This window comes from Girardinichthys multiradiatus, chromosome 4 (genome assembly GCF_021462225.1).
Source record: "Girardinichthys multiradiatus isolate DD_20200921_A chromosome 4, DD_fGirMul_XY1, whole genome shotgun sequence".
NCBI lineage: Eukaryota > Metazoa > Chordata > Actinopteri > Cyprinodontiformes > Goodeidae > Girardinichthys > Girardinichthys multiradiatus.
In genome coordinates, this window is record NC_061797.1 from 12,575,936 (window position 1) to 12,720,114 (window position 144,179).

Here is a 144,179-nt window from a genome sequence, read left to right on the forward strand (position 1 = left end):
CTATGTTATTTCAGGACCTGGGCAACTTGTCATTATTGATTGATCCATAAACTCTGCTCTCCAGAACAGGCTCTTCATGTGGGAAAACCCTCCAACATGGCTGAATTCAAACAATTCTCGGAAGGATGCGATGTAAGACTCATTGGCAGTTATCACAGATACTTGGATGCAGTTGTCACCCCAAGGGTTGCACTTTCAGTTATCAGGTTGAGGGAGCTATTACTATTTCACATAGGGCAATGCAGGTTTTGATAGCTTTTTCCTTTAATAATGAAATAATTTTAATTCTTCTTTTTGTATTTAATCATGTTCTCTTTGTCTGATAATAACATTTGCAATGTATGATCATTCCTGTCCCAGTGAATTTACTCAATCTATTGGAATTATTGTCTGAACTACGATAAAAGTAAGAGGGTTACCCTCTATTACTACAGAAAATAAGATGAGAAACATAATTCATTCTTCGTAACCTATAAAATCTATTTGGTCTTGTGTTACTTTTGACTGGACCATTTCTCCCAGGTAAGAGATAATGCAGTTGACTGGAGCTGCACTGTCACACTGTGCTCACAATTTACTGCAGCCAACTCCTATTCTCTAACATAGGACATAGCTATTTCCATTTAAAGAAGCCCTCTTGCTGTTGCACATTATTTTCTCTTTCAGACCAAAACTCTCAGTTGAACCTCAACAGTCTTTTTTCACCCCTGCTCTGCATGCAGAGTGAGGTCAGCACTGCATGAATTGGAAAAAGGCTTCCTCTCTGTTTGAGTGCAGCTATTTTCTTGTCAGTGCTCATGCGAGTGGATCATTGGGGGTAGAAAGAAAAAGAAGGACATGCATGCACCTTCCTTATCTGTAGCACCTATAAGTGAATCCTCCATCAGCTGCTTTGGGGGGTACACAAGTCACAGTGTATCCAGAGAGAGAAAGAGAGAGACAGTGAGTGAGAGAGAGAGATGCCTGGCTGGCCGTACGGTTGCCACAGCAACAGTGAACATTGAAGGCATAGTTGTAAAACGAAGGGGGTGGGGGGGTTGGCTGATTGGGATAACCGAGACGCCAGCGGACACCTTTTGTGAATTAAGATACAAACGCTCATGTTTGAGGGGAAAAAAAAGACAGTAAAAACACTAAATTAAACCAATAATATCGCTCATTGTTAGGGATACTGCAACATGGATGCAGTATACCAACAAGAATGAATGGTTCCTTTGATGTATTTTTCATGGTATAATACAACCTGTGGAAACAAGCCCACTTAAAATGGTGTGTATCTTCTAAGATGAATGTAACATGCACTGTTTGTGCTTAAACATGAATGTGTACAAGGATGAATGTGAGTCAAGGGTAAGAGAGCTCCTGAATGTGGTGTTGTTCAACCTTCTCTAAGACATAGATAGAAGCGTGTGAAGGAGATGTAGGAACTAAGTGAAGACACTAAAGGCCCCATTTCTTTGACAATGAGTCCGCTGGGAGCACCTGCAACCAGCAGCTGAAAAAAAAAAGATCTGCTCATTTTCCTCCTTTCAGAGGTTAAAAATTGACTTTTTGTGTAGCACATCATAGACATCTAATCCCCGTTTAAAGGAAACAGTTTACCCCATTTTAATGCAACAAAGCAACATATCTGCTGTACAATAAGCCAATTAAAGCAACAAGTACAACACTTTGTAATAAGTATTCAAATAATTTGACGTTTTCCACAAATTGTCCTGTTAAAACCATTAACTTAACTGTATTTTTTGGGGATTTTATATGATAGACCAACACAAAGTAATGGAACAAGAATGACATGGTTTTCAAATTATTCCTTTACTGAAAAGACCTCTGAATATACAGGCAAATTAAAGCATGTTTTTGTGTTAGAATGGCCCAGTCCAAGTCCAGACATGAAATTGGTAAATGACACAGAGCAAACACAACTATACAAGCAGACACAGGGGCAAAAAAACAAATAAAAAGGAAAATAACTACAACTAAGCAGGAATTAACACTTAGAAAACAGAAGTAAACATCAAAAACAGAGGAATACCTTAAAACACAAGAACCAGGACAAGGAATTAAGATAACATCAGACTCAAGGTCCATGAGATCATGATACATACTGTAGTTGCTCAAGGACAAAGTCATTTCTATTTTGGATTTACCACAATCACAGCAAACATTTTCCATAATTACGAATTTAATTAGGAACCAAACAACAAGGCAGCAAGCATATCTGTAGTATTTATGAAAGCCGGTGGGACTTTTTATAATTAGTACATACCATGCTGTCATATTGATATTCCATCCTGCAGCTTGGTCCTCCCGTTAGATGTGAACAGTCCTAATTACTTCTTAATTTCCAGAGCCTGGGAACACTGCCACCATGTTGACTTAAGATGTGGTCCCTTCCCAACGGCACATGGTTTTGTTTTTGCAATACAAGGAAGATGCCGCTCCACTGGGACTTGGTAAAAACATGCTAGTCAGAGTGCGTAAGTAAAGCAGCATAAACAGCTTTTGGCTGCCTTTCTAGTTATTTATATTTTCTACAAATGAGGAAGGACAAAAAATCTAAAACATGTGGTGTGAAATTCATTTTACTCCTCAATCAATTCTTTTCTGCAAATTAGTCAGATTAGAAAACATTAATACGCTCTCATTGAATGTCTGGGATTGTTGTGGGTTTGCACTCTCTAACAGCTTCTATCCCAAGATTCTCCTGTATTTAACTCCATCCATCATTCCATTCATTCTTACCAGCCACTATGGCTCTGTTAAGGAAAATTATCCTCATATCATGTTGCATCCACATTCATGTTTGACTTTGTTCAGGGTGATGTGCAGCTCCACAAATAGTGTGTTCCATGTAGGCCAAACAGTACATTTTTGGCTTGATGCGACCAGAGCACCATCTTACACATGTTTGCTGTGTCCCCTTTATGGCTTGTGGAAAGCTGCAAACAAGATTTCATATTGCTTTCTTTCAACAGTGCCTTTCTTTTTACCACTTGTCCTTAAAGGCTGGCTTTCTAGAGTGCATGACTTAAAGTTGTCGCGTGAACAGATTCTCTCAGTTGGGCTGTGGATCTGTGGAGCTCCTACCTACAGAGTTGCCACTGGCCTCTTGGCTGCTTTTTTGATCAATACGTTGCCTGTCTGGTCATGTCTTGGTAGGTTTGCAGTTGTAGCAGGCTCTTTCTATTTTCAGATGATGGGCTGGACAGTGTTCTGTGTTCTGTTCAAAGCTTGGGATAATGTTTAAAAACCTGAGGTCTTCCCTTTGGAGTCTATTTACTGAATGGGTGACTTCCAAGGATTATTAATTGCACTGGACTATATTAGAGGTATCAGAGCTAATTAGCTGATTTATGAATAAATATACATGAAATACCTTCAGATCATTGTTTGGGAAAACAAAAGCCCCTGCATGATTTTGTTTAGTCTGGTCTAAAAATCTGTGTGAAAGCAAACTGTGCCAACTGAAGGTGTGGATTTTCTCAATTTCACCAATCCCGGGACCTGACCAGCAGTGTAAATGCACCTTTACAAGCATTTATTAATTACATGCTGCTGCGTGTTACTATATCACACAAAATTCCAATAAAGAATTAAAAACTTTCTAGTTTTAACACGAAACAAATTTTAGAAAAAGTTGATGTGGTCTAAATACTTTCAGAGGAGTCAATATGCTTTTTGAAGCTTCACTGAACACTTCATGAAGTTCCAAAAGGCACTAACTGCTGTAAAATCACTGTTCCAATAAACCCACAAGTCTGATCCAGCGGTCTGATATCTTGATACTTGCACTTTGATTACTTCATTTTCTTCCTAATGTCTCATTTGTAATGTTGCAATAATGCATTTGATGCCCCTTTCATTCTTTTTTAGACACTCCAATGGTAAAAAGTCACCAGTGCAGGAAGTTTTGGATAAGAATGTGTTCTGAGCAACACCTTTACTAAATTATACAAATCAACAGGAACATTAATCTTTGTCACATTTATTATGGTACTTGTACTCGTACTCGTCGTCTTCCACTTTATCCGTAACTGGGTTGCAGGGGCAGCAGACTCAGAAGAGCTACTCCGGGAGGAGGCCAAGGCGCTCCCAGGCCAGCCGAGAAACAAAGTCCCTCCAGCGTGTCCTGGGCCGTCCCCTGGACCTCCTCCTGGTGGCACGTTCCTGGAACACCTCCCGAGGGAGACGTCCAGGAGGCATCCGGCATACATGCCCGAGCTACCTCAACTGGCTCCTCTCGATGTGGAGGAGCAGTGGTTCTACTACCAGCTCCTCTCGGATGACCGAGCTCCTCCCCCTATCTCTAAGGGAGTGCCCGGCCACCCTACGGAGGAAGCTGATTTCAGCCGCTTGTATCCGTGATCTCGTTCTTTCGGTCATGATCCAAAGTTCATGGCGATAGGTGAGGGTAGGAACGTAAGGGCAGGCTGCAGCGTGTCATTCGGTCTGCTGAGAAGGTGATTGGCTGCAGTCTACTGTCGCTCCAGGAACTGTACACCTCCAGGACCCTGAAGCGGGCCGGGAAGATTCTGGCTGATCCCTCCCACCCCGGTCACAGACTCTTTGAGACTCTCCCCTCTGGCAGGAGGCTGCGGTCCATCCGGACCAAAACCTCACGCCACAAGAACAGTTTTTTCCCATCTGCCACCAGCCTGGTTAACAAAGCCCGGAAACCACCTTGACACTCTCCCTTTCCCCCACACCCCCCCCCTTTTTTTGCTGACAGGACACCTGTAACCTGCAACTCTATGCGTTACATTAAGGCTCAGCTTGGACTCCTGCTTTACTTGCACTGCTTTACTTGCACAATGATCACCTGCACTGTTGTATTGCTCTTGCATCTTATACTGCTCTATATTTACTCTCACTCACTTAAAACTGTGCACATATATTTATATTATATTGTAGATATGTTTATACTGTTTAATTTGTATTGTATTGCACCGACTACGCCAAAACAAATTCCTTGTATGTCCAAAAACGTACTTGGCAATAAAGCTTTTCTGATTTCTGATTTCTGATTTCTGAACGGTAAATTGAGAGCTTCGCTTTTCGGCTCAGCTTTCTCTTCACCACCACGGACCGGTACAGCGTCCCCATTACTTCGGCAGCCGCACCGATCAGTTTGTCGATATCCCGCTCTATTCTTCCCTCACTCGTGAACAAGACCCCAAGATACTTGAACTCCTCCACTTGAGGCAGGAACTCCGCTCCACCCTGAAGAGGACAAGCCACCCTTTTCCCGTCGAGAAGCATGCCCTCTGACTTGGAGGGGCTGATCCTCATCCCAGCCGCTTCACACTTGGCTGCAAACCGCCCCCAGAGCATGCTGTAGGTCTTGGCCAGAAGGGGCCAGGAGGACCAAGTCATCTGCAAAAGAAGAGACAAAACCCACTGGTCCCCAAACCAGACCCCCTCCAGTCCTTGGCTGCGTCTAGAAATCCTGTCCATAAACGTTGTGAACAGGACCGGCGACAAAGGGCAGCCCTGCAGGAGTCCAACATGCATTGGGAACAAGTCCGACTTAGTGCCGGCAATGCAGACCAAACTCCTGCAGAGACCAGGTGGCCCTTATAAAGGGTCCCAGATTCAGTACTCCTGGAACACCCCTCACAGGGCACCACAAGGGACACAGTCGAATGCTTTCTCCAGGTCCACCAAACACATGTGGACCGGTTGGGCAAACTCCCATTACCCTTGAGTACCTTGCAGAGGGTGTAGAGCTGGTCCAGTGTTCCATGGCCAGGACGAAAACCACACTGCTCCTCCTGAAGCTGAGGTTCGATTTTCGGCCAGACTCTCCTCTCCAATACCCTGGCATAGGCCTTACCAGGGAGGCTGAGAAGTGTGATCCCCTATAGTTGGAACACACCCTCCGGTCACCCTTCTTATGATGGGGGACCACCACCCCGACATCCCAGTCCAGAGGCACTGTCCCCAATCACTATGCAGTGTTGAAGAGGGGTGTCAACAATGACAGCCCCACAACATTGAGAGACTTGAGTTACTCAGGGCGGATCTCATCCACCCCCAATAACCTGTCAGCGTGGAGCTTTTTAACCACCTCGGTGACATCAGCCTGAGTGATTAAAGAGTCCAACCCACAGTCCCCAGTTTCTGCTTCCGCCAGGAAAGGCGTGACGGCAGAATTGAGGAGTTCCTCGAAGTTTTCCTTCCACCGTCTGATGATGTCCCCAGTTGAGGTCAGCAGCTCCCCAACCCCACTGTAAACAGTGTTGGCGACACACTGCTTCCCCCTCCTGAGGCGCCGGACGGTTTGCCAGAAGCGCTTTGAGGCCAACCGGTAGTCCTTCTCCATGGCCTCATCGACCTCCTCCCAGGCCCGGGTTTTTGCCTCTGCCACAGCCCAGACCACCAGGTGTTGATCAGTGGACAGCTCAGCCCCTCTCTTCACCCGAGTATCCAAGACATGCAGCCAAAGGTCTGAAGACATGACAACAAAGTTGATCATCGACTTCCTGCCTGGGGTGTCCTGGTATGAACACCCTTATGCTTGAACATGGTGTTCATTATGGATAATCCGGGACTAGCACAGAAGTCCAATAATGAAACACCACTCAGATTCAGATTGGGGAGGCCATTCCTCCCAATCGTGCCTGTCAGGGATTACTGTTGTTTCCCACGTGGGTGTTGAAGTCCCCCAGCAGAATAACGGAGTCCCTGGGAGGGGTAGGGATGCCAAGAAGGCCTGGTACTCCACACTACCACTCAGCCTGTAGGCCAAAACAACTGTCAGAGACCTGTCCTCAACCCGAAGGTGCAGGGATGCGACCCTCTCATCCACCGTGGTAAACCCCAACACAAGATGGCTGAGCTGGGGGGCAACAAGCAAACCCAACACCCTGGCGGCCTCTCTCCGCGAGCCCAGCCTTTCTCGAGGAGCTGGGTTCCAGTGCCCACGATGTGTGTGGAGGTGAGCCTGACTATTTCTAGTCGATATCTCTCCACCTCCCAAACAAGCTCAGGCTCCTTCCTCCCCAGTGAGGTGACATTTCACGTCCCTAGAGCCATTCTAAGCATCCGGAGATCGGGTCGCCAAGATCTCCACCTTCCTCCGCTGCCCGATCCTCACCGGTCCCTCATGGTTCCACCTGCAAGTGGTGGCCCCACTGGGGATGGCCTCGCGTCTCTGGTTCAGGCTTGGCCTGGCCGGGTCCTGCGAGGATCAACCCCCGCCAGGCACTGTCCGACAAAGGCCCGACCCCAGGCCTGGCTCAAAGGTGGGATTTACTAGTTCTCATGAAGGCGTCTTGAACCGCTCTTTGTCTGACCCACCACCCAGAGCCTGTTTGCCATGGGAGACCGTACCATGGCCATTTAAGTCACAGACAACATAGCCTCTAAAGTCATTCGAGCACTCAAACCCCTCCACCAATTTAAGGTGACAGTTCAAGGAGGGGTTATATTTATTATGCTGATGTAAAATAAATTCTTGTATAAAAGATCAAACGATAAAAGATCAAAACAATTTATGAAAGATAACCGTAGGAAGTGCTAAATGTATAATTAGTATAAAAATGTGAAATTGATTCATCTTACGCATAGTATTAACTCCTTGACAAAATCTTTGAGGTCCATCTTTGATTAGTGTGAGCCATCCTGTGAAATAGGAAATGTAAAATATAAAGTCAGCATTTCATGTACACCCTCCTGTTAAATAGCCAGTTTTTCTTTTTCGGATTTCCACATATAATGTTATAACTTTCCTGTACAATGCACTTGAAAAACAAGCAAGACTGTTATTTTGCAGTGATGCTGCAAAATAAATTTGCAAATAAATTTTGGGGTTTAACTTGACTAATATTTGGAAATATTTGATTTCATCCATTTTGATGAAAACTCCCATCTGCAGAAAAATAAAAAAGTAACCCCAAAGCATAATTGTTATGATTTGGGGTGGTTTGGTTTTTGGTTTCGGGTTTTTTCTTTATATGTTTTTCACACTTAAGGTTTTGAATCGTTCTTCTGTTTATTATTATTATTATTATTATTATTAGATTTTGAATCATGTTTCTGTTTGTTTTCCTGGTCATGCTTTAGTTTTTGTATTCATGTTTTGTCAAGTTTGGTTTTTGGATCTGGTTATGCTTTAGTTTCATGTTTTTCTAGTTTCTGTTAGTTTGTACTCATGAGTCTCAGTTTTGCTCCAGCCACGTTTTGTTCTGTCTGTCATTATCTTTATTTGGTTCCCCTGCTACAAGCTAATCTGTCTGCTTACTCCACCTGATTCACACTCCATCTATACACACCTGTTCAGTTATTCATCGTGGAAACATTTTCAATTCATGCTCATGTCCTGCTGTTCACGCCAAGCCTATCTTGCCAGCCTGCCCATGTCAGTTTTGCCTGTGCGTTTATTGTTTTGGTTTCTGCCTCCTAGTAAGTGAGTTTTTTGTTATTAAATCTTTTTCCACTTACCATCATGCTGCCTGCTAGTCTCCATTGTGGGTTCGTCCGTTGCTCAAGCACTAACAATAATGCTGCCACCACCATGTTCCACAAGGGGTTTGGTGTTCTTTTGTTAGTGATCCGTGTTTGCTGCTGTGGCATACCTATGGTTCGGAATAGTTTCCCTGTTATGTTTGTGCTTTTGGTTCTCACTTGTTTTTGCATTTGGATTATTTTGGGTTGTTGTTGCCATTAAGGTCTTTACATTTTAGTTAATCCCTTTGTGTTGAGTTTCTTATCTCTTTCTTGTGTTATGTCCACTGTGAATGTTGGTGTAGACTGCTATTTAGTATTAGTCCTTTTCTTTGTGTTAGGAAATCATGTTGTGTTGTGGTTCAGTTCCTTTCTTTGTTCATTATGTGTTTATTAGTCATCTCTTCTCAGCTCGCCATATTTTCTCCTCATTCAGCTGTAAATCATTCTGTTTGTTGTACTCACCTGGTTTCCTTGTCACTCATCACACCTGCACAGTATTTATGCTCTCTGGTTTCTTTTTCACTGCTGGATTTTTTTCCGTTGTGCTCTCTACGGATCCGGAGTTTTTGATTTTCTCTGGTTGTCATTCAATATGTTTTATGTTTTACTCATTGTTAAAACTTCTCACTTTCATGGGCCTACAGGTGTCTTGTCTGCATTTGGATTCATCTCAGCTACAACATGTGACGTTCCCAAAACTTCAAGTTTAGCCTCATGGCTTTAGATGTATGACCCAGATGAGCAATTGTCAAGGAAACCCTAGAAGACAGCCAAACGTGTTTGGGGTTAATCAAATTCAATATGTGTTGTAAACTCTCTGCTGAAAATTACTTAATGAATTTAGTGAATCACAAAACCTGGCATTTTAACATGTAGAAATGGTGTAGATAGACTTCCTTCATCACCCATTTCAACTGGGCAAAGCCTTATTTATTGGTTAACCCAAGGTGATCCCTATACTTTAAAATACGAAAGTTGCATTGGTTATACAGTCTATCTGCAGTCCTCTGTCCATCGTCCATACTAGTCTAGTGTAAGTGATAAACCTGTCTAAAGCCTCAAAATGCCAAGAAACGGATGATTTGGAAATATCCCAGCATTGTTAGAACCAAACAGAGAAAAACTAAGCTGAACATTTCTAATCCCTTGGAAGATTGAGATCCAAAGTCTATCAGTGTGCTAAATAATTTAAAGGAAGTTGCTGTAAAAACTTACGTTTAGAAAAATAGGCGAAAAGCACAATTTGTCGAGGCAATTTTTTTCTTTGTTGCATATACTTTAGGAACTTTACTCTCATAAATGTTTCTTGTGAAGAAAGAAGCAGAGAGAAGTGTGTTATTGTAGCCACAGTTATACTGGAATAATTCAGTTTTCTGAAATGTTGTTTAAGATCAGCCCATTTCCAAAACTGCACAGCTATAAAGGAGCGGAAATTTGTTCTCTTTGTTAGATTTCAATTTTACTGTATTAATTTATAATAACAATAAAGATATTCCTTGCAGAAAAACTCGGATGACTCTGCCTGGCTCTTCGGGTGTATCAGAGATGGACAAGAAGCTAGTGGCCCGCTTTGTAGCATTGTATGGGAACAATAATCTTATCTTCAATGTGCACAAAACAGAGGAAATTGTTGAAGATTTCAGGAGAAACTATTAAGACCAGATGCAGAAAACAGAGTCACAAACCAGCATCCAAACAGTACGACAAGGGGCAGGCAGGAAGGCGAAATCCATGAGGCAAGGCAAGGTCATAGAACGAGATCAGGCAGGAAGGAAGGAACTATTTACAAAATGTTTTCAAAAATCTGGCACCGTCTGCCTGTCAGAGGGCTGTATATAACTGCATATCCACAGGTTTGTGGCATGACAGTGATTGTGCTCCAGCGCAGCAGCAGACAGGTAAAGCCGATGACTTGATTGCATGAGAGCAGAACAGGCAGACGGGCCAGAATCATATTAGAAACAGAAGTACAGGGGTTGGACAATGAAACTGAAACACCTGTCATTTTAGTGTGGGAGGTTTCATGGCTAAATTGGACCAGCCTGGTAGCCAGTCTTCATTGATTGCACATTGCACCAGTAAGAGCAGAGTGTGAAGGTTCAATTAGCAGGGTAAGAGCACAGTTTTGCTCAAAATATTGAAATGCACACAACATTATGGGTGACATACCAGAGTTCAAAAGAGGACAAATTGTTGGTGCACGTCTTGCTGGCGCATCTGTGACCAAGACAGCAAGTCTTTGTGATGTATCAAGAGCCATGGTATCCAGGGTAATGTCAGCATACCACCAAGAAGGATGAACCACATCCAACAGGATTAACTGTGGACGCAAGAGGAAGCTGGTCTGAAAGGGATGTTCGGGTGCTAACCCGGATTGTATCCAAAAAACATAAAACCACGGCTGCCCAAATCACGGCAGAATTAAATGTGCACCTCAACTCTCCTGTTTCCACCAGAACTGTCCGTCGGGAGCTCCACAGGCTCAATATACACGGCCGAACCATTCTTGAGGACCATGTGCATCCAATGGTTCAAACATTGTATCCTGTGCCGTGTATCAGGATGACAATGCACCAATACACACAGCAAGACTGGTGAAAGATTGGTTTGATGAACATGAAAGTGAAGTTGAACATCTCCCATGGCCTGCACAGTCACCAGATCTAAATATTATTGAGCCACCTTGGGGTATTTTGGAGGAGCGAGTCAGGAAACGTTTTCCTCCACCAGTATCACGTAGTGACCTGGCCACTATCCTGCAAGAAGAATGGCTTAAAATCCCTCTGACCACTGTGCAGGAATTGTATATGTCATTCCCAAGACAAATTGACGCTGTATTGGCCCTACACCATACTAATAAATTATTGCGATCTAAAACCAGGTGTTTCAGTTTCATTATCCAACCCCTGTATGTTAAACACTATTTCCATCATTGGAGAAGAAGTGGAGGTGGTGAAGGAGTATAAATACTTCAGTGTTCACCTGGACAACCGATTGGAGTTCAGAGAAAACTGTGAAGCCATCTATAAGAAGAGAGAAGGCTGGAATTGTTGAGGAAGCTTTGGTCTTTCAGGGTTTGCAGCAAAATGCTACATATCTTTTATAAGTTTGTTTTGGAGAGTGCAATCTCTTCTGCTATTATCTGTTAGGGTAGCAGCATCAGTGACATCATTTAGCTGAACAAGCTGAAGAAGAAGAATGGCTCTGCTTTTGGCACTGTTCTGGACCCTCTGGGGATGACTTTACAAAGATGTTACTGCAGTATTTGATTTCTCTTTTCAATTAATCAAGTATTTTTTAGTTAAACAGGATTTGAGCCAATTGGTCTCTCTAAATTGCCCATAGGTGTGAATAGGTGTGCGCATGGTTTGATTTGTCCTGTGTGTCTCTGTGTTGCCCTGAAATGGACTGACGAGCTGTTCAGGTTGTACCCCGCCTCTTGTCAGTAGACCGCTGGCCGAAGCGGGTATAGAAAATAGATGGATGGAAAGTACCCTAAGGTATGAGTATGTGTGTGCATGGCTGTTTGTCCTATGTGTCTCTGTGTTGCCCTGTGGACTGGCAAGCTGTACAGGCTGTACCACACATCTCGGTCAGTTATGGCTGGGAGCTTCCCTAACCAAAGACCCTGAATGGATAAAGGGTTAAATGATGGATGAACGGACGAATGTATGGATGGATAACACACCAATGCAAAGTAATCCATAATTGTAGAAGGAAAATGATTAGTGAACATTGTTAGTGACAACTTGTCATTGATTAATAAGACCCCATTGGCTAATGGAGAGAGGTGGGAAAGGAAACTCCTTTACCCTTGTGTTCCCAACATCATCAGCCGTGCTCTCTCGTTTTCTGCCTTCTGCCAGGTTTGTACAGACAGAGCAGAGGTGCAAGGATGACCCTGTCATTAAGCTGTCATTGTTTTCCTATGAAGTCCTTCCTTTTTCCTCTCTGTTCGTCCTCGGGGATGTCCAGTAGTATATACTGGTGATTTCTGTCCGTAGGTACAGGTGTTTTGTCTTCAATTTCTCTGAAAGCAAACAGAAATGTTTGGGATAACTCACCTGAAATGTCAGTGGCTTCCTAACAGAGTGTCTATCACTGTGTTTTCAAAAGTGACAGGGGAGCCATTAGCCAGCTCAGAGTGTGTGTAATGGGATGAAATGGGTTTGTGATGTTTTGAGTGTGTGTCTTCTATCATTTGGGAAGCATCTGTCCTTGTGAAATGTATGATGACTTTTTTATAGATACCATATGGTTTAGGTGCATAGCCCGATTGTTTTTTTTAGTGATATTTGTAGTTTGTGACCTGTTTATATGTGCACAGCTACACACACTGCATCATGATGACAATGCTCCGTAAGCAGCATAGACACGCAATCCAAAATCATCTGGTGGTCTGCTGCATAGGGACATACGGTGTTGCAGGCACACACACACATACACACTCACCTTCCCCCACCCGTAGCTCACCCTCTGCAAACCTGCCATTCCCAGGTCCATGATGTAATGCTAGCAGACCCCTCCTCTACCGATTCTCCCAGCCTTCATCTCTCACACACTCCTCTCACTCTTTCTCCTCTTTCGATTGGCTGCTCCTGTCTGCATCTGCTGGATCAGCTCTGACTCCTTACACACATGCACACTTACACACACACACACACATACACATATTTCCATTCTCCTTCTCACACACACTGTTACACATACACTACCAGGGGGATTCCTCCACCACTGCAGCCTCCCTTCCAGTCTCCACCTGGTTCCCGTCCTCCACCGTTGGGAAGGGAAAACCACGCGGTGAGTCCATCCTTTTTTCTTTTATGACAGCAGGTGATTGTGGCTCGCAGTAAGACAAAAAGGATGAAAGGATGCTTATTTATCCTGCAGACAGCAATAGACAATCGCCGGGAGGCAAAGCCACTGCAGCCTGGGAGGACAGGCGCACAGCTGAGTTAGAGCACGGAGCGTTGAAGTAGAGTGAGGGGAAACTGCTCAGTTACTACAGATACCGGTCATCTCGGCGTTTTGTGCCATGGCAATGCGTTGCTCCCAGTGAGGTTGTGGGGTTTGCACATGTCTTTGACCAGGAAAGCTGCTGGAGTAGCCATGTGTAAGGTGAGCAATTACTTTGCATGCATATGGGAGCATGTTCTGGTGGAAATAGAAAGACACGATCTCCTCCAGGGTGTTGTGTGAAATGTCAGTCACCTTGCTGTAGAGATAAGAAGGAAATGAAAAGAGCTGCAGCATAAATAAGTTCCATGCTGCAGTCTGTTTTGATTCATGAAAGCTGGATGGTGACTATATACAAGCCTGATAAATCCCTGACAGTCCCATTATGTTCCTATAATTTCCCCTTATGGCACTGAAGAAACAGGGTGTGTACATGTGGTGTGAACAAGTGCGTCTGTGACATTTGGGCTCTTGCAGTGCTTTAGCTGTCTCTCTTTCTTATTATGTGCACTGGGCTCTCTTTTACTGTGGGACTTGGTGACACTGAGCATAATAGGAAAAGTAATTCTATTATCACCTCAGCTTTTCACTGCTAAATGACACATTAATTATAATGGAAGTGGGCAAAAGGAAATCACTGGTCCGCTATTCCCCCTCAGCTCATTCTGATCAATTTGAAACATTTGCGGGTTGAAATGTTAATATTTTACATGACAGCTCTATGCTACTTCACTTTACATTTGGAAGCTCACGTGATGAATTTATCCTAATGTGCTTCAAATTTTTTATACACTTGGTTAGCAACAAAAATCCATATTCAATTATGTTCTGTTTAGAACTATGATTACTTCCAGTGTTTTGCAAGATTATTCATATTCCTTGAACTTTATTGCATGGTTTCACATTACAAATACAAATTTCTATGCTTTCAATATTTTTTTTACAAATGAAAGTGTGAAAAGTGTGACATGCATTTGTATCCAGTCCCCGTGTGTCGATACGTTTAGAACCATCTTTCACTGCAACAACAGCTGCACATGTTTTGGGGTACATCTTTGCCAGCTTTGCACTTATAGAGACTAAACTTTTTTGATTATTTTGTTTACACAATAGTCAGCATCTCTGAACAGCAATTTTTAAGTCCTGACCCAGATTCTCAATTTGATTTAGTTCTGGACTTTGACTGGGCCATACTAACACATAAATATGCTTTGATCTAAACAAGTGGTTCTCAATCCTGGTCCCCTGGGCCTATGGTCCAATGTGTTTTAGATGGGGTTTTTTCTGCTCCAGCAGAACGCAAACTGTAAATGGGGCATCTTGCGGCTGTCCTTCCACAATGGCTTTCTTCGTGCCACTGTTCACAAAAACCAGACTACTGGAATTAATGACTTATAGTAATTCTGTTGACAGTTTCTCCTACCTGTGTTGTGCATCTCTGCAGCTCCTCCAGAGTTTGCTGCTTCTCTGATGAATGATGCTCTTGTCTGGCCCATTGGTTAAGGTGGACGGCCATGTCTTGGGAGGTTTGAAGTTTTAGATGATAGATTGAGCAGTGCTTTGTGAGATGTTCAGAGCTTGGGATGTTGTTTTTATAACCTAACCCTGCCTTAATGTTCTCCACATCCTTTTTCTTGAACTGTCTGCTGTGTTTCTTGGTCTTCATGATGCTTTTTGTTCTCTAATGTTCTCTACAAAACATAAGAGACCATCAGAGAACAGCTGGATTTACATTTAGATTACATTTAAAACCAGTGGACTCTCTTTACTCATTAGATGATTTCTGAAGGTAAGGTTGTTTCACTGGATTTTATTTAAGGGTACTATAGTAAAGGGATGGAATATATATGCACACCAAACTTTATAGATTTCTATTTGTGAAAAGAATTTAAAGCCATCTATCATTGGTTAAAGAATACAATGGCACGAAGCCCAATAGAAATAATTTTGTGATAAATCCATGAGATGCCACCTGCTCAGTGGCTACAACACAAAACAAACAATATACATTCCACCATTGATAATCTGCATGGCATTCTTTTCATTATTATCAGTTTCACAAAGTCATTATGTACTTAGAATGGCTACTATAACCATCCAACCCCTTTTGTTAGATATTATTGTTGATGAGACTGGCCTGATTTGAATTAGGCTCCCCATGAAACTGTGCTAGAAAAAATGTATGTTGATTTTTTTTAATCAATGATTAGCACATGAAAAGGCTCTTCCTGGAGGCCATTTAACTCTGACATGGACTCTGTGGGCATAAATGGAAAGTAATTATGATTGTGGCCCAACAAAAAGCTAATAAACCAACAGGCAATGAGGAAGTGGAGCACATCTTCAGCTCCTATAGGCTGTTTGGGTTTGGAAGGTTAGTGAGTGGTCATACTGAGATAGTTTATTGATTTCTTACTGTTTCAACCTCATTACATTTGACAACAGATACTGTGTCTCCGTTCTGCCCCACAGACCTTTCAAAGTGAGCCCAGAAGCTCATATTAAACCCGTGTGATGTTGCAGAACTATGTTGGTACCAATTTCCTACTGAGTGAAATGGTTAGTTCTGCCCAAACTGGCTGCAGTAGTGTCAGAGCCATGGGCTGCTGTAAAAACTAACATGAACAGACTCGCAATGAAATCTTGACAGATTTGCAAATTGAAAAGACAAATGTATTCATCCTTGGTTCTGTGTAACTATTTTTAATTTTGATCACAACACAGAGAAGAGGCCCTTTTAATTCAATACAAAATCCGTCAGTGTGTTTCACCCAGTCTGTGAAGGCTTTCTTCCATATCAGCTGTTATTTCTCTTCATTTTATCTGAAGATTTAATAGCTTCCTTCCAGTTAACCTTAACTTTGACTCTAAGAGTACTTCCAAGAATTAAATGTGCAGAAATGAGGGGCCACTGTGTTTCTCTGGTACACCCATTCCCAAGTGGCGTTCTATAAAAAGTCCTTTTTCTCTGAAACTGCTCCGCAAATGTCATTCCTTCTTTTTATAATATAGTGTCAAAGAAAAAATCTAAAGCAGTCATATGTGTTAAGTTCAACTTTTTCACATCACATTTGACTAATGATGCACCAGTCAGAGACTTTATAAAGCATTTGACCTGCAAATATAGATTTTAGCCAGTTCCAATTTATCTTTTAGAACTATAAATTACAAAATACTTTTTTCAACTTTCTGAATAATTTAAACTATTTTTAGAGGAAAGGTTCAAAAACTGCACAGTTACAGAGCTATCTCTCTCTGCAGCAATGAAAATCTACAAATACTCTGTATCCAAATCCTAGAGTTCAAATCCGTCTAAAATTATTTAAAGTATATCTTTAAGTATATAAAGTATAAAGTATATATTTACTTAAAAGTCAGATGATTGCCCTTTTCTTTTTCTGTCTTTCGCACACCTGAAAATGTAATATGCACCATATCAACATAATTTCAGTATAAAGAAACAGTTGTGCCCAATTAATATTTAAGAGCTCTAATTTACTATTTATATGTTGAATTGTTAAATTAAGTTATTCATTCATTTATTGTAACTGTACAGTACCCTTTCTGTCATGATGGATAAATAACTATTTATATTAGGAGCTGAGTTATCTCAACCCTGCCTGTGTGAGAGAGCAGTCGGCGTTACACAGATCTGCAAAATGATTTTAAAATAATGTCAAAACAAAAATGAATCAAGAGCTTAAATTTCAAACTGCCTTTCGCATTATATTAGCATTTGGCAACGATCAGAGATAAGCATTACCAACAGCAGTGCTTATGTGTAGTTCCTGCAGAGTTACAGTGCTTTTACACCAAACGTTTGGAACGCTTTGTACCGTGCCTGAGTCCGGTGTCTGGAGTGGATCACGCTGGTGTAAACCCATCACGGACCCTGAAACGGACCAGAAAACAGCACTCTGGCATGATTGCAACTATTGGTCTCGACACAGTTTTTCCAGACCCTGGAGTGGTTTGCTTGCAGTATGAATGCATGCTGGGCTAGCATACCAAAAGCAGGAAGAAATGATGTAATGTAACAGAAGCACATTATAGTAGGAGTATAGTAGGAGTAGTAAAGGAAAAACAAATTAACAGCATGAATCCGAAGACGAAATGTCTCATGTAGCTACGTGGAAGAAGTGCACAACTACTGTACATTTGAACACCAAAGTAGCAACAGAAACCCAGCTGGGATGGACTTTCTTCTTCACGCTTTTTTTCCTTCTCGATTTGTGCCATACTGACCCGAAACAATACATTTTCTTACTTTTACCAATCCCTGTACCGGACCAGCAGTGTGAATGCGCCCCTAGTCCCTTACCTCTATTATTAGATTACCTCAAGACTTCCAACATTTCACAATCCACCATGCAGTATGATGAACAGAAATTAATTCTTCAAAGGGTTTAAAACAGAGTGACATTACTTTAATGTAGACAACACAGTTTCCAGAAGCATCTAACTGCTTCCATGCTTCCTCTTACTTCATTTTAAAATCCTCACTGATGTTTAGAAGATCAAACTTATTTTTCTTTAGGCTTTAGCAACGTCCAAACCAGAAAGCATTGTTACTGGGATCTGTTAGTGCTCAACTATGCTGCATTAACTGATTGGAAGAAGATTGGATTTTATGTTTTAGCTTCTCAAAGGTCGATCACTGACCATCTGATTGTGATCACCAGCTGATTTCTCTATGCATTTCTACATTTAACTGTTTTGTCAGGGATCTGAGTGTTTGTTAGTGACAAAGCGTTAAGAATAATTGGTATTAAATAGTGGTTTTACTCTAGCCTTAAAAATGAATAAATGGTAAAGTAAAAAATGAGTGCAGCCAATATCATACCAGTCCAGACAGCTGATTGCTGTTCTGTTCTGTTTCTAATCCACAGTCTGACCTTTAATAAGAACCCAACAAGTTCCAAGTTCTGATTTTCTGGTCCCTGACAAAAATCCTGTAGCAAAAACCTCCAATTGTCTGTAAGAAATTTAAAGGTAATATCATTAATTGTTATGTACTTTCTTTTGATGCCTTCAGCATTCAATATGTGGATTAACTGAGTTTATTTACCCTGTAAAGGCCTAAGCTCATTATTTCCTCCTTGTTGCCTGGAGCGATCACTCAAAGCCCTCTCTGTTCCTGCTCTGCAGCTGTGTAGGACCTTCACCTATGCCCTCCTGCTGGGTAACCAGCAGCCTCCCACAAAGAAAGGCACAGGCACATTAACTGAGCAAACAAACCGATGAGTGTCTTCATTTAAACTGCACAGACCATCAAACATCACCACCGAAGTCTCAGGGGAAAACTGAACCAAATTTAGCTGCATTAATTTCATAACCGCTAGTAGTCATTTCATTGCCACATCTTAGTCCTTCCCCCAGATCAGATTATCTTTCATTCATTGTGTGCAAAAGCCCATCTAGCTACATGTCAAACTCTCTTTTCATGCTTGTTTTACTGATTACTGACCTCAAAAGAAGAAATGATATAAAGATAATCTACAGACACCAGCTTGTTTTTTTCTGATTCCTATCTTCCACATTAATTGATTGTTATTTCTTGATTCTTTCTTTTTTATCTCAAACCTTTCTCACAAGCTAAAAAAAGAAACATTTGGATGAATCATGAAATCCAACCCACTGTATTACTATAAAAGTAAAACAAGGTTGCTTTATTTGGTGTCCAGTCTTCTACTGGGACTGTTTTCTGTGAGGAGCTGAAAAAGAGGGGATGATTAGTTACAGTAACCAAGGACCGTCAAGAAAAACCCTCCAGGATAACCAAACATGAAAGTTAGAGCCAATTAAACCAGATGACATGATTTGCATCCGTTTTTTAATTATCTTCCCTGTCAACATAAAGACAGGCTCTCCTCTGACATGTGTGTGCATGGTAGATACAGAAAGGTAGCCATGAGGCAGCAGGGAGGGATGGAAAAGGGAAGTAAGAACAAGGGAAGCCACTTCTCTTGTCTTTGATATGGACATGAGCTACCATCTGCCGCTGTTGAGTGATTTTAACTGTCTCTGTGAGCAGTGGGTCGTGCTGGCTTGTACCAACAACCTAGCAGGCACTGGCTCGTTTCACACAGTGTTAGATCATGCAACTAAAAAAAAACAAATAAAAGAAGATTTGAAGCCTACCACAAGGTGTTTCTGTTGTACATGAGCAGTCTGCATTTGTGTAATACTTGGAAAATACAGTGCCTTGCGAAAGTACTCAGCCCCCTTGAACTTTTCAACCTCTTGCCACATTTCAGGCTTCAAACACAAAGATATAAAATTCTATTTTTTTGTGAAGAATCAACAACAATTGGGACACAATCGTGAAGTGGAATGAAATTTATTGGATGTGTCAAACTTTTTCAACAAATAAAAAACTGAAAAGTGGGGCGTGCAATATTATTCGGCCCCCTTGCGTTAATACTTTGTAGCGCCACCCTTTGCTGCAATTACAGCTGCAAGTCACTTGGGGTTTGTCTCTATCGGTTTTGCACATTGAGAGACTGAAATTCTTGCCCATTCTTCCTTACAAAACAGCTCAAGTTCAGTGAGGTTGGATGGAGAGCGTTCGTGAACAGCAGTCTTCAGCTCTTTCCACAGATTCTCGATTGGATTCAAGTCTGGACTTTGACTAGGCCATTCCAACACCTGGATACGTTTATTTGTGAACCATTCCATTGTAGATTTGGTTTTATGTTTTGGATCATTGTCTTGTTGGAAGATAAATCTCCGTCCCAGTCTCAGGTCTCTTGCAGATTCCAACAGGTTTTCTTCCAGAATGGTCCTGTATTTGGTCCCATCCATCTTCCCATCAGTTCTGACCATCTTCCCTGTCCCTCCTGACGAAAAGCAGGCCCAAACCATGATGCTGCCACCACCATGTTTGACAGTGGGGATGGAGTGTTCAGGGTGATGAGCTGTGTTGCTTTTACACCAAACATATCGTTTTGCTTTGTGGCCAAACAGTTCGATTTTGGTTTCATCTGACCAGAGCACCTTCTTCCACATGTTTGGTGTGTCTCCCAGGTGGCTTGTGGCAAACTTTAAACGAGACTTTTTATGGATATCTTTGAGAAATGGCTTTCTTCTTGCCATTCTTCCATAAAGGCCAGATTTGTGCAGTGTACGACTGATTGTTGTCCTATGGACAGACTCTCCCACCTCAGCTGTAGTTCTCTGCAGTTCATCCAGAGTGATCATGGACCTCTTGGCTGCATCTCTGATCAGTCTTCTCCTTGTTTGAGATGAAGGTTTAGAGGGACGGCCGGGTCTTGGTAGATTTGCAGTGGTTTGATACTCCTTCCATTTCAATATAATTGCTTGCACAGAGCTCCTTGAGATGTTTAAAGCTTGGGAAATCTTTTTGTATCCAAATCCGGCTTTAAACTTCTCCACCTGCCTGGTATGTTCCTTAGTCTTCATGATGTTCTCTGCGCTTTGAACAGAACTCTGAGACTATCACAGAGCAGGTGCATTTATACGGAGACTTGATTACACACAGGTGGATTCTGTTTATCATCATCAGTCATTTGGGACAACATTGGATCATTCAGAGATCCTCACTGAACTTCTGGAGTGAGTTTGCTGCACTGAAAGTAAAGGGGCCGAATAATATTGCACGCCCCACTTTCCAGTTGTTTATTTGTTAAAAAAGTTTGACACATCCAATAAATTTCATTCCACTTCATGATTGTGTCCCACTTGTTGATTCTTCACAAAAAATTTGAATTTTATATCTTTATGTTTGAAGCCTGAAATGTGGCAAGAGGTTGAAAAGTTCAAGGGGGCCGAATACTTTCGCACTGTAGAAGTCAGTATAATTCTTATTTTGTATACCCTCCCAGAGAGAATCTATTTGACAAAAATTCACCTAAACAATGTTTAAATGCTCTTAGGTCAAGGCTAAAATTGGTATATAAGGCAAGTAAAATAACAATACCTGTTAACACATTTCCCAATTGAAATATTTTTTAAATGGGGACATTAACATAAAATTTACACCACCCAAAAAAATCCACACATTTCAAGAAATCTAAACAAACGAGTCAACAAATTAAGTTCTTGGTAAAACCAAAAATGGAACAAAACAGGAAATACGTATTAAATGCATGAAGAGACGGAAAAAGGCAAAGAAAAAAGGCAAAGAAAGCCTATACAAATCAGTAGGTGGTTTCTGATTATTCGGTATTGCACATAGTGGTACGACTGATAAAAGCAAAGGGTCCTTCACAAAAAACTCTTAGTGCCTGATCTTTACAGATCCCAAATAAGGGGTGCTAAATTGCCTGTGCCAAAAAAACATTGCACGTGCAATAAGTGGGTGTGTTGAGGGTGATCTTCAAAGATAGTGCGTGCAATGGTTAACAGGTGCAAAAGAGGTGTATTTAAACGAAGAATCTGTGTGTGCTACTGGCTGGCTGATGCTGCCACCAGCGGAACAAAAGGAAAAGCGAACAAAAGTTTTAAATCATGCAGGGGTTGTTGAGTCACATCATTATTAATGGTCTAGTTGCTGATTTTTTCTGTTCCATTCTGCTCCTGCTTTTCTGGACTGTTACATTTGTTAACCTTTCTCGTCGCTATTCACAGCAGCAGGTTTGTCATTGTAGTCTCTGCCCTCACAAGATTACACACACCGGCCACTTTATTAGGTACACCTTGCTAGTACCGGGTTGGACCCCCTTTTGCCTTCAGAACTGCCTTAATCCTTTGTTGCATAGATTCAACAAGGTACTGGAAACATTTTGGTCCATATTGACATAATAGCTTTACACATATGTTGCAGATTTGTCGGCTGCTCATCTATGATGCAAATCTCCCGTTCCATCACATCCCAAAGGTGCTCTATTGGATTGAGATCTGATTACTGTGGAGGCCATTTGAGTACAGTGAACTCATTGTCATGTTCAAGAAACCAGTCTGAGATGATTCGTGCTTTATGACATGGCACTTTATCCTGCTGGAAGTAACCATCAGAAGATGGTTACACTGTGGTCATAAAGGGATGGACATGGTCAGCAACAATACTCAGGTAGGCTGTGGTGTTGACATGATTCTCAACTGGTACTAAGGGGCTCAAAGTGTGTCAAGAAAATATCCCCCATACCATTACACCACCACCAGCCTGAACCATTGATACAAGGCAGGATGGATCCATGCTTTCATGTTGTTGACACCAAATTCTGACCCTACCATCCGAATGTTGCAGCAGAAATCGAGACTCATCAGACCAGGCAACGTTTTTCCAATCTTCTATTGTCCAAGTCTGGTGAGCCTGTGTGAATTGTAGCCTCAGTTTGCTGTTCTTAGCTGACAGGAGTGGCACCCGGTGTGGTCTTCTGCTGCTGTAGCCCATCCACCTCAAGGTTTGACGTGTTGTGCGTTCAGAGATGCTCTTCTGCATGACTTGATTGTAATGAGTGGTTATTTGAGTTATTGTTGCCTTTCTATCAGCTGGAACCAGCCTGGCCATTCTCCTCTGACCTCTGGCATCAACACGGCCTTTGCGCCCACAGAACTGCCGCTCACTGGATATTTTCTCTTTTTCTGACCATTCTCTGTAAACCCTAGAGATGGTAGTGCGTGAAAATCCCAGTAGATCAGCAGTTTCTGAAATACTCAGACCAGCCCGTCTGGCACCAACAACCATGCCACGTTCAAAGTCACTTAAATCACCTTTCTTCCCCGTTCTGATGCTCAGTTTGAACTGCAGCAGATCGTCTTGACCATGTCTACATGCCTAAATGCATTGAGTTGCTGCAATGTGATTGGCTGATTAGAAATTGGCGTTAACGAGCACTTGGACAGGTGTACCTAATAAAGTGGCCGGTGAGTGTATTTCTCCCATGTGTTCATTTGTGCAGAGTGCCTCTGAGTGCACAATTGCGCTTGCAGAAAGCTGAGCTTGAAGTTGTTCTGTGAGCAGATTCTTTATGCTTGTAGTCCGGATGGACCCAATGAGGACAAGACTACATCCTGCTTCACCTTTAATCAAAATATTGGATTACAGGCAATTGAGACATACCAGTAAAACTCTTAAGGTGGTTGGAAATTTACAACTGCCTGAACCACAACATTTATTGTTTTTCTAAATCTGGCACCCCAATGTGGCCTTGGCAACTTCTGCTAACTGGCTATCGACAAAATATCTCCTGGATGTTATATAAACACGATGCTCTTCCCCAGCACTCCCCTACCAGCTGTGTGCTGATAGGACTATGCAGCCGATTGATAAAACTTCCACCTCTCTTCTCAAGGACAATGGCACGTGTTGACAGTCTAATTCTTGCAAACACATTCAGACTTATATATTCGCAGCCTCAAGATTCCACCGTACCCTTGCTAAATCTTTACTTATGTGTTTTGTTGCTTACCCCTGCTGAGGTTTTTTGTACTATTTCAGACTCTATTCTGCTAAGAATAGAGTCTGAAATATGATTTTTTTCCTCCTATCTTACTTTACCTAAATGTGTGATTTCATTACTTTTCAATGATTTTCAGATTTCTCAGAAAGATTACCAGCGAAAACCAAATATTATTAGCAATTTGGACTTTAGCAGCTCTTACACCAATGACCCAGGTTTCTTAATTAGACTACAATGGACTATTATTACCTAGTTCAACTTCAGTACCAGTAAAAGCGATATATTATTAGCTGCTGAAAATGTGGATTAAACTGTTTTTTTTACCAGTGACTCAGTTTCCTTAGTTAGAATTCAGTGGAATGATGAGACTATCAATATTATCATCTTCTTTTAGCATAAGATGCTTTATTATTAAGAGTGGCTTGGAACTAATTTCTACCAGTAAACTTGGAAGGATTATTAATTATTATTACACCCAAGTATTATTAGTGTCATTTGATTTGTTTTTCTGTGTCTGTATCTGTGTTTATTTTCTTTGTGATTGTATTGTAATTGTTCTTCCTCATGTACAGCGCTTTGAATGTCTTGTTACTGAAAAGCGCTATATAAATAAACTTACCTTACCTTTTTTGTTTTTGAGAATATACTGTTTGTTTGAAGAGTTTGGAGTTTATCATAAACAGCCGCAATATTTAAGCCTGAATGTAAGATTAGCAACACAAAAATAATCTGTTATAGGAGTTGGCTATCTGTATATTTTAGCTTTACTCATTTTAAAACATAATGTCACATAACTGTCCTGCAAAGAGTGTAAGTTGGACATTTATGTACATAAAAATACATTATTTTTCAGTGATTTTACTGAATTCCTTTTGTTTGTTTTGCCAACATTTTTACGATATACGTTTTTGATTTTATAAATTGTTTTTTGGTGACGCAAAATAATTTTTTACTGTATAAACCTTCTCATGGCGTAATCAAACTGATCCAGCTCTGATTGCTCTGCAGTGACACAATGTTACAGTTATGTTGTTGGTGGGCTTTTGTGTCTGAGTGTTTTTGTGTGGAGTCTGAGTTCTTTCCAGAATTGAGGATCTTTGCTGATGAGAGTGACTGCAGGCTTCTGACAGCACATTTGTTGTCAATCATCTAATCCTGGCTGCTGAAGATTTAAGGAGCTGTCTTCGCCTGGTGGTAAACTCTGCTGGTAGTCTCAAGCCTCTGATTCCTAGTGAACCAAGCTTATTGATGATTTTGTGTTGTTGCATGTTTTTGCCTGTTTCTCTTGTAAGCTCACCATCTGCTGCTTTCTGTGCCTCTCAGGAAAAGTTACTGCCTTGTTTACAAGACTCCCTGTGGCAAAAGGACAAGGACCTCTCAAAGACTTTTTGGACAGCTCCATCTCCCCCAGCCACTCCTGCCTGTCCACTCTCAGACTCTGTGCAAGCTACCCATGGACCTTTTAAGACCACTTGGCTCCCACACCTTCAAACACACATGTCAATTGCCACCAGGATCATTAGTCACCTTTTTAGCCTTTGCCTTCCCCTGAACCTGGCAAGCCACCTGTCTGATTACCATACTGGCAGAAGTCTCTACCACCATCACTAACTGTTTTCTCCCTTTCCCAGATGCAGATGAACCCAATTGCCTGAAGTCATCCACTTATTATTGTTGTAAATAAATATTTGAACAGCTTCCTGAGTCCTATCTGATTCTGCATGTGGGTCAAAAAACTCCCTAGTGTTATGACAGTTGCTGTCAATAAGGCAGTTTGCTTTGTTTAGTGATAAGGTTAAAGCATATACTTGTCTTTCTCACCACATGAATAGGTTGCCTTAAAATTGTGACTTTTTATCATGATCAAAAGTTTTTTTTTTAGCATCTAGTTTGCAGATAAAGGATTTAATCTGTAATGTTTTATTTATTATATTATCAACATCAAAGCACAGTGGCTCCTTTACATGATGTGCAATTATAGTTAAACAGGCTGTGCGTCTCTGGTGGATGATCAGTTATGTGCGCACCTCCTGCATGATCAGGTTCGCGCTTCAGCAGCAGATCACTAACAGTGATGGTGCGCTGGAATGATCCAGACGCAAAGAAAAAAAAAGTGTTGCAAGGGGTTTTATCATAGGACATATGTCTTGGCTTCAAATCAGACCTTAAATAATCCTACATAGAATCCTCTATTCTCCATAGACAATCCATATCTGTTGACACATGTACAGACGATTCTCTCTCTCCATCATGTCATTCTATCTATGCCTCCTCTGAGTGAGGAGATGACAGAAATTCCTATCTTAGTAGGTGTTTGACCCTGTTGCTAGGTGTGATGCTATCGTCTAAGAGCTGTGATTGGTTGTTAAAAGAAACAAGAAAAAATATATAAATATATACTCCTACTAATCAATAGAGAGAAATTAACCAATGATAGAATTTGGACTAGATTCAGAAATGTGTAAATCATGATGATAAAACTTAGAAAGATTAAATTAATTGTCAGACAGCATCAAAATGTTGGATGGTAGCTTATTTACATGCTCATCATTATTTTAATTAGCTTATTATTATGTTTACTTGCCATGCTGGTCATTTTTATACTGCATCAATTTCATATTAATTCATTTCATTTGAACATTAAAAATTCAGCATTTTACTTTGATCTCTTTCTGCATAAGGAGGCTTTTTTTGGTAAAATGAACAAAACAAAACAAAACAGAGAAAAAAAGGTGGAGAAAACTGAACTGAACAGAAGAGCAAAGCCTGCTGGTGGAGGAGAAAAGAGGAGTGTTGAAAGGTAGATTTGGTTCTGGGATCACAATCTTTCACACACCAGCCTGAAATGTGAGCTCTAGTACCTGCTGCATTCAGAAGATGGAGAGGAGATTGCAGCACACCAGAGAACTACTCCTTCTACAGGTCCTTCTCAAAATATTAGCATATTGTGATAAAGTTCATTATTTTCCATAATGTCATGATGAAAATTTAACATTCATATATTTTAGATTCATTTCACACTAACTGAAATATTTCAGGTCTTTTATTGTCTTAATACGGATGATTTTGGCATACAGCTCATAAAAACCCAAAATTCCTATCTCACAAAATTAGCATATTTCATCCGACCAATAAAAGAAAAGTGTTTTTAATACAAAAAACGTCAACCTTCAAATAATCATGTACAGTTATGCACTCAATACTTGGTCGGGAATCCTTTTGCAGAAATGACTGCTTCAATGCGGCGTGGCATGGAGGCAATCAGCCTGTGGCACTGCTGAGGTCTTATGGAGGCCCAGGATGCTTCGATAGCGGCCTTTAGCTCATCCAGAGTGTTGGGTCTTGAGTCTCTCAACATTCTCTTCACAATATCCCCCAGATTCTCTATGGGGTTCAGGTCAGGAGAGTTGGCAGGCCAATTGAGCACAGTGATACCATGGTCAGTAAACCATTTACCAGTGGTTTTGGCACTGTGAGCAGGTGCCAGGTCTTGCTGAAAAATGAAATCTTCATCTCCATAAAGCTTTTCAGCAGATGGAAGCATGAAGTGCTCCAAAATCTCCTGATAGCTAGCTGCATTGACCCTGCCCTTGATAAAACACAGTGGACCAACACCAGCAGCTGACACGGCACCCCAGACCATCACTGACTGTGGGTACTTGACACTGGACTTCTGGCATTTTGGCATTTCCTTCTCCCCAGTCTTCCTCCAGACTCTGGCACCTTGATTTCTAAATGACATGCAGAATTTGCTTTCATCCGAAAAAAGTACTTTGGACCACTGAGCAACAGTCCAGTGCTGCTTCTCTGTAGCCCAGGTCAGGCGCTTCTGCCGCTGTTTCTGGTTCAAAAGTGGCTTGACCTGGGGAATGCGGCACCTGTAGCCCATTTCCTGCACATGCCTGTGCACGGTGGCTCTGGATGTTTCTACTCCAGACTCAGTCCACTGCTTCTGCAGGTCCCCCAAGGTCTGGAATCGGCCCTTCTCCACAATCTTCCTCAGGGTCCGGTCACCTCTTCTCGTTGTGCAGCATTTTCTGACACACTTTTTCCTTCCCACAGACGTCCCACTGAGGTGCCTTGATACATCACTCTGGGAACAGCCTATTCGTTCAGAAATTTCTTTCTGTGTCTTACCCTCTTGTTTGAGGGTGTCAATAGTGGCCTTCTGGACAGCAGTCAGGTTGGCAGTCTTACCCATGATTGGGATTTTGAGTGATGAACCAGGCTGGGAGTTTTAAAGGCCTCAGGAATGTTTTGCAGGTGTTTAGAGTTAACTCGTTGATTCAGATGATTAGGTTCATAGCTCGTTTAGAGACCCTTTTAATGATATGCTAATTTTGTGATATAGGAATTTTGGGTTTTCATGAGCAGAATGCCAAAATCATCCATATTAAGACAATAAAAGACCTGAAATATCTCAGTTAGTGTGCAATGAATCTAAAATATATGAATGTTAAATTGTCATCATGACATTATGGAAAATAATGAACTTTATCACAATATGCTAATATTTTGAGAAGGACCTGTATGTATTCAGTGCTGTACTGTGTCTCGTCTAGATTGTCAGTCAGTCATTTTCTACCGCTTATTCCATAGTGGGTCGCGGGGAAACTGGTGCCTATCTCCAGCAGTCTATGGGCAAAAGGCAGGGTACACCCTGGATAGGTTACCAGTCCATCATAGGGCAACACACAAACAACCTGCACACACTCATTCATACACCTAAGGGCAATTTAGAGAGACCAGTCAACCTAACAGGTATGTCTTTGGACTGTGGGAGGAAGCCGGAGTACCTGGTGAAAACCCACGCATGCACAGGGAGAACATGCAAACTCCATGCAGAAAGATCCCTGGCTGGGAATTGAACCCAGGACCTTCTTGCTGCAAGGCAGCAATGCTACCAACTGCACCACTGTGCAGCCCATCTAGATTTTGTAATTATGTATATATATTTTTTCGAGACTTTCCAAATTTTCTTGTTTGAAAGCATTTTAAATTTTTTCATTCCGCCATCTTCGCTGCTTAAAACACTCTTAGGCTCACTAAAAGTCCTCCTCACTATTCTTAACAACTCCTCACATTACGAGCTCTCTTAAAGCCTAAGATGCTTCATGAATAACTTTTATCTCACTGAGGGAAAATTCTGAGAGAAATCTTTTATCTATTTATTAGAAGGACATCACTGTGAGCTACCTTTAGTCTTAGGATTCTTCGTCAATTTGGTCCTAGGCCCTTAGAGTTGCAAAACACACTAATGACAATTGTTACAGCTGTATTTCTAAACTTGTGAATGTTCCAATGGGCGCTGTTGACAAGAACCTAATTTTACCACAAACTAGCCATGGTCAGGAGCTTTTGTAAGATTTCTGAAGGAAAGAACAGAATAATCAAAGAGCAGTGAGCACTTACAGAGAGCGTCAGTAAGCCCTGGAAATAGCAGGTATAGCTTCTCCTATGAAAGCAAAAAGTAATGCACTTAACTGCAATGGCCTCTCAGCACACTAATTGCAAAAGACTCCACCGCTGAAGCGCAATCATATTAGCAGTTTGTTTAACGTTAAGATTTGGACAAGCCAGGGACATACTGGGAGAACAAGGTCTGGTCCGATCAGGCCGAAGCTGAACATTGCTCACAACATGTTTGGAGGAAGGATGGTTCTGCACATGACCCCAAAAGCACAATGCCAAAAGTGAAGTTTGGAGTTGGGGATATACATATTAGTGGGGTGTCTTAAAGCTTATGGTACTGGGAGACTTCTTATAATTTAAGGAAGGATGGATGGAGGAATGTACCAGGATATTCTTGAAAAGAATCTAAACATGAAGTTAGTATGTATTTCCAAGCAAGACAATAGTATCAAACACACAGCCAAGAAAAATCTTTGCTGATTTTTATTGCTGCTAGAGAATAAATGAGTTAAAAAATACAAATTAAACTCTATAATCATCTGCTGTTTTCTTTAGGCAGTATGCTACCACTGTTAGATTAAGATACATGACGAACAACTGATATGTTTCCCCTAAGAAAGCTAAACTTTGTCTGTGGGAAAATCGAGTGTCTTGTTGTCACTGCTCAACCTGTCCTACAGATACTTGAAAACACTTTAGCTTCACCTCATGGATATGTAGTCAACATCTCTGTAGCAAGGCAGTTCTGAAGGCAAAAAAGGGTCCAACCCGATACTAGCAAGGTCTACCTAATAAACTGGTGTCTGTGAGCGTACATCCAGCCCTGAGATACTTAAAATGAGGTTGTAGAAGACTCCTGTCCTGTTGGTCCAGAAGGCACCTGAAAATAACATGGTAGTGTAAAGGGACCCTGCTTCTGTTCAGGGTCACAGGGGATCTACGAACTAGACGTCACAGGGCTACTTTTAGGTGACATCGTGGACAAAACGACTGTCTTTGTTTCTTCATGTTTTTTTGGGTTACTAAATCCTTCCCAAACATCAGGACAGATTTCCGAATCTGCTGTTGTTCGTCTGGTGCTTAATCTCAATAAAAGCTCCACGGGTGGCCTTGACCCTAATATGAATGGGCATTGGATGCTGCCTTAGTTAACGCATAATAACAAGAGGTTATTGTTTGAGAACAGAATCAGATTAAGGAAGATGTGTTTAATAATAATAATAATATCATGAACAGCTCCAAATAAGCACAGATATGTTTTTAAACTGTACAGCTCCAATCAAAGTGCTTAATCAAAACCTACTAGAGATGCAGAGTTGTTAGTGACACAAAAATGCTGTAGTTAAAATGATCTACATTCCCTAAACTTTTCTCATTAGTTACATTATAACCACAAACTTTTATTTATTAGAAATGTTACGTGACAGACCAACAAAAAATAGTGCATTATTGTGAAGTGGAAGGAAAATAAAACAGATATATATACTTGGAATAAACACTTTGTAAAACCAATATTCATTGAAATCCACAGGTCCTTTTGGGTGTGTCTTTTTGCAGATCTCATTACTGGGGTTTTCCCCCAATGCTTTGGTGCAAAATAGCTCAAACAGTGAGATTGGAGGACATTGTGAACATTAGTTTTCTTGTCACATTCTTGATGGGATTTAGGTCTGGACTTTGACTGAACCATGCAACACATGGTAAATGGCCTGTACTTGTACAGCCCTTTATCAAGTCTGAGGACCCCAATGTGCTTTACTCTACAATCAGCCATCCACCCATTCATACACACACTGACAGTGGTAGGGTAGGCTACATTGTAGCCACAGCTGCCCTGGGTCACACTACAGAAGTAAGGCGCCACCGAGCCTTCTGACCACCATCAGCAGGTATTGACACAGCGGAGGATCGAACCAGCAACCCACCGGTTACAGGACAAACCCTGTCGCCACAAGCCCTGTGTTAGGATTGTACATGAAATACTTTGACCTGGACTGTTCCATTATAACTACATGTTCAGGGTCGCTATGCTGCTGGAAGTTGAACCTCCACCCCAATTCCAAATCATTAGCACACTAATAGGTTTCTTCCATTATTGCCCTGTATTTAACTCCATCCATCTTCCCATCACCTCTGACCAGTTTCTCTGTTCCTCCTGACAAAAAGCATGCCAGAAGCATGATGCTGCCACCACTGTGTTTCACAGTATATTTATGTTGATGTGCAGTGCAAGTTTTCCACCATAGATAGTGTTTTTCACAAAGGCCAAAAATAATGTATTTTGTTTCAGTCAGTCAGGGCACAATCTTGCACGTTTGTCCATTTTATTTGCTTGTTGCAAACTGCAATTGGGATGTGATATGATTTTCTTCTTACCACTCCTTATATGAGGGTCATATTTATGAAGTGAATGCAAAGCAGCTATTTCCTGGTAGGTTTGAATTGACCTACCATTTTCAGATTATGCATTGTACAGTTCGCTATGAGATGTTTAAAGTTTGGGATATTGCTTAACAACCTAAATCTGCTTTAAACTTATCCACAATTATATCTCCTTACCTTACTACGGTGTCCCTTGGTCTTTATGATGCTGTTTGTTTACTAATGTTTTCCCACAAACCTCTGAGGCCTTCACAGAACATATACTGAAATTAAAATAAATACAGGCAACAACATATAATTAGTAACTGGAGAGCATCTAAAGGTAGTTGGTTGTATGGAATTTCCTTTAGGGGTTTCCAAGTAAAGTGGAATGAATAAATATACACGTTAAGAACCTTGTATCGTTTTCCTTACACTTCATAATTCTGTTGTAGTTTGTGTTTTGTCTAAAAATCTCAATAAAATAAACAAATAATTTGTGACTGTAAAAATGTGAAAAAGTTCAAGAGGTATGAACAATCTGCAGAGCACTGTCTGTCTGCTGAGTATATGTCCACCCCCTGTTGTTGAAAGCCTGTTTTCAGCATACGTTTGAGGATTTTAATCATCTCAGAGGTAATCCCTGTTTGTATTTGAAGGATTACCAAGGTCTCAGCAGATAAGGAGGAGAAACTTTGATTTGGTGCCAGCCTATCGGGGAAATGTAAAGAGACTTTTATAGTGAAAGCTAAAGCAGGTGTGGGACAAAAAGCCAGCAAAATGGGAGAGCTGTCATAAGGTTACCTCTTCCTTTCAATTATTTTTCCAGGGGTGGCTGGAGGCTGTGAATACAGACATATCCTCTACCTACTCTATCAGAAAAATTGCCACGCAAAACAACTCAGATAGCATCAACATTTTCTGACCAAACTATCAAGCTGAGCTATTAGAATGCAGCCGCTGCTTTTAGTTGTTGTCATCACATTTCCTTAAAATATCCGACAAATTCCCATGTTGTTTAGAGTCGCTGACAGCATGAAGTTGGAGATTAATCATAAGACTATCTTGTCCCCTGCAGCTGTTTTGTGTTATACATGAGCTTTTATTAAGATCATTTCTACTGGATTTCCTGAGCAAAACAGAAAGGCCATGACTTGCTGTTGCATTAAGTTATTAAAGGGAAACCAGACAACTTAACTTTCACAGTTCTTTTTACTCAGAAAGAACTGTGAGAAAAAAGAGATTACATGAATGGCTGAGTTTGGATGTGCCCAGGTCTTTGCCTTTGTATATAATCCTTCCTCATTCTCTTTGTGGTGGACACGCTCAACTGTCAGTCACTGCTTGATGTCTGCAAGGAAGCCCTGGGAATAAAGAGGATAACTGATGTCAAGGGTGACAAAAAAAGAGAACTTTCAGTCTGCAAAAAATCAGAGCATTTTCTCTCCATTTTCTGCTTCATGCGGCACAAAAAACATTGTATACTAAGTAAGTTTTACACACTCTGAAGATAAATCTTCACTCATCCTGCATGACTGAGGAGAAGACATGACGATACATAAACTCAACACCAGGCAGTTCATTATTCTGTCACAAAACATTTGGTATGTGTTTAAACTGTGTCACTGTTTCACCTTATTTTAATGAGGGCAGAGAATTGGGCATTACATGCTTATTAAGCAGTCTTGAAACTACTGTGTGGAATTTGCATTAATTACCAAGAGCTTACAAGGAAAAAAGAAAATAGAATATGGAACATTTGAATCACCAGACTCTTGTCAACATTCCAATATTCTAAGACAAGGAAATCACAATTCCTAAAACAATCTGCTTCACTGATAGTACTAAATACAGACTCCATGTTGGACATTTGTTTCATACAACATCACGGTCTGAGCTAAACAGTTAAGCCATTTTTAGCCATGACATGGTGCATTACCCAGCTGCAAAGATGGGTCCATGGTAGACATAAAATGATGGACATGGTCAGCAGCAAAACTCAGGTAGGCTGCTACTTTTAAATGTAGTTCAATTGGTATAAAGTGTGTCAAGAAATTATCCACCATAACGCTGGCCTGAACCATTCATACAAGACAGGATGGATCTTTGCTTCCATGCAGTTTACACCAAGCTTTGACCCTGCCATCTGAATGTTGCAGCCAAAATCAAGACTCATTGTACCAGGCAGCTGTGGGCTCAGTTTCCTGTTTTTTGCTGACAGGGGTGCTGTTGTTGCCCATCTGATTTAAACGAGACATATCAAACTTTTTAATCCTTCCTTTTGCCACTTAAATCATTCAGTTGTGGTCTATATAGAATGGAACCGCAAAGCTTTGGTGTGAGTTTCTTGTTACTGTAGCTTCACACGCCCCTCTTTTACCCCTGTTCTGGTGTGCGTCTTTAAATGCTGTGAGTCGCTTCAGATCCTGGCTCCCTTCAGGTCAAAGAGCGTTCCACTCCACCCCGTTCGCCCATTTTTGTAGTTTGATAAAAGACATATAGCTAGTGGTGCAGAAACAAGACAAAAACGGTAAAACAATACCAAACTGTTTATGTAATAGTTCTATTCAAAACATGCAGTACGGTTATGTCCTCAAGGAGCTAAAAGCAGCACACAGCACTAACATAAGCAGAATGCACGATGCTACTGCTATAAAAACAATGACCAGGGTGTCATATCAACACACAATAAATTCATGTCTAAAATAAAGTTTGTTGTCTTTTTAGCGGTATTTGCAGCTTACCACATTGCTTTATCTGCAGATTCCATAGACAGAAGGAACTGACCCCTTAATCAGATGAAGTCTTTCAGCAAATCCTTCTTGATCCTGGCGGAGGTTGCTGAAGGGACTCGTCCTTGAAGTGCTTGCGCAAAGAGAAATATCCCCACAGATGTGGGTACAATATTTAACCAGGCACTTTGAAAGGAACAATGAAATGAATGACCGTAAATTCCGGACTACAGAGCTCACCTGGTGCTCTAATTTTAGAAAGAAAACCAATTTTGTACTTATACAGGCCGCACCGGATTTTAAGCCACGGGTTTGTAATATGAGATATTTACCCCATAAGATATTACGCGTGAGGATGTTTTAACTTTTAATTTAATCCGTGTGGTAATATAAACAAATGCATATTGCAAATGCTTTTTTTTTAACAGTGCCTGTAACACGGCTACCTTTAAATATACGTACGTTATCAGTAACACACAAATTTCGTTGCTAATGCTTTTTTACTGAACAGTGCACAAACAACATTTGAATATCTCCTAACGATTGATATACACTGCAGCCTACCAGGTCAAAAGTCATTGATCGCCTTCTTCATCTTCTTCCTGCGCACTGAAACCATCAAAGTCCTCTTCTTCAGTGTCCGAATTGAACAGCCTCAGGATCTCGTCACTCACTTCAGCCTCTTCGTTGTCGCTCTCACTTGAGCGCAGCTGGTCCCCTTATTCACGCAGCAGTCCAGCCTTTCGAAACCCGTTGGTAATTTTCCATGTTGATGAGGGTAAATATAAATGACTGATTTACAATACCGGTAATTTAATTGTGAAAGTGCTCTTGATATATCGCACAAGTTCTTTGGACCTCTGTGAACTACTCATCAATTTGATTGGTCGACTGTTACCAGCCAAAATGTTTTTGGCGGCATGAAAAAAAAACATGCATTAGCCACACCGTTATATAGGCCGCAGTGTTCATAGTGTGGAAAAAAAGTTGCGGCTTATAATCCGGAATTTACGGTATGTGGGTTAATACACCCAACAACCGAACATTCACACTTATCCACTTACAGCTTCAACATACTTGAGGTTGGACTACTCGCGGATATGTTAAATTGGTTAGTTAGAAGTCCATGACCTTATTTAGCTGTTCTGCATCAAATACTGTGATGTAATAGTTCAAGAAAAGTCACACAGAAAAACAGAGAAAACTGAAGGGATTGAAAAATATGACTCGAACCGAATATAAAGATACAGGTCCTTCTTAAAATATTAGCATATTGTGATAAAGTTCATTATTTTCCATAATGTCATGATGAAAATTTAACATTCATATATTTTAGATTCATTGCACACTAACTGAAATATTTCAGGTCTTTTATTGTCTTAATACGGATGAAATGACTGCTTCAATGCGGCGTGGCATGGAGGCAATCAGCCTGTGGCACTGCTGAGGTCTTATGGAGGCCCAGGATGCTTCGATAGCGGCCTTTAGCTCATCCAGAGTGTTGGGTCTTGAGTCTCTCAACGTTCTCTTCACAATATCCCACAGATTCTCTCTGGGGTTCAGGTCAGGAGATTTGACAGGCCAATTGAGCACAGTGATACCATGGTCAGTAAACCATTTACCAGTGGTTTTGGCACTGTGAGCAGGTGCCAGGTCGTGTTGAAAAATGAAATCTTCATCTCCATAAAGCTTTTCAGCAGATGGAAGCATGAAGTGCTCCAAAATCTCCTGATAGCTAGCTGCATTGACCCTGCCCTTGATAAAACACAGTGGACCAACACCAGCAGCTGACACGGCACCCCAGACCATCACTGACTGTGGGTACTTGACACTGGACTTCTGGCATTTTGGCATTTCCTTCTCCCCAGTCTTCCTCCAGACTCTGGCATCTTGATTTCCGAATGACATGCAGAATTTGCTTTAATCCGAAAAAAGTACTTTGGACCACTGAGCAACAGTCCAGTGCTGCTTCTCTGTAGCCCAGGTCAGGCGCTTCTGCTGCTGTTTCTGGTTCAAAAGAGGCTTGACCTGGGGAATGCGGCACCTGTAGCCCATTTCCTGCACACGCCTGTGCACGGTGGCTCTAGATGTTTCTACTCCAGACTCAGTCCACTGCTTCCGCAGGTCCCCCAAGGTCTGGAATCGGCCCTTCTCCACAATCTTCCTCAGGGTCCGGTCACCTCTTCTCGTTGTGCAGCGTTTTCTGACACACTTTTTCCATCCCACAGACGTCCCACTGAGGTGCCTTGATACAGCACTCTGGGAACAGCCTATTCGTTCAGAAATTTCTTTCTGTGTCTTACCCTCTTGCTTGAGGGTGTCAATAGTGGCCTTCTGGACAGCAGTCAGGTCGGCAGTCTTACCCATGATTGGGGTTTTGAGTGATGAACCAGGCTGGGAGTTTTAAAGGCCTCAGGAATCTTTTGCAGGTGTTTAGAGTTAACTCGTTGATTCAGATGATTAGGTTCATAGCTCGTTTAGAGACCCTTTTAATGATATGCTAATTTTGTGAGATAGGAATTTTGGGTTTTCATGAGCTGTATGCCAAAATCATCCGTATTAAGACAATAAAAGACCTGAAATATTTCAGTTAGTGTGCAATGAATATAAAATATATGAATGTTAAATTTTCATCATTACATTATGGAAAATAATGAACTTTATCACAATATGCTAATATTTTGAGAAGGACCTGTATCTATGCAGCAACTGGAGAGACTAAATTCAACTTTCCTGCTCTCTTACAGACTCCAAGTACACAACAAAATGTATCTGATGTCTAAAAAAGTGGATTTTGCATATGTCCTTGTTAAGGTTTGATGTGTTGTGTATTCGACGTACCCTGTCTGCAACTAGCAGGTGTCAGGGCTCTGTGTTGGTGCGCAGTTTGTGTGTGTGTGTGTGTTTCTTTTCACCCTCTGCTCTAGAGCGTTCTCTGGCAGGTGCTGCTCATAAGGGTCTAATCACTGGGCTTCTTAAGGAGCTGAGAACAGGAGGGAGACGTCAGCCCGTCGCTACTTTTTCAGTGACCCTGCCAGTTGGATCTTTTTAAGGATTCCAGTCCTGTGACCAGGTTCTGAGTCAGCCCCAGGGTTTGCTCCTCATCCCCTATTGTGAGTCTCCCTGCCTCCTCAGCTACTGGCCCCGGCCTGGAAGGGTTTTCTTACTGTTGTAACCTGCTTGTCCACCCTCCTACATGGGAATGCTCAAGCTGAGATGCCACTAGAGAACTAAGGGTAAAGAAAAGAAACTGCTGCTTACCTCACACATCTTGCCAACCTCCACCACAGAGGAAGGACTATCCTCCCCAGCAGAACCATCATCACTCTGGCTGTAAGTCCCTGTATAAATCTTCCAAAAAAAAACACCTTCCAATTCTCCTGGATCATCCATAACCTGTCGCCTTCTTTTCCAGAGAAGAACCATTCCCCTTGCTGTCGCTGTCTGGATTCCTGTCTTGCCTCCGTTCATTTTCCTTCGCAAATAAATCTGTTAAAACGCTACCCTAAAATTGTGGTTGTTTTCTCCTCCGAGTCTAAAGAAACGCTCCATTATGACAGTAGGTTTTTGATTGACTGTTGTCTTTCTATCATATTGGCCCATTCCAACCGTTCTCCTCTGACCTCTGAAATAAACGATGCTTTTCTGTCCTCGGAATCATTGTTCATGGAATAGTTTCTTTCTTCAATCTCTGTAAACCGGACAATGGCTGTGTGTGAAAAACCAATTAGTTTCTGAGATATTCAGCCCAGTCCATCTATCCCCAACAACCAAGCAACGTTCAAAGCGACTTTAATCCCACTTTCCTCATGTCTAAATGCCAGAATGCATTGTTTTTGGCATGTTGCCTGATTGGCAGTTTGTCTGAACAAGCAATTGAACAGGTGTACCTAATAAAGTGGCTGGTGAGTGTGTTAAACATGTCAGCCTCACAGTCCTCAGCTGGACACTGCACATGACAAATGAGTTGACTGAACCGACATTTTCACTTCAATTCTAATCAAAACGTTGTGTTGGGATTTGTTACAATAAATAGGTGCATAAATAACGTAGTTAATGTGAGATTTTAATCATTACTGAATAATTGTTCCTGTATCTTAATGGAGATATATCAAAAGAAAAAACGCTGAATTTCTTAGAATCTTCTTACACAAATCAAAGTAATTCATGTATCTTTTCTAAAATATTTCAAAACTAAAGTTTGTTTTATTTATTTTAACAAATCCCCTATTGGCAACCGAATGTGGCAAGCTGTCCCATTAAGGGTCTCTCAGGTTTTAGGTGACATTAGTTATCCCTCTCCCTGTATGAGGAACCGCAGCCGCTCCTGCGGAGTCTGTGCAGCGATTGCGCTTAGCTGGGATGTGTGCTGGACGCAGACAGCGTGTGCTGAGGGTGGAGCTAAAGTTTGAAGGCTTGAAAACGGAGCAGCGTTCAGTTTGTAGTGGGACAGGTTTGCTTTCACATGATGGGAGGATGTACGCCGCTTCTCCGGCACTGATTGGAGCCAGATTTGAGCGCATTCTGAGGATTTACTCGTAAATGTGGGTCCATTTCTGAGACTTTTATCCAGAGACCGGCTGGTGTTCTCTGCGGAAGGTAAGCTCTCTCTGTCTCCGCTGGGTTACATTTTGTTATCCACACATATCGGACGCCAGGTTTTCGCTTTTTGAAATGGAAGAGAAATAGAATTTTTGGGGGGAATTTCTGAGTCCTACGGAAAATGTTGATTTCATATTCTAAGCTATGACCTTTTTATTTAAACATGATCTCTTTTTCTAACAAGCTGTCCAGTCTGTTAGGCTGTTTTTCTTCTTGTTCTGTCCTGAATCACCTCAGAGTTCCTGTTTCCTCTCATGTCTGGCTGCTTTCTGACTAAATTACAGCTCCTAGATCAGAAGAAAGAAGTAATCAAACTGAGATGATAAGCCCTGCTGTGCTGGTCGTGCAGGTGGAGAGGAAGCCTTATACACTAGTCCTTCTGTTTTCTCTCTACTCTTGTGGGGAAACGGTTGCTGTTTGCATCCAACCCAAACTAAACCACAAATAACAAACAGGAGAGATTGCTGCATGATCCGTAATACTTCACACACATACAAGACCACAGGCCAGGACTGATTCTGCTCAACCTTTCTCTCCTTCAGCAGCATCTGTCTTGTGTCCTGATATTCTTTTCTCCAAACATTTGTTTTTTCCAGAGCCCTCCCAAGGTTGGATGAAGCCAGGGGGGGTATTGCTAGATATAAAGGTCTATAGGGCACAAGACGTGAATATTTATGAAGTTCATGCTCAATTATACAGTTAAGCCCCAAATTATTCATACCCCTGGCAGGTGTAGGTGTAATACTATTTTCATTGTTTCTGATGAGGTGGGTGTCTCTCAAAATATAATACAACAATATAAAAGAAAGTAATAATCTTGAAAAGAACAATATTTGTACCCTTCTTCAAAAAATCTTGTTTTTATTGGCTTAAAGCAATCAAACCCTTCTTTTAATTGCTGCCCAGCTTTTTGCATTTTTCCGCTGGTATTTTGATAAATTATTTTTGGTGATGATCTCCAAGTCTTTGAGGTTGGAAGGCCTGCTTGCCAACACCCTAATCTTTAGTTGCCTGGACAGATTATCTGCCAGTTCCAAGTCAGGACTCTCTCTGGGCTTTTCCAAAATGTAGATGATGCTTCCTTGCAGAAGAAGCATGTTTGTTAATTTAAACCAAAGTTTCTCCTAATGGTCTTGCCTTGTGTGCACTCCACACATAAAATTTAGACAGCACTTACTGAAATGGGAGGAGACAACACCTGCTTTCCTACAAAATCTATTATCTAAATATCTAAATCACAGGCTTAAAGTCTTCTTCTGTACAACATGATCTTTTTGGAAAAAACATATTCCCATTGGGAGTTGCCAGATGCTCACAGTGTATATGCAACATTTCCCAAATGTTCTGATGTTTTTTAGTAATGTTTATTATTATTATAACTGACTTTACAATGCAGTCTTTATGCTGTGCATAAAGAATGGGTTTGGCAATGGCTACGTTTGCGGCAGTTCTTCAGTTTAGCTGTTTGTTTACCTTCTTAATATCTGAGCATGTGTGATGCACTAGTTGGCATAAAGGACAGTGATGGCAGAACTCAGAAGTGAATTTAAACCAAATATTACATCTATGCATTATTGCTTTTCAAAGACATTGTTACAAAATAACTTGATATCACTGGATCCATATTTAATCATTTGTCTGATGCTCAGAACAAGTGGTCAGCGTGTGAAGAAAGGTTTTTCTTTTGGAAATGTAAAAACACAAAACTTCTTAGTGTTTATCCACACGTGCAATGGTAAACCCATTTCCACTGTTTACATTCACCTCTTTGATTTTCTGAGTTTTACTGGCATGGAACAGCAGCTGCATTGAGTCTATTTCGCTTGATATTTTTTGTATTTTTTTATGCATTCTGCAGCAGGGGCAGCATTTGATGTTACATTCACATGCAACCATGGAAAAGAGCTTCTGTTAGCTGGTCTATCTGATTTATTTACAAACCATCAATGTGTGCAGAAATAATGATGCTAGCTTTAAATCACATAACTAATGAAACTATGAAGGTTTTTGTGCAACTGTTGGATTGGTCTACCTATTCTGGGCAAGCAGGGTGCCTTAAGCAGTCGCAAGCTTTGTAAATACCTCAGTCCGGTCCTAATCTTCTCTTTGTAGGTTTGTTTTACTCTGACGTCCTGCACATATCACTCTAGTTGTCTGTAAAGCAAACTCAGCGTGACCCTGGATAAAGCATCACCTTTGCTCTGGATCTGGTTTTTGCCGATATCTCCTCATAAAGTCAGCTTCTTGCTTTTTATCCTGAGCTGTTGGAGCAAAATCTGCTGATTATGATGGATGTGAGCTCTGATGGCTGTCTTGTGTTTGCATTGTGGTGATACGCCTTGTTAGGTTCTGACTGTAAATGACCACTGGAGCCGTTCCTTCTGATAGTTTATGACAAGAAAGCTGGAGACTGACTAGGGTTTTTTTCCTGTAATTCAAGGATAAACCCATCCTGCCTCACGTTTTTTTCTTGTAATTACGCAGACCCCCACCCATACATTCAAGCAGCTCAAAACAAAAGCCCACCCATCCAACACTCCACCCACAACTTCAGAAGAATGGTCAGCATGTGGGGAAGTTGTGGTAAAGAGTTGGAGGGGGTAAACTGGGTCGTTGAGAGATACTCTGCTGCTTTAACCCCTAATAACTTGGCATCCAGAGGGATTAGGATCACTCAGCTCAAACTGATGGGAACTTGCTTGTTTAGAGTCCCCCAGCAGCCTTTCGTACAGGGCTGAGATGTGGGAAAATTGTCATTTTCTGGGCTGGGTCCAGGACCCATCCAGGGACGGAACAGGCTTGAACCAAGCTGTCTTTCCATTATCTAAACAAGAGATCCTCCAGAACACTTCAAGCCAATGCTACTGGAATAGCAGGGTGTTTATAAAAAAAAATTAAAGCATGCAGGGTTTTATCGTGCCTGAGGTTTGACAAAAGAATCTGGCAGTGATGGCGCCTCAGGCTGAGGAATTTGCAAAAAGTCACACTTAAGTCTTTACACATTGGTGAGAAGGTTTAATGGTACTATTTGCATTCAGGGAAACTTGGCTGTTGCCCTGCTTGCTGCCTCTCTCTGCAGTGCTGTTACACAGTCTTTGTCTGCCAGTTGCTTGGCCATTCATATTCGGCATAAACCTACAGATCCTGTTGAGAAGCCCCTCCAGGCCCTGCAGGGGTTTAGGTGCCGGGCCAGAGCAGGACTCTGAAAGCAAATGATATTCCAAGTGGTTTTGCTGAGGATATGGATTTTTTTTGTTCTGCAAATTTAAAGCCTTGCATTTAATTCTGGTTGTGTTTACAGTGCCTTGCAAACATATTCATAAACTTTATCCACATTTTGACATATTTAAACTGTAAACTTCACTGCATTTTATTAGGGTTTTATGTGTTTGACCAACACAGGGTGTTGCACAACTGTAAAGTAAAATAAAAAGCATAAATGGCTTTTATTTTTTTATGTTTTTGCAGGCAACATTTTTAAACTGTGACGTACATTTTTATTTGTATACTTTAATACCCCTAAATAAGAGCCAGGTTAACCAACTGCGCTCTGATTTCATGTAAAAAGAGTTTGTCTTTGTCTAATTTAATCTCAGCGTGTTCTGTGAAAGAGGTTTGTTAGAGAACATTATTGAACTAACGGGATCATCAAGACCAAGGAACACATCAGACAGCTAATGGAAAAACCTGTGGGAAGGTTAAAGCATAGTTGGGGTATAAACTAATATCCCAAGCATTGAACATCTCTCAGAACACTGTTTAATCTATCATCTAAGAATGGGAAAGTGTATGAAGCAACTGCAAACGTACCCAGACAATAAGTTCCTTTGGTAGCTTGCTGCAAGCCATAAAGGTGACACAAATATGTGGAAGAAGGTGCTCTGGTCTGATGAGGCCAAAATGTAAAAAAATGACGTACAATCAAAGCTCTGTGTGATGGTAACCTACCTGATCACACCAGTCCCACAGTGAAACATGGTGGATCATGCTGTGGGGATTTAACTGGGGTGGAAGTTCACCTTCGAGCTGGACAACAACCCTAAAAAATATAACCAGCTCTGCAATGGGATGGTTTAAATCAAAGCATTATTCCTGTGCTAGATTGGGCATAGTCAAAGTCCAGACTGCAATCTAATGAGTCTGCAAGACTTAAAAATGCTTCTTGAGACAGCAAAGAATGGGCAAAATGTTCAGTCTCTAGATGTGCAAACCTGGTAGAGAACTAGCCCAAAAGACTTGGAGCTATCACAGCACTGAAAAGATGTTCTCCAAAGTATTTATTCAGGGGAGCTTAATACAAATGCATACTGCAAACCATGTATCCTTTATTCCTCATTGTCTTGATTTGTTGCAAAAAATCCCAATTGATATAAAAAAAATTGGAAAAGGTTCAAAGGGTTTGAAAATGTTTGCAAGACACTGTATTGTTTGAAGCTTGAAGCTGCACTTAGCTAGAGCTGCAGAAAATATCGACTCCGACTGAGGCGGTATTGTTGTTTTCTAATGTGGGTTTTGTGCTGTTTTGTATTGTGTTGTAAAATCAGTGATCTTGAGCTATAATCTTTTCTTTTAGTTCTTTAGTTTTATTTCTTCAGTAACTCCAAGCTAGACTTTAGAGCAATGAAAATTTCTGTTTGTCTTTATCTACTATCAGGGTTCTCGCTACCGCTACGCTGAAATGATAAATCTTTCTAAAATAATGTTAGCTTCGAAGGGTGAGTATAAACGCCCCCGCCACGCTCATAAAAATTCCTGGCTAGAACCCTGGATATTGACAGTTACTGTAGCTGGAAGCTCAGGTCCATACCACACAGAAGCAGGTTTCCAGCTAAAGTGGGTTTATATCACTGCTGTAACCCTGTATTGAAGGTTGGACAGAGTGCACTCTGCAGTGGCTCACAGGAGTTCCTAAATGAGGAGGCTGTCTGTGGATGGAAACATGTTGCGTAAGATGCTCTTCTCTAGAGAGAAATTTTACATCTCCTCTGTTCTTCCTCAGCTGTTTTCAAGAAAGGCCAGGGGAAAAGATAAACCATGACTTTTATAATGAAAACATTTCTGCACTCAATTTCTACATGGCCATTATTGGGTCTGTGCTGTGCATAGCATCTCTGTGTGGTTTGGCTCATCCAGAAAACAGGACAGGTCCAAACTGCAACGACCAATTAGGTTAGCAGAGAGGACCATCAGAGCTGATGTTCCCTCCATCCAAGGCTTGTACTGGTTAAGGATCAGGAAAAGGGCAGCTAAAATCTCTGCAGATCGCACACATCCTGGACACAAACTGTTTAGATGCTGATTACAAATGCCACCTGCCACAGAGTCAGTTTCTTCCCCCAGGATGATGAACACAATGAACACCTCACAGCCACAGTGGTTATTCTGCTGTGAAACAAAATAAGCATATTTGCACTACCACAACCTGCTTTTATTAAAAAAGGTAAAAGTATTGGATGTACATGATGTTTCTTCAGCTTTTGTATATATTCTCACTTAATGTCTGTATGCTGAGCGTGTGAAACTGGAGTCAAAGTCCTTGCTTGTGCACACAATCTTGACCAATAAATCAGATTTTTTTCATGGAACTATGCAGCTATAAAAATCGAGAATCTAGATTTTTCCACAGAGTGTGTGGTGGATTTATGAGGTGTTTTAAAAAGAATGGTGATGTTTAGTTTCTCCTCCTTGTTAATGGTAGCTTATGTCCAGCAACCTGCAAGAGTATTAATAGCGCATGAACTTTTTTACAACCACAAACTTCAGGTATTTTATTGAATTCTTTTGTGATACATTGACACATATTTGGACTTAATTGTGAAGTGTAACGAAAAGGGTAAATGGTTAAAAAAAATTTTTTTTTGTTACAAATAGAAAAACAGTGTAGTCTATATTAGAATTTAACCAACCCCCCCAACAAACACACACACAATCAATACGTTTGCTGCATTTACAGCTGCAAGAATTTTGGGGTTTGTTTCAACCAGCTTTGATCATCTAAAAATACATTTTTGCTCATTCTTTACAAAATCAAAAGAGCTCTCTGAATGTCCATTTACAAGTCTTGCCACATATTCGCCATTGGATTTGTGTTTGGGGTCGTTTACTTGCCGGAAGGTGAACCTCCACCGCAGTCTGTGTTCTTTTGCTAACTTTGACCCGTACTGTTACTTTTCCTCCGTAGCATTTTGCATAAAGTTCAATTTTGGTCTTATCTGACCTGAGCACCTTCTTCCACATGTTAACTGTGTCCACTACATGGGCTGTGGCAAATGGGCCCTCTAAAACTGGCTTTCTCCTTGCTGCTCTTCCCTGAAGACCAGGTTTGTTGTGTGCACAGCTCATAGTTGTCCTGTTGACCAAGTTTCATACCTGAGCTGTTGATGTTTGCAGCTCTTCCAGAGGTATGGCGATTAAATTACACACAGGTGAACTTTGGTGACTTCTTGCACTAGATTTTAGTTGGGGGTGTCAGAATAAATGACTTGTGACTATAATGATAATCATGTATCCTTTTTCTTCCTCTTCACAATTATGTGCTACTTTATGGGGCTATCAGAGAAAATAAATAGAATTGAACAGGTTTGAATACTTTTGTAAGTCACCTAACCTAGTTTCCTATTTGGCATTATACTGGTTGACATGAAGTCATTTTTGGCTGATTCAAAGGTTGGTGTGAGTGCTACTGGATGAGCAGCAGAGGACCTTCTTACATTGGATCAGTTTTGATGTTTCTTTGTAGCTTCTTTTTTCTGGTTTGTCTTATCTTGTGCACCAACAAAAAGAAATGTCAAAGCAAGTGTTGCATTTAAAACCCCACATTTCAGACATATGCAGCCTTTGGTGGTTGTTTGCCAAATAAGTGCCTTTCTGTTTGACTTTTACTGCATAGAAAATTGGATGAAGAAGTCCCTATTTTGATCTTTATCTCCTCGTGGTTCTTAAAGCCTTTGGATTGACTCCATTCTCAGATAACAGTGTTATGAAACTGCATAAGGGCACCTGTTGGCACAGCAAAAGCTGGATCTAGTTGAAAGATTTTACCTGCACAATATGACTCACACCATAATGGGTCTGTGCTGCTACAATGCATAGGTGGATATGTGATCAGGCATGGAGATTATCCAGATATCTGCTGAAAATATGGGGGAGAAAGTTCAGTTTTCCTACGAACAGAAATGGGAGGAATATTTCTAAGAAATAGATGTTGCCTAATCTGTTTTAGTTATCAAACTTCCCTTCCATTTGTTTTACACAGGCTTTTGGTTGAGAACGAAATTCCATATGCTGCATTTATTGAATACTTTTACAGCACTGTGAAAAAGCCCCCTAACAATTTTGTTCTTTTTTTTTTTTTGGTTTTTTGCTCACATGTAAATGTTTCAGATCATGAAACAAATATTTGTAAAAGACAAAGGTGACCTGAGGAAATCATAATAATTTTCCCCTTCATAAATATTTTCTTTTATTAAGGGGAAAATGTTTTCCAAAATATCCCTATTTCAATGTGAAAAAGGTAATCTTCCCTCATGTGAAATCATAAATTAATTGTCACTAACTACATTTACTGATTCACTACTCACACCCAGGCATGATTGCTGCAAAACCCTCTTGAAATCACTTGAATAGAACTTGTTTGACAACATGAAGTAGGCTAAAAGTTGTCGAAAACGAACACATCTTGACCCTAGCTTAAGAAATTCAAGAACAGATGAAACGCATATTTCATTCTAGACAAGGTTACAGAGCCATTTCTAAGGTTTGGGGCCTCTGCGGAACCACAATGGGAACCATTATCCACAAATAGAGAAAACATGGAACAGCGAATGGTCTGCTACCAAAATCACTCCCAGAGCACATAGAAGGCTTGTCCAGGAGTGGGCAAAGTTGTACTTTTTGGAAGGCATGGTCCAAATATATCTGAAGTTAAACTAACACTGCGTTTCTGGAAAATAATATCATATATAAACAATTAGACATGGTTGTGGTAGTATGATGAACCTCTTGCAACAATCGACAGAACCACGAATTCTGCCCCCTACCAGAAAATCCTGAAGGAGGATGTCTGACCATCCCTTTGTGACTTTAAACTGAAGGCCACTGGGTTATGCTGCAGGACAGTAACCCAAAGCACACCACCAAGTCCACCTCTAAATGACTCAAAATTAAAAGAAAACAAAAAATAAAGCAAAACTAATGTTTTGGTCTGGGCCTAGTCAAAGTCCAGATTTTAATTTGATTAAGATGCTTTGGCAATATCTTAAACAGGCTGCCAGTGCTCTATAACTCTCCAATGTGGTAAAATACTGATTGCCAGTTAGCGCAAATGTTAGATGGCAGCAGTTATTAGGTTTAGGGGGTAATTACTTTTTCACATAGAGCCAGGTTGGTTTGTTTTTTTGTTTCTCAAAAAAACTGCATTTTGTAATTTAATATTTGTCGGATTATAAAATTTTGTTCGATCTGAAACAATTAATTGTGCCAAAAATGAAAAAACTAAAGAAAATCTATGACAGCAGAACATACTTTTTCACAACAGAGCATCTGTCCTATTATTTTTTGGTTATTATAAAGTCTAATAGCTGAAAAGACTCAACTGTTGACACCGTAGAGCTCTATGTGCTCCTTTACAGCCGACACCTCTGCTGACGGTAAACGGTAAACTGCCTTGAGCTGTCAAATGACTCAGCCAAACTGTGTCATGCTCCCACCTGGAGCGAGCTACGTGAATAGACTTGCAGTTTCCGTCATGGAGATTTATACCTGAACATAGAGTTGGTTTGCAACTTTTTGGGCCTGATGAGGTGAAACAGGGACCAGACTCGGAATACAGTCATCTGATACGCTTTTAAACCTGATTGCCCTGCTTGTCAGATCGCGTAAAGAAATGAGTCCTCATGTCGGTTTAACCACAGAGATTAATTCAGCAGCCCCCCCCCCCACCCCACCCAAACTGGACGTGCAAGTCATGAGATGAATAGTCTGCCACAGCCAACCTCTTTAGGTTTGAAGTTGTAATTAGCAGATAAAAGATAAACTGATGCTCACACAGACCTTAGAAAGGCCTCTATTGTGTGGTTACATAACAATGAATCTTCAACTGTCCATTGTCACGGTACAGAGTTTGTCCACAGCTTTCCCTGACATCATTAGCAGCCCTGTGGACGAGTGAGATTATTTCCTGTTTGGCCGCCATTTGTTGCTCATAAAGCAACAGGGGACCTTTTCATTGAGATCTTTGACAGTCAGTCAGCTGCTGCGCCTGAAGCAAGATGATTTTCACTTCCCTCTTTCCTTTTTTTTTTTTTTTTTTTTTAGGATGTGTCCACCCAAAGTAAAATGTTGAGCTCTAATCAGAGGGGTTTCTTGATTGGTCAGCGAACTTCTTTAGACTTAAATAGATCATTGGATTGGAAGTGTGCAAAGCTCTTAAACCCAGGAGCACAGGAAAAAAAACAAAAGGGGATTAGTATAATCTATTTTCCTGTAGACTTTCCTGTAGTCTTGTGGGCATTATATTTTAGAGCTGTAAATGTATTTACTTTCACACCCATAGAGGCTTCCACAGTTTCTATAACAGGGCTTCTATCACATTGCTTTGAGTCTGACGCACGGCTCATTATTGACGCTTTAAAGGTTTCTCAAGCAGCGGCGTCCCACTGTTCACCCGTCAAGCTTGAATAATTTGAGGCGAGGGCACGTCTGTATCAGAGGAGAAAAAGGTGACCCTGGTTCTCCTTCCAGCACTTATCTCCCCCGCCGGCTCCATTTCACTCGCTCGTTTTAAATGATAATTGCCACTTCCTGCGTGGAAAAGCCGAGCTCTGATGTTAAAGGCAGTTTGAATGTTCCTCTGAGTCTATTGGACAGTAGATTAGTGGACTGAGAGTGGTGTGCTTTTTGGATTGTCACATCTTCCATGGAGCTCGTTCTGGAAGTCCCATTGCTGAGCTTGAAGAAGCACTCCTGCCATAGTGAACCATTTCACTCAGAGCTGTTTGGTTGTCTCGGGTCATGCGAAGCATATTTATTATGATAGTACCGTAAAAGAAAGCCATATAATGCAAACAGATCAGCCAGTAGATGCATTTATGTGCTCTCTAAAGGAAAGGAAAGTGGATTTCAGATTACATTAGAAGATCTTGAGCTGGGTTATCAGAGAAATGTATTTTTGATGAGCCTGTGGAGTGAGGATGCACTGCCAGACCTAAATCTATGGATGCTGCTTTCTTACTGCTCATTAGAAGCATGAACACCAATCAGGCATAACATTATGAATACCTGCCTAATTTTGAGTTGCCTACCCTTTTGACTCTAAAACAGCCCAAAAGGGATGGACCCCCGAATATATGCTGTAATATCTGCCTCCAGCATGGTAGAAGCAGATCCTTTAAGTTGGTAGTTGTAAAATACATCCTACATGGATCTCACTTGTTTGTAACACACTTATACTTGATCGGCGAGTGTTCTGGGGACCAAATGAATGCCTAAAACTAGGGGTGCACCGACTGCAGTTCTCTGGCCAATTACGAGCTTTAAAAAGCGTGGCGTGCCGTATCCAATTTTGGCTGATATTGTTTTGTTTTTTTAATTACTGACACTGTTAGGTGTTATACAGTCAAAATACACCTTCAAAGTTCCAATCTTATTTTATTCATAAACACTGAACATTAAAATACAAACTCGTTTTAACTGCACATGAGGCAGTGCTCTCAAATATAAATGAAACGAATGGAGCAATACAGTTCCTTTTAGTCTTTCATTTTTCACATTTTAAAAGAAACAAATCTTGCACAACAGGTTAGACGAGTAGATAAGATAGGTTTCACAAGTATCAGCCGATCACCAATCTCCAAAAATCAAGGAAATTGTGGCCGATTGACCTGCCGGCTGATCATTCGGTACACCCCTACCTAAAACATGTTGTGCTCCTGAAACCATTCATCAACTATATTTTGCTGTTACACTGCACAAAATATCTCTGAAAGAGGCCAGAAACATCAGGGATTTCCATGAAGTGGTGTACACGGTCTGCAACAATACTAAGGTAGGTGGTCTATTTCAAAGTAACATGCACATAGATAGCAGAAGCCAAGGTTTCCAAGCAGAACATTACTCAAACCGTTATGCTACCTCTGCCAGCTTGCCTTCTTTCCCACTTGGATCAATGACCCTGTCACTATCTCGCCACTGTCCCTTCCTTGGACCACTTTTGATCAATATTGACCACAGCAGAACAAGAACAGCACACAAGAGCTGCAGTTATGGATGTGCTCTGACTTGGCCGTTTGACCTAAACACTTGCCCATTTTTTTTTTTCTCTTGCTTTCAGCATACCAATCTTCACTTGCTGCCTATTATATCCCACTAACAGGTGCCAAAGTAAAGGGATGATCAGAATTTTTCACTTCACCTGCCAGAGATCATAATGTTATGCCTGATTCATAAAAATGCCTGCATATATTTGTGTTTATGGCTCTGGTTCTATTAAACATGTTCAGTGATTTCGGATCTTAAAATATTAGATTTTTTGGAGTTACCTGCCTATGTAGCACAAACCTCCATCACTGAATACTTTTCAGTTTTTACTCACTTCCGTTTCTGTTAATTTAGGATAAAATAGTTTTTATACTTATTTGCTCTGCTTGGTGGCAAGATGAACTACCACTCAGTGAGTATTTCATCACAAAAAAAATGTGTTCTAGCCTAAATGTCAAAGCTTCCAGGTTGGTACTTGGCATGCTGCTTCATTTTCAGAACCGATCTATTGGAACCTCATCATCATCATCATGATCATCATCATCATGTGATCAAATGTTCCAGGGACATGCCACTGCAGGATGCATTACAGCAAGTCATCATCACAAAGACAACTGTGTGAATAATTAATGGTACATGCAAGAAAAGTCATCCTCTTCATAAAATCAATTTGGGATCACACTCATGAATAATTGATTATTGAAATGAATTTCATTTTTTTTTTATTAACATTTGATGCCACATCATGTTGTGTCCTGGAACTAATATCCCAGTAGATTGAAGAAGGAAGGGGGAAAGATGTGGAGATGAAGTGCAGTATGTAAAAATAATTGGCCACTGATTAGCAGCAAATACTGCTGTGTTCGGAGCCTTTTGTACACATTTGTGTGTTTTTTTTCCAGAGGCAGTTTTTGCTCTCAGGCATCAAGATTCTGAACATTCAGCCTGCATCTGTTCAGAATTACATACATAAAGGTTGACGCGTGCATGCGGGTTTCCATGTTATCCTGGGTTAAACTCTTTATTTGCTGCGTGTTGACAGGACTCTGTCGGTTTCAGATCCAAGATAAAGTGCTGCCTGCAGGGTAAAAGTGAAATTGGAGAGTCAATATTTTTCTCTATATTATGTTAAACCTGTATTTTTTCTTGTGGTGTAATGAAGGACCGGCATTGAAAGTGTATTGTAGCTGATCTCATAACTTTGTTTTTCTAACTAAGAATATTTACTTTAAATAAGAGTTTAATTTCCTGCGGAGTGCGATGTTTTCCTTTTTTAAAAGTGAGAACAATTTTCTTTTTTCCTGTGCCTTTGTTGTGTTCTGTTTTTGTTAATGTAGGCCATATTTAAAAAAAAAAAAAATACCAGAGGACTCCGGTTGGAGGATATCCTGGAAATTTGTGCCTGATATACCTTTCAGCAAAGAAAGCAATGAGCCCTTATAGGACCACTGCACTCAGCATCTCAGAGTGAACTTCCTGTTTTCTGAAGTTCCAGTTTTTAAAGTTCCAAAGAGTTTTTAACGGGTTTTTGCAAATTTGCTGTTTGAAGTGCTGACTTTACACCAACAAGGAGATGGTGTGAACCTCTATAGTTGAGCCAGAATTTGGGTCATTTGGTTCAGTGGGAGAACTCCAACATGACAGCCCTGGTAAAGATGGGTAAAAGGCATTAAAATAAAAATGAAAAATAAAGTTGCTCATTCATTAATGCTACATGGATGTCCATCCATCCATTGTCTATATCTGCTTGTCCTTGCTGGGGGGGGGGGGGATTTACTGAGAGATGGGGTACACCCTGGACAAGTCACCAGTCCATCACAGTGCAACTCAGGCACACACACACATGCACTCATACCTAGTGGCCATTTTGAACAACCAGTAAAACTAACAGTCATGCTTTTGGACTGTGGGAGGAAGCTGGAGTACCTGGAGAGAACCCACAGGGACAACATGCAAACTCCATGCTCAAAATATGGCTGCCCTGCATATAAAATCTAGTGATAGCTAGAAATGATAAAAATTTCTTACATCACTTCCATAGAAATAGACACCCTCCTTGATGCTACAGTGTATAAAAGGAAAACAGAGATGTATGTTGCTAACTTGCACTGCTAATAGTAGGCTTTCTATTTGGATGTTTGTCCTGATTGGCTCTACATCAAAGTGAATTTCCTCGTACTAACTTTGCTTAATATAGTGATACCAAAATTCCTCTGAGTCAATCACACAACTGTCTACTGAATATACAAAAATATAGTTTGGCTTTTAAAAAAAATCTGTGAGATCGTGATGCCACAGCAAAACAGAACCAGAAAAGACTCTTTACACAACTTTACTAAGGCTGCCAATAAAATTGTCCTCATCATATTCTAGTTCAGGGTAAATGGTGAGCAACATCTATGTGCAGGTGTGCACTGTAGCTGCAAGCGGTTACGTCATTCTAGTCATCTGCTCCTCATCTTTGTCTCACAGATTTCTCACTGTGCTCCCTCAACCAGACATGCTGATTCATGCTTTGGTGTTGGGTAAACTCAGAGCCGCTCATGGTCGCTTTGATGATGAATTTACGATGGGCTCTGCCAGCTTGAGAAACAATCGCTGCAGCCTCAGCTGCTGCATGGAGGCTCTCAGAGTTTATTTTTAACCCAGACGTGATTTATTTAGCACTCTGCCTTCTTGGTTCTACAAGCAGTCTGCTGAGCTCAAACCTGCACTGTGTTGCTCTGGGTCAAAGTTCTCTGCTGTTATAGTTCATTCATTGTGTGCCATGGCCATCAGCCAGCCACTTAATTTGTTTTTCATTGTCCGGGATGCATATAGCCACTTCCAGCTGTATTACAGCTAATATGTCCTGGGATACATTAACCATCTGTGAATGCATTAACCAAATTGGTACCATTCTTTACTAGGCCTAGTTTGTGCTCAGGGGCCCAAAGTGGAACCCAAAAAAAATCCCCCACACTATTACACTACCACCAGTACCCTGAACCACTGACGCAAATGTTCAAGTTTACACCAAATTCTGAACCTACCATCTGCATTTCACAGCTGAAATTAGGACTCCTCAGATCAGACAATGGTTTTTCCAGATTTTTAGTGTCTGGTTTTGTTTAGCTTGTGCAAACTGTAGCCCTTAGTTTCTTGTTCTTAGATGAGAGTGGCACTCGGTGTATGCTTCTGTAGCCTGTCTGCTTTCTGGCTTCATGCGTTGTGCATTTGGAGATGGTCTTCTGCATGCATTGGTTGTAACAATGGGTTATTTGAGCTACTTTGCCACTTCTAGATTCCTTGAATGCATTGAATCGCTGGCAGAGATGTTCACAAGTCATTTTCTTCCAACTCAAGTCTTTGTGGGGCAAGTCCAAGTCAAGTCACCTGATTATGTGCTCTTGGTTTTTAAGTTAAATATAGATTTACAAGCTACTTTTTACAGAAGGATTAAACTTATAGCACTGAATTTTATTCTTTTCCAAAGAGAGAAGAGGCTCGTAACCATTGATCATTCATTGGTTTGGGGAGATCTCGTACCGTCCCCCACCTTGCCCTTGTTCATTTCTGAACCAATCCTGTACTGCTGCCTCGGCTAAGCAGCCTGCTGCTATAAGTGTGAGTTACAATGACAAACACAGCAAGCAGTCTCTGCCTTTTCTGTCTCCCACTAAGGTCTTTTCTGTTCAATATAATGGCTCTATAAATCTTATTTAAGAGCCATCTGAACCCAGGACGTAATGCCGTTTTAAGGGTCAGTCATTGAAAGAGCTAAATTTCACAGTTCTGTAAGACGAGGACATTTATCTGGTCCAATGAAACAATTTTTTTTTTTTTTTTGGCCTGTCAGGGCACAATGCCAAAACTGTGTTTGAATCATTTAAGAGAAACTTTTTAAATGGATAAAGGTTGATCTATAAATTGGGGCTATCTTGGAATCAGAATCAGCAATTAAGACACCAAAGAAAACCTGAAACTGGTATTGGCTTGAAAAGCCTGATTGGTGCTTCTCTATCTCCAATCCAAGCTAAACACTAAATATTAGTCAAGTTGCTTTGCAAATATTGGTTACATGACGCCCAGTCCTACATATGGAGCTGGCCAAATTGCATGAATTCATGTTGTTCCCTGTCCTGTGAACCTGACGTGACCCAGCTGAGTGCATCGTCCAGCGTGTCTGTCACATCTTGTCTCTTTGTGAACAGATGCAGGTATTAATGGGGAGTCTCGAGAGGTTTAGAAGGTTAATGAATCGGCAGCTTTAGGCAATATGGCAGCAGGTTCAACCTTCACAGATACAGGGAGCAGCAGACCTACACCTAAACAAACAGATGGGTCCTCTTGGATGAGGGATAGTCACTTGAAGTATAGCAACTCCGATTGGATTAAAAACTCCCATCCTGTGTGTCTGTTCTAATAAAATCACCTACTTTGGTCAAGCACATCTGACATATTTAATTCATTTTTACTCTACATTGTTCTTAATTTTTCTTACAAATGGTTTAGATGTTACATGATTAATTGGACTACAACATACATGACTGTATAATTTAGTGTTTTCTCTTCTGGCTAGTAAAGATCAGTATTGAGGATTAGAGATTATTTACTGTCCTATATAAATTGCCAAGTTGCTTTTGCATTTATCTAAATTTTAGGAATCCCTCTGAACTGCATCCCATAGTATTTGTATTTGTATAAGGAGGCACCCTGAGAACACTGGGACCTGCAGATTTCTGCTGCACGTTTAGCTGCTATGCATGTTGTCCCAGCAGATATGAGAGGGACGACTGCAGGAGGAGGGAATGTCAGAGGATCGCACCCTGCAGAGACCCAGCCAGCTTCACTGAAGCTGCATAAAACAAAGAAAGGCTGGTATTTGAGAGTTATTTGAGAGTGAACATTTGTTTCTGGCAGTTTTTCCTTGCTTGGCAGTAATTACCGGGTCAAATGCGGAAAAACCGTTATATATTCTACTCATTGAATGCATCAAATTTAAGATCACCCACTATTTCCGGTCATAAACACCACATCCAACAAGTACATTAATGCACTTTTGTTTTCATTTAATATTTAATCATTTCTTTTGAAATAAATAATTAAAAGCTACTTCCTTTATAAAATAATGTGATGCACATATTTTTTTTGTCTTTTTATTTCTCATAGGCAGTCCTTAGGAAAAAATCGGCCCTCCTGATCAGTGCTGTAGGTTTACTAGTCCAGGCAGTGGAGGTTGGGGTTCATTGTGTAACATTCAGATACAGTAAATTAAGCTCCTCTGCCACCAGACAGTGTACCTGCAGGTAGCAGAAAGGCCGTAAATATCATTTTAAACAGCGTTGTTCAGTCTGATTGTATTGTTTTAAAATAGGCTCCCACTGTTGTTTTCCTGTCTCGCTGGTCGACACATGGCTACACTCTCGCCTTCTTCTGTTGTCGGATTTATTACCTTTTGTAAATATTTCAACAAGGTCACCTGGAAGTCATTGGAATGATGCGAGAGACGTCACCTGCTTGTCAGTGTTTATGTTTTAAACTCTTAACACCTATTGCCTATGGGCTGATCCAGGCAGGCATGTGGTTGTAGCGAGTTATCATAGAAGCAGGCTCTGCTCTCTTCACTCAGCTGAAGTGTGTGTGTGTGGTCTTTGCACCATATTTGTTTTTAAATTAATTTCAAAAAGCACTTTTCTGTCTCCTGTGTGTAGCACTGTCGAATAGAAATGATTGCCCAGTACTTATTATTTATTTAGTAATTTGTCATGGTTTTCTTTAAAGTTTGACCTGCTGGTTCCAACTTTTCCTAACAAGGACTGTAAACACATCCAAGCTCCTTTCTGCAGATTATGTATGAATTCAGCTGTGAAACTTAACAAACCTCGACCATGAGGTAGAGATTCTTTAATAGAGGTGATAGTTTTAAATCAAAGCAAAAAAAAATTATTACAATATTATCCATATGGTTCAATGCATTTGGCCCTAACCTTTATCACTTATTTATTTTTTTTATAAAACCAAAAACAAGAAAATGAATAATTGAATCAGAGGATATGTTGTTCGTTGACCCATTTAGGTAATGAAAACACTACTTGACCTACCGATCACTGGTAGGAAGCCATTAAAGTTGTCATTACTAAAATTAGGCTTTTCAACAAAGTACTTCATATGTTTCTGTAACTGTGTTTAATACCTATTCCACTACATTAGATCTGTAATGGTTTAATAAGTTTTGATTTGTATGTATTTTGTATGTGTTTTGAAAGCATTCTTTGTTTACAGCATTTGTTCAAACCTGCCTAAAGTTTTGCAGAGTACCGTATGTATTACTCAGGTTGTATGACAGCTGGTATGAATTTAATTTAAATAGAAATATTAGAAAAATCTTTACTCAGAAAAACATTTATTTATAATAATTATATAGCTTTTTTTCCTTTTTGCATGCATGAAAACTTAGAACTTCTATATTTTTGGTTTAGAAATCAGCCAATGCTTGGATGGACTTTTTAAAAATTAGATAAAGGTTAGGGACATATGCTAAGATGCATGGATGAGAAAAATCCTGTAAAATTACAACCTCTATTATAGAAACTGCAACATAGTTTTATTCTCATGTATTATTTAAGAAAAATCAGACTTGCTCAAAAACAAAATTGGCCTCAAAGAAAATACAGAAATCAAAAAGACATTGAATAGCCATCTGAACTCAAGAATCTTTGCTTCGAATGACGACTAAAGCCCATCATTTTGCCTGAATGTGAAAATTTGGCCATAGATTAATTTCTGCTGATTTAATTGACATCAACACTATCCAACATTAGGAATCCCTTTGCCTTTTGTATCTGTTTAAAGAGGACAATGCTGTACCTGGAATTTGGCTAGTGCAGCATCTTCTCAGATCAGACATAAACAACTACTTCTCTCTCTTCTCTTCTCTCTCTCCACAGATCCATAATGACTTTAACCAAATGGCTGCTTGTCTGAGTTTATCGCTGACCCATCAGAAGGGGCTTTAAGTACAAAAAGCAAGCAGCTGTTGAGCCAGAAAGGATTCCTTTTCTCCTTGCTAACCCTGTGTACGGACCTCTGGGAGTGCAAAAATCCAGCCAAGGACACGTTCACTCCCACCCCTCTCCGCCTGCAGGAAGATGGGAGTGAAAACATGAAGCTGTGTGGAGTCAAGAGGAGGTTTTAATGAATTCCAGGGAATCCTGAAAGCAACTGAGAAATTGTGTGTGCGAGAATTCTTCAGCCATGTGCTCATTAGCTATGACCATCCGCAGTCTTTTGGCTGCTGCGCTGCTATTGGCTGGTAGTCTGCAATCAGCCAGTAAAACTGAGGAGGACGTCACACCACGCATCAGTTTTCCATACAGTGAGTAAATGTATTCACTTGCTACCCTTTTTGTTCAGTCATGCTGAAGTTCCTTTTTATTTCTTTGGACATAAATTTCCTGCTCCTCTCCTCCAAAAACGGAAGGTTTAGTAAAGCACAGCAAAGGCTGGAGATCTGTTTAACATCTGAAGCGGTGTGCGTCAGTTTTCAATTTTTATCAACAAAAGCACAGGAAATTGGTTAGGGCGTGCAGTGCAGGTCAAAAGATTACATATACTCATCATTGGCAGGGATGTCATTAATTTGGACTTTCAATAACTCATTTCATTGCTCTATTTTGGGCTGGTATTGTTATACAAAAAACAACTTCAGTGATTCTTAAATCTATTTATTTTAGGACAGGCTGGATATTTGACCACTGTTTTTATCAGAAACGGCACTAAGGTTTATTTAAATTGGGTGGTTTCCTGGCACAGACTTGCATGGGAGTCTGTAAGGATAATACCTAAATTTCCAATAAGGTTGCGGTCAGGGCTTTGGGGAGACCAATCCAAAACAGTTTTGACGTGTGTTTTAGAGCATTGCCCTGTTGGAATCTCTAATTGTGCCCAAGTTACAGCAAGAACAACCCAGGAAACACCATGGCAGGTCTATCATAAAATGGAGATTGCTGGAAACCATTTTCACTGTATAGCGGAAAATGGGTTTAGCATCAACTCTGGCTAAGTTGCTGCTGAACAAGAAAGAATCTCCAAAATCAGCACTTTCAACTAAATTTCAGTTTTCCACATGGTGGAATAAATGCTTTCTGGGGAAAAGCTTTATCTTAAGAGGAGACAAGGATTGAGGTAGGGCAAAATGATAAGAAGTATGTTTGCAAGAGGCAAAATGAAGCCTTTTACCCTGAGAATACTGTCAGTTGTTAAAAATGGTGGTGGCAGCATCATGCTGTGGGACTATTTCACTCCCAGTGGGAATCAGCTGCATTGCACCAAGGGATTGGAGTAACTGCTTACAAATACCAGATAGTTGGATAGTTGAAATTATTTCAGGACTGGAATAGATAAAGCAAGCTAGCAATAATTAATAGCTATAATTAATTAGTTTTTTTTGTTTTGTTTGTTTTATAATCTTACCACCCCAAAATCAGTGTGGTTCAAGTGAATCACTGAACATCCAAAAATAATATGGCATTCATGCTGATGAGTGTGCTTAGTACTGTAACTGTTTTCATCAAAAAAGCTTTGTCTGTTTTTACTGAAAGCAAGAACCAAAAGCTGCATTTCTGGTTTATTTCAGTAGGTAAATACTAGTTATGACATTTTAGTTTGTCATCAGTGGTTTCTTGTTATGAAAGAAAGAAACTATATTTAAAAATGGAAATAACAACCCAATCTGCAAGTCACACTCATGAAGAGACTTTTCTTTGAAAAATGCCTTGTTTAAACACATAAAAATAGTCAACATGCTTGCAAGCTGAAACTAAGAAAGTTCTGGCACTGGCAGGTAAAATTGGCCGAGAGGGATCAAGGTTTCCTACATGAACAAGAGAATGCTCAGGTTAGACCTGTTTCCTGGGTGCTCTAGATGGCAGATCTGAAGTATGGGAGCAAGAAAGCAAGTTGACAGCTGTAGACTAAAGTTGAGCGGTGGGGTTCAGGAAATGTCCAGGTCCTCACAAAATGACAGGATTCAGGTCTGAGGCTGGCAAGCACAACAAACACAGCTTCTCATAGAAGGATACCACAAGGCCTGGGGGCCAAATATGCCAAATAAAAAAGACAACCATGGAACCATCACCACATCTTGTAAATACAGGTCCTTCTCAAAATATTAGCATATTGTGATAAAGTTCATTATTTTCCATAATGTAATGATGAAAATTTAACATTCATGTATTTTAGATTCATTGCACACTAACTGAAATATTTCAGGTCTTTTATTGTCTTAATACGGATGATTTTGGCATACAGCTCATGAAAACCCAAAATTCCTATCTCACAAAATTAGCATATTTCATCCGACCAATAAAAGAAAAGTGTTTTTAATACAAAAAAACGTCAACCTTCAAATAATCATGTACAGTTATGCACTCAATACTTGGTCGGGAATCCTTTTGCAGAAATGACTGCTTTAATGCGGCGTGGCATGGAGGCAATCAGCCTGTGGCACTGCTGAGGTCTTATGGAGGCCCAGGATGCTTCGATAGCGGCCTTTAGCTCATCCAGAGTGTTGGGTCTTGAGTCTCTCAATGTTCTCTTCACAATATCCCACAGATTCTCTATGGGGTTCGGGTCAGGAGAGTTGGCAGGCCAATTGAGCACAGTGATACCATGGTCAGTAAACCATTTACCAGTGGGTTTGGCACTGTGAGCAGGTGCCAGGTCGTGCTGAAAAATGAAATCTTCATCTCCATAAAGCTTTTCAGCAGATGGAACCATGAAGTGCTCCAAAATCTCCTGATAGCTAGCTGCATTGACCCTGCCCTTGATAAAACACAGTGGACCAACACCAGCAGCTGACACGGCACCCCAGACCATCACTGACTGTGGGTACTTGACACTGGACTTCTGGCATTTTGGCATTTCCTTCTCCCCAGTCTTCCTCCAGACTCTGGCACCTTGATTTCCGAATGACATGCAGAATTTGCTTTCATCCGAAAAAAGTACTTTGGACCACTGAGCAACAGTCCAGTGCTGCTTCTCTGTAGCCCAGGTCAGGCGCTTCTGCCGCTGTTTCTGGTTCAAAAGTGGCTTGACCTGGGGAATGCGGCACCCGTAGCCCATTTCCTGCACATGCCTGTGCACAGTGGCTCTGGATGTTTCTACTCCAGACTCAGTCCACTGCTTCCGCAGGTCCCCCAAGGTCTGGAATCGGCCCTTCTCCACAATCTTCCTCAGGGTCCGGTCACCTCTTCTCGTTGTGCAGCGTTTTTCTGCCACACTTTTTCCTTCCCACAGACTTCCCACTGAGGTGCCTTGATACAGCACTCTGGGAACAGCCTATTCGTTCAGAAATTTCTTTCTGTGTCTTACCCTCTTGCTTGAGGGTGTCAATAGTGGCCTTCTGGACAGCAGTCAGGTCGGCAGTCTTACCCATGATTGGGATTTTGAGTGATGAACCAGGCTGGGAGTTTTAAAGGCCTCAGGAATCTTTTGCAGGTGTTTAGAGTTAACTCGTTGATTCAGATGATTAGGTTCATAGCTCGTTTAGAGACCCTTTTAATGATTTGCTAATTTTGTGAGATAGGAATTTTGGGTTTTCATGAGCAGAATGCCAAAATCATCCGTATTAAGACAATAAAAGACCTGAAATATCTCAGTTAGTGTGCAATGAATCTAAAATATATGAATGTTAAATTGTCGTCATGACATTATGGAAAATAATGAACTTTATCACAATATGCTAATATTTTGAGAAGGACCTGTACATGCAGTTACAAGTTTCGTTCCTGCAGGTTTTTCTTTTTATATGCTACTGTGCACAATATCTGTTGCCTGTGTTGCTTTATTTTGAGCATTGATTGAATGCCTGGGGAAAATAAGAGCTTAGTACCTTTCTGAAGCGTCACATGGTGCATTGCTAAAGTAATCATACCCCTAAACCTTTCATTTTGTCTCTTTAGAACAGCAAACTTTAATGTATTTTGTTGAGCTTTTATGTGATAGACTGGCCAAAGTATGGCATATTTGTGAAATTAAAGAATACACATGCATTGTTTTTAATATTTGTTTACTCTAAACCAATGTTTTAATCAGAGAAGCACCCAAGAGACACATGGTAACAGTGAAGGAGCTGCAGAGATCCACAGCTATGGGAGAACTTGACAAGAAAACTATTTGGCTTACACTCTTCAAATCTGGCCTTTTTATTTCAAAAAGGTAGAGATAAAATCCATAAAAATTACTGCTCTTTAAACATTTTCAGCTACATGTAAACATTTGTGGAGTAAATTCTACACTGCACAACAACACAGAACACACTGTACCAACCTGTAATGCAGGGCTGGCAGCATCATGCTGTGGGGGATGCTTTTTTCCAATAGGAACAGGGAAGCTGGTTACCTGGATGGGGCTGCAAAAGACTGGCATAAATTCACAGTCAAGCAGAAGAGAGATCGTATCACACAACCAGGGCTACTCATTTTTTTTTAATTGATGCATATTCTCATGTTAGCACGGCCTAGTCAAAGTCCAGACCCAAATCTGTGGTGAGACTTTCTGTTCACAAATGCTCTCCATCCTGTTTGAGCTTGAGCTATTTTGCATCGGGTCAGTCTGTAGAATGTGCAAAACTGTTAGACATACACCTAAAGACTACCGGCTGTGATTGCAGCAAAAAGTGGTTCTATACATTATTGAGTTGCTTGTGAATATGTCCATAATACAAATGTATGGCGAGTTTTCCGATTTTTATTCGTGGGAAAAGAAGGAAAACTCATAACATGCTGAAAGCCCTTTTACAAATATGTGCTTTGTGTTGGTTTGTGATAAAATGGGAAAAGACTTCAGATGTTATGAATACTTTCCAGGAACTGTATCCTACATAGCATGGGGCATATGTGACCCAATTTACATATAATATTTGAATTCTTATTTGGCTTAGTCTTCAGTTTTGAGCAGGCATGACTCGGTCAGCAAGCTGTAAGGAACTGTACATCCAGAAACATTTGGTTCTTCCTCCGTTTTGCTTCCAGTTGTCTTTTAACAATACGCAGCAATCTGCTACCCAAGTAAAATGTAATGTCTCTCCCTGCCCATCTGCTGATTTAAGTGGAAAACGTCTTTGCAGCTGACTGCATCATTGAATGTAATCACTCCACATAAACCATATATAAGAAGTGTGGATTAAGCTTTATAACCTAACAGCAGGAAGCTGTTTTTCAGCATTTGTTCAGCTGACAGCCTTTTGGTAATTGATTGACGCACTGTGGGAGCTTACAACAAACAGGAATGCTGTTCAGACTCTCAGGGAAAGTTGATTGGTGTGTTGTTTTTTTTCCAGGAAAGCCTCTCTAAACAATTTTCATTAATCTATGAAACAAGCAGTTCTTCATAACCTACAGGTTGCTCCTTAAAATCGTCTCCTTGCTTTCCACAGTTTCTTTGTTCTCATTCTTGGAGACACTCCTGTCCAGCAGCAGCTAGAATATACCCGGTTTCAGCTGTAAGGATGTGTGCTGGCTCCTTGAAACGGCACCTGGCTGCAGTTCATTCTCCTAAAAACACATTCTGTTGCCTGTTTTCTTCACTTCAGAGCCAACTGCACTAGGCGACAAATGCACCACCCTCTTTGTCGTCATTCACCATTAAGAAGAAACCCATTTCATTCTCTATTATGAAGGGACTGAATTGATAAAACTGAATGGTTCCCAGCACATCAGTATTTTTCCATTCATCAATGTTTCCCTTACTCTACATTAATTATCTAAATTCCTTCTTCTCTAGAACAGAAGGTCAGGTAAGGCAGCACATTTGGTCTAAATCTATAAAATGTCATTGACACCAATTGGACAGTTTTCATAAACAGTTTTTAGCTTCTTCTAAAAACCAAACTCTGTTCAGCTTGCAGTGTTTATGTAGAACATGACATCCATTTTTGTGCTGCCTGTAAGAACAAGGGGTGCCTGGATGTTTTCCTTAGAGGGGATCCTTCCTTTTCCTGGAAAAGTGTCAATTTACATTTTTTCCTCAATTCCTCTTCACTTGCTCCTTCCTTGTCCCCTAATGAGCAGGCTAAGCTCACATGTGTAGTAAGCAAAGGGGTTTTGTGGCAGAAGAAGGGCTTGTCTGTTTTTCATTATGCCTTGCAGGCTGCAGGGCGATATAAAGTACCAAGAGGCTTGAAGCAGTAATTGTTGGTTAGGCAGCCATGCAGCATGTATCTCTGCCGGTTATCAGATAGCTGTCTGGCAACTTGTCTTCCTACATAGATGCCCAAAGGAAACTTTGGGTATCTACAGGGGTTGGACAATGAAACTGAAACACCTGTCATTTTAGTGTGGGAGGTTTCATGGCTAAATTGGACCAGCCTGGTAGACAGTCTTCATTGATTGCACATTGCACCAGTAAGAGCAGAGTGTGAAGGTTCAATTAGCAGGGTAAGAGCACAGTTTTGTTCAAAATATTGAAATGCACACAATATTATGGGTGACATACCAGAGTTCAAAAGAGGACAAATTGTTGGTGCACGTCTTGCTGGCGCATCTGTGACCAAGACAGCAACTCTTTGTGATGTATCAAGAGCCACGGTATCTAGGGTAATGTCAGCATACCACCAAGAAGGACGAATCACATCCAACAGGGTTAACTGTGGACGCAAGAGGAAGCTGTCTGAAAGGGATGTTCGGGTGCTAACCCGGATTGTATCCAAAAAACATAAAACCACGGCTGCCCAAATCACGGCAGAATTAAATGTGCACCTCAACTCTCCTGTTTCCACCAGAACTGTCCGTCAGGAGCTCCACAGGGTCGATATACACGGCCGGGCTGCTATAGCCAAACCTTTGGTCACTCATGCCAATGCCAAACGTCGGTTTCAATGGTGCAAGGAGCGCAAATCTTGGGCTGTGGACAATGTGAAACATGTATTGTTCTCTGATGAGTCCACCTTTACTGTTTTCCCCACATCCAGGAGAGTTACGGTGTGGAGAAGCCCCAAAGAAGCATACCACCCAGACTGTTGCATGCCCAGAGTGAAGCATGGGGGTGGATCAGTGATGGTTTGGGCTGCCATATCATGGCATTCCCTTGGCCCAATACTTGTGCTAGATGGGCGCGTCACTGCCAAGGACTCCCGAACCATTCTTGAGGATCATGTGTATCCAATGGTTCAAACATTGTATCCTGAAGGCGGTGCCGTCTATCAGGATGACAATGCACCAATACACACAGCAAGACTGGTGAAAGATTGGTTTGATGAACATGAAAGTGAAGTTGAACATCTCCCATGGCCTGCACAGTCACCAGATCTGAATATTATTGATTATTATTATTGTATTATTGACCACTTTGGGGTGTTTTGGAGGAGCGGGTCAGGAAACGTTTTCCTCCACCAGTATCACGTAGTGACCTGGCCACTATCCTGCAAGAAGAATGGCTTAAAATCCCCCTGACCACTGTGCAGGACTTGTATATGTCATTCCCAAGATGAATTGGCGCTGTATTGGCCGCAACAGGAGGCCCTACACCATACTAATAAATTATTGTGGTCCAACACCAGGTGTTTCAGTTTCATTGTCCAACCCCTGTATGTGGGCAACTTTGTTCTTTAACGCTGCTTGACTGTCAGAAAACAGACAAATTTAGGCTCCAATGTGTCCCAGTGTTTAGACATTGTTTGACATTTTATGTTACTACAACCAAATTGTGATGCAGGAAAGTGGTGGGCCTAAAGCCCCACCCCTGACTGCCGTCGAGTGAACTGCAACCGAACTTGCTTTTCCTTCTGGTAATTGGTAGGTTAACTGGTAGGGATCTTCCTGTAGCTCCTTTTAGGTAGAGTCCAGGGAGCCTATCAATCACTGAGTCTTCCCAACCCACGTTTGGAGGGTACCCTAGGTTCCATGTTTGCAAGCGAGCTATTCTGTTTCATATAGTCTTGTGGTCCTGTGCTTGTCTTTCAGTCGCTCATTGTCTGATGATTGTACCACAGCTTTAACTCCAGACAAACATAGCCCCCAGAAAAATAGCTGGGATAAGAGCCTGTTCCTCTAAGTCAGAGGCAATGGTTCTCAATGGCAAAAAGGTTGACTGCTTCCTCTGAATTCAGGTTGAGTTCCTGCCTCAAGCAAAGGAATGCAAGTATGTTTGTGTTTACCAGCAAAGGTAGTATGAAATATGGTGGACATATTAGGGCTTTGCTCCTTGGTCAAAAACCAAAGTTCTCTATGTTCCAACCCTAACCTGTATTAATAAGAAATAGAACAGGACAGAAACAACAAGATCCAAGATTCCAGATACAAGCAGGTGGAATGAGCTTCTTCTGCATGTCTCAGTCCGGCTACTCATCTGCATCAAATGGAGATAGCTTAGGTGGTTAAGGAATCTGATTAAGAAGCCTACTAGACACCTCCCTTGCAGGATCATTCTGCTAGACGGTAACCCCAAAACAGACCCAGAACTCCCTTAGGAAGCTCATGTTAATAGCAAAGCCGAAATGATGCTGCTATTTACTTTTGTCATACTTTGGTCTAAAAGAAAATATATCGGTTAGATCTGCTGTAAAGATTTTGACATTGACTTTCTGTAGAGAAACAACTGATTGGTGAATATTATAAATGGATGCTCTGCGTAGCCGGTGCCCTTTCTAGTTTCTGCTAGGTTAATGTTTAGCGAATATTGTGCACCCTCTCTCATGCATGCTAATCTACTGACCTTGGCAGTGTGTGGATCACAATTCAGCAACCAAGGGAGGAGGAGCTGGAAAAAAATAGGAGGGGGTAGAGTTGGATGGGGTCAGATAAAATACTCCTGGGGTTTTAGACATGCTCCGATGCCCACCTAAATCCCAGTAAGGACACGCCCACTGATCTTGAAAGAAAAGCAGCCTTTGGCTTCCAGCAGAGGTGGCACTCACAAGTGCCTGCACATAAAACCACAACGAGTGCAACAATGGAGTGTAATTACTGCACATCAGCTCCGTTTGTTTCAGACATTTTAATGACTTTGTTGCTTGCACGCTCCAGGGAATGTATAGAAGAGTTCAGTCTGCACAGATTTTCATCAGCAGCCTTTCATTTGATGAAAATGGCCGGCAGTGAGAAGTCTTTGTGTTGTTGTTAATTGAGAAGGACAGAGAGGAATGTAAGGTTACAGTGTCATTGGGTGATTTTATTTTATTTTTTTTGGGGTATAGTTTGTATATTTCTGATGAAGTGTCCAAAAAGGTTATGCTTTTGTTCTATAGCCATTTTAAAGAAAGATTGCCTTTTTTGTTTGTTGGGTGAATATAGGTTGTAAGGTGCTGGGTGTACATCATTCTGGTTGCTTCAGCCTCTCAAACAAATGTGGTCTGTCAGACTTTTTGCCAAACTGTGGATGTCAAGCAGGCATTGTTTGTTTCTACCTTCCTCAACATTAAGACTGAATGGAGTATGTAGCATTTATCCCAGTGTGCTGCACGTTGCCTGACGCAAGGCCATTTTTGTCTTGCTGGTGCTGTATTTAATCGGTTTATGCCAAGTTATGTATGGATCATGAATGGCAGCTTAAAATCAACTCTGCTGTGTAAGTAAATCCTAGGAAGTGCTGATCCCATAAACCCTTCAGCTGTTACTGCTGTGTGCATTATGTATGTAAAAGGATCAAACTGTATATGGTAACAAGTATTGGCATAAATTTCACGTGCTAACACTTAACACTCGGTATACAATCAGCTTTTTAACAGACGTGCTGCCCATCCCTCGCCAATTGTTGTTTGGAAACAATAGTACGTCAATAAGAGGGATGGGTGCTTCTCTTTTTGTTTCCACATTTTTACTGTTTTCTGCAAACTGAGGTGTTTTATAATGGCAATTTCTCTTTCTTGTTGGCTAGTGAAAAGTGGAGAAGCCTTCTTTCAGTCGGCAGTGTGCAGCAACTGGTGGGGGAGGGGCAGGACTGCGTTACTCTACGGTCCCTACTGCTAGAGAGCACTCTGTCACTCTGACGGTGTTTCTTGTGCCCTTTTTTGTACCACACTTTTTTTTGCCTTTCACTCAACTTTTTTTTATTTTTTTGGATACAGTCGGTTTCTTTATTAACTTACTTCTTGCAGCTTACCTTCCTTGTTGAGGGTATAAAATTAGCAGTTTTTGCCATGACTGTGTAGGCCATTACATTTCTGTTTTTGAATTTTTGTTAATTGGTCTTATGAAATATTAATACAAATACAAATTTCTCTAGAAGTTTTATTTGGTGTCTTCATTAGCTGTACACCATAATCATCACAATTGGCAAAAAACAAACACTTGAAATAAATCACTGAGGTGGCAGAAGTAAAAGTACATATACCTGATGTAAAAACAAAGAAAGATTGATACAAAAAATGTAGTGACTGAACTCCTATACTTAAGCAAAACTAAAAAGAGCAGGTACAAAAGTAAAAAGTGAAAAATAATTTTTACCTTCAGTGATACCAAATAGCTCTTAATTACTCTAAAAAAGAAAAAACTTCTATACAAAATAAGATAGTTTTCCTCTTTTGCTCACATCCTATCCTCAAAATACAAGTTTACGTTTATGTGTTTTTTGTTTTTTTTTTTCAGATTTGATAAAGAACTCTTGAACAGCAGAAGCTTGTGGTTTTTAGGTTGGCACAATAATTCCCTATGAATATTGTTGAAGCTGAAAACATCGAAGAGTTCTCTTAAATAAGGTCATGGATGGGGAATGGCTTGCTTTTTCGAATCTGTTCCATCATCGTCTGCAGTGTTTCTAAATTTACTGTCTTCATTCGTGTTGCTGGTAATGTTTTTCAAAACGTCATAAGTTGTGCTCCCACTGGACGCCTTCTTTCCGCTCAACTGAATTTCCCTCTGCTTTGAAGCGTCTCTTACGTTGTGTTGTTATCAATATGTGTATGAATGTAAGGAGTAGGAAGTACCTATATTTGTGTTTAATTGTAGGGAGTAAAAGTAAAAAGTCATCAGAAAAATAAATGCTTAAGTAAAGTACAGATATCTGAAAAAGCTACAGTAACCAAACTATTTGTACCTTGTTACTTCCCATCGCTGCTCTCTAAGAAATTCGTACAAATTTCCCTTTTTGAATCAGATCACTATACAGGTCCTTCTCAAAATATTAGCATATTGTGATAAAGTTCATTATTTTCCATAATGTAATGATAAAAATTTAACATTCATATATTTTAGATTCATTGCACACTAACTGAAATATTTCAGGTCTTTTATTGTCTTAATACAGATGATTTTGGCATACAGCTCATGAAAACCCAAAATTCCTATCTCACAAAATTAGCATATTTCATCCGACCAATAAAAGAAAAGTGTTTTTAATACAAAAAACGTCAACCTTCAAATAATCATGTACAGTTATGCACTCAATACTTGGTCAGGAATCCTTTGGCAGAAATGACTGCTTCAATGCGGCGTGGCATGGAGGCAATCAGCCTGTGGCACTGTTGAGGTCTTATGGAGGCCCAGGATGCTTCGATAGCGGCCTTTAGCTCATCCAGAGTGTTGGGTCTTGAGTCTCTCAACGTTCTCTTCACAATATCCCACAGATTCTCTATGGGGTTCAGGTCAGGAGAGTTAGCAGGCCAATTGAGCACAGTGATACCATGGTCAGTAAACCATTTACCAGTGGTTTTGGCACTGTGAGCAGGTGCCAGGTTGTGCTGAAAAATGAAATCTTCATCTCCATAAAGCTTTTCAGCATATGGAAGCATGAAGTGCTCCAAAATCTCCTGATAGCTAGCTGCATTGACCCTGCCCTTGATAAAACACAGTGGACCAACACCAGCAGCTGACACGGCACCCCAGACCATCACTGACTGTGGGTACTTGACACTGGACTTCTGGCATTTTGGCATTTCCTTCTCCCCAGTCTTCCTCCAGACTCTGGCACCTTGATTTCCGAATGACACGCAGAATTTGCTTTCATCCGAAAACAGTACTTTGGACCACTGAGCAACAGTCCAGTGCTGCTTCTCTGTAGCCCAGGTCAGGCGCTTCTGCCGCTGTTTCTGGTTCAAAAGTGGCTTGACCTGGGGAATGCGGCACCTGTAGCCCATTTCCTGCACACGCCTGTGCACGGTGGCTCTGGATGTTTCTACTCCAGACTCAGTCCACTGCTTCCGCAGGTCCTCCAAGGTCTGGAATCGGCCCTTCTCCACAATCTTCCTCAGGGTCCGGTCACCTCTTCTCGTTGTGCAGCGTTTTCTGCCACACTTTTTCCTTCCCACAGACTTCCCACTGAGGTGCCTTGATACAGCACTCTGGGAACAGCCTATTCATTCAGAAATTTCTTTCTGTGTCTTACCCTCTTGCTTGAGGGTGTCAATAGTGGCCTTCTGGACAGCAGTCAGGTCGGCAGTCTTACCCATGATTGGGGTTTTGAGTGATGAACCAGGCTGGGAGTTTTAAAGGCCTCAGGAATCTTTTGCAGGTGTTTAGAGTTAACTCGTTGATTCAGATGATTAGGTTCATAGCTCGTTTAGAGACCCTTTTAATGATATGCTAATTTTGTGAGATAGGAATTTTGGGTTTTCATGAGCTGTATGCCAAAATCATCTGTATTAAAACAATAAAAGACCTGAAATATTTCAGTTAGTGTGCAATGAATCTAAAATATATGAATGTTAAATTTTCATCATGACATTATGGAAAATAATGAAATTTATCACAATATGCTAATATTTTGAGAAGGACCTGTACATAATGAACTTTTTATATTCTGATTAATGGCAATGAATATTTGTTTGTCTTCAACAGGCCAGTATTTGGATTAGTTTTTGGACAGTTGATACCATAATGATACAAGTACCATGCAGTGTTTTAAGAAACTGTGATAGAGTACGTATTTATGCTTTAGGAAAAACTTTACATTTGAATTTAGGCACATCTGGAAGGGTAACATGGGGCTTCATGTGCATCCCTCATTAAAAGCCAGAACTTTTTTGATCCTGTTCCAGGATGTTAACACGCTCCACATGCCTCATTCTGACAAACATGCTTGCAGAAGGAGACTGACTTTTTCTTTAAAGTGGCCGCAACTGGCCTCCTTTGGGGTTGTTTTGGAACCAAGTCACTGCAGAGTAAACCATAATCCACAAACACACTGACTAATCCAGTGATCCTGTGCTGCTGGTCTCCTCATAGCACCATGACCATAGGAATTGAATGTGGCAGTGAAAGGGCAAGAGTTAAAGCAACCATTCAACTAAAGCTGTGTGTAAGACGAGGAAAACTGTCGGCAAAGAGTATGAATTCATATGTTCGGATAATTCTCCTCCTCAGTCACTGCTGTGGGTGAGTGCAGAGCAGGAGAGATGGAGCAACTCCAGCCTGCTCTTCTCATCAAAAGCCTCTCCAGAGACTTCACATACACATGAATACATAGCAAAGGGCTGTGTTTGGATGATGTGGCACCACTTGAAAGACCTTTAACATGCCAGTCCAAAAGTGAGGGCTCTTCATAAACTGGAGGCAGAAAAATCGACAAGTGGGCATTGACTTGTACAGTGCGTTAAACTGAGTCTAGCTAGGGAGAAACCATTTGTAATGATGTTCAAGCCAGCTGGATTTTGGTACCGCTCAGACATATGGCTTTATTTCCCTGCTCAGATACACTTGGCTGAGCTCTAGAAATACTATAATGTAATTCATTAAGCACATTTCTCAAGTGTCCCCAGTCATGGTAATAGAATTTTTCTCTGTAGATATTGCCAGCAGTAAAATGATAAATTTGCCCCAGACTTGCATGTACAATTGCTAAATATCTTTAAAATGTTTTTTTTTCTTTATCATTCTGTAAGTCTTTTGCTCCTGCCCCTGCATGCGTACTGGCTCAGTGGCGACTTTTAGGTGGTTACGGGGAGGACAACAAGTGGTGGGGGAGGTTCCACCAACCCTTCTTCCTCCTTGGTGCTGGGCATGGCCTGCTCAAGCCCCCAGAACTGCTCCTTATATGCCAGGGTGACCGGGTTGCGGGCTTGACCTGCACTGGGAGGCGTGATGGCAAGGTCTGGTAGGGGGGGTTCGGTACCCTGGGGGGGCTTGTCGACCTCTTAGACCTGGGGGCTGATGCCTTTGCGTTGTGCTGCTGACCTGACCGGTCATGTGTATGGCTCGTCTTTGGTGGTGCCTGGTGTCTGTCTGGGGCTGCTACGGCCTCGTGCAGCCAAGGATACCTGCCCCTAGCTGAAGAGCTGAAGTCCCTAAGAGAAACCCCTAGGTTTCTACTCTTCTCACCATTGCTACATCTTTACAATTCCAGGTGAAAAACTAATACACAGCTACTACACAGACATATTCACACTAACACCAATACATACAATCCAAAAGGTTGAGGTCGTTCAAACACAGGTTCATATTTTATTAATGCAACTCAACTACTTTGATGCCAGATGCAACCCTGATTTAATAAAGTCAATGAAGCAATTAGGATACTCTCTCCGACATCCTTTGTGATTCACAATATGCATATAGCAGTGCTAGGATTTTCTAAAACGGCTGTAGCTTGTGTTTCTACTATTTGGGGGGGGCTTCTCTCACCAGACAGTATTTTCTTTACAATATTAGCTTTACATGAAGTTTTAGCTACACTTTCGCTCTTTATTTTCATAACTATTTAAATTGTAGATTCTCACCAATGGCAACAAAACTGTGAATGAACGCACATGGTTATATGGTTTTCAGGTGATCACCTGAAATGGTTTTCCAAAGAGTCTTGAAAGAACTTCCCAGATGTTCATTGAAAGATGGCCAGAGGTTAATATTTCAGTCATTACAGCAAAGGGCGGCTACTTTAAGGAATCTAAAATAAACTTATTTAAAGTTTTTTTGCAATGTTTGGTTTGCTACATAATTTTATGTGTTCATTCACTGTTTTGAGGCCTTCATTGAGAATCTAGGTACAATATAAATAGTCATAAACATAAAGAAAACCAGTAAATGAGAAAGGTGTTGTAAAAGTTTTGTGTATATAGAGACGTGTATCATTTACCTTCCACTAACTACTTTCTAAAATCACAATAAAATGCACTGAATCTTCCTGTCTCCTGTACTTTCCAACAAAACAATAACAATCATTTGATGGCCTTGAAGTTGGCTTCTTTCATCCTTGCTGTTGCTATCAGGCCTGTTGTCAAATCATGTCAGTCTGTGCACGCTGTTGTAGCCTTGGATTGCAGACAACCAAATTGTGTATTTTTTATTTTTATTTTTGTAATGTTTTCTTTTTTCTATCTTCAAGAGAAGTTGTGTTCTGCTTTTGGTTGTTTCAGCCCAGCTAAATGTGAACCCCTTTGTTCTTGTTACCCCGTTGCCTTGTGATTCGGCTCATGCTGCCATAGTAAATCTGGGGCATGTTTACATTCAGCTTTTAGGAGAGTTCTGGAAAGCGTAACGCCTATAATGCAGCCAATCCATTACCCGCCTTTATGTGCTGTTAAACTTTGGAAAAAAAGGGAAAAAAGTTGGTCCTGCTCCTTTATTTCCTTGCCCTGCAGCATCTTGTTTGGCGAAGTGCTGGGATCTATTTCTCAGTAGCCCAGCCTCTGCAAACTGGCACTGTCTGAGTTTGTCTGTCGGTTTGACTCTCAGGCTGTGGAGCTTACCAATTTACCACGTTTAACAAAGACAGTAAAGCAGCCATGTTGATGGTAGGTGCAATGATCACTGGCAGAGTTTCTGGGCCTGACCTGCTGACAGCCAGCTGATTAAACCACTGGGTGATGAATGGAAACTGAGTTTAACTGTGAAACTGTTTACATATGTGGATTCCCAACGTTCTACTGCAAAAACGTCGAAACACTTAAGTACTCTGCTGCATCACTGCATGGAAAGCAAAAAAAAAGACAATATCTGCATCTTGATATTTGTTATTGTGTTGCCTTCAGTTTTGCTGTACCTTAAATTCCCTTCTTCTCCTCTTTCTCTGTGTGCATATTTTGTTTTTCATAGGTCAAGATCTACGCCCCCCCCCCTCCCAAATAAATATTCTTTTCTGCCCTCTGAGTAAAACTTTCATGAGTTTGCTCTCCACTGCTCGTTATTCTATTGTCTGTCTGAGAGACTGTCACTGTGATTTATGTCAGAGAGTTTTAATATGCTGAGGAGAGGCTGCTTTTTGGTTCCAGTGAATGTCCTAAACCCATGGGAGCCTTGACAATCAGGCCATGATATGTCCCTCTGTTGGGAGGCGAGATGGCACTCCTCTGTCTGCGGATTGCAGGGTCCGCCAAGTCTGAGGATACCTATCTTTTATAAGCATTTAAGGATATTTTAACAGGCTTACTTCATCTTTAAACAGAACCACTTTTTTTCCTTCACGGTGCAGGGAGACTCGTGTCCTGAAGGACCCGCCAGTGACAAAGGAAGTTTTTTTTCCCCCCGCCTTGATTTTTAGTGGCAGGCCCCAGTCTTGATTAACTCCAGATGTCACTGCGTTTTAAAGAGAATTAGAGCTTGGTGATGTAGGAAAGGTCCAGCGTTTGAATCTGGACGGGATGCGGCTCGCGCAACTGGCTTTCACTACCACAAGGGGAAGATGATCATCTGCCAAACAGCCTTGAGAGCGAGATGAACCATTTGTGAACGCGTTTAGAAGTTTATGCCGTGGGTTGTAAACATTTATTGCGGTTTTCTGTACAATGCACCCCTGGAGCGTTGAAGATGAACAGGCTTGGTGCCTTCTTTTTGTTGTTCTTGCCATCCGAAGGGTTAAACTGTGAACTGCTTTCTGGTTGATCACTGGGAATTGGGGGCAGGAGCGGTTGTAAATGGTTTAATTGTGGTAAACATTCATTTTTACAGTTCATAAGGCTTCAAGCTTGTAATCCCATGCGAATAAACACATGGAGTTTATAACCACTACTTTTTTTTTTTCTTTCTTTTTGGCACAGGAAGGACGTGGAGTGTGTTTAAATGTTTACAATAAGAGGGAAGAGACAAACATTTACAAAGACGGCCAATTTCGAAGTATGCAAACAATAGATGAGAGATATAATGTCCCACTCATTTTATGCCTGAATGATTAAAATCACCCAGTGCAACTCTTGAATAAAGTATTTTAGGACTGTTTGTTTGACACCATGTTGGTCTTTTTATTTAGTCTTTTTGAAAATCCACTACCTTTAAATGTGACAAAAGTAAGCTGTTGGTAAACCGCTTGCTTTCTGTAAAGATGGGGAACAAAAATGAAACTAGAAATGTCATGCTCAGCAAAAAGCATGAATGTAGAAAAGGACTGGGAAGTTATTTTTCCTTTTGAATGTCAGAATGTGGACTCCAGATTTATTGGCACTCTGGTATGTAAAAAGTTTTAAAATAAATTAATCTTAGTTGTTGTAGGATGATCTTGCACTGATGTTTGAGTATATATCCAGTGGGTGGGAGGCCCATGTGATAAAATAGCTTTTCACAGAATCACCAGTAGGACAGTTGTTGGTACAACTAACAATCTCTGATTGATATATTTGGATTTTGGGCAACAAACACTCCAGGTGGGTATGGCCCGAAACACCTCATGCTCTGCTGTTAAAAACAACAGAAGATCTATGATGGTATGAACCAGATTTATTATGTTTTGTTATTTATTTATTTATTCCTTAAAAGTCTCCAGGACATTTGTTGGAGTGCATGGCATCATGAACTATTTGAAACACCAGGTGTTTTTTTTCTTTAAATGTTTTTTTGTGGCACTAGTGGCCCATATTTTATCATTTTCTTTTATATTAAGTTTCCTGTTGCATGTAACCTACTGCGCATGGCTCAGGGGAGAAGAGATGTGGAGGCGAGAAAGCATGTGAGGATGGGCTTGCTGATGCAATGTTTTTTTTTTTGGACCGATCGTGTTTTGTATTGGTAACAATTACTGACCAGGTTCTATCATCACCGGTGTGATCAACAGTAAGCAGACAGGAAATGGTGGAAAGAGTGGGGGAAGGGTGTGCAGAAAACATCCCCAGGGCTTGATCCCGCGACAGCCAGCGGCGAGGATTAAGGCCTCCGTACATGGGTCGCACGCTTAAACTCCTACACCACACAAACACCAGGAGATCTTAACTAAAAATCTGTTTAAACCTATTTAACCAGCCAGTATCAGTGTATTATACTGCCAAGGTTACAACAAAAAGGTATAAAAGGTACACAATAAGTGCATTTACTTGATTACTACTATTTGGGAGATGTTTATATTCAAGTCTGTATCAAAATTGAAATGTTTACTGAAACCCATTATTTGAATTTTACAACCAATATAAAGTCTTAACAGCAGTAAAATTGTTGCTTTTTGTTTTTAAGAAAACCTTTAGATTGTTTTTAAACTCCTCTTGACATTCTTGTGTAAATATTTTTACTCAAGGTTATGGGAATCTCATACTGACCCATGCAAAAACTAAACTGTCTACCAAGATTGAAATGAATTGTGAAGATCTCTTTATTTTACTGGTGTAGATTAGCCAACGTGACCTGTTTTGCTTGTGTCTCTCCCTAAGGTTTTTTATACAGTAAGCTATTACCACCATTCTTTTCATTACAGTCGACCCTAATTTAGCTAAAGGTTGGTGTCAAATACTACTGTGTTCTTGCCTTAAATGGAAACAAAAGGAAACAGGTACTTGCATGGATGTACAATGTGACATAATGTGGTAGCTCTGTTGTGGCTCTGTTGTGCCTCATGGCCCCTCTGATAAAATAAATTGGTTTTCAGATGGTCCTCTAGATGGAAAAAACAGGCTTTATTAAAATGGCAGACCAAGCTCAACAGGTTTAAATAGACTGGAATGACATCTAAGAGAAAGCTGCATGCAGAGTTGAAAAGGTAATTCGATGGTCATTTGTGGGTGAAACAGATGGGTGTTATCATGCAATAATGAGCACATACGATTAAAACTCTTGCTAGGAAGGAAATCTTTAACCCTTTATCCCCTATAAAGAATAATAAAACTGAGAGCGTTTAGGCTCTGGTTGTACTCTAAGCATCAGGACATTCCTGTTCCTTTTTGTTCTGTCCTTCTCTGTGATAATCACCTGCTGTCTCCTTCTGTGTTTTTGCGTGTGTGTGTTTGCCTTCTTCTCTGTCCAGATGCAAAGGAGAGATCAGCCAAGAGATTTTCAGTGGGTGGCGTCTTCAATTACACCTCTCTGCTGCTCAGCCAGGAGGATGACATGCTGTACGTCGGAGCCAGGGAGGAGCTGTTCGCCCTCAGCCTCTCGGACATCAGCAAGAGCAAGCTACAAAAGAACGTAAGCACAGCAGGGTGTCAAACAGATTACCAGTCTAAACTAATAATGCACCAATTAGACTTTTTCTGGCCAGAACAAATTGTAATTTTCTTTCAAGTCTGAGCTGTAGATTCTGATTTTGACCTTATTAGGGTTTTGTTTTCCCCTACTTGACTACAGCGATGAGCATTTATCCTATATTTTGTCGTTACTATGAAAACTTTCTAGTCTAGATTTTAATCTCTGGCCATCTGATCGGTGCATCTTTAGTTAAAACCTCCCATACAGGTTTTTAAAAAGTTGCTGAATATGTCTGGCAGATAAGCCAAAGGTTAGAGTCTGCATAGTTCATCCATCCATTATTTGTGGCCACCTTTAGCTTTTTTTTTTACTTATTCAGCTTTTCCTCTTTCTTGTCTCTCCTCATCAGCTGACATGGGGCACTCCTGCTGGAAAAAGAGAAGAGTGCGGTTTTAAAGGAAAAAACTTGGAGGTACGATCTTCAGAAAACCCATCACTATAATGGTCTTTTTAATCCTGCACTGTGTTCGGTCTTCCCTTGCGACCTCCTACTTGTTTCACATGTGAGGCAATAACATGAGCGGAGAGCTGACAAACCTTTCCAGGAGATACAAACAGATTCATCATGCCTGCGATCTCCCTGGAGGAACAGCTCCTTCTTCTTCAGTCTGTCTGTTACCTTGTTGTCATGCCAGCTGTTGTGTCCCTGGGTGAGAAGCCTCGGTAATCCACCTGCTGCAGTGCACAGCTCTCTCTGTATTACAAAACGCTCTACAGGCAAATACTCTAAGGCTGGCAGGTTTTTCAGGAAAGGTCTCTTTCAGTCTGTGAATGTACCTACTTAGTTTGAAAAAAAGTCTATAAAGCATGGGGTTAAAGTGTCTTCCAGGTCTGGAAAAAAGGATCATGGAAAGAAACTAGCATTTCAAGACTTTATATCCGATCTTGTCCCTAAAATATTTATCTATACATCCACCCATGTCTTTGTCCCTTTGTCCAGGCTGTCTGTCTCATCTATCTGATGGTCCATTATCTATATATCAATTTATCTATTTCTTCAATAATTCATTTGTTAATCTATATGTCCATCCATCCATCCAACAATAATATGTGTGGAGTATTGACCCTGGGAATTTTCCCGATGTCTGCTCTCAGACAGTAACTTTGAGTGTTTCAGTATTTGCAGTCGCTTCTTTAAATTCCTTGTGAATTTCTGAACCTGACGCCATCCATTTGTTCTCATCCAGACCGATTGCTTCAACTACATCAAAATTCTCCTGCGGCTCAATAGCACTCATCTCTACGTGTGCGGTACCTACGCCTTCAGTCCTGTCTGTGCCTACATTGTAAGTATTGATCTCTCAATCTACCCTTTGTTCACATGCAAAAAAAACACTTTTTCTCCCTTTACGCTAGCATGCTTGAGGTTATATTTTTTTATAAAATTCACTCGCCTCCTGCTGAGGTCCTTTAGCCAGACAAGGTAACGTGGGAAGTGTAGAAGCTCCTGGAAAGGACGCAGTAGATTTGTCAAGTGCATGAGGAGTAAAGTTAACTATTAGAAGACATGACATTGATTTTACCGTTAGAGCTTCAGCTAAGCTTGGAGCCTGCTCTACATTTAAACAAGGGGGAATTAACCTCTCATCTTTGACGTCAAAGTGGAAGGAAAACACAGCATGTCTCAGATATGAGATGACTTGGCAGGACATTGGGCCTTGAACTGGAATCCTAAGCAAATATGAGCTCTCTGGGTCTACAGCAGCACTCATCATGTTGACAAAAGTGTGTGTGTGTGTGTGTGTGTGTGTGTGTGTTCCTGTCTTGGCATCACAGTGAGAACCATTTTGGCATTTTGGCAATTCCTTCTCCCCAGTCTTCCTCCAGACTCTGGCACCTTGATTTCCAAATGACATGCAGAATTTGCTTTCATCCGAAAAAAGTACTTTGGACCACTGAGCAACAGTCCAGTGCTGCTTCTCTGTAGCCCAGGTCAGGCGCTTCTGCCGCTGTTTCTGGTTCAAAAGTGGCTTGACCTGTGGAATGCTGCACCTGTAGCCCTTTTCCTGCACACGCCTGTGCACGGTGGCTCTGGATGTTTCTACTCCAGACTCAGTCCACTGCTTCCGCAGGTCCCCCAAGGTCTGGAATCGGCCCTTCTCCACAATCTTCCTCAGGGTCCGGTCACCTCTTCTCGTTGTGCAGCGTTTTCTGACACACTTTTTCCTTCCCACAGACTTCCCACTGAGGTGCCTTGATACAGCACTCTGGGAACAGCCTATTCGTTCAGAAATTTCTTTCTGTGTCTTACCCTCTTGCTTGAGGGTGTCAATAGTGGCCTTCTGGACAGCAGTCAGGTCGGCAGTCTTACCCATGATTGGGGTTTTGAGTGATGAACCAGGCTGGGAGTTTTAAAGGCCTCAGGAATCTTTTGCAGGTGTTTAGAGTTAACTCGTTGATTCAGATGATTAGGTTCATAGCTCGTTTAGAGACCCTTTTTAATGATATGCTAATTTTGTGAGATAGGAATTTTGGGTTTTCATGAGCTGTATGCCAAAATCATCCGTATTAAGACAATAAAAGACCTGAAATATTACAGTTAGAGTGCAATGAATCTAAAATATATGAATGTTAAATTTTCATCATGACATTATGGAAAATAATGAACTTTATCACAATATGCTAATATTTTGAGAAGGACCTGTATAGTACATTTATTACTGGCAGCCATAATACTCCAGTAACCCTCCCTCTTTTTGTTTATATTTTAGTTATAAGGAAATGCACCAGTAAAGGTTTCAGGACTATTTCCAGTCTCTGATTTTTACTGACTTGCTAATACAGATTATCGCTGATTCTGATTTCTCTTTTATTATTATTTATCTTTATTAAAGGAGATAGGATTCAAAATATATTTCTTTAGCCTTCCTGGGGTACGCAAGAATTAAGAATTTATAATCTTGGCAGAGGCATGTTTTACTGCTTTTAAACAAAGATAAAATTATTATCCAATTTATCCTCTACTATTTGGGATTTTAGTGCAGCTAGCATTACAAAAACCAGGAGTCTCCATATTGTTTAAATTCCAACAATGTACTTAACCTTAATTCTTTTTTTAGATTTCCAAAGGCTGACCTTTCCAAATCCAGCATGTTCCATAACAGAAATGTGATCAAAACTCAAAATTATAAAAATAGAGTACCTTCCTGTTATCCACTGAAGGTCTCGCTCTTTCTTGCAGTTATGCACACCGAATGAACCACAGTTGGTGTCAACCAAGAAGATGACATAGTTCATAGAAAGCTAAAGTGTTTAAAATGTTCAGATTGCAACACTGACAGGAGTGTACAGTGTGTTTTCTAATGGAGAAAACGAACTAGAGGCCTCTAAATTAACTTCACCTCCTTCATTTCACTGTAACTGGAACATTAATTGGTCTGTCCCTGACTGTGTTTTCCCATTCGTCCCCAGAATACGTCCACATTTACACTGGCAAGAGACGAAGCGGGCGAGATTGTGACAGACGACGGGCGCAGTCGCTGTCCTTTTAATCCGGAGTACAAATCCACCGCCATCATCGTGGGTACGTAGTAAGACTCTCGCTTCTCATGAACAACTTCCTCTTGGAAGCAGACAGGAAGCAGCTTTGATGCAAGCTCCTTCTTTGACTCAGTAATGAGTCATGATGTGGCTGCTAATGTTGTTCGTCTGCGTCAGAGTGTCTAATAAATAGCCGGAAGTGAAGAGAAAGAGGTTTTGTTTTTAACAGGCAATTAGTGAATAATTAACCCTGATGCTGTGGGCGTGGGAGAGGGTTTATTCCCTCACTCCCTGTTCTATTACGGAGCTTACAGTGACTTAAAGTGCTTAGACTCTGTTAAACAGTGGATGGCGGACAGTTTTATCTAAGAAATAGTTATCTTTGCACAAGGAAAATGCATGTCTAGGATAAAGGAGAGACTTGAACCTCTTGGTTCTTTGGCAAAAATCCTCTGTTAGGAACCTTGGCACAACCTTTGATTCTGGTTTTACTTCTGATGTACATGTCAAGTCTCTGGTTGGTTCATGTTTTTCTCATCTGAGAAATATTGGCAAACTAAGCTCCATTGTGTAATGTTTTGAACTGGAAAGATTTATTAATGCTTTTGTTTCATCATGTTTGAATTTATGCAATTCGTTATTCACATGTCTTAGCTAAACCTCCTTAGAACAGTTGCAAGTTGTTCAAAATGCTGCTGCCGGGCTTCTGCCAAAATCCTCCAGGTTTTCACATGTGATGCAACTCCACTGGCCTGCTGTTTATTTCAGAGTGCAATTAAAGATTTTTTTACTGATTTGGGGAGCTCTTTACTAATAAGTACTGGGTTATCTCAGAGGACTTCTACACCCATATGTCCCTGGAAGGTCCTTGAGGTCCTGTGATCAGAGCCTGCTGATGGTTCCGCACACTCTTGGCATTCTGTTGATGAGCTTCAAGAGGTAGTCACCTGAAATGGTTTTCCAACAGTCTTGAAGGAGTTTCCAGAGATGCTTAGCACTTGTTGGCCCTTTTGCCTTCACTCTGCGGTCCAGCTCACCCCAAACCATCTCGATTGGGTTCAGGTCCGGTGACTGTGGAGGCCAGGTCATCTGGCGCAGCACCCCATCACTCTCCTTCTTGGTCAAATAGCCCTTACACAGCCTGGAGGTGTGTTTGGGGTCATTGTCCTGTGTCCTGTCCTGAAATCCCACCTGACAGGGCACACCTGTGAAGTGAAAACCATTTCAGGTGACTACCTCTTGAAGCTCATCAACAGAATGCCAAGAGTGTGCGGAGCAGTAATCAAAGCAAAAGGTGGCTACTTTGAAGAACCTAGATAATAAGACATATTTTCAGTTGTTTCACACTTTTTTGTTCAGTATATAATTCCACATGTGTTAATTCATAGTTTTGATGCCTTCAGTGTGAAGCTACAATATTCATAGTCATGAAAATAAAGAAAACTCTTTGAATGAGAAGGTGTGTCCAAACTTTTGGTCTGTACTGTATAAATATAAATAAATAAAGTTTTCCTTACCTGCTTACTTTAGCTACAGTGCATATAAATGTCTACACACCCTTGTTAAATGCAAAGTACTATAATGCCAAAAAATGAGATCAAGATAAATTATTACCTAACTTTTTCTACATTTAGCAAGACTGTAACCCTAACAATCCCACTGTAATACAAACTTATCTGTTGGAGAAGATGGTAAAAATCAAAAAAGCTGTAATAACTTGGCAGCATAAGTTTGCATACCTTTGCTAATACTTCGTTTCCAGTTCCAGCGTTCAGTCATCCTGGGTATACCCCTACAATGGATTAATGAATCATTCATAAGGTTTATCTGTCCCAATAGGATTTTCTTGATTTTCTCAATTGTTCCCTTCAACCACAACGATTACAGACAGGTTTAAAATGATAGTATCAGTCAGGAGAAGGTTACAAAAAGTGCACGTTTTAAATTGAAATCATGCATAACCATCAATATTCGGAGAAAATGTGGAACACCAATTCATTACTAAAACTGTACATTTCTCCATTATCGATTTAAAAAGAAAACAGATAGAAACTGGTCAGTGAGGTTGCCAAGAGCCTGAGAGTAACACTGAAGGGGCTGCAGGAGTTTTCAGCAATTACTGATTGTGTTCCACATGTGACAGCGATCTGCTGTGTTGGCCATGTGTCTGAACAGAGGAGTAAGATTGAAGGCCTTTTCTCTTGGTTTTTGTGACTGTGGACCCCATTGTTTGCTTGAAAGCTGAAAAGGAAGAGGGATTTTATTTTCATTATTACAGCGAGTCCAATATAATCAACAAGATTGATCTCACTAGAAGAAAGTTTAAAGTTTTGGAATGGTTTAGGTTCAGAACTGAAGTTGACAAAATCAGTGTTGTGACCTTAAGAGGACTGTGGACAAGAGATGTCCTCACATACTGAGAGGTCTAATAAACTTTAGCAAGGCAGAGTGAGCAAATGTTGCCAACTCCATATGAGGGATGCTGTTTGACTTCTACCTGTTTTTTCAGTTTATTTGTATAGAATATATGTCGCAATATTTGTGGGAAAAGTTTTGATGATTTATGATGGTTTATCCCAAAAACCTGTATTATTAACGAGGTTGTTTACACTTTTAGAAGCCACTCTATATGCTATATTTTCCATTCAGGAAAAAATTGCATATTCTGATCACTAGCTGATTGGTCGGTGCCCCATTAATTTGTTATTGGTAACTTCTCTTCACTCCTTGTCGCTGTTGTGCTTTTCTTTCAGACGGGGAGTTATACACCGGTACCGTCAGCAACTTTCAAGGGAATGAGCCTGTCATTTACAAAAGTTTGGGTCAGGGAACTTCACTGAAAACAGAAAACTCTTTAAAATGGCTCCAAGGTGAGTGTGTTTTCCTATTCCTCCTGCATGTCCTCCATTAAGTAGCAGCTGAAGCAGATAAGATCTGAAAAGTGGCCGTCATTAGTGAGGCAAAGTCACTAATGGAAGCAAAGACAAGCCACTGTATATTGCTGAAGCCCAGTCCTATCAAAACGGCATCAGCCGACCGCTGCTGGAGTTTTCTCCATGCTGCGCACAATTAGGATGGCTCTTGTCTTTTGATCTTCTGGTAATCTGTGCAGAGTGGTCCTGAGGCATCTGAGTGCAATTACACAGAGCATCCTGTTTCCTCTACTTTCTCAAGGCTGTGTGACACGGCTTTCAAACATTGCTTCGGCTTAAAACAGATAATCCCAGTGAGTATGTAAGTGATAAAGGCAGAACCTGTTTGTCTATTATTTCTATTGTGGATAGATCCAGTCTTTGTTGGGTCAGCTTACATCGAGGAGAGTCAGCCGGCAGGAAACCCTGTGGGCAATGACGACAAGATTTACTTCTTCTTCAGCGAGGCGGGGAAAGAGTTTGACTTCTTCGACAACACCATCGTGTCGCGGATCGCTCGCGTGTGTAAGGTAAGACGCGGGAGTGTCACACAACAAAAAACAAAAATGGCTCAAAACTTCCTGCCTGTAATCCTTCTGCAATCCTCTTCCAAACAAGCCAGGACCACTGACATGTCAGACCATATATGTCAGCATTTAACTAGACGTCACGCTTGTGTGGATGTAGTGGAAAGAACTGTTGCTGGTGCATTGAAGCTTTTTCTGTTTGACTGTACAAACATGTTTTCACCAGATTTTTGTTCCTCCTTGTCTGAATCATTATCGCCTTCCTCCCTCCCTCCTTTTAGTTTCCCTGCAATGTCATCTTCCACTCTCCTTCCATTTCCCTCACAATGTCAGCTGCACTCGTCCATACCACTAGCTCCTCGCCTTTCACCAGCAACCCTTTGAGCTTTGCAGGCGTTATTAGTATTCAAGGGTGCTTCGCAGGAAAATGAAATGCTTTTTCCTCTTTTTTTTTTTTCTTCCAATTTCTGTTGCAGAGAAAACACTCGCTATTTCACCCTTTTGGTCGTTCCTTGTCCCTCACTCTGTCAGAGTTTAGTTTAATCTGTCAGCCTGGATATTTAAATTCAGACCTAACCCCTTTTCATCCGTCATTGGGGTTGCAAAAATGCCTGATAAACATGAAATCAGCATCCCTTTTCCTGACAGATGCCTCTCTTTCGCAGAAGTGGTAATGTGAGGAATCATGGAGACAGCATGTAATCTCAAGTGACAGGCTAATGACTTGGTCCTGCAAGGCTCTGGTAGCTGGAGCTCACGCAGTAGAGCACCTCCCGGCTTCTATATATGGAAATCATTGACAGAAAGGCCCACAGACTGTGGCGACTTGCTGCAGTTCAACTGTGCAACAGAAGGAGAAGAATAGCTTTCTCTGCTCTGTGAGGCACATTTTATTTTACGGGAATGCCGCAGCTCCGTTTTTTTTCCCCGACTGACGTCTTTTCAGATGCTGGTTTATAGCTTCTCAGGTATAGAGGACCGATTCTGCCATAATTAAGAATATATACAGAAATAAATAAATGCTCAAAATTAAATACGCATATGATTAAATAAATAACAAATACAGTAAATAAATAAATGTAGGCAGTAATTAAAGTATTCAGTTAGACATAAATGTCTATATCTTATTTAATTAGCTTCTTTATTCAGTTTTGTAATAATTACCTTATTTATTTATTATCCATTACAATTTTCAACTTTATTTATTAATGACTTATTTTTAAATGTATTTATGTGTATGTTTAAATATTTTCTGTCTGTTTTATTTTTCCTTTGTATTATTTTTACTCTATTTATTTGTTAATGCTATTTATTTATGCGTGTGCTTTTTACATTTCCATATGCATCTCTGCCTCATTATGCAAATGAGAAAGGGCTGTTTCTTCAGGAGTCAACTTCTGCCTATTAGCTGGTTAGCTTTAGCCTTCATAGCTCGAATCTGCATGGCTTTTCCCCACCAAATAGCATTTAGCAATGGCAAACTCGACAGGCAGACATTGGGTGTCCGACCTCTTAACAGCGTTCTAATTCCTCCAGTCTGTTAGGAGCTTCCCTTAAGAGGTCGGACACCGTCGGAGAACGAACACCGGGAAGCCGAGGTCGTTGCCTTGCTGTTGCGGTGCACTGTGTTAGGGGACGGGATGCGGCCCGAGTTCTTGGAGTGGGGCTGTGTGCTCGGCTCGGTGTTTGGAGCTTCAGAGCTCCATACAGCGTGGAACAACTTAGGTCGAAGTAAACATCTTTGATGATGAACTCTGGCCTCCATGTGTTTTACTGTTGCCAGATTTTCCTTAAATCGATGCAGCGCTCTTACATATGCTTTGTTGGAGCTGTAAGGAATGCATGCAAACACTTTTGAAGGAGGAATTTAGTTTAAAACATAAACCAAATGGGGGAAAATGTAAAAAGGTACAAATATAAGTCTTTACAAAAACCTTTTGGCTTCTTGCCTTATGTGATGTCACCGGAGGCACATGCATGTGGAAGCTTGTTTTTGGGTGGGTAGATTTTATTTTGATGAAGTAACAATTTACAAAGAGATGCCAAAAGAAAGAGGAAAAACTGACTACAATTTGCTGTTCTATAGGTGACGAGCTATACCTAAGGTGTGTTTTACAGAAATGTCTGGGTAGTAGCATTACATATTAAATAGATTGCTTTAAATGGCGCGCTTAATTAAGAAACTAGGTTTATATATTTCATTTCAATAAATTTGGGCTGAATGTTTAATGCAAATTGCCGTCTGAATGGGTTCCATTATCTGCAATAGTTAAGTGTGTAGGTTGGTGATGAAATTTCCAAGCAAATCTTCAAAACTACACACGAATTTGCAGTCTTTTGGGGGGATTTTACTCCTGAGACGGACAGAAAGCATAATCCTCTTTTTTTTTTTCTCCTTTTATTAAACTGAGTTCAGATATGTTGGAATGTGTTTTTATCACATATCTCAATCATGTCCAGTCTCAAGTTTCATATGTTAAGATGGGCTTAAAAATAAGACAGGCTTCTTTTCACGTAACATAAATAAAATGGCTAAAGTCTCCTAGTTTTTTTAAGTTATTCTAACTACTGTTTTAGGAGGAAAACTTTGCAACCCTGAGTCAAAGCTGTTTTTCTCCCTCTTTCCCATCTGTTCCCCTCCCTTCTCCCACTCCCTCTTCCTTGTGTTTATTCAGGTGTGTTCACTCAGGGACTGGGGAGAGTGGGCTTGTGCGTGAGCATTTTCCTACAATAGTTTCATCTACGTGGAAGTGTTTAAAGACCCTTTGGTTTCTTAAAACTTAGGAGAGTTGGGTAATGCAGTGCTTTTTTTCTTGGCTGCCTGAAGGGCGTGGCTGAAATAACATGATGTGCAGCAGAGCACTGCAACAACGGCAGTGGACAGCTGAGAGAGCAGGAATGCGGTCTGCTCATTACATGGACAGCCTCCTAATTGGCTCCCAGGTCCTGCATAGGTCCCATAGAGGTTCAGCTCACTGGAGGCAGCAGCCAGATGCTTTGTGTGTGACAGCACACAGAGGAGGAGGAGGAGGTTGTAGTTTTGCACTATATTATCTCCTCTCAGGTGGTTGAACCCTTGTGCTGTCATACAAGAGTTGTTTTTCTGTTTCAGAGAAGAAACGGGAAGCAACTCAGGATGGCTTGGATCTTGTTTTGCTCCTGCTCCTCCTTCTTCCTCCTCCTTCTCCTCCTGGCTACATTTTGGGGGAGTGTCCTTCGGCTTGTGTTTACAAGCTGAATCTGAGAAGTGCTCATGGGAGTATTTTGTGTCAGACTAAAAGGGAGTGAGTGCTTTATCGTGGTGTAGGAGTTGTAAGTAAAGAACTCACATATTGTGCAACATGACACTGGCATTTCTTTTGTTTTAAAATGTCCTTTTTAACTGTGGTTTCCACATATTAAGTACCATAAACCTCTAATCCTAGTTTTAATTACTGTCCTTCTTTTTTTATTTAATTAAAGAGCCCACAGTAACCAATGTCTTCCATCATTTGACCTCAACAGCACCCTCTTAAGAAAAGAAGATGAATTGCACCTGACTTAAGGCTTTGTTCCAAATGTTATTGTTGTCTTTTTGTTCGAAACAGGATTTGCTAATTAATACAATCTAGGAGGGCCTTGCCATGAAACCCTATAAAGTGGGTAAAGAAAGTAAATAGATGAATGTATCAGATATATAGGGAATGAGCCATTTTTCCAACTTTTCAGTTTAAATTATTTTACCCAATTTATTTTTTTTATATATGATATCAATAAATATGTAAAAATGCAACCATAAGCCTGTCAAAACCAGATCTGAAAGTTTCTGAGGAGTGATGTGGTTGAGTACAGAACACTGAACTCGGGTACCGGTGGATAACACAATGGCTGCCCAGAAACAAAGTGGTGATATGAAAATCACCTGCTCTAATATGAGTTCATAAGGTGCAGACTTGGAAGAAGATTTGTCCAGTGGCAAGCAGAAACTGAGGAGAGAGGCTGTCTGAGCCAGTAGCTTAGAGACCTAACAAATTGCCACCCCACCCAGGAAAGTAAAAGCTCTTAGGTAAACCTACGCTGCCTGTAACTCACCAAAGTTGCAATTGATTCTCTGTGACAAAACCCCAAACAAATATGTCTCCAAAATAATCTACTCAACATTAGCAAGCCATGCAAGGAAGTACCCGCGTATCTCATCTTTCTTCACATCAGTCCAAGTTTTACTCTTGAAGGTTTAACTGCACTACAGTAATGTAGCTTTCAAAGTATTATTCTGAAGATAGGCAAACTCTAAGTAAATTAGTTTTGTCACATTGTCACTAAAGATTCGCTTCAAGCAAATGCTACACACATGGTGGATGGAAGAAAAGTTGTCACATTTGTTGTAGCTTTGACATTAACCATGTTGCGTATTCATCCCTTAGCAAAGGGTTATTGCTCCCCTTGAAACAAAGTTTCCAGTTGTTTCATAAGTCTATTTTGCTTGATGTGAAATCCACCCTCCTTATCTGTTTACTTTCACAAAGCTCACATGCCTTTCCTGCGTAGGTGCTCTTTAGGGAAAGTAGGAGTGTTCACTCCAACCTTTTTTCTGTATTGCCAATAATTAGTCACACTTCTATTCAACAGACATGAAACCTCTTTTTGTGTAGCGGTGTGGTTAAGCAGCACAAATATCCATTTATGGTAGCGGCCTACTGTATTTGCTATAATTTGTTTATAATAGGCGAATATCCCTTTTAACATGTGTTTCATTTCACCTGCCAGCTGATTAGTTCATGTTGTAGTTTTAAAACTTAGATTTCCAACTGCATATAGTAAACCTGAAATTTTCTCTAGCCCTTTTAGCTCTAATTATTGTTGAGGTAATGATGACAAAATAGCCCACACTTGTTCTTAAAACAACTTTTAAGTCAAGTGTTATTATACTCAATTATGTTTGAGATCCTGAAGAGCTCTGCCTTTAAAAAGTTGTAATTACTAAACCCTACCTCCAACCTGGATGTAGGTGGACTTTAAATCCTAACAGTGTGCGGCTTAAGCCCATTTCAGCTAATTCAGAGGCCAAGACACTGCAGCTACAATGTCTGCTGCTGGTATCAGATATGAGTTAAACTTTAAGCTCCTCCTGCTGCTTATATAAAAAAGCCTCACACTTGACCTCCATCCTCTCTGATCACCGGGCCACAGACGGCCCCACACATCCTGTCTGAGTGAGCAGAGATTATGTGCTCTCTGAATTAATAATGCAACAGAAAATCTCCATTGATATTCTGCAACAATGTGGATGTCCTTTCAGGGGGACAAGGGAGGTGAGCGGGTGCTGCAGAAGAAGTGGACCACCTTCCTAAAGGCCCAGCTCCTGTGCTCCCTTCCCGACGACGGCTTCCCCTTCAACATTATCCAGGACATGTTTGTTCTGAAGCCCACTGGAGACAGCTGGGAGAGCACTGTCTTCTACGGCGTCTTCACTTCACAGTGGTGAGACCGATGATGCTTGCAGTGGTTCTGTGTGTCAGCTTTCTTCTGAATCTGCCTAAATCTGCTGTCCTAAAAAAATAAGACACTGAGCATGTTTGTATTTGTTCACAGGTATAAAGGGGCGTCGGGTAGCTCAGCGGTGTGTGCTTTCAGCATGGCTCAGGTGGAAGCTGCCTTTAGTGGCCGCTACAGAGAAGTCAACCGGGAGACCCAGCAGTGGTACACCTACAACCACCCAGTACCTGAGCCACGGCCCGGAGCGGTGAGTCATTGTAGTTGGTTTAGTAACCTATTAAAGCCACAGGGATAATAACACATGGAAAGCCAAAGTAATATGGTACCCTAATAACGACGACATTCTACAGGCAAGCAGCAGAAAAAGGTCCATAAAAAACACAAAATAGTTAAATGTGCTTATTTTTAGTATTAACTTATAGCATCAAAATGGTTTCATCTGATCAAAAGCTGCAGAGGAGCAGATTTTTAGGTTCCTTTCATAACGAGTTCCTTCTGGTCAGTTTACAGTAGCTTGCTAAAATTTTCATTGCCCTTTTGGTTTTTGACATTTTGTCACACTGCAACCACAAATTTGATGTATTTTATTAGAATGTATCCAACGGACCAAGATAATATCATGCATAATTATTAAGTAAAATGAACAGGATACATAAATGTTAGCACATGAATCTGAAAAGTGTGGTGTTCATTGTATTAATTATTACTTTGTGTTGGGTTGTCACATAGACTGACGTTTGTGGCTGTAGCGTGACAAAATGTAGACAGCTTCAAGGTGTATTTATACTTTTGCATATCTGAAATAGCTTTTCATCTCTCATTTATCCCTCCAAAGTGCGTGACCAATCACGCCAGGCAAATGGGTATTCAGTCGTCCTTGCACATGCCTGATAAAGTCCTCAACTTCGTGAAGGACCACTTCCTGATGGACAGCGTGATCCGCAGTGCCCCCCTGCTGCTGAAACGCAGTGTGCGCTACACCCAGATTGCCGTGCACAAGATCCAAGGGATGGAGAGAGCGTATGATGTCCTCTTTATTGGGACAGGTGCTGCTTTTTTTTCTTTGCAAAACATCTACTCCCATTGGAGAAAATAGGTGGCAAAACTGCTGCACCCCTTGTTTTAAACCATGTCAACTCAAGGCTACTGTTCTTGTCTTTCTTTCTCCCAGATGATGGAAAGCTTCACAAGGCCATCAATGTGAACGATAAGATGCACATCATAGAGGAGATGGTTCTGTTTGCAAAACCGCAGCCTGTGCAGCACATTGAGCTGGACTCTCAGCGGGTACATCTCATTAACATGAATTAGTGCAGAAACTTAATAAAATACAATCATGATAACCTAATATAAATCTTCGGCCATTGCAGTGATCCTCTTCATATCAGTTTATATTAAGTGTTTACACATATTTTTCATTGTTTTAAACTGATAAGAAGGGGAACTGACTCTCCACAGCAGCCTGTTCATTGAATTTGCTGTATTACTGCCTGGAAGAAAGTTTAATACTCTCTGGTACTTTACCCAGAGCTAAATTTCATTACCTCCTCTCCTTATTGCATAAAGACGTCTCTCTGGGTCAAAGCCGCCAAACTGTAATCTATCTGCAATTCTGTAATTCTAATAAAAGTAGGGATATTTATTATGAGTGCTTAGCTTCATGAATGAATCGGAAACACTGGGATGGAATAGCTGGCCTGTAAAAGAGTATGAACTGTGTTTACAGTTGAACTGTAAGAGAGGTGAGGGAAACTCATTTTTTTCACACTGCGGACATGAAAACTGTCACTGCTGTGAACAACGAGCTTTTAACAAACCCTGACGTTGTGGACATGTATGTCTGAAAACATGATTGTAGTGTTGTGAAGACTGAAACCAGCTGGCCAGACTTGGTTCATTAGCTAGGTTAGACTCTTCTGTTTATGAAGTAATTGTTCCAGTATGATGTTCCTTTTTTGAAATCAGAAACCCACAACCAAAAGCAGATTGCCTTCTCTGCCACGGCATTCAACATTGGTCACACACACTCTTAAGAGTATTTTCCCTTCCTTTGTAGGGTCTGCTGTTTGTGTCGTCATACTCGGGCCTGGTGGAGGTTCCTGTGGCTAACTGTTCGAACTATCTGAGCTGTGGTGAGTGTGTGCTGTCCAGAGATCCCTACTGTGCCTGGACGGGGCGGCTGTGCCGTGATGTCAGGATGGCCCCGCCCGACAGGTGAGAAGTCTCACACAGGTGGCATGGTTGAAAATCTTTAAAATCCAGTCACGTCACTGTTTAAAATGCTAAGATGGGAATTACATTTTTGAAAAGGATCTGTTTTATTATAATATTCTAGAGAAAGTGTGTCATCTTAATTTCAATAAAAATATGTAGTTTGACTACAAAAACATGGGAGGCAAGTGACACTGATGACCAGCCAGGCAGAATCTTAAAAATCTAATCATTCTCCAATTAGTAAGCACTTTACCCAAATAATACCACATCACACTGACAGAAATACTCCTTGGCATGAAAGTTATTACTGGGTGAAGAAGCATCAATATAAACTGCTTTCAATATAAGTGAGGTGTTTAAAAATGAGGTCAGTGGATGCACAGAAATGTAAGAAGCTGTTTAAAAGGATACTGTATTTGTTACATGTTTAAACAGGCAGACAGCAAGAGAGCACAAGACTTTCTGTAAATAACAGGAAGGCTGAACGGGGTACAGCCAAATGTTGGCAGCCTTTAAGAAATCTAAGAGTAAAGTCCAAACGTTCTAGAGAATACAGAGAATTCTGGGAGGTTTCTTGTTGTTTTTTATGCTAGCCCCGCTAACACACTAAGAGCTAATATCAGATGCTATACCCAGTTAAAGATCTGAACTCTGTTATTTCTTTGTAAAACAAAGTTCGGCAGAGACCGCTCTCACTCACACACACACACACACACACACACACATAGTGTCACATCACCTCTGCTTTTTATATAAGTAATTAGTGATAGTTCAGGGCAGAAAGGGTTGAAAAAAATCAACATTTTGGATGCTCTTTGTACATCTTATTAAATTATAGTTCTTTAAAAGAAATTAGCTAAAATCAGTTTACAAATCAAAGATCAGAAATCTGAGGCAAAATTTTGATCGGTGCACCCTTGATTGCTATTATGTGTAAATAGGGAATAACTAAATAATTTAGCTTTATTTCACCAAAACAGAATTTTATGATCTTTGTGTTGGTGTGAACCTTTCAGTCAGAGATTCTCATTACTAAACATCCAAAGTTCAGTCATATGCTTGAAACAGCTGCTTTTAAAAGAACATTGCACTCTTAGTCATGATGATGAAGCTGTAAACAGGGCTTTTAAAAAGAGGGGCTTGGAAAGAAAAGGTTGCCTCTTATTCCAGCTGCCAGCCCTCACCCTGTTGTTTTTTTCGTATGTTTTTTCTCAGCCACTGGCAGCAAGACGTGGAAGAGGCAGACACATCAGCGATTTGTAACTCGACCGTTCCCTTCCTCAGATCTGCCAGGCCAGCAGCTTCTCGTGAGTGTGTTCTGTCCCTGCAAAATGGTCTCTAATTTAAGTGCTGCCAGTCACTTCACAAACACGACAAACAACATGCACTTAGAGTTGAAATACTGTGTCAGTTCTGAAAGCAAAGACGACTAACAAGCCTTGCATGAGTCAACAAATACTGAGCTTGTGAACAAACTTATCAACTGAAAGATTTAGCATTTATAAAATATTGCTTTGTCCTGTTTTCAGACTGCTTTGCCCATGGAAACACAAAAAACAAGTCATTAGTTCCATTTTTAACCTATTAAAGAACATTTTTACTTTTAAAAAAATAAATAATGGCCACCTTGAGCTTGCATGCCTCTATCAAGAAACAAGGTGTCAAATATCCGTATGTCAGATGTATATCAGTAAATTAGAATATCATCTAAACGTTTCTAGCACCCTGGACTTCTTTAATGTCTCCGCAGTGCCACAGGAAGATTGCCTCCTTGCCATGCTGCATTCATGCAAAAGGAAACTTAACCAACTATTGAGTACATATGCTGGACAGTATCAAGGCTGCAGTTTTCACTGTTGCTTGTTCAACTTTTTCTTCCACACTTTTTCCATCCACCTAACTTTCCATCTACACTGCTTAAAAAAATAAAGGGAACACTCAAATAACACATCCTAGATCTGAATGAATGAAATATTCTCATTGAATACTTTGTTCTGTACAAAGTTGAATGTGCTGACAACAAAATCACACAAAAATCATCAATGGAAATCGGTGAGGCTCAGTATTGTGTGTGGCCTCCACGTGCCTGTATGACCTCCCTACAACGCCTGGGCATGCTCCTGATGAGATGGCGGATGGTCTCCTGAGGGATCTCCTCCCAGACCTGGAATAAAGCATCTGCCAACTCCTGGACAGTCTGTGGTGCAACGTGACGTTGGTGGATGGAGCGAGACATGATATCCCAGATGTGCTCAATCGGATTCAGGTCTGGGGAACAGGCAGGCCAGTCCATAGCTTCAATGTCTTCATCTTGCAGGAACTGCTGACACACTCCAGCCACATGAGGTCTAGCATTGTCCTGCATTAGGAGGAACCCAGGGCCAACCACACCAGCATATGGTCTCACAAGGGGTCTGAGGATCTCATCTCGGTACCTAATGGCAGTCAGGCTACCTCTGGCGAGCAAATGGAGGGCCGTGTGGTCTTCCAAAGAAATGTCACCCCACACCATTACTGACCCACTGCCAAACCGGTCATGCTGAAGGATGTTGCAGGCAGCAGATCGCTCTCCACGGTGTCTCCAGACTGTGTCACGTCTGTCACATGTGCTCAATGTGAACCTGCTTTCATCTGTGAAGAGCACAGGGCGCCAGTGGCGAATTTGCCAATCCTGGTGTTCTCTGGTAAATGACAAGCATCCTGCACGGTGTTGGGCTGTGAGCACAACCCCCATTTGTGGACGTCGGGCCCTCATACCATCCTCATGGACTCGGTTCCTAATCGTTTATGCAGACACATGCACATTTGTGGCCTGCTGGAGGTCATTTTTCAGGGCTCTGGCAGTGCTCCTCCTGTTCCTCCTTACACAAAGGCAGAGGTAGCGGTCCTGCTCCTGGGTTGTTGCCCTCCTACGGCCTCCTCCACGTCTCCTGGTGTACTGGCCTGCCTCCTGGTAGCGCCTCCAGGCTCTGGACACTACGCTGACAGACACAGCAAACCTTCTTGCCACAGCTCGCATTGATCTGCCATCCTGGATGAGCTGCACTACCTGAGCCACTTGTGTGGGTTGTAGAGTCCGTCTCATGCTACCACGAGTGTGAAAGCATCACCAACATTCAAAAGTGACCAAAACATCAGCCAGAAAGCATAGTTACTGAGAAGTGGTCTGTGGTCCCCACCTGCAGAACCACTCCTTTATTGAGTGTCTTGCTAATCGCCAAATATTTCCCCCTGTTGTCTATTCAATTTGCACAACAACATGTGAAATTGATTGTCAATCAGTGTTGCTTTGTTAGTGGACAGTTTGATTTACCAGAAGTTTGATTTACTTGGAGTTATATTGTGTTGTTTAAGTGTTCCCTTTATTTTTTTGAGCAGTGTATATCCTTTCATACAGCACCCTGTGGAGAGCCAGTTTATTCATGAATGAGCTTTTGTGGCTTACCTTCTGTTTGCAGGGTGTCACTGACTGTCTACCAAGTCAGAAATTGTCCCCATTGTAAAGGCCACAATATAACATTTCTGTATTAGTACAGTAGTTTTTTTGTTTGGTCCTATAATGTTTAAATTTTCTGAGAAACTGACCTTGTGGTTTGAAATAACTAAAAGCCATAATCATCAAAATTAACCGAAATCAACATTTGAAATGTCACTTTGTGTGTAATATGATTTTTACTTTTTGAGCTGATTTACTAAAATCAGCTCAATAAAATCAGCTAAATTCTAGATGATATTTATTGAGATGATATTTATTGAGATGAACATTACATTACTTTTTTTTTTCCAGGTGCATCTCGTTGTAAGTTTATTACAGTCCCGGCCAACACATTTCGAGTGTTGCCTTGTAAGCTGCGGTCCAACTTGGCTCAGAGGAAGTGGCATTACAGTGACAGCGCCAGCCAGTTCCTCTATGCCACCCCAGAGGGGAACCTGGTGGTTGTGGCTCAGACTGACAGGACGGAGACCTACGAGTGTTGGTCGGAGGAGGAGGGCTTCCGCCAGCTCTTGGCCAATTACTGCGTGAGGGCAGAACCCCACCAGGAAAGCACCACTCTGATTGGTCACTCGCGCACGCCTCACGTTGCGCAGGAGGAAACAATCATTCTGCCCGGCGAGTCTCGCTCAGAGCAGGCCCACACCAAGACGTACTGGAACGAGCTGATTGTGGTGTGCGCTCTGTTGGCGTTCTCCCTCGTTGTGTTCTCCTTGTTCATCATCTACAGGAATCGTGATCATATGAAGTCCGTGCTGAAGCAAGGAGAGTGCCCCAACATGCAGCAGAAGAAGCCCAGGATAGTTGGAAAGCCCACAGAGAGCTTACCCCTAAATGGGAACACCATCCCCGTTTCCACTTCAGATCACAAGGGCTACCAGACGTTAAACGACAACTACATCTGCAGCACGCCCACACACGAGTCCTCGCCGGAAAACAGCAAGAGTTTCTCCGAGGCTTCCGACAGGCGGCCGCTCAATGTAAAAGAGAGTCACGTGGAGTACTCCCCAACCTGCCCGCGGCCCCGAGTGAGGCTGGGTTCAGAAATCAAGGACTCCATCGTATGAGGACCGCAACTTTTCCAAAGCGACGACATCCTGCATCTCCATGAGCGAAACAGGCCACCAAGCGAAGGAGAGGAGATTTCCACCAACATCACAGCACATTTTTATTTCTCTAGTGATCTGGTTCTGTGATCAGTGCAGAGGTCATTCTGTTTTACCATTTCCACTCCGACACCAGAGCTTGGTCTGGTTCGCTGCAATAGGAGGCAGAGGGTGCAGCATGAACACTAGACCATGGCAGCTGCTAAGATTATGTTTCATTGTATCTGCCTCCTTTGAGCCTTTCTGATGGACAATAACATATTATGAGTGTGTGTTGGCTAAGAAGCTGGGTAATATGGGAAAAGCAATTAAAAACCATGGACCTATAACCGCATCTTTTCTGGTATGCATCCATTAATTGCCCAAACCGGATGTCAGGTCGTTGATAATTGCCCAGCTATGAATGGGTTCCTTGCACATTTTCTGTGCACAACTTGGTTATGCACAAAGAACCAAGCTACAGCTACACGGTGACCAAGAGTTCAGGGTTAGGTGAATATTATACAAGTACTTCATTTTTAACAAGTCCACCACACATTTGTTCCCTTTCTGCTGAGTAAATGTTAATGATCGTTTCAGGATAAATATGGTGAAATGTAAGAAAAGGCCAGGAGAATCCACTACACGTTGACTTGCTCGAGGACAACTGTAACATAAAGAGAGGAGACGAAATAAATTGTGACGAAAAAGTCTGCTCTGTTGCCTAAACACTGTCATTTACCTCCTGAATGTACATTGTCGTCGAAAGATGGTCCGTTTTGCAGAAAATGTCACCACTGGAAATGTCTTCTCATCTGGGATGGCCCTGTCTTAACAGTATAAAGATGAAGGTGTCTCTGCAGGTTAATAAATGGATCTATATGCTCAGTTTTCCAGGCAAATGTGGAAAAGTGACTTTACATTGCAAATTAGAGAGGCTAGTGACAAAGCAAAACGGGGATCATCCACACCTCTCAACACATTCAGGGGAGCACTGACACCACCATGTGTACTGTGCCAAAAAAAACCAGAAATAACTTGATTGTCTAAATGCAATAGTGCCATCCTGTTAAGACCATCTCATGGTTTCTGTTAGCATTGATCAATGTCAAAGAGCACATGGTGATGGACCCAGGGTTGGGTTCCACTGAACGTATTGTGGCACTAATAATAAATAAATGTGAAGATCAAATTTTGGAGAATTTCTCCAAGACTGTTAGCTCATAGCAAACTGCAGAATGTGTTGAGCAGAATAACTGATCTCCATGTGGGGCCAAAGGATTCGACGTGGCATGTGTACATGCCAAGTGGTTGTCAATCTTTAAGTTTTCCTTCTGCCTTCTTGCTGACAATACATGTGCAACTACAGCCAAGCTTAAGTAACTATACAGACTTTTTGGTTAGTCTTAGCTCTAATCAAGCAGCTTCAGACTTAACGTTGCTGAAAGGAAGAGATCCCCCTTGAACTTCTTCATGTGTTTTCATGTTACAACCACAAACAATATATTTTTGTGACTGAGCCACACAAAGTAACATAAAATAGCTCATTGGACAAAGCGTCTGAACAGGAAAGTTTCAAGTTTTGTCACAAATCATCTTCCATGTTTACTATATCTCCCACGTGGCTTGTGGGAATCTTTAAGCTGAAATTGTACTCGTACTCGTCGTCTTCCGCTTTATTCGGGACCAGGTCAGGGGGCCAGCAGACTCAGCAGAGACGCCCAGACGTCCCTCTCCCCAGACACTTCCTCCAGCTCCTCCGGGGGGAGCCCAAGGCGTTCCCAGGTCATCCGAGAGACATAGTCCCTCCAGCGTGTCCTGGGCCGTCCCCTGGGCCTCCTCCCGGTGGGACGTGCCTGGAACACCTCCCGAGGAAGGCATCCAGGAGGCATCCAATATAGATGCCCGAGCCACCTCAACTGGCTCCTCTCGACGTGGAGGAGCAGCGACTCTACTCCGAGCCCCTCCCCAATGGCCGAGCTCCTCACCCTATCTCTAAGGGAGTGCCCGGCCACCCTACGGAGGAAGCTCATTTCAGCCGCTTGTATCCAGGATCTCGTTCTTTCGGTCATGACCCAAAGTTCATGGCCATAGGTGAGGGTAGGAACGTACACCGACCGGTAAATCGAGAGCTTCGCTTTTCGGCTCAGCTCTCTCTTCACCACAACGGACTAGCACAGCGCCCCCATTACTGTGGCAGCTGCACCGATCCGTCTGTCGATCTCCCGCTCCATTCTTCCCTCACTCGTGAACAAGACCCCGAGATACTTAAACTCCTCCACTTGAGGCAGGAACTCCCCTCCAACCTGAAGACGACAAGCCACCCTTTTCCGGTCGAGAACCATGGCCTCGGACTTGGAGGAGCTGATTTTCATTCCTGCCGCTTCACACTCGGCTGCAAACCGCCCCAGTGCGTGCCTTAGGTCTTGGCTAGAGGGGGCCAGCAGGACCATGTCATCTGCAAAAAGAAGAAACAAAATCCTCTGGTCCCCAAACCATACCCCCTCCGGCCCTTGGCTGCGCCTACAAATCCTGTCCATAAAAGTTATGAACAGGACCGGTGACAAAGGGCAGCCCTGCCGGAGTCCAACATGCACCGGGAACAGGTCCGACTTAGTGCCGGCAATGCGAACCAAACTCCTGCTCCACTTGTACAGAGACCAGATGGCCCCTAGTAAACGGCCCCCGATTCCATACTCCTGGAGCACCCCCCACAGGGCATCATGAGGGACACAGTCAAATGCTTTCTCCAGGTCCACAAAACACATGTGGACCGGTTGGGCAAACTCCCATGAACCCTCGAGTACCCTGTAGAGGGTATAGAGCTGGTCTAGTGTTCCACGGCCGGGACGAAAACCACACTGCTCCTCCTGAAGCCGAGGTTAGACTGTCAGTCAGACTCTCCTCTCCAATACCTTGGCATAGGCCTTACATGGGAGGCTGAGGAGTGTGATCCACCTGTAGTTGGAACACACCCTCCGGTCACCCTTCTTATGTAGGGGGACCACCACCCCAGTCTGCCAATCCATAGGCACTGTCCCCGTCCGCCACGCAATGTTGAAGAGGCGTGTCAACCATGACAGCCCCACAACATCCAAAGACTTGAGGTACTCAGGGCGGATTTCATCCAACCCCGAAGCCCTGCCACCGCGGAGCTTTTTAACCACCTCGGTGACTTCAGCCTGGGTGATGAAAGAGTCCAACCCCGAGTCCCCAGCCTCTGTTTCCACCAGGGAATGCGTGATGGCAGGATTGAGGAGATCTTCGAAGTACTCCTTCCCCCGACCGATAATGTCCCGAGTAGAGGTCAGCAGCTCCCCACCCCCACTGTAAACAGTGTTGGCGAAGCACTGCTTCCCCCTCCTGAGGCGCCGGACGGTTTGCCAGAATCGCTTCGGGGCCAACCGGTAGTCCTTCTCCATGGCCTCACCGAACTCCTCCCAGGTCCGAGTTTTTGCCTCTGCCACCGCCCAGGCCGCGGCACGCTTGGCCCCACGGTCACCGTCAGCCGCCTCAGGAGTCCCACAAGCCAACCACAGCCGATAGGACTCCTTCTTCAGCTTGACAGAGTCCCTTACTGCCGGTGTCCACCACCAGGTTTGGGGATTGCCGCTGCGACAGGCACCGCAGACCTTACGGCCGCAGCTACGGGTGGCAGCTTCGACAATAGATGCAGAGAACATGGTCCACTCGGACTCTATGTCTCCAACATCCCTCGGAATCTGGACAAAGCTCTCCCGGAGGTGAGAGTTGAATACATCCCTGGACAACTTCTTATAATATTCTTTTTAAAATGACTTTCTTCTGGATACTCTTCCATAAGTGCTACATTTGTAGATCGATAGATTTTTTTTACCTATAGTGTGAATCTCTGCAGCTCCTCCAGATTTTCCATGGGCCTCTCGGCTGATTCTCTGATTGATATTTTCCTTGCCCAACCTCTCAGTTTAGCTGAGTTTCAATTACAAATAAGAAGACTCAGTTTGTTAACTTGGTGGCACTTGCTATACTAGATTGTATTTCTTATTTCAGATTTTTTTTTTTTGTAAAATAAATTGGAAAACCTATCATTGTCCTTCCATTTCACAGACATGTACTGCTTAGGGTTCTAAAAACAAATCGCAAATAAATTAAAATACGTTTTGTGGTTATAACATGGCATGTGACAGAGTCCAAGAGGTGTGACTACTTCTACATGGCACTGTAATGGTGTAGATGCAAGGTTTTTATCCCAGATTTTCCAGGTTACATGTCTTATCCACATGGCATTTACCACACTCATTCAAAAGCCAAGGTAATGCTATTGAGAAAGCACAGGTAATCAGGGTTAAACATTTGCACATCTCACTTCAGTTAAATCATATGGAATCATACTAGAATTGTAGCTGCTTAGAATAATAACTTTTTTAGCACTATCAGTTTTAATAGGGACCAGTGCGGCCATCCTAATCCCTTTGAAACATATAGATTTTTGAGACTTAAAAAAAAAAAACATGAAATCTCCAAAGAAGTTGAAAGCTGATAATGTTGCCAGTCTGAGTGTGAATCATTTACAATGTGGCAACAAGTGTCTTAAAATACACAATGACTTTATTACATTGATCAAGTACGAATCCAGCATATATTCCAGTATTCAACAATTATTTTGAACACTGAGCAGTTCCAAAAATGCTTTGGAACTGCTAAAAGTTGACAAAGTCATGGCACAGCATACTGCACACCAATGGTCAGCGTTTCCTTTTTTCCAGGTTTTTTCTTGTGTAAATACAGTGCCTGTGCTAAATATATTGTGTGTTGTTAAGGGACGTTGTGCAAGATGTGTCATAGAGGTAGTCTTAAAACTAGAGTGAACACTGCTGAGTATTATTATTATTTTTTTGTTTTTTTGTTTTTTTTACATAGTGCTCTAACTGCCAGCTTTAGCAAACGCATTTCATCACATCATCCATTGAGCACCTTACCTGGTTTTTATCAAGCACCTCAAGACAGGATACATATTTTTAGATTGGAGAAAATAAACAGTGTAGACCTTTTTGGCAACAGGTTGATGGTAATTTTGATAGCACTCATGTCTAGATGTTACATTTTAGAATTGAGCTTTTTTAGTAAGCATTTAAAACTTGTGCTAATCATTGAAGCTAATGGATAGTAAAACAACAAACTTACTGAAAGGTCAAATAATATTTTACAACTAATTAAGTTACTAAAAATGTCTGGCCGAAAGTTTGTATTCTGGTTGTAGTTTTACATTTTTATACTTTCTATTTACTTTCTTTACTTTTCTACTAATGTCCAATTAATTAGCTCCTAGCTACTACCAGTTTATTAGCATTCTATCAACAAATTAAAAGAACAAAGTCCTTTTTGAGATTTGTTTATATTCTAATATTTCATTACATGGACAAAAATGCAGGCTATGTGTACTAGATTTATTTTTTATGCTTAATTTACTTTTTTAACTACAAAAATACTGCCAATTAGCTTATAGATGCTGCTTAGCTAGCCTTATGTACATTTAAATCAAGGACAAAGAAGTCTATTTTTTGGGTTTATATATATATATATATATATATATATATATATATTTAGCATTTTACTTAGTAGCTAGAAATTAACTATTTAATCCCTGTATTCTGGTGGTATATTTTCTATTTAATTTATTTGAGCAATCATTACAACTATTAAGTTAATTACCTCATAGCCGCTGTTTAGCTTGGTTTGTTAGCTTTTCTAAGTTTAAATTAAAGCCGGACAGGGAAGCCATTTTTTTTTGTTTGTGTTTCTTTTTTCCTTAATCTTTTTAAATAGTGGTTGGGCCTGCAGCTGTCTAGGCTATCCATGACAAACACTGGCATATATATCCCCCTAAAAACAGTTTTACATGACTGCGTAGTTATTTGCTAAGCTTCATGAATGCAAAATAGCAACTCCTCTGGGTTTACCCTTGCTAAGCAAACACTGTATATTTAAAACTTCAACAAATAGAAGTATATGTTTCTTCTTGCAACTGTTGTTCTCCCAAACATTGTCTATTGCAAGCTGAAACTAAACAAAGTATTTTGCAAGAGTATTTTAGTTCTACAAGTCTTTGTAGATAGATTTTTGAAAACAATGAATTGTGTTTGTAACCTGTGTCGAAGTGCTTGATGAATAACACCACTACACAAAGAAATGCCTTTAGAATAGATATAAAGTTTTTCAGCCTTCAGCTGTGTGCTTCACTGTACTCCACCCAGCAGTGACCTCAACAACAGAAATGTGGTCAATAGCGCGATTGTAGCCCCAAGCGGGCACACTTAACTCCACTACGCAACACAGGTCAGTAGTAGATTTACATCATCAACCAGGCCGCTTTTAGGTTTGCCTACAAACAGGTCTGAGAACTGCTCCAAATCCTGCTCAATTCTGCAGCCTTGGATTATGTAACAAAAAATATGGAGACACAGTCAACAGCATTTTACTGTAAACTGATATAAGTAAAAGCTATAAATACAAACTGTTTCACCTCACTGGGTAATAGTATCCTATAAGATAAAACCTGTGTCATAAATGTGCATATTTACTAATGATGTCCAAACCGCCGCTCCTCTGTAGTAAAACATACTGTACTGGATCTTCAATGTAGCCAGTTATGCATTTGTAGAACATCTACAGCAGTCTATTTTCCTAAAATGCAGGTAATCTATGACTCCATATTTCCAGGATTCACTTAAAAAGGTCAGAACTACAAAATGATACCACTATAGGAGCACTGGATTCTTTGTGCTGCATGATGTAGTACAGCAGTAAGTTGCAAAGCACAACTCCAAATCCTCAACCATGAGACAAAGCATCGGCTCAGCATACTCAACAACATAAGCTTAGTTGACTGAATAATTAGTAGACAAATGTGGTCTTGCCTGCATGATTTTTTTTTTTTAATTGTGTACAAATTTGTGTACTGTATTTTTTTTGTATTCTTGAGATTGTGATTGTTGTTTTTATTGTACATAAAAGGCACTTTATTTTAATTTTTTAAGATAAATGAATAAATTACGTGTTTTGACACGGATGTGGGACTGTTTCATTCTGGGATTACTGTATAAGGTTGAATTTTGCAAACATTGATGGGTTACCAGATCTGAATGAGTTAAGTGTATTAAACCTAAATTAAGATCTAGGCTCTGAAGCACAATATTTTGACGGCACATTGTTTGAGATGATGAAGATGCCTCAATGGTGCCTCCTTTTGAAATTCTTTTTTAAGCACAAGTCCCACTGGCAGAAACCAATGTGTCTCCTATTTGTATTCTGAAATCTAAATTTCAAACTTCTTTCCTGAAGAATCTCTCTGAACTCTGAATTCCATGTGAGAAGGCTTGCTATTTCTCACCCAAACCTCAAAATAATATGGCTCCTGCATCTTTAAAAGCTTTAATAGCAGCAGTGATCATTTTCATGCTTTTGATAGTTTGTATCTCAACAAACAACCAGCTCTGTATCACCAAGAAAGCAAGTGTGGTCTATGGAGGCCTCATCTACCTTTATCTGCTTCACCTATAGTTTGGTCCCAGATATCACAAAACGTTTGTGATATTCCAGCTTTGATGAGTTATGACTTTTATTTTTACAGCAAAAGGGGATCCATTCAGTGTTAGACAATGTGCTGATCAAAGCACACATGAGGTCAGGGGACTGGCGGTACTTTCATGGGTATCTTTAGAAATGCTCAAATTTATTTAAATTTTTCAAGCTTTTTTCTGACTAAGGCTTTGTCTGCGTGTCAGCATTTCAGCTTCTCCCTAATATCCTGTGACACTCCATTTTACATCAAACACTAGTGGCTTATGTGCTGTCATGACCATTTGATGAGTAACAAGGAAAGCAATTGGCAGTTCATTGTTAAAACATCACTGCATTGTGAAAAAAGGATTTTTGTTCCCACAGTCGTTATAGCAATTGAAAACAAGCAGCATTTCAGTTGTGATTATGTGGCATAATTTACCACATTGTGTTGCTGATGGGGAAATTCAAAAGCAGAGTTTATATTCAATCAATGGAGGAGAAAGGACACATCCTTGGTAACACCTGACGGATTACAGTGCCTTGCAGCAGTATTTTGAACATTTACACATCCTCGAACAGTTACACATCTTGTCACATTTAAAAAGGTTTTTGAAAAAAACATTCCAGAGGCCCATGGTAACTCTGGAGGAGCTACAGAGATACACAACCCAGGAATGAGAATCTGTTGATAGGAAAAAATGTGCCATACCGTCTTCAAATTTGACCTGTATGGAAAAGTGACAAGAGGGAAAATATTGTTGAAAAAAAGCTATAATAAATCACATTTACAGTTTGCTGCAAAACTTTTGGGGTACACATCAGTAGAACAACAACCCAAACATACAACCATAGCTGTGATAGGTTATCAAAGTATATTAATGTATTAGAATGGGCTAACATGTCCATGGATCCATGTATCCCTGTCTTAGGAATACCCTGAGATCCCCCAGAATGAGCTGGAGGGTGTTGCCCAGGAGAGGGATGTCTGGGTTTTCCTACTGGACATGTCACTCCCACTGATCTGTAGATAAGCGGAAGACAATCAACATCCAGATGTAGTGATAATCTGTGGCTTGAAAATAAATGTTTGCAGATGTTTCCCATCCAATGTGGTGGAACTTGAGCTATTTTGCAAAATAGAAAATACAATCTCATTAGAATACCCTGAAGTTTCTGGTAGTACTATGGCAATATGTGGAAATGTTTAGGTGTGTAACAGTTTGTAATAAATGCAAGTAAATGACAGAAAACATTTGTGGGGAATGTACCATTTGGGAAAAGAAATTGAATTCCTCTACATCCAGAGAAAACCAAGCAGTGATTTTGTCTGGAATAATTTCATGAATTAGAAAAAAATCAGCTGATATTGCTTAAAGTATGATATCAGGTGCATACATTAATGTTCCATAAAAAATCTTAGGACATTGAAAAATATAGTGATGGAAAAGAGAGCCCGAAGAGAGAAGTCTATATGATTTCAGTCATACTGAGTGCAGCTTTTCCTTCCACTCTGCACCTCTCAGAGTGGAACCTCTCATAATCACTGAGCTTCTTGCTTGATCTGTTAAAAAAAAAAACCTACATCAGGCCAGAACCCACTTTGCTGCTTGTCCACCTGATGCTTGAATTTAAATGAGATCTTATGCAAAGCGTTGAGTGCAGTGGGTAATAGCGGATTTGAGTATTCTCACATTTACACAACTGGCTGACGCTGCATTTTGTCTCTCATCACTATTCGGATCCTCACCTCCACTTGCTACTTGAGACCGGAAATAGATATAATTGTCACTCTGTAATCTGAGAACGGAGGACACAAACAAGAGTAACAACTCGGAGCTTGTTCTTTCCAGAGCTCTATTATAAATTAAACCTGATGCTTTAATCATGTGTTCCTGCTGTGCTTAGAATTCATCTTTAGCTATTAAATTGATCTATAGTTAAGTCTATTGCATGTTATTTTTTATGTGTGCACAGAATCAGTGGTTGACACTTGCAGACAAGCATTTAATAAAAATTAAAACAGCATGCTTTTAAATCTACTTCTATATCTGTCTTGCAGCGTTGGTCTCCACCTAGTGGTGGCCATGGTACCACTTCAGCTTTAATCTAGAATCAAAATTTCACATATAAGAACATTCCAATTTCAAATAAAGAAATCTGCATTCAACATCCACAGAGGGAACCGTACAGCCAGGCAAACCAACACGGTACATCTCAATGACTTCATGATCCATTATTATGCAGAGGAGCTCATGGTTGACTTAACGACTGCATTGTGGTCAGGCTGCGGCTGCAAGACAAGCCCAGATCATCGCCCCTTCATCACCGTGCTTGGCACTTGGTAAAAAGTGTTAGTGCTCATGTGATGAGTTTAAAAGGATCCAAAGGGCAATGTTCTGGGAATCTGAGGGTTCACTCAGATTGCTTCTTTGCAAACCTAAGTTGTAATGCCATATTTTTAGAGAGGAGCTCTTGGGGTTTGCTGACATTTTGTCTCAATTTGCAGGGGCATCCACTTTTTGGGAAGATAGGCAGCCATTTTCCCACTTATGACTAATCATTCCCATTGTCGAATCAACTTAATATTGTTTGGAAGTTGCCTTATAGCCATTCCCAGACTGGTGGCAACAACAGCTAAAGTTGTTTTTGTAATGCCATTGTTGATGTCTTTCCTTCCTGGTATTGTGTTCACACACACACACACCTGTATGTACCAAAGCAGCAAGCGGCCAGAACTCCTGCTTTTATAGAGGTGGCCACACTAATGATAATGATGAGTTATTCAAGTGCTTGAATTAGCAGCACCTGGCTGCTGCTTTGCCTTCTAAATCTTAGCAGCTAGGGTGTACTTAGTTTTTCCCATGTCAATGCATTCAAGTGTTGGCAATTCTTGAAAGTTTATTTTTCACATGACATCATACTATTTATGTACATCATTCACACAAAATATTAGATAAACTTCCCAGATAATATTCTGATCAAGACATGGGGCGTCTGCAGGAACTAGGCCCAACCCAATCTATCACATTACAAACATCCTCACAGCTTACTCCCCCATATTCTCACAATCAGTCATTCTGGTAGCATGATTAGATCCAGTTTATTAATAAGTAGATGTTTAGTTGTCAAGGCTTTGCTACAATGAACTTTATTCGTCCCATGTTTGTATTTGTATAATTTTCTTGTTTCTAAGTTATGTTTACTGTTCTTGTTTTTTTTTGCTGATACCAGTTTTTATGTGTTACTATGGCAACATAGATTTTCATAACTACTATTGTACTTGTTTTTTTTTTATTATCATTTATGATGGTCTTTTAACTTTTTGCTATTTATTTTTCTTCTAAATTACTCTCAGGTGAGGAATGAAACGTATACCGTGTGCACAATTATCAGGCATGTTGTGCTTTTTTAAGGATTTATTTTATTGTTGAACTACAGCGATCTCAGCCTGTAACAAATGTCTGACCCGGATGTTTACAGAAGTCAAAGTGAGGATGTGGCTCTCTTAGTAGAAAATGTATGAGCACATTTATTGGGAAACTGTTAGTGTGCAGAATTATTATGCAACATAATGAAAAATTCCCCATCTCACTTGTTTATTTTTACTGTTAAAGTGAGAATAGGGACAACTCTTGAATGTGTTGATGATCAACTTCCTGTGTAGCAGCCTCCCAGACAGTGTGTAAGGTCCTACAAGTTCTCAACAGGGTTCAGGTCAGTCAAGGATTTCATGTCCTTCACTGGCTTCCATACAGTGGAGTGAGTACACGTGATGGAGTATTGTCCTGCACTAAAATCAGGGACTTCTTGAAAGATGAAGACTTTTTCCTGTACTGTTCCTTAAAGGTGTCTTCAGTGGTCATCTTGTTTAGTTTTCTTACCTTGATCAACTGTCTCAGTACAAAACACCTGGTACTTCTGGACTCTCCAGGTGGACAGCAGTTCTGGAATATGACAGCACCAAGAGAATGGGTTCTTGGTTGGACCATGTCCGATTTTCCTTACAAATGTAGACTTTTCACTCAATATTAAAATCTATTATTTTTTATTTATAAATAAAACTAGAATTTATGTTGCTTCACATAAAACATAACTTATTAGGGAATCATCAGGTTTGCTTCAAAAAGTATATCCATCTGTCATCTATGCCAGCTGATCCTGTGTCAGAGGGAGGCTGTTGCCTTTCTCCAACAGGTGGTGCACCAGCCCATCACAGGGCAACAGACCACACACACACACACACACACACACTCGAAGGGGTGTTGGAAAGGTTATGTATAGTATATAGTTAAATGGGTTTTAATCTATCTACATGCCGCTGAATAGAGCATATGAAAAGCTCCTATAAGAGGAAAATATTAATCAAGGGTCATTTATTTTACAACTGAATATAAAACAAGCATCAGCTAACGTAGTGCACAAATTCCAACCACAAACATTTAGAATAAGCAAGCATGACCTAAAAAGATACACTTTATTTGAAACCAGAAAGGGACACTTTTTGTACAAAAATACACAACTGTTACACAGATGCTTTACATCAAGAGTTGTTCCACCTCATCCTGCTTACACCACTGATGGTGCTCTGCACGTAGCACCGGCCTGGGGGAAGGCTTAACCCAAACATTATAATTTAACCATGTAGAATAAATCTAACAAGCAATCTTTTGCCACAGGAAGATTGGTAGATCCTGGATTTTTGAGTTTGATTTGAGACCAAACTCACAGACCCATTCTTATAAATATCAGGAAATAATGCCGAACAAGTGATGTTCTCAAAACGGTGAGTTAAATTCTTCTTCCATTTCATTTTTCACTTGGACTTTGTGCCTTCTTTTGTTGTTTCGTTTGCTTTTTTCTGCTTCTGTTGCATGATTTCAGCATCCCTAAAAGGCAGAAAAAAAAACCCAATTTCAAATTAGCTGGGATTATTAAAATAACTGGAATACATAAGACACCCTGATGCACAACCTGGGTAGACACGTACTGCTGATGTTCTCAAGACTTAACCTACAGAACATGCACTGATATTACAGCAAAATGGATCACAAAGACCTATACTAGAAGGATTGCAAAAACAACAACAAGTTTTAACCAAGTGTTTAAACCTTTGAATCTGAAGCCCGAGTTTGTTGCTCCTTATGTAGCTGGTCGGGGATAAGGTAACAGGAAACTATGGGAAATGTTGAATGACAGACATCAAACTCCTTACTGTCAAGACTGTTTGCATCATTAATTAGCACAGAAGCACAAATCAACTGGCCAGAGATTGGTTGCTGGCAAGTCAAATACTGAAAAAAATTATATTTTTATAAAAGAACCTGCAGCATATTCTTTACATGTTGGAAACAAAAAAAATGTAAATCAGCAGCTCAGAAAAAAAAAAACAGAACACTGCTATTGGCCAGGAAAAGTGCGTCATTAATAATGAACCATATGGTTTTGTCGAAGCATCATATCACCTTAATCCTTTAGCCAGGACTGCAAGATACGACACGAATACCTGCTGCTAGTGCATTTCTAACAACATAAAGAAAAAAAATGGATGACCAAATTTAAGACAACTAAATAAATGTTGAGACCTTTGATTGCAAATCTTAATAGATTTCTGACATTTTATGCCAAAATATAAGATGTTAAGTTTCTGCTTTAAAACCATGCAGAAACCTCACCTTATTAACTAAAACAGAGCTGAGAACACTTCATATTTTGCAGATTTACTCACTTATTATTCAAGACAATATGTTTTATGCTAACATCCAAACAGGTCTTTTATGTTGACATCAATAACATGGTTTGAGTGGGGGTCATCTGCATGGGGAGTGTGAATGCTGATGTGCCGACTGTCTTTTTTAAGAGAAACAGGAATAAGTCAAAAACTATTTCTATCATGGGAGAAGAAGTGGAGGTGGTGGAGGAGTATAAATACCTCGATGTTCACCTGGACAACAGACTACAGGTCCTTCTCAAAATATTAGCATATTGTGATAAAGTTCATTATTTTCTATAATGTAATGATGAAAATTTAACATTCATATATTTTAGATTCATTGCACACTAACTGAAATATTTCAGGTCTTTTATTGTCTTAATATGGATGATTTTGGCATACAGCTCATGAAAACCCAAAATTCCTATCTCACAAAATTAGCATATTTCATCCGACCAATAAAAGAAAAGTGTTTTTAATACAAAAAACGTCAACCTTCAAATAATCATGTACAGTTATGCACTCAATACTTGGTCAGGAATCCTTTTGCAGAAATGACTGCTTCAATGCGGCGTGGCATGGAGGCAATCAGCCTGTGGCACTGCTGAGGTCTTATGGAGGCCCAGGATGCTTCGATAGCGGCCTTTAGCTCATCCAGAGTGTTGGGTCTTGAGTCTCTCAACGTTCTCTTCACAATATCCCACAGATTCTCTATGGGGTTCAGGTCAGGAGAGTTGGCAGGCCAATTGAGCACAGTGATACCATGGTCAGTAAACCATTTACCAGTGGTTTTGGCACTGTGAGCAGGTGCCAGGTCATGCTGAAAAATGAAATCTTCATCTCCATAAAGCTTTTCAGCAGATGGAAGCATGAAGTGCTCCAAAATCTCCTGATAGCTAGCTGCATTGACCCTGCCCTTGATAAAACACAGTGGACCAACACCAGCAGCTGACACGGCACCCCAGACCATCACTGACTGTGGGTACTTGACACTGGACTTCTGGCATTTTGGCATTTCCTTCTCCCCAGTCTTCCTCCAGACTCTGGCACCTTGATTTCTGAATGACATGCAGAATTTGCTTTCATCTGAAAAAAGTACTTTGGACCACTGAGCAACAGTCCAGTGCTGCTTCTCTGTAGCCCAGGTCAGGCGCTTCTGCCGCTGTTTCTGGTTCAAAAGTGGCTTGACCTGGGGAATGCGGCACCTGTAGCCCTTTTCCTGCACACGCCTGTGCACCGTGGCTCTGGATGTTTCTACTCCAGACTCAGTCCACTGCTTCCGCAGGTCCCCCAAGGTCTGGAATCGGCCCTTCTCCACAATCTTCCTCAGGGTCCGGTCACCTCTTCTCGTTGTGCAGCGTTTTCTGCCACACTTTTTCCTTCCCACTGAGGTGCCTTGATACAGCACTCTGGGAACAGCCTATTCGTTCAGAAATTTCTTTCTGTGTCTTACCCTCTTGCTTGAGGGTGTCAATAGTGGCCTTCTGGACAGCAGTCAGGTCGGCAGTCTTACCCATGATTGGGGTTTTGAGTGATGAACCAGGCTGGGAGTTTTAAAGGCCTCAGGAATCTTTTGCAGGTGTTTAGAGTTAACTCGTTGATTCAGATGATTAGGTTCATAGCTCGTTTAGAGACCCTTTTAATGATATGCTAATTTTGTGAGATAGGAATTTTGGGTTTTCATGAGCTGTATGCCAAAATCATCCGTATTAAGACAATAAAAGACCTGAAATATTTCAGTTAGTGTGCAATGAATCTAAAATATATGAATGTTAAATTTTCATCATTACATTATGGAAAATAATGAACTTTATCACAATATGCTAATTTTTTGAGAAGGACCTGTAGAGTGGAGATGCAACTGTGAAGCCATCTAGAAGAAGGGACAGAGCAGACTGTACTTCTTGAGGAAGCTTAGGTCCTTTGGTGTTTGCAGCAAGATGCTGCATATCTTCTATAAGTCTGTTGTGGAAAGTGTGATCTCTTCTACCATCATCTGCTGGGGAAGCAGCATCAGAGCCAGGGACTTAAAAAAGCTCAACAAGCTGATAAAGAAGGCTGGCTCTGTTCTGGGGACATCTCTGGAACCTCTGGAGATCATTGTGGAAAGACAGATTCTTCATAAAATGAAGAACATTATGGAGAACCCTGAGCATCCTCTTCATGAGACTGTCCTACAATAACAGAGGCTTCTCTTCAGATCTGCTGTAAGACGGAGCGCTACAGGAGATCCTTCCTGCCCACAGCCATCAGCATCTACAACGGCTCTTTGAGAAAACCTTCATAATGAGCTACAACATTTAATTTCCCTTTGGGATTAATAAAGAATTTTTGAATTGAATTGAATTATCGGGTGAAGAACAGCATGCGCCCACTGATAATATGTTATATAAAATGAATGGATGGGTAACAAGGCAAAATTATTGTCTGAAATAATGGAGACAATTAGCGAATTTGCAGAGACAGCGGATTTCTCAGGATATGACTTAAAAAAAGTTTTAATTAAAGAGGGTCAACGAAAGGAGTAATGGACTTCCAAATTTAAGACATAAAAGGAAATGTATAACCTACAATGAAAACTCTGGAAATATTCTGTAATGCCTCGCAGCATCTTTTGGCAAAACAAAGTGTTTGTGCTCACCGTTGTTTTCTTGCAGCAGCTGAAAGACCATCCTCGTTCCGCTTCCCTTTGCTCTGTTCAGTATGCTTTTTGGCATTTTTCTGCCGTGCAAGCTCACGCTGGTTACCTCCTGCAAGACAAAGTAAAGGCACCTTAGCAAGACACACTGAAAACCCTTAATAAGCAGAATAGTTAATAAAATACATAAAGAAAAAAGAATAATCTAAGGGGACCTGAAGTTAAAGCAGCCGACGTGGCAGAGCGGCGCTGTGGAGCAGCTGCAGAACAGCCCAACAGCGCTTTGTCGCAAACAGCGGGGATGTTGAGGAAGGGTAACGATAGTAGGACCACTTTAGCGCAATGTAAAGATCACCATTCGTCACATTGTTGACGTCCTGTTCGCTTTTCACGCCACTTGTTTCCAATTAGGCGAGATAAAGTTAAACGAAACCTGTTTTTGCAATAGGCGAGGGCTTGGGCTAACAACCGGAACAGACAATCCACTGACCCGCAGACACTGACAGTCGCCTCTTATGTAACACACGTCTTATTGGCGCACACTGTAAGCTAAGGCTCGTTTAAAACCAACTAAACCGAGTAAAGACAGTGCGGTATAGGCCAGAAATTAACAAGAAAGCACTGGACTGGATACCATAACAGACCGTTAGATTCACAGACGTGGGGTCCGTCTATTTTCTGAACTGGAAGGAACCCAGATCGATCAGTAAGCAAACAGAGACCACACGCGGTCCAGAAATTTGTCTTAGGATCAAAATATTTCTAGATACTCACTCGTCATTTTAGCACCCTATGTTTCTTTTGCCCAAAACCCAGAAAAGCTCAGCCAAACGGCCGCTGGCTCCGTTGTCGTCGTTCCAGTCGCTGCCTTCGCTGAAGTTGCGCCTCACTGTGGCTGCTAAACGTGCCGCACTAACACGAGAACATTCCATACAAACAGAGGCGCTGCGCATGCGCTGAAACTACCATCATGTCAGTGCGCACCATTTGTCATCCGGCGAGGTGCACGGTGCGCTGGGGAGGGGACGGTGGTCTGAAACGACATTGGTGGTGTTACCCCACGGCCAGGTAAGTATGATGACGGAGCGGTGTGGGAGGAGCTTTCCGCTTATATAGATAACACAGCACATAACACAGGAGGACAGAGATTACCCGAGTTTATCAAATCATTGACCAAAACTTAAATGTACAATATTAAAATATAAAGTGCTAGAAATCAACTGCTGCTTAGTATACAGGGGCAACTCCACAGAAGTCTCTAAGGGGTGGCCACATGGGGGCCTTAAACCTTAAAAATATAAGAACACCAAAAATTGTTTATTCTTCTCAGGATTTATTTCAAACATCCTTTACACTTGGTTTCTTCATGCTTTTATTAGCCTATATGTCAACTGATTTGAAAACATATATAGAAGTGGCACTCTGAAGAACAAAAAATAAGATAATTTACATGATGAAATATATATGTTGCAGCTTTTCGAAGTACATCTTTTCTGGTCCTACAATTATGGTCAAGAGAAGTATTTATTTAAAAACTCTCTGGGAACGTGGCAGCAAATTTAAAGGTGTGTCCATTGCTCTCCATGCATCACCTTTAATGTATGGCATTATAATAATCTGTCGATTCATTGATTTCATTCAGTATTTAAGACATGCCCTGCTTTGAACGCTCCAGAAGTCCCTCCCCCCCGGCTGATTGTTAAGGAATGCTCCCTTTGACGCGTCCACAAGTCTTAGAGAGGGGTCTCTGTCTGGCGGAGCTCCACGGGGCAAGCAGATGGAAAGCAGAAGATCTGGGTCTGGGATCTTCCAGTTTTAAATAACAAGCTGAAGCATAGATGTTTTGTTATTCTGTGCGAAGAAATCATGACATTAACTGTAGAAAACAGAAAATCTACAGCAACCTTCACCCACACACACACCCACACACACACACAAACAGATGTACCTGTTAGTCCTGTAGTGCTTTTTTACTTTGTTCAAAGAATAGTGACCCACTGATATGTCATACATTGGTGACCACTTATGGAAAAAATGACATAGTTACACAAGCAGTCATTGTAATTACCTTTCATGTCCTATAGATGGGGCTGGAAAGTTAAATGCATCTAAATGAATTAGCATATTCAAAAGTTCATTTATTTCAGTAAATTATTTCAAGTAAAGAAACTCATATATTACCAACATTAATTAAACAGAGTGATAGTTTTAGATTACACTTAGTAAAAATCAGCAACTTTGATGTAAGACCGATAAAGAAAAAAGGAATTTTATTTACAGTAGCATCAGCTTACTGAACAGTATGTGCATGTACTGTACAGTATATGGTGTCACTACTTTGTCAGGGCTCGTTTTGCGTGAGTTACAGCATCAGTTCTGTACCTCGCCACCTGTCCTCAAGACTCTCTCCAGTCCAGTTATTTTCTTAGGTAAGACGCTTCGGTTGTCTGGCTCAGGAGTACCTTAACACAATAAATACTACAGTTGAAGCCTGTGTTCTGGATACGTCTGCATAAATAAAACGGGAAACTACCATTAAGAAATTCAGAAACTGAAAACAAACCTAAATCCAAGAAACCTAATTACACAACAGAATAAACAAAGTTCAACACATGGCAGACTGCAGCTGCAGTCCATACCTTGTATTCCTTCCAAACGTTTGAATAGCTTTACTTCACAATCGTCTCAAGGCAGCAGTTAGTCCTGTGGCTTGTGCAAATTTTTCTGCCACACTTTTTCCTTCCACTCAACTTTTAATTAATATGCTTGGATAAAGTTCTGAGAACTGTTGGTTTCCTTAGCAATGATCTTTTCTGGCTTACCCACCTTGCGGTAGTGTCAGTGATTAACAGATGTAGTCTTCCCCATGACATGATATCACAAATAAATTTTATTGGATCTTATGAAATTCCAGTTTTTGAGAAACAAAACATTTAGTTCTTAGCTTTTAGCCATAATCATTAACATTAACAGAAATAAATGCTTAAATATATCGCTTTGTGTGTAATGAATCAGTCTGTGTTCTGGTCCTCAGCACCTCCTCCAGACAGACGCCTCTTCTGAACAAAGAGTTGCTGATCCTCAACCCAAAAGTCTAGAACTGCTAATTAACAAAAACCTGAAACATCATCCAGAGTAGCCTTATATTTATCTAAATCTTCACTCTGGGTGATATTTCTAATATGTTTTCTTTCATGTGAATTCTGAGTTTCTAACATGTAGGCTAAGTGTCCACAATGAAGATTCATACAGTTGGGAGGTTTAGAACCAGTCTGCTATCTGCCAGATTGTACTGTTTAACCAAACCATTTGAAAACTTTTTTTTTTTTTTTTTGCACAGCACGGAGCAGACATTTAAAAATAAAATTGGTTATGTATCATAAATTAACCGCCACATTCTTTAGGGTGTAAATAACTCCTTAACACGTTTTTTAAAAGGGCCACCAGGGGGCACACTGTGCTTAAATTAATCAAGCAAAGGGAACACACACTGGGGAGTCTGTACTTTAATTTTGGACTGAGAGCTTCTTAGTAATTTTACAATTATCCAGCATGTGCATAAATACAAGTAGCAGTTATCAGAAAGCATCTAATCAGAAGCAGAACGTTTCTATGTTGTCCCTCAGGATTAAACAGAAAATAGAATTCCTGTAACATGAAGACAACAGAATGTTTCTTATCACCTTTGGTATTGAGATTTTATTTACTGTCTGGTTCCTAGAACTCAATGACTGACTTATTTCTACCCAACACTGTAATAAGCCACTAAAGCCATGAATAAAACACTCGGCTTCAAGTTCCATTGTTTAAAGCACCTTGCAAAAGTATTCACACTCTTTGAACGTTTTCACATTTTGTCACACTACAACCATGAACCTTGATGTACTTCAATGGGATTTTATGTTACAGACCAACACAAAGCATTGCATAATTGTGAAATGGAAGAAAAACAACAAAGTTTTCACAAATAAAAATCTCAACAATGTGTTTTGCATTTGTATTCAACCTCCAGAATAGATCATTTGTAGAACCACCTTTTGCTGCAATTACAACTACAAGTCTTTTGGGGTATGACTAACAGCTTTCCACATCTACACAATAAAGGTTTTATCCAGTTCCTCTGTTGCTAAATAGTTCAAGCTCAGTCAGATTTGATTGCCAAGTCTTGCCCCGGATTCTTGAGTCGAGCCATATTAACTCTAGCTGTACGAGATTAAATTACACAAAGATGGAATCTATTTACTATTAGGGTAGCTTTTAAAGATTTCTCTGGGTTTCCTTAAAGGGCATCAGAGTAAAGAGAGCAGAATACTAATTCATGTCACACCTTTTACATTTTCATTTGTAAAATATTATTATTAGCATTACACTTTGTGTTGGTCTCTGACATACACACATTGTGGTTATAATGGGACTAAATGGAAAATAGTTGAAGGGTAAATATTTTGCAAGCCCTTATATTTGGAAATATGGGTATATCTAAAGAGGTTTACAAATAATAAAACCCCACAATTTAGTGTCTCAGAAAATTTAAATATTAAATAAGATAAATAAAAAAAGGATATTTTAAACATAAATGTCAGGTCTCTGAAAAGTATGCTCATTTCAATGCACTCAATACTTGGTTGGGCCTCATTGACGCTGCATTACTGCATCAATCTGGCGTTTCCTGGAGGTTCAGCTAGTGGAACTGCTGAGGTGTAAACGAAGCCCAGGTTGCTTTGAAAGCGACCTTCAGGGGTCATCGGTATTGTTGGGTCTGGTGTTTCTCATCTTCCTCCTGAAAATCCTCCAGGCCTCCAGGTCAGGCCTGGTTGCTGGACATTCAACCACAGTAGCATCAATGAACCAGCTTCTGGTACCTTTGACAGAGTGGGCTAGTACTAAGTTGTGGTCAAAAATAAAATCAGCATCTCCATACCGCTTGTCAGCAGAAGAACACAAGTGCTCTGAAGTTTCCTGCTGGATGGCTGTGTTGACTGTGGATTTCAGAAAACCTAGTGGACCAACACCAGCAGATGACATGGCACCCTTAATCATCTCGGTGGAGGTGGACGCTTTTTCTGTCTCCCGCACCCCTCCCATATCTGCCCTGCTTCAGCTCTGTGTCTTGTCTTTTTTTTGGAGCCTCTTTTTGCACATCTTCCAAATTCTTCCGAAATATGGATTTGGTCAGCTGGTCTCTCAATGCAATTGATCAAATTTTCTCGACGAGAAGACAGGGGTCGGGAGAGCCTACTTGCCCGGACGGGACATTTTTCTCCAGATACACGATGGACTCCTGGCAGAAGTGGAGGATTGTGTGTCTGTCGATAATGTCAGTCGAGGATGTAGAAGATGTGTATATAATTGGATGTTTGATATCAGGATTTCTGCTTTTTAGAGTCAGCGGTTACCTGGCATATCAAGAATGTCAGCAGCTGTTCTGGCCATTGTAAGGCTGCCTGGCATGTGTGATGGGATCTTCAGAGCAATCAACACTCAGACTGAGATGTTACGTGAGCTGAATCGCAGACTGGATGTGATCCTTACACAGGATCGCAGGCAGGTTGCGGTTCCTGGACTCAGGGGTGAAATGGGATAAATCTTGGAGAAAGTTGTTCGCTTGGATCTGGCAGAAAGACCAGGAATTTGGCTATTTGAATTTGCCTTTGAGAAGCACCAGTGAGACTCTCAAGGCTGACGGAAAATGAAGAGTCAGCCTAACCCAAATAATTATTGTTTTTCTGAATCTGGCTCCCCTGCGCGGCCTTGATGGCTGGTTATCTTCAACTTCTCCTGGAAGTTATGTAAACATGACGCTCTGCTCCCTCTGCCCCCTCCCTTCCCTGAGGACACCTGTGGACCTGCTCAGAGCTTTGTGGCCGGTTGATGTACATTCCAACGAACCATCAAGGACAATGGCCTCTGTGACAGTGCTTCATGGACTTACTTGCACACACTCACATGCACACACACACATGCTCAAGATAAACATTTGCACTCCTCACACCACCTTCACCGTTCCCAGAATGATGTTGTTTTGTAAATTTGTTGCTTCTTTGTGCTGAGGTTTTTTGCAATCTCAAACTGTATCCTGCTAAGGATAAAGTGTGAAATAGGATTTTTTTTTTCCCTCTACTTACCTAATGTGGCCTCTTTTCTCATCTAGCAAGGGCAGCGCCTGTGAGTGGGCAGCAAAGCCTCTGTGACCCGTCCCCCCATTGTCTTGTGTCATGATGTATGTTTGGATGGGTTGTACTGGAATTCTAATTTCCCCTCGGGGATCAATAAAGTATCTTTGAATTGAATTTGAATTGAATTGAATTGAATTGAATTGAATTGAATTGAATTGAATTGAATTGACAGTGGAAACTTCACACTGGACTTCAAGCTACGTGGATTCTGGGCCTCTCCACTCTTCCTCCAGACTCTGGAACCTTGATTTTCAAATGAAATGCAAAAGAAAAAAGGCTTGACATATTTCACTCTATATGTGATGATTCTATTTAATAAATAAGTTTCACTTTCTGAAATCAGTGACAAAACAAATTGAACCTTTTCACAATATTTAAATTTTTCAAGATGTACCTGGATGTACCTAAAAGTCAGTAAATGTGTGCAAGTTATTGTGAAGAGCATGATGAAACTAAAGTCCACATGTGTTCATATAGTCTGTATAGTAGGTCAGCTGAAATAGAAACCTTAAAATGTGGAAGTTAGCTGTAGGAGGAGAGAGAATAATGGGTTCAGCCCCTTTTTGAAAGGTGGATGCTGTATTTTAAGGACGTAATTGCTGTGTGAACACAATGAGTAATCAAACTGCTGGTGCAGTGGTGTTGCCAAGGGGCTATTTGAGTGAAAAACACTGTCTTCTCAAAATGTAATTATATGCTGAAAGCTCACTCTGGTGTACAGCTCTGTATGTTCCTGAAGGCTTTGGGCTAAAAGTCCCAAAATATCTTTGTTTTTCATTTTATTTTATTTTCAGTGCTTCAAGGTCAAAATCTCTTTAAACAATCATTATTGTCCTCTGGACAACTGGCTGTTGATCATGTTTTCATAGACCCTAATTGTTAAATAAGCAACGTATCTTGTGCTGATTTATGGTTTTCATGCACTGTTATCAAAATATCTCTGCACCTTGAGGCACAAAGCCGTGCAAGCAGTGATGACTTTGGTGGGATATCAACATTTATCAAACTTCATTTTGTCCATAAGCTTAGAGTTTCAAATCAAACCCAAACACCTGGTGCATCATAGGGTGAGTGATATTTAACCTGTTAGGTCTTAAACCAAGATTAAGACAGACTTTGGTGATGGTACAATGGTTCTGGGAAGGTAGGTAGGTGTCTTCAAATTAATCATCCACAAGATATCTGGCACAGAAATCCTCATTGATAAAGATAACATTGCTCAGGGGATGATTTCAGTGACTCTGATGCTGCTTCCCCAGCAGATGATGGCAGAAGAGATCACACTCTCAGACGCAGATCAAGCAGAGAACCACAGGAAAGATGTTAAAGAACCTAATAACCTCTGGCGTTTTTCTCATTCTTAAGTACAGACCACAAATATTTCAGAAATATGAAAGTTCTTAAACGTAAAAGATACAATGTCACTAGTACAACCAAAGTCTACACACTGTTTAGACATAATATTATGACCACCTGCCTCAAAGTATGTTGGTCCCCTTTTTGCTGCCAAAATAACCCTGACTTGTTTAGGCAGAGACTTGATTGGATTCTTGAAGGTGTGCTGTGGTATCTGAGACTCAGACACAAATGCAGATCCTTTAAGTCCCAAAGCAGGGCCTTCATGGACATGAATTGTTTGTCCAGCACATCCAACAGATGCTTGATGGAATTGAAATCTGGGGAGGCCAAGTCAACATCTCAAACTTGTGCTTCTCGAACTATTCTTGAAAATGTTTGCTTTGTGGCAGGGTGCATTATCCTGCGGAAAGAGGCTCCATCTGTCAGGGGCTACAGTTTCCCTGAAAGGGACTACGGGGTCTACAACAATGCTCAGGTAGATGCTTCGTGTCAAAGTAACATAGGGATGGCAGGACCCAACGTTTCTCAGTAGAACATTGCCAGAAGCATCATACTGCCTCTGCCAAAATGCCTCTTCCTGTAGTGTGTTCTGATGCCATGTATTCCCTAGATAAGGGACATACACACACCATGGGCCTGATAAGAAAACTTGTTTCATCAGAGCAGACCACCTTTTTCCACTGCTTCCCTGGTCTAGTTCTGACACTCAGTGACACCCAATATTGAGGTTATTCTGCAGCGGACAGCCGTCAGTGTGGGCAGCCTGACTGTTCTGCGGCTATGAAGCTTTGTATGCAAGAATCTGCAACACAGTGCACATTCTGACACCTTTCTCTCTGAACAACCAGAGATCATCAGTGTTATTCACTTAACCAGTGGTTACTTAAACTTAAAGTATATGTAAGTTATTCAGATCATTCACTGTTTTGTCATTGCACAAACTGACACCCACTTATGAACGGAGACTGGTGAAGATCCCAGAAATCACCAGGGCTCAAGTCTGTCATGAACTGGAACCAGATTTAACACCAGCATCTTTGTCCACGGTTAAACCAGTTCAAAATTAACCAGGGGTGAAAGTAGTTAGAGAGGGGAGGCTCTGGGGGGCATATATATACAAGTCCTTCTCAAAATATTAGCATATTGTGATAAAGTTCATTATTTTCCATAATGTAATGATGAAAATTTAACATTCATATATTTTACATTCATTGCACACTAACTGAAATATTTCAGGTCTTTTATTGTCTTAATACAGATGATTTTGGCATACAGCTCATGAAAACCCAAAATTCCTATCTCACAAAATTAGCATATCATTAAAAGGGTCTATAAACGAGCTATGAACCTAATCATCTGAATCAACGAGTTAACTCTAAACACCTGCAAAAGATTCCTAAGGCCTTTAAAACTCCCAGCCTGGTTCATCATTCAAAACCCCAATCATGGGTAAGACTGCCGACCTGACTGCTGTCCAGAAGGTCACTATTGACACCCTCAAGCTAGAGGGTAAGACACAGAAAGAAATTTCTGAACGAATAGGCTGTTCCCAGAGTGCTGTATCAAGGCACCTCAGTGGGAAGTCTGTAGGAAGGAAAAGGTGTGGCAGAAAACGCTGCACAACGAGAAGAGGTGACCAGACCCTGAGGAAGATTGTGGAGAAGGGCCGATTCCAGACCTTGGGGGACCTGCGGAAGCAGTGGACTGAGTCTGGAGTAGAAACATCCAGAGCCACCGTGCACAGGCGTGTGCAGGAAATGGGCTACAGGTGCCGCATTCCCCAGGTCAAGCCACTTTTGAACCAGAAACAGCAGCAGAAGCGCCTGACCTGGGCTACAGAGAAGCAGCACTGGACTGTTGCTCAGTGGTCCAAAGTACTTTTTTCGGATGAAAGCAAATTCTGCATGCCATTCGGAAATCAAGGTGCCAGAGTCTGGAGGAAGATTGGGGAGAAGGAAATGCCAAAATGCCAGAAGTCCAGTGTCAAGTACCCACAGTCAGTGATGGTCTGGGGTGCCGTGTCAGCTGCTGGTGTTGGTCCACTGTGTTTTATCAAGGGCAGGGTCAATGCAGCTAGCTATCAGGAGATTTTGGAGCACTTCATGCTTCCATCTGCTGAAAAGCTTTATGGAGATGAAGATTTCATTTTTCAGCACGACCTGGCACCTGCTCACAGTGCCAAAACCACTGGTAAATGGTTTACTGACCATGGTATCACTGTGCTCAATTGGCCTGCCAACTCTCCTGACCTGAAGCCCATAGAGAATCTGTGGGATATTGTGAAGAGAACGTTGAGAGACTCAAGACCCAACACTCTGGATGAGCTAAAGGCCGCTATCGAAGCATCCTGGGCCTCCATAAGACCTCAGCAGTGTCACAGGCTGATTGCCTCCATGCCACGCCGCATTGAAGCAGTCAGTTCTGCAAAAGGATTCCCGACCACGTATTGAGTGCATAACTGTACATGATTATTTGAAGGTTGACTTTTTTGTATTAAAAACACTTTTCTTTTATTGGTCGGATGAAATATGCTAATTCTGTAAGATAGGAATTTTGGGTTTTCATGAGCTGTATGCCAAAATCATCCGTATTAAGACAATAAAAGACCTGAAATATTTCAGTTAGTGTGCAATGAATGTAAAATATATGAATGTTAAATTTTCATCATTACATTATGGAAAATAATGAACTTTATCACAATATGCTAATATTTTGAGAAGGACCTGTATATATACTCCTGCACAGTGGTCAGAGGGATTTTAAGCCATTCTTCTTGCAGGATAGTGGCCAGGTCACTACGTGATACTGGTGGAGGAAAACGTTTCCTGACTCGCTCCTCCAAAACACCCCAAAGTGGCTCAATAATATTTAGATATGGTGACTGTGCAGGCCATGGGAGATGTTCAGCTTCACTTTCATGTTCATCAAACCAATCTTTCACCAGTCTTGCTGTGTATATTGGTGCATTGTTATCCTGATACACGGCACCGCCTTCAGGATACAATGTTTGAACCACTGGATGCACATGGTCCTCAAGAATGGTTCGGTAGTCCTTGGCAGTGATGCGCCCATCTAGCACAAGTATTGGGCCAAGGGAATGCCATGATATGGCAGCCCAAACCATCACTGATCCACCCCATGCTTCACTCTGGGCATGCAACAGTCTGGGTGGTACGCTTCTTTGGGGCTTCTCCACACCGTAACTCTCCTGGATGTGGGGAAAACAGTAAAGATGGACTCATCAGAGAACAATACATGTTTCACATTGTCCACAGCCCAAGATTTACGCTCCTTGCACCATTGAAACTGACGTTTGGCATTGGCATGAGTGACCAAAGGTTTGGCTATAGCAGCCCGGCCGTGTATATTGACCCTGTGGAGCTCCCGACGGACAGTTCTGGTGGAAACAGGAGAGTTGAGGTGCACATTTAATTCTGCCGTGATTTGGGCAGCCGTGGTTTTATGTTTTATGGATACAATCCGGGTTAGCACCCGGACATCCCTTTCAGACAGCTTCCTCTTGCGTCCACAGTTAATCCTGTTGGATGTGGTTCATCCTTCTTGGTGGTATGCTGACATTACCCTGGATACCGTGGCTCTTGATACATCACAAAGACTTGTTGTCTTGGTCACAGATGCGCCAGCAAGACGTGCACCAACAATTTGTCCTCTTTTGAACTCTGGTATGTCACCCATAATGTGTGCATTTCAATATTTTTAGAAAAACTGTGCTCTTACCCTGCTGATTGAATTTCAGTTTCATTGTCCAACCCCTATATATATATATATATATATATATATATATATATATATAGAGAGAGAGAGAGAGAGAGAGAGAGAACACAAAAGTAATTGTTCTCTGCATTGTGGTTAAGTTTTGATTTCATTTGAAAGTTCGGTTGTATTCGCGGTTTTTATTTAAGAGTCTGTAGATGGTAAGTGATTTATTGTTCATCCTGTCCTAATTCAAGCGGCAGTTCTTTATGTCTGTGCACCACCTGTGTAAAATCTCCCAGTCCATTAAATCGAACGCATTGATCTCCAAGGCAACCATTCTGTTTCGGACTTAAGCGCACATGCGCTCTCGTGTAATGTATGTGAAATCTCTGGTCATAAGCGGTGTTTTCAAGATGTACTGTTGTTGTAATTCAGCAAAATAACGACTAGTTTCTCTCCCTTTGCTTTTAACCCGGGTATTTAGCAGCGAGCAGACAGACATTAAACGTAGCGGTGCTCGTTTTAAAGGCTGGCCGTTCACAAAAACTTCGAACTCCAGGGGGAGAGAAGCAAAGCAAGAGCTTTGAGACTCCAGCATAGCAGAACAGTTCAGAAACTATTTGGAATGAGGGGAAAACAGTTATATTTATAAACAGATTAAGTTGTGTTTTAGACTGTCTATTGGTAGCGGATCTAATGTTCTTTGTGTGCTCGTGAATTTTTGCAGCCGTACCTGGTTCTGGATGACGGCTTCATAGCAGACAGCCGTTCTTCCCTCTTCCCGGTACTGCTGGCTCACTTTCACCCCTGACAGTAACGATCAGAGGCTGTCGACCGAGATAGAACCCATGCTCTAATATCAACAGCTTTATGCTTGACTGAAATTTGTTGAACTATGCTTGAAAATTGCCCACATGCCTCCTGAAGAAAATGTTCATGGTCAGAAGGGACACATACTTAAGAACACTGAACAGGTTGTGGAGCATGGTGGTGGCAGCATCAATCTGTGAGGCTGTTTTGCTGTAACTAGTACTGTTGAATTTCACAAAGTGGGTGGAATAATGGTTCTATCTCTAATTCCTTCAACCTCAAAAGAGCAACTTTCCAATGGAAATGTTGGATGTTCCAACATGGAATAGATAAAGCAGGCCAGCATTAATCTTCTGGAATGGCTTTGCCAAATCCCTGACCTCAACTCTTTTAAAAATCTGCAAACTCTCCATGGTGTCTGTGTCGGAAATACTGTCAATTTAATTAAATTCTAGCAGTTGTTCCAAGAAGACAGGTCAAATATCTAGCCAGACTTATGCCAGGGGGCTTGTTGATGACCTCAAAAGGGGCATTGTCAAAGTTCAACTTCAAGCAAATACATACATAGACCCAAATTAATGTTATGTTAGATGTCTATGTATGTATTTGCTTGTGTTTGTACAATTTTGATCCTGTGTGGATTTATTCATTTAGGTTTTTTGTTAGTTGTTGTACAGCCACAATGAAAAGAACAGTACAAACAACTTTTTGATGCAAAAATGTAATATGACATCTATGCGCGTTAACAGAGTTTCTAAACTTAACTCACGGGAACTGAAAGTGCTGAAAGTAATCATACTGTTCCACTACTTTCCATTTCTCAGAACAGCTTTAGCTACATAGTTACTTCCCTGATTTCTAATGCAAGATCCAAAATTGCCACGTTGTTTTCCTGCCCTGAATGCATGGGGAAGATTTTACTTCTACAATCTGGAACAGAGGTACTTTATAGATGGCCCCATGCTGTTGGATCCCTGCAGGCAGACCTCAAAACTGAGATGCTGCTGGTAATGCCTGCAAACAGTGAATTATTCTGACAAACAACCATGGTTTGTTGCGTGCTGAAGTTTGTCGACTTCAGGAGCCTGTTAGAGCAGCATGTCAAACACTGTGGTCACTTTATTGGGCTAGTGGCGACACAGGGCACCACAGGACGTCTGCCCATGACTTGTTTTCCCCCCACAGCTGCTTTCTGTAACAACATCCTGCTTAAAGCAAGCTATTTTCGTCCGTCAGCGGAATCATCACCACCTGGTAATTTTCACAATGTTGACTGCTCTTTGCTTCTGCAGAGTGTGTTTGTGACTGCTGTTCCTCACGCTGTTGGCCATGTCTGCAGTAGGTTCGGACAGCGCTGTGTTTTTCCTGAAATATCCCGCTATATTTAACTGAGGTGATTTTGTGTCAACAATACCTGTCCTTCCTGTACCAACACTTTCAACACATTTCCCTACAGGTGTACAAACCTTCTTGCCTTCTTGACCTTCAGTTTTAGTTTAGTTGTCAGCTGATTGTATAAATATTTGACTGTTCCCAGTTGTTTGGTAATTACTTTGCCTTGGAAAGGTATGACAACTAAACACTTCTTTGTATTTTATTGGAATTTTATATGATAGACTAACACAAAGTAGTGCATAATTGTTAAGTTGAAGTAAAATCATACATAGTTTTATAGATTTTTTAGTAAATAAAAATCAAGAAGGTGTTGCAAGCACTTTAGATCCCTAAATAAAATCTAGTATCTTCAGAAATCACCTAATTAGTAAACAGAGGCCAACAATGTGTAAATTAATCTCAGTATAAATAGGCTGTTCTGTGAAGGCCTAAGGGGTTTGTTGGAGAACATCACGGAAGACTATGGAGCATACCCAAAAGGGATTGGATTCAATTCAATTAGAACCCAAATATCAAATAATGCAATTGTTTAAAAGTGGTATATTTAAGGTGTAGGATCTCTGCTCCTCCCCTTCTGGTTGGTTCTGGCAGCTCATTGTCTGCAGGTGCAACGCATTCTCCTAATGAGCTCATGGGCTTCTTAAGGTAGCTGCTGATACAGACCTTTGCTGGGGCCAGAGGGAAGACGAGTGAGGCTGAGTGTCGGCGGAGCGCGAAACTTCGGTCTGAAAACGCTGGTCTACTTAGAACCCCACAGTGGTAGAAATTATTTACTTTTGGAAGTGGCAGTAAAAGGCATAAACTGGTATGTGAATGGTTCAGAATGGATACACAGGAGGACAATATGGACTTTGATGAATGGACGCCAGTAAGTAGAGGGAGAGGACGCGGAAGAGGTAAAGCAGAAGAAGGGAAATTGTTAGACAGCCAAAGGAGTAAAAGAGAGCTGGAAGAAAACAGTTCTGAAGAAGAGAGAGTAGTTAGGAGGAAAATCGGAAGGGAAGAATGTAAAATAATATTAAAGATAAAAAATGAAGAAGAAAAAGAGAACTTGAGTCCTATTTCACTATCTAGAGAAATAAAAAAAAAGATAGGAGATGTTGAAATGGTGAAGGTCTTGAGAGATGGAAATATACTGGTGGTGTGTAAAACTGAAGAACAAAGAAGAAAGGCTTTACAAGTTGAAAACATTTGCAAGAAAACGGTGACAGAGAGGAAGATTATAGGAGAAGATAAAATCATTCGGGGGGTAATTTATGGCATTCCTCTGGAGGAAGATATAGACAAGTTAAAAAAAAGCATTGTTGGTGCAAAGATAAAAAATCTCAAAAGACTGACAAAAAATATAAATGGAGAAAGAGTAGGAAGCCTGTCAATTTTAATAGACTTTGAAGAAAAGGTGTTGCCACAAAATGTTAAAATAGGATATCTGAGTTTTTCTGTGAGGCCTTTCATTCCTCCACCACTAAGATGTTTTAAATGTCAGAGATATGGTCATATAGCAGCTGTCTGTAAAGGAAAACAAAGATGTCCAAAATGTGGAGAAGATCACAGAATTGAATATTGTGGGGAAGAAGTGCAGAAAAAATGTTGCAATTGTGGAGGGCAACATAGAGTCACATTCGGGGGATGTGAGGTAAGGAAGAAAGCAAAAGAAATTCAACAAATTAAGATGACTAAAAACATAAGCTATGCTGAAGCAGTTAAAAATGTCCAGAATGAAAGATCAAGGGATGAAGGTCAAATTAGGATTCCAGATTATCAACAAAGAAAAGTAGAATCAGAGGCAAATGTTACAATGTCTGTGGAAAAACTGATATTATTCATAGCTTATGTCATTAACTGCACTGAACAGGCTAAACACAAAACAGAAAAGATTAAAATAATAGTCAGAGGAGCAGAAAAGTTCTTAGGGTTTAAAGAAGGATCTTGGGAATACATTAATAGAAAGTTGGAAACAGATGGGAGGCAAGGAGGAACCCAGCTGATAGAAACATGATAATATTACAGTGGAATGAAAGAAGTTTAATCGCTAATGGACAGGAATTTAAATGGTATATAGATGGAATTGAATAAAAACCAGAAATTATATGTATACAGGAGACATGGTTAAAGCCAAACCTAGATTTTGTGTTTAAAGGGTACAATAGTATCAGAAGGGATAGAAAAGAAGGAAGTGGAGGAGGATGTGGAATATTTATAAAAGAAGGGATACAATATCAGATATTAGGAAAAGGTAAACATTTAGAATACATAGTAGTTGAAATTTACAATAAAAAAGAAAAATGTAAGATAATAAATTTTTATAATCCATGTAAAATATTATCATTCGAGTTGATGGATGAATTAATGGGGTATTTAGAAGGAAAAGTAATCTGGTGTGGAGATTTTAATGCTAACAGCACATTATGGGGAAAATGTAATGATAAAAATGGACAAGTTATTGAAGAAATAATGGAAATAAAAAATTTGGTATGTATAAATGATGGAAGAGGAACAAGAATTAATGTAAAAACAGGTACAGAGTCTGTGATTGATTTAACAATAGTATCAAATTGTTTAGCCAATAACTGTGAGTGGGACATTGACAAAGATACAACAGTAGGCAGTGATCATTACCCCATTAAAATCATAACAGGAATATTAATAAATAACAGGAATACAGGATTACATAAAAGATGGAACTTTAATAAAGCTGATTGGGAAAAATTTAAATATTTAAGCCAAAAGAAATTGGAAGAAATAGATGAGTCAATTTATATAAATAGTTTAAATATAAATATCTGTAAAAAAAATCTTACAGGCTGCAGAAGAATCAATAAAAAAAGGAGGAAGAAAGAACGATAAAAAAATTGTGCCATGGTGGACAAAAGATTGTAGTGAAGTAATAAAATTAAGAAATAAAGCATTTAAAATGTTAAAAAGTAACCCAATTTATCCGAATCTAATTGAGTACAAAAGAAAGCAAGCAAAGGTAAGAAAGATTATTAAACATGCAAAAAGAGAATATTGGAAAAACGTTTGTAATACCGTAGGGAGAGAAACAAAAATTGATCAAATTTGGAAAATGATTAAAAGAATGAAGGGTATTAGAAAAGAATATGGATATCCTATATTAAAAATAGATAATACAACTATAGCGGAAGATAAAGAAAAAGCAGAAATATTAGCTAAAACATTTAGTAAAATTCATAGTTCAAATAATATTAGTGAAGAGGGGAAGAAAGGTAGAGAAATCACAAAGACGAAATATAAAGAATTAATGCAAAATAATGTAGATACAAATAAATTAATAAATGAACCATTTACACAAGGAGAATTGAACTTTGTTACCAGGAAAACAAAAAATACATCACCTGGAAAAGATCAAATGTACTATACGATGATAGAACATCTTAATGACAAAGCAAAAGACAAAATATTATAATTATACAATAAAGTCTGGGAGGAGGGAGAGCTGCCACAGAGCTGGAAGGAAGCAATAATTATTCCAATAACTAAACCAGGAAAAGATAACACAACACCAGAAAATTATAGACCGATCGCATTAACATCAAATATTTGTAAAATAATGGAAAAAATGATTAATAATAGATTAACATATTATTTAAATATTAATGGATATATATCTAGAAATCAAAATGGGTTTAGAAAAGGGAGAAGCACAAATGACTCTGCATTATGTTTAGAATATGAAATTAGGAGTGCACAAATAAACAAAGAAAATGTAGTAGCTGTATTTTTCGACATAGAAAAAGCTTATGACATGATGTGGGTTGAAGGATTATTAATTAAATTAAATAAAATGGGTATTACTGGAAAAATGTTTAACTGGATTAAAGATTTTTTATCAAATAGAACAATACAAGTAAGAATTGGTCAAGAATTGTCAGGTAAATATATAATAGATAATGGTACTCCTCAAGGAAGTATTATAAGTCCGTTATTGTTTTCTATAATGATAAATGATGTATTTAAAAATATTGGTAAGGAAGTCGGTTGCTCACTATTTGCAGATGATGGAGCTATATGGAAAAGGGGTCGTAATATCAAATTTATTGAAAAGAAAATACAGGATGAGATTATTAGAATAGAACAATGGGCAAATCAATGGGGATTTAAGTTCTCAGTGGAAAAAACAAAAGTAATGGTGTTTACACAGAAAAGGAAAAGAGAAAATATAAAACTAAAATTATACAATCAAGTTTTAGAACAAGTAAAAAATATAAAACTTTTAGGTATATGGTTTGATGAAAAAATTATATGGAAAGTACATATAGAAAGAATCATAGATAAATGCAAAAAAATATTAAACATTATGAGATGTATGGCTGGTATTGATTGGGGAGCAGATCGAACATCATTAAAAATAATTTATACAGGATTAATTAGATCAAATATTGATTATGGAAGTATAATTTATGGATCAGCAGCAAACACTCACCTTATAAAATTAGACAATATACAACATCAAGCTTTAAGAATTTGTACAGGAGCAATCAGAACCAGTCCAATAGCAGCACTTCAGGTAGAGATGGGAGAGATGCCATTAGATCTAAGAAGGAAACAGTTAGCAATAAATTACTGGATAAACTTACAAAGCAATAATCCAGATCATCCCACACGTGATATTTTAAAACCATGCTGGGAAAAAGAAACAAAAAAAGTTAAGAGTTTTGGTTGGATTATCAATAATATAGCAGAAGAATTTCAAATATATGAAAAAGAAATAAGTTTAATGTTGCCTTTGCCAGTAGTGCCACCGTGGCTGTTACCAGAAGCAGTGGTGGATATGGCATTGATGGAAAAGAAAAAGGATCCAAAATGTAGATTAGATTCAAGTATAATACAAGAATATATAAACAATTACTATCATTATGTCCAGATTTACACAGACGCATCAAAAACAGATGGAAAAATAGGAGTAGCATTTGTAATACCAGAATTTAAAATAAAAGTAGGAAAAATAATTACAGATGGACTATCAGTATATTCAGGATAATTATTAGCCATATTGTTAGCAATGCAGTGGGTGGAGGATATAAAACCATTAAAAACAATCATTTGTTCAGACTCAAGTTTAGCATTATTAAGTTTAAAACATAATCATTCAGAGGGTAGACCAGACATTTTGTTGGAAATAAAACATACTTTATTTAGAATACAAAGAATGGGATTAATATTAGTGTTTTTATGGGTACCAGCACATGTAGGAGTTGGAGGGAATGAGATGGCGGACAGGATAGCAAAGAAGGCAACACAAAACAACATTAGCTTTATAATAAATATTAGTAGGTCAGAGGCAAGAAATATAATTAAACAGAGAATCAGGAAAGAGTGGCAAAAAAGGTGGGATGAAGAAAAGAAAGGAAGATGGTTTTACAGAATCAACAAGATAGTAGGAGAAGTAAGAACAGGAAGAAGGAGTAGAAAAGAGGAAAGATTAATTACAAGATTAAGAATAGGACATACAGGACTTAATTCTACATTGTTCAAGATAAAGAAACATAATACAGGAAAATGTGATCATTGTGGAGAGGAGGAAACAATAGAACATGTAATATTGAAGTGTCAGAAATATGAACAAGAAAGAACAATTTTAAGGAGAGAATTTGTAGGTATTAAGAAAATTTTATTTTGAGAGATACTTTGCAAAGAAGTTTAGGTAGCAAGCATATTCAAATTATAATTAGATTTTTCAAAAGCACTAAATTAATAAATAGAATTTGATTGTTGTAACAGTAAATAAGATTTAAAACCATGAAGAACCACACTCCATACCAGTCGGTGGCGGTAATGCACATCATAACGTTATTTGCCAACTGCCAAAAAATAACACAGAAGAAGAAGAAGAAGAAGAAGACCTTTGCTGGAACATAACCTCAGTTATGTGGACTCCTGTCTGTCTGCCTATCCATCTGCCTGCCTGTCTGCCGGTCGACCTGCCTATCTGCCTACCTGCCTGCCAACATCTGGTAATACTCCTTCTTAAGGACTGCACTGTAACTATTCTCATCACCAGTACTCTCTCTCTCTCCTTGGATTCCTGGGTTTACCTCCTCCTCCTTTGGCTTCTGGAGAACTCCAACTCAAGATTCCTTAAACAAAGTCTACAGTAGAAATAAACCTCATTTACTGTCTTATCCTGTGTGCTGAGTGTGTTTCATCCTCTGGTTTTGTTCTAATTCGACTATCTAAGCAATTCATGATAGTATGTTCCAGCCAACTAACAAGTCGAAGAACAATTCAGATGATGAACAGACTTCCTTAAAGGAACGCCTACAATCTACTGAAACCATGCTTCAACAGCTACTGCAACAACAAAGGACTACAGATTCTCATCTCACAGAACTTGGTGGTATGGTTCATGCTTTAAGCGAAATCATAACCAAACCCTCACCTGCCTCTTCCAATCCTCCAGTTCATTTAGAGAATCCTCAGCCACCCACAATTCTATCTTCTGGGATCCGAGAGCCTGACTTCCGTCCGTCTGAACTGTTTGATGGTAATCCTAATAACTTTGGTGGTTTTTCTCTCCAGTGTGAATTAGCATTTAGTCGTTCCCCCTCCCTTTTTCCTACTGCTGCCTCCAAGATTACTTATATTGTTACCTCGCTAAAGGGATCTGCTCTGCGCTGGGCGCACGCCTATTTGGCATCTAACCCTGTTGAGTCTCTTAGTTATGCCATTTTTTTCAGTCACTTTAAGAGAGTCTTCGATCAACCACTCCAGCAGGAGGCAGCGGCTAAGAAGATACTCACCCTCAAACAGGGAAGGAGAGCGTTGGCGGAGTTCGCCATCGACTTCCGGGTGGCAGCGCAGGAAGTGGGTTGGGATGAAGCGGCACTCAAGGGTATTTTTGTTAATTCCCTTGCAGATCAAGTAAAGGACCAGTTGGTTTTGAGAGATGCACCCGAAAGACTGGATGAATTAATCAACCTATCGATCCGCATTGACAACCATCTAAGAGAGAGACAAACAGAAAGGAACTACAATTCACAGTGGCAGCACTTTCTGGCGCCTCGAACCACTTTCCTCGACGCACCCACTTCCTCTTCAGAGGGATTTGCGGAACCGGAGCCGATGCAGATTGGTCACACTCGACTCTCCCCAGAGACAACGCCGCTTTGAGGGTGGTCTTTGCCTATATTGTGGACAAGGAGGACATTTTATCACAAGATGCCCCAAGAAGGGAAAAGAGAGGGCTCGTCAATAGGTCAGGGGACTTTGATGAGCATATCCCATTCTTCCCCTGTCTCTCGTCTGTGTTTTCCGGTCACTATTATTGTTGGCCAAGAGAAGTTTCCTGTTGATGCTTTTATTGATTCTGGTGCTGAACAGAATCTTATTTCCTCGGATCTGGTTGATAAACTTCAAATACCCTCTCAGCCTCTCAACAATTCCCTTTCTGTCACTGGCATTACTGGTCAAACCATGTCTCAAGTGAGATTTAAAGTGCCTCAGCTTCACATCATCACCTCTGGTAACCATCATGAATGGGGTGAGTTCTTTGTTGTCTCTTCCATCTCTCCACAATTAGTTTTGGGGTTTCCCTGGTTGCAGAAACATAATCCCGTTATTAATTGGGTGGAGGGCAGAGTAGAGAGATGGAGTAATCTCTGTCTCCAGAACTGCTTAAAAACTGCTGTCTCTCACTCTATCAAACAACTCAAACCTTCTGAGCCTGTTGATCTGTCCAAAGTTCCACCTGAATACCACAATCTTGCACCTGTGTTTAGCAAGCAAGGGGCTCTTTCTTTACCTCTGCATCGCCCCTATGACTGCCCTATTGATCTCCTCCCAGGCGCTCCGCTACCATCCAGCAGACTCTTTAATCTCTCCGGACCCGAGAGAAAGGTCATGAAAGAGTACATTGAGGATTCTTTAGCATCTGGGATCATTCGTCCGTCTACCTCCCCTGTTGGCGCCGGATTCGTCTTCGTGGGTAAGAAGGACGGCGCATTAAGACCCTGAATTGACCCTGTATTGACCCTGTATTGACCCTGAATTCATGATATAAGGGAACCCAGATAGTTGCATCAAGTCGTTAACCAGACAGCAATCCCTCATATGGAGCACAGAAGTGGTGACAACTGCAATATCTCAAGGTTTGAAGGTCCCACGAGGCAAAGGGGTCAACTGTGGTCTGTTAGGAAGAGTAGTCATCTAGCAGTTTGAAAGTTTTGGGTCTGATTTCAGTTGCGGTTTTCGTTGTCCGATGAGCTAACCCCTCCCTAACTTCTTCCCTATGTCTAAAGGGATTGCTCAATCCAGCTCTCCATCCAACGGGTCCGGACTTCCCTAAACCTGAAAGGTCTAACTAAGCAGGTTTACTGAAAGTTCTGTTTAAGCTGGTGTCGGGAAATGACTCGCCTAGCCTCTGACAGCCTCCATCCAAAAGTCTTGCCCTTCTTCAACTGGACGTCCGGGCGACCGAGTAGCCTCTCGCAGTCATCCACACCTTCAACAGTCACTTTTGTTCACGGCTGCTCATTCCCTAATTTACAACTGGCTCTTGGTATATGGACTAGGTTAATTTTAGTGGCTCGGCACGAGCCCCAAGGGCACTGTTTTAACAAACTTGACTAAGGCAACCTATAAAAACCTCCTAAAATATCTTAGAACCAGGCAACAAGACTTTTTACCACCAATGAAAAACCAACAATACGGTGACTCAAATAACTGAATGTCCACGATTTAACTAGAATTTGATATGCTTTATTTAATTAGTAACGCTTTTGCAGGGGTCAGTAACAGCTTAAATTTGGCAACACATAATAATTTCAATAATAGAAATGAATCAATCAGCTCAACCTGTCTTTCCCTGATGCTGAAACTAGTGAGTTTGGAGAGGCTTTGAAGACGGAGGCTCATCCATTAACCTGATGGAGAAAAATTCTTCTGGTAACAATGAGTGGTTTCTTGAAGGGAATATGACTTAATCTTCAGTTTTCTTCCTTTAAGTGGCAGGCACTGATGCTCCAGTCTTTGATGGTTAAGCAGGATCTTTGTTGTTATTTGTCTCCAAAGACAGTACTTTCTAGAGGCTGAAGAGTTGAAGGAAACCCGGGGACATTAATGAAGTTGATTCAGGACTTCCAGAAGCCTGAAACTTAAAGCAATCAGCTGTTCACCGATCAAGTTAACTTCTGTTGTCTGGATAAAAAGGCTTTAGATGTCAATACTTTCGTCATGGTCATTGTGACCCACTGATTCTGCTTCTCAGCCTTGGAGATTCCAAAAATAGCCACGCTGGTCTGTAGTCGCATCCTCCCGTCGCTGTCAGCATGCAGCCGGCTGTCGTCACTCCTAGTCATCCTCCAGTTCTTTCCCTAATCTGCTCAGTTTTAAACTTTACACAGTATTACACATTTCATTCTTCAGCTTTCAGCATTCACTTTAAAACACCGTTGCAAAACCATCACTTCATTCTTTTTATTCATGCTTTACAAATGATTAATGTTATATTTCTTTCATATATAGCTGATTGAGAATGTCAAATATTAATGTTTTTTCCTCTAATTCTCAGTTCTTAACCACATTTCAATCATACATCTTTTAACTTGTTAATCTAAGACTACTAATTTTATTCAATACATGTGAAAGAATGTAAAATCATCATACATCATTTATTTGGATATACTTCTTCATATTTTTGCAAAAGATAAGACAGATAACATGTGGCATATAATATGTGGCTCCACACAGGCCTCTTCAGTCTCTTAGATCCAGAATATGAGAACATGCTTGTTTCACTCCCCACTGCTTCAACTGTGTGTTTTAATAATTATTGCATGGATTACACATAAGGATATAAGGATATTTATTGTAATTTTTATGGAGTTAATTGTGAGCAGTTACTAAATGTTGCATGGATTACATGGAAAGATCTCACCTTATTTTGACACCTTCTTTCACATGTTTTTGTGCCCCTAAGCAAGGTAATTAATCTCAGTTTGCCTAATGATCTGCGTATCGGTGTACAAATGTGTTCACTGTTGTTAGTGCGATTGGGTGAATGTGGCTGTAATGTAAAATACTTTGAGGGGTCAGTACAATATAAATTCAGTCCATTTACCATTACCATTTAGCATTGTTTAGTCCATTATCAGAAAATAGAGTATGGAACAACTGCAAACATACTGAAAATCCAAAGCCTGGGTATGAGAATCTGTTGGGACTACAACGAGCATTCATGCACTCATCAAATCTGGCCTTTATGGAAGGAGAAGCAAGAGAAGGCCAAGTTGAAAGTAAGCCTAAGAAAGTCCTATATAAAGTTTGCCACAAACCATCTAAGGAATCAGCAAACATGTGGAAGAAGATGCTCTGGTAAGATGAAGCAATAAATGAACACTTCAGCCTACATAGAAAATGCAGTGATTGACAGAACACTTATACCACACATCACCCTCAACCTCATGGTTAAACATGGTGGTGGGAGCCTCATGCTGTGGGTATTGCTTTTCTTCAGCAGGGGAGGGGAAGCAGGGCTAAGTTGCTGGGAAGATGGATGAAACTAAATACAGAGCAATTCTGTGGAAAAACCTGTTACTCAATAAAAGACTTGAGACATGGGGATGGAGGTTCACCTTCAGCACAAAAAGCAGCCTAAACATACAACCAGAGCTACAATGGATTGGTTTAGATCAAATCATATTCATGTGTTAGAATAGCCCAGTCAAAGTTCAGAGCTGAATCCAATTGAGAATCTCTGGCGAGACTTGAAAATGGATGTTAATGTCAGGTTTAAACAACCTAAAATACTTATAACATCACAAAAAGAAGAGAAAGACAAAGAATTAGTTACTTGACTCGCTGCGAGGAGAACGGACAGGGATGTGTTTTCAGTTACAAATCTCCTACCGCTCTGAAAACCATCTGTCCGCACCTCTCTTTTATTATCTTTAGGGATTCCCTATTTACAATGAATGTCGCTCTCTAAGGATGGGAAAAACAGCTGCATCGTATACAGGTCATAAACACCATTATCTTGTAACAACACACTTCCACAGTCTCCCCAATCTTAAGATCAGTGTGTCTTCTGCTCAGCACAATCAGCCTTCCTCTATATGACACCCTCATCTTGTCAGGATATGATGTTTTGGACTCTGTTTTGTGGTTTTGTGTTTTTGTTTACCTTTTAATTAGATGTTCTTACTTGTGTTTTGTATTTATGTTAGTTGTGGTTTTTGTTTTAGGTTATATTCTGCCCTCCCAGTTTGCTCTCTTATTTCCCTTGGCGTTGCTTTCCTGTTTATTTTCTTAGAATGGTTTCCATCCTCTCCTATATAGGTTAGCTCTAGTTATTGTTTACTAAGGTTTCTTTACTTTTGTAGTCTGGGTTTCCTTATGGTTTCTGTTTGCTAGTGCTTAGGTTGTTGTGTTCCCTCCAGTTTCTCAGTTTCCTTTAGTTCATGTTATTCTTGATTCTTATGTTTTATTTATTCTTTGTTTATAGTTTTGTTTAGGTCTGTTCGGTGTCTTGTTAATTACTTGCATTAGGTTCACCTGTTCCCTCTGCCTCCCAGCCTCCTTGTGTCACCTGTTCCCTGTTCCTCTGATTACCTGCCCTATTGTTTCTTGTCCACCTTTGTCTGTATTTAAGTTTGCCTTCGTCCTTTGTTCCACACGGTGTCGTTATGTCTCTTCCATGTCCTCGTGAGATGTCTCTTTTGGATTTTTGTCCTTGCTCTGGATTCTGTTAAGTTCTGTTTTCAAATACCCTGTCTACTGGATTATTTTGTCACCCTGCACCACGCCTTCATGTGAGTGAACTCGTTTTATTAAAGTTGGAGTTTTGATCCCACTCTGCTTCCTCCGTGCTTGTCTGCTTCTGGTCCACCACAAAATACCGCATTTATGACAGTACGACACCGCCACAGAGTGGACCAAGCGGACAGAGCTTCCGACCTCCTCGGGTGGATAGAGCAGCAAGAGGAGGAACTGAGAGAGATGTGTGGGGAGGAGGTTGAGATCCTACCTTCTCCCCTACTGCTGCAGGAGATGGAGATGTTTGGCGGTTCCCAGTTTGGCCCAAGCTTCTCCGTGTCGGGTACCGGGCCAGAACCGCACTTCTGCCACCCCATCTGCTCCTGTAAGCTCACAACGACGGCACCGCCGTCGCCGGCCTCCAGCAGCAGTGGCTTCAGCGGAGCCATTCATGTCCACAGCGGCTTCAGCGGAGCCACCCACATCCGCAACGCTTCCAACAGAACCATCCTCACCCCCACCAGCTGCAGCTGAGTTTCCGGCTGGACTTTCAACCTGCCAAGGACGACGTCGTCGCCGGAGGCCAGTCGCCACCGGGGAGGTTCGGTCGGGCGCCTCCTACTTCTCCATGGAGGGTCCATCCACCATGGCTTCCTCGCGGCTGTCTTCCTTGGAGTTGGTGGGCGGTTGCCCAGCGCCCTCTGGAGGTCACCTGTCCTCGGTGCGACCTCCAACCCCAGAATGGGTCCTGGCCGGACTGCAGTTCGTTTACAGGGAGTGCATGAGGGAGCGTTTTGTTCCCCATCAGATGGCTTACCCTCAGGACCTGCTTGATGTGCACTCCATACTGCAGGCGGAGTTTCTCGAGGAGGGGTGGCTCGACGCTCCAGCACCACTCTCAGCTGGAGGCCCCTTCACTCCTCTTCTTCAGGCTGTGGACACCGCCACATAGCCAGAGCCTCAGCCGGCCGCCGCCGCCGGGTCTACGGAGCCTCAGCCGGCCGCTGCCGCCGGGTCTACAGAGCCACAGCCGGACACCGCCGGGTATTCAGAACCTCATTGTGTCCCAGAGGAGCCTGTGGGCGAGCTGCCTCCACTTCCTCGCCTGATCCGGGAGGAGCCCGTGAGTGGGCTGTCTCCACTTTCTCGCCTGATCCGGGAGCAGCCTGTGGGCGGGCTGCCTCCACAACCAGGTCCGGAACACCTTTTGGTTTTTCTTTTTGGGGGTGCTCCGGGTTTTGCAGCCAGACACACAGCCTGACCCTAAGTCAGCTCCTGCTCACGTCACTGAGGGTCCGGCCGATGCCTCAGCCTCTGCTCACGCCACTGAGGGTCTCGGCGACGCCTCAGCTTCTGCTCACGCCACTGAGGGTCTCGGCGACGCCTCAGCCTCTGCTCAGGCCTCTGAGGGTTCCCCTGGCTCTGCTTCAGCCTCTGAGGGTTCCCCTGGCTCTGCTTCAGCCTCTGAGGGTTCGCCTGGCTCTGCTTCAGCCTCTGAGGGTTCGTCCTGCTCTGCTTCAGCCTCTGATACAACAACATCCACACAATGTCAAAATTGCAGAAAACACTGCAAAGGAAATTATTACTGATGATACTTAAATTGTATACGTCCCAAACACATCCAGCCAGGAGTCCCACATCGAGGTGTCTACTCCAGAATGCTCTTTCATTTTGCCATTTAGAGATCTCAAACCTTCTATGGCTTTAGTGAGGCTGCCATCAGCAGCAGTGTTGTTAGGTGTGAATGTGCAACATTTTTCTCCAAAAATAGCACAAACTCCTCCTTTTTCAGCTAACAACATGTCCAAAGCAATTCTATTCTGGAATGCCAACAGGGAAGTTGAAGCCAATTGGTCATGGACAGTTTCAAACCTGCTTTGTGTCCAATTTCCTAGTTTTTGCACATTGTAGTGAATATAGTTGATCCTGTCTACGTTTCTGTTCAACGTACGTCACCAAAAGATACTTGATTCAAATCTTGCGGCTACTTGATCAGTTAATTTATCTTCATCTATAGCATCTATGTATGTAGAGTCTCCCTCAGTCTGCCAAGCTACTGCTCTGCACTTTCTATCACGCCAATCATGTGGTTTACACTAGATAGTCCATCTGTTACTTCATCTACTGACATAGGATATACTGAAACTGGTAACAATAAAGTAATTAAGCACAGAGTCCCGTTACTTTTGAAGGTGATCAATCAAACAACCTGTCGTCACCACACCACCACCAAATGTCTCCTCTAGAGACTGGTTTAAAATACTTATTTACTTTTACAATTGTAATACACCATACTGCAATGAGATTTCCCAATTTATTGCCTCTCTCTGTCATATTTATACATGTATAGTTTCCAGTGGTGACTCGTTTATGGAATACTGGTTTGTTCTTATCTGCTGTGGTTACAGGAAAAACAGAATCCCAGTGCTGACACATTTAATTAGGATTAGTTTGATTCATTACTTCCATCACACAGAGTTGTGGTATCACAGCTGGAATTATTTGTAACAAAGGCCTGGAACCCAAACACACAACACAATCTCTTTAGTCATGTTAGCCGCTTGCTCTACCATCAATAACCAGTTATTATTTGTTCCTGATACTCCAGTAATAACCTGGAACTTAGTCATCTGTGGTTAACTTTCCTAACATAATTTTTACTCTCTTCGCTGTAGTCTTAGGGGAGAGAGTCGTTTCAGTTTTTACTTCACAAACAAAAAGGTCAAAGTTTGGATCAGACCCTGAAACCCAGACCCACAGGAGAAAACCCCAACATTTTCTTCCTGATGCAATGTAGGCGGAAGGAAATAGAGAGTTATGTGTGAGGTTAATTGTTACCTGGATTGCATTATCAGCTTTATGGAGCTTAAACAACTTCTTTTGATGACTAGCATAAGCAGTGGTGCCCCACTCTGGTGTCCAATTATTTCCTTCATCAGCTACCATCATGGACCATGAGGTGTCTCTTCTATCATTAGTTAAGTACCATTTATAACTCCTATAATCCTGCCCTTTCCTTCCTCGTTTGGTCAAGCTAATGTGTGGGATCAGCACCACAGCTGTGGTTTTAGATTTCACGCACACTTGAATGTCATAAGTATAAGAAGTTTGTTTAGTGCACATAGTTAGGTTATCTTACCTACCTTGATTTAGCGCTACTTGTTTCATATGACTCATAGCAGGTGTTGTTACATTCTAATTCATCTTGACTGGTTCCCAGAAGTACCAGAAAAATAAAAAAAATCAATATGAGAAAAAACATAAATACCCAGCAACGGAAAGCATTGCTAATCCATCTAAAAGTCATTTTGGCTGAAATTTTGACTCCTCTAAATGGTTCCAGTGTCTTAGTTTTCTTCACTGACTTTCGGGTCTCTCCAGCCTCTAAATGTCTGGGTCCACCCTATTATCAGTCTGTAAATCACTTCCCCTGACGGAGCTTTCAACCGAAATGATCTTTTTACAATTTATAAGGTGAATCCAGATTGATCTCTCAGCTATTTTTACTGCTGTAGGAGTGGTTAATAATACCTAATATGGATCCTCCCACTTAGGTGAAATACCAATGTTTCTTTTTTACACTCCTTATTAACACCCAGTCTCCTGGTTCCACTAGTTGGTTTTCCTGCTGGGAAATAGAACATTCCTCATAGCTTACATTTATTTCTGTTGCTTTTCTAACATACTCCTCATATAATCAGCTAGGTTAGCTTCTTCATCTAACTCCCACTGATTTTTTAACTGTGGTAATCTGTATGGTCTTCCAAATAACGTTTCATAGGGTGTTAACCCTGAGGTACTTGTAATGTTTAGTTGGAAATAGTTCTATCTGTTTAGAAAATGCATCTATAATGACTAAACAGAACTTTTTCCCTTCACTGTGGTTTAACTCAATAAAATCCATATGAATTGTTTGAAAAGGGTATCTTAGTTTTGAAAATTGTCCCCTTCGTGATCTTAAATTCCCTTTTGGATTATGTTTTGCACATGTTAAACATGTTTTACAAAGATTTTTTGAATAAGAATTAAATCCATATGTTATATAATATTTATATATCTGTCCTACCATTCCTCCCTGTTGAGACATTGTGAAACACGATGGCTCAATATTGCCACCCATTTATATAGGTTCTTTGGTAGGACAGGTTTATTATCTGGTCAAATATAGATTTCATCTTTTAATGAAGCTCCATGTTTTTTCTTTTTTTTTTTTTTCCACATTTCTATCTCCTGTGGTGGGCTTTGTTGTTGCATTTCTTTTAACACTGTATCTTTTGTCACCAATGCATATCCTGTTTGTATCTTCTCTCTCTCATCTTTTCTGGAGGAACCATTCCCATAAACTATTTCGTGATCCTGCAAATCACTTCTAGTTTTTGCTTCTTTTTCTGCTAATTCTTGACAATCATGTTGAAAAGACGTAAAAGTGCTGGGGAAAACATGTAGTCCGGATCTGGAGTCATTTTCCATAATCTGTAAACTGTTTTATTCACCGAGAGAGTTTTCCTCGTTTATAATAACCGGCTCATATCTTCCACCACATGGCTGCACTTCTGCCGCTGAAAAACATCTTGCTGAGCTGATTACAGACGTGGAGAAAAAATACACGGACTCTTTCATCATAATACTGGGAGATTTTAACAGAGCAAACCTCTCCCATGAACTCCCCAAATACAGACAGCATATTAAGTGTCCCACCAGAGACAAAAACACAATGGACCATTGTTACACAGCTTTAAAGGACTCATATCATGCTGTTACCAGGGCTGCTCTGGGTTTTTCGGATCATTATCTAATCCACCTCATCCCAACTTACAGACAGAAACTAAGAGCTTCCAAACCCAAGGTTCACACTGTTAAGAAGTGGACTGAGGAATCAAAGCAGATGCTACAGGCCTGCTTTGAATGCACAGACTGGACTGTTTTTGAAACCTCAGCCACTGACTTAAACCAACTAACTGATGTGGTGACATCATACATCAGTTTCTGTGAGGACATGTGTGTGCAGACCAAGACCTTCTGCACCTTTGGGAACAACAAGCCATGGTTTACTCCACACCTCAGGAATCTGCACAGGGAAAAGGAAGAAGCTCACATCAGTGGAGATCGGGCGCAGTACAGGCAGGCCAGGAACAGACTAACAAAGGAGATCAAAGCAGCCAAGAGAAGCTACAGTGAGAAGCTTAAGAACAGCCTTTCTACTGGTGACACTTCAGCTGTATGGACTGGTCTGAGAAACCTGACTGCCTATAGGAGCCCCTCCACCCATCCTGAACAGAGTCGTCTCCTGGCCAACCGTCTGAATGGCTTCTACTGCAGACATGACAACAGTTCTTAGGAACCACCATCTCTGAGGACCTGAGATGGTCTTCACACATAGACACTGTTCGAAAGAAGGCCCAGCAGAGACTGTACTTCCTGAGGCAACTCAAGAAGTTCAACCTTCCACAGGAGCTGCTGGTCATCTTCTACACTGCCATCATTCAGTCTGTCCTGTCTTCATCCATTTCAGTGTGGTTTGGCTCATCCACAAAACAGGACAGGTCCAGACTGCAACGAATAATCAGGACTGCAGAGAGAATCATCAGGGCTGACCTTCCCTCCATCCAGGACTTATACAGGTCTAGGGTCAAGAAAAGAGCTGCTAAAATCTCTGCAGACCCCACACACCCTGCACATAAACTGTTCAGAGCTTTACCTTGAGGCTGCCACTACAGAGCACTGTTCACTAAAACCAGCCGCCACAGAGACAGTTTCTTCCCCCAAGCTGTTTCTCTGATGAACATTCAATAAAGTACAAAACAACAGCATACAGATGTTGCAAATGCACCTTTTTATTATATATGTGTATATTGTAAATTGTAAATTTCTATATTCTGTAATGCAAAAACAGAACAAAAGAGCAAAGTGTACCGGAGTCAAATTCCTTGTTTGTATGTACGAACTTGGCAATAAAGCTGATTCTGATTCTGATTCTGATTCTGATTCTGAATTCCATCTTCAGGTGTGGGTAACAGTGTTGCTGAGTTTAAAGCGGTGCACCTTTCTATAGTTAAGTGTGGTTGTCACAGTAAGGTTGACATGCAGGACAAATGTCTGGCAGGTGATAGAAAGGTCATATTTGTTTGCAGTAATAATGCTGAAACTGCATGGGGAACTCTTAAAGTTATAAGGTGAAATAACACTACTGTAGCACTGACTTCAACTGCAATTACAGCTCTCACACAATATGGTTGCGCACACGCAACACTATCTAGTTTTGAAGAGAAATAGGCTATTGGTTTAATTTTATCTCCATGTTGTTGAACCAGAACTGAAGTCATAAAATGTCCCTTGCAATCTACCATCTGAACAAACGGTTTACTATAGTCTGGTAATGCCAAAACCGTACTGGAAACTAGAACTTGTTTTATGTTGGTAAATGCTTCTTCAGCTTCTACACTCCATTTCAGTTCAGACATCATTTTCAGCTCTTCCTCATACATTAATTTGTTTAATGGAGCTACTATTTCTGCATAATTTGGCACCCAGTTTCTACAATAATTAGTTAGTCCAAGGAAGGACATCATTTGCTTTTTTGTTACTGGTTTTGGAGCTTGTCATATTGCAGTCTTTCTTTCTACTACGTGCGTCCCCCTGCACTAAGATTGTGGCCTAGGTATTTAACCTCATTTTTACACAACTGAAGTTTCTTTTTACTGACTTCGTGTCCCTCTTCTGCTAAATGTTTTAATAATGCTATTGTGTCATTTTTACAGGTCTCCTCATCAGGAGAGGCTAATAGCACATCATCAACATATAGTAAAACCTGACTACCTCCTGGAGGGTCAAACTTGGCCATACTTGCACTCATTACCTGAAAGTATATAGTTGGACTTTCACAGTAACCTTGAGGTAGTCTGGTATAAGTATATCTTTGTCCCTCAAAGGTGAATGCAAACCAGAACTGACTATCTTTATCTACAGGTGCAGAGAAAATGCATTGCTTATATCAACTACAGTAAATATTCTAGCATCTGATCTTAGGGAATTTAATAATGTATAAGGATCAGGAACACATGGTGCTCTCTGAACAACTGCATTATTAACTGCCTGTAAGTCTTGTACCATGCGCCATCCTGTTGATGGAGCTTGTTTTTTAACTGGAAAAATGGGGGTGTTACATGGTGAGTCCTTGGATTTTATTATCACCCCTGCAGTTATTAAATCCTTTATTACTGGTTTTATTCCTTCACGAGCATCATTTTTCAAAATGTATTGTTTTACACTGGGCCTGTATTCTGTTTTTGCTGTAATTTGAACAGGTACTGCTCCTTTTACTAAACCCACATCAATAGGGTCTTTTGACAATAACTTATCAGGGACTTCATTCAAGAACTGTTCCTCCTGTTCAGTAAGAAATATTTCTCATTGTTGCTTTGTATGCAAACGTATCCCTTCCTGCACTGTCACTGTCCAGAATAATGGCTTCCTAGTTAATCCTGTGGATGCACTGATTTCTGTATTCAT

The 144,179-nt window shown here is 40.9% G+C and overlaps 2 protein-coding genes and 1 long non-coding RNA gene across 4 annotated transcripts; 1 reads left to right on the plus strand and 2 right to left on the minus strand.

Moving 5' to 3' along the window:
- The first annotated feature begins 13,145 nt into the window (after window positions 1–13,145).
- LOC124866487 (semaphorin-4B-like) lies at window positions 13,146–96,330 on the plus strand. 2 transcript variants are annotated; one of them, XM_047362288.1, is made up of 15 exons: window positions 13,146–13,251; window positions 57,064–57,491; window positions 76,202–76,362; window positions 76,772–76,834; window positions 77,610–77,708; window positions 79,834–79,945; window positions 82,656–82,772; window positions 83,187–83,344; window positions 88,620–88,801; window positions 88,913–89,063; window positions 89,652–89,862; window positions 89,988–90,103; window positions 90,873–91,030; window positions 92,246–92,337; window positions 94,818–96,330. In XM_047362288.1, exons 2-15 carry the CDS (start codon window positions 57,371–57,373, stop codon window positions 95,588–95,590), a joined length of 2,514 nt encoding a protein of 837 aa, XP_047218244.1. In that variant the 5' UTR covers window positions 13,146–13,251; window positions 57,064–57,370; the 3' UTR covers window positions 95,591–96,330. The 2 variants fall into 2 exon arrangements, with proteins under 2 accessions (XP_047218244.1, XP_047218243.1); XM_047362287.1 differs by lacking the exon at window positions 13,146–13,251 and adding an exon at window positions 38,328–38,875.
- LOC124866488 lies at window positions 32,626–38,120 on the minus strand. The gene is made up of 2 exons (XR_007037838.1): window positions 37,538–38,120; window positions 32,626–32,908 (listed from the first exon to the last, which is right to left on the minus strand). It is a non-coding gene; the product is annotated as an uncharacterized LOC124866488 (long non-coding RNA).
- An 11,283-nt stretch (window positions 96,331–107,613) lies between the features above and the next one.
- LOC124867208 (small EDRK-rich factor 2-like) lies at window positions 107,614–112,435 on the minus strand. The gene is made up of 3 exons (XM_047363526.1): window positions 112,276–112,435; window positions 111,505–111,613; window positions 107,614–108,039 (listed from the first exon to the last, which is right to left on the minus strand). Exons 1-3 carry the CDS (start codon window positions 112,280–112,282, stop codon window positions 107,967–107,969), a joined length of 189 nt encoding a protein of 62 aa, XP_047219482.1. The 5' UTR covers window positions 112,283–112,435; the 3' UTR covers window positions 107,614–107,966.
- Between the last annotated feature and the right edge of the window lie 31,744 nt (window positions 112,436–144,179).

Bases quoted from the DNA above. Each gene is read 5' to 3' on its own strand.
- LOC124866487 (XM_047362288.1), top strand. From the start codon at position 57,371: ATGTGCTCATTAGCTATGACCATCCGCAGTCTTTTGGCTGCTGCGCTG. The intron at 89,863-89,987 runs GTGCTGCTTTTT...TCTTTCTCCCAG, and splicing joins TGTCCTCTTTATTGGGACAG to ATGATGGAAAGCTTCACAAG. The intron at 91,031-92,245 runs GTGAGAAGTCTC...GTTTTTTCTCAG, and splicing joins AGGATGGCCCCGCCCGACAG to CCACTGGCAGCAAGACGTGG.
- LOC124867208 (XM_047363526.1), bottom strand. The intron at 108,040-111,504 runs GTGAGCACAAAC...TCTGCCTTTTAG, and splicing joins GCTGCTGCAAGAAAACAACG to GGATGCTGAAATCATGCAAC.